This window comes from Chiloscyllium punctatum, chromosome 9 (assembly GCF_047496795.1).
Source record: "Chiloscyllium punctatum isolate Juve2018m chromosome 9, sChiPun1.3, whole genome shotgun sequence".
NCBI lineage: Eukaryota > Metazoa > Chordata > Chondrichthyes > Orectolobiformes > Hemiscylliidae > Chiloscyllium > Chiloscyllium punctatum.
Genome location: NC_092747.1, coordinates 7,231,542 through 7,372,174, shown reverse-complemented (window position 1 = coordinate 7,372,174; position 140,633 = coordinate 7,231,542). Strand labels below are relative to the sequence as shown.

The window sequence follows — 140,633 nt, the reverse complement described above, 5'->3', positions numbered from 1 at the left end:
GATTCCCCCAGTGTCAACATCCTTGGGGTTACCATTGACCAGAAACTGAGCTGAACTAGCCGTATAAATACCGTGACTACAAGAGGAGGTCAGGGACTCGGAATATTGCAACAAGTAACTCACATCCTGATCCCCCCTAAGCTTGTCCACTATTGACAATACATAACTCAGGTGTGTAATGGAATGCACCCCACTTGCTTGGATGGGTGTACCTCGAGAAACTTGACACCATTCAGGACAAAGCAGCCCGCTTGATTGGCACCATATCCACAAACATCCACTTCTTCCATCACCAACGCTCAGTAGCAGCAGTGTGTACCATCTACAAGATGCCCTGCAGAAATTCATCCAGCCTCCTTAGACAATACCTTCCAAACCCACAACCACTTCCATCTCAAAGGACAAGGGCAGCAGATACATGGGAACACCACCGCCTACAGGTTCCCCTCCAAGCCACTTACCTTCTTGATATTAAGTACATATCCATCAAGAAAGATGTGAATGCATTGGAGAGAGTACAGAAATGATTTACAAGAATCGATGCAGGAATGAGAAACTTCAGAAATAAGGAGAGCTTGAAGAAGTTGGGACTGTTCTCCTTCGAGAGAAGAAAGTTGAGAGGAGATTTGTTGGAGTTATTTAAAATAATGAGTGGGCTGGACAGAGTCGATGGGGGAGAAACAGATCCTGCTCAAAAAGGGAATAAGAAAGAGAAGACATGGAATTGAAGTGATGTGCAAAACATCCTTCTCACTCAGTGAGTGCTTAGGGTTTGAAATGCACTGCCTGGAAATGTGGTGGAGGCCGATTCAATTGAAGCTTTCAAGAGGAGCATTGAATGATTGTTTGGATAGAAATCGTGTGCAAGGAATATGGGGAAAAGGCAAGAGATTGTCACTGGGTAGTTATGCTCATTTATTGACATAGACGGAATGGACCATAACAATCCTTTCGGGCTGTAATCCAAGCTACAGATCAAATGTCAACTGTGGTCCCTTGTACTCTCTCATTTCTGCTGACAGACACCCTTTTCTAAACTTAAATTTACTCTTAGATCCTGTTTTGATTGTCTCACTTCCCTTTTTGACCCAGTCAGTGTTACATCATTTCCTGAGCATCGTCTGTGGGTGCCTGAGGTCTCTGAGGTGACACTGTTGAGGGAAAGAAATATCTCAATATACCTCGGCTTGCCCATGTTTCTATTCTGATTAAGTAATTAACACAATTTGGAGGATCCCTGCATATTCCCACAGGATACTTGGCATACTGTGTGCAGCCTGTGCCAGCCTAACCCATAGGGGAGAGAATGTAATGCCCTCTGCTGTGGTGAGTTTGTCAGCGGTGCATTGGATTGAGAGGCAGGATGTTGGGTGAGGACAACACTGTCTTCCTGCCTCTTTCCCCTTGGGTGGAAAGGATGACTGCCCACTGCACGGCCACTGAAGGATCTTGCCTCCTGAAGACCTGAGCTCCACAATTCCCTCCTTTAAACCTCTTCATCTCTCTTTTCTACTGTAAGACACTCTCCAAAAACCTACCTCTTTGAGCACACTCCCCAATTTGAGATTTTTATTCATTCACTGAACCTCAGAACAGTTACAGTGCTGAAGGAGGCTATTTGGCTGGTAGAGCCTGCACTGGCTGTTTGAACCAGCATCAGTCATGGGAAGTGGGCGTCACTGGTTGGACCAGCATTTACTGTCGGTTCCTAGTTGCCCTCAAGAATGTGGGCACTGAACCACGGCACTCCATGTGCTGTAGGTTGACCCACACTGGTTTAGGGAGGGAATTCCAGGATTTTGACCCAGTGACAGTGAAGGAACGGTGATATATTTCTAAGATGTTGAAGCTGTTGGACTGTGGTGGACAAAATTAAAAATTACACAATGCCAGGTTATAGTCCAACAGGTTTATTTGTAAGCACTAACTTTCGGAGCGCTGCTCCTTTATCAGGTAACATCACAACCATCTGATGAAGGAGCAGCGCTCTGAAAGCTAGTGCTTCCAAATAAACCTGTTGGACCATAACCTGGTGTGTGATTTTTAACAATATTTTTCTAAGTCAGGGGGGATGGTAAGTGGCTCGGAGTGGAACTTGCAGGGGGTGGTGTTCCCATGTATCTGCTGCCCTTGTCCTTCTAGATGGAAGTGGTCGTGTTTTTGGATGGTGCTGTCTGAGGATCTTTGGTGAATTTCTGCCGGGCATCTTGTAGATAGTAAACCCTGCTGCTACAGTGCATCGGTGGCAGAGGGAATGGATTTTGATGAGATACCACTCCAGCAGGTCTGTCATGTCTGGGATTGGTTTAGATTTTTTGAGTGAGTGGAGAAATTCTCTTCCTTGTCTCAGCTAAGGCTGCATGGCAGGGAGCACAGGTTGGTGGTCAGAGTTCACCTGTATTCCCATAACCCACAACACCAGGAGTTGCTGCTGTTCCTACAAGCAAGATACACTGAGACCTCATGTAGTTCAACAGCTAAGACCAACCTCTGACTTCAGATGGCCAATGATACAATGCAAAATCCAAGATATGTGGATTGTAATCATCTTCCCCGCCCTGCATCCCCCTCTCAAGGCAAAGCTGAGTGATGGTTTCATTCACCACAATTGATCTGCATCACTGTAATCACAAGAGTCTTAAAGGAAGGGTTCCATGCCTCACTAACATTCTGTAGATTGCAAAGATATGTTTGAAGTGTACTTCTGAAAACTGTGAATTGTGTCCTCAAATTGAATGGAACACTGGATGTGAATATCTATGATACCTCTGTTCTTACTAATCCTGTAATGTGAACACTGTATGGTTGTTAGGTGAATTCTTTCTCCGTTTTCTAGTATTCTTGCTCAACTCTCCCTTTTACTGAGTGCGTGCTACCCTTAGTTCACTGGGATACTGAAGCAAAAGGTTCAGCATCAGATCCTGCAAGAGTAGGATGAGACCATTCAGCCCCTTTGAGGCTGCCCTGTCCGCATTGGTCAAGGCTGCTCCACAGTGTAGCTTCCTGTTCAATTCTGGAATTCACTGCTAACCAGATAAAACATTGTGAGACTGACGGGAATAGTGACGCGGCTGGGAGCTAATGGTCTGGTCACTCGTGGGGAGCAGGAAGGCCCTCCACAGATTTCACTTTCCAGGAATGGAGATCAGGATGGCATTGGTGCAGGACATGTCAACTTCAGAAATAGGAGCTGGAGTAGGACATTCAGTCCCTCAAGCCTGACCCACGATGAGTATGAGTTCACAGAGGATTCCAGCACTCTGGAGTTTCTCAATCTCTTGGTTGTCTGTAAATGGATCACATCCTCCTGCCGCCCCCCCGCAACTCCTATAGGAGATGTCAGATGACCCACTGTGGGAGCAGCACAGCAAGATCCCACAAACAACCACATGACGATGAGCAGATCATATGTTTTCATTGATTTCTCAGTCAGTGATGTAGGTCAAGGGATGACTGTTAGCCCAATGCTTCAGAAGAGGAACATTCAGTTCTTCTTAAAGAAAACACTTGGATCATCCCATGGAGCAGGAAGGTGGGACCTCAATTTAATCTGGAAACTGCCATCCCTGGGAGTGGAGCAGAACCTCTGTCACTGATTGACCATTTCGGACTAGACTCTGTGCTCGGGTCCCTGGAGTGAACTCTGACTCAGAGAAAGTGAGAGTTGGACCAACTGAACCATATATCAAATAAGTCTGGTTGATAACCCTATTGACTACGTTGTTTAGATTAAGTTTAAATCCTAAGTGTTGGTTACTGTGCATTGTCACTAAAACTGTGAAAGCAGATACTAACTGCTCTAAACTGCGATTTTTGTTTTAGTCTGTTAAATAACGATACAAAATAAAACTCTTTGTCACTGTATATTTGACATCTTGGTTTTATGTCTGTTCAAAACGTGTTTTTAAGGAAAATTTATTCTCCTTAGTTAATGTACATGCAAGTTTCAAAAGACATTTGTCGCTCAAAACAAAGTTATTCTGAGAGATCTCATTTTCAGGGCTACTTGAAGGAAAATCCTGCTTGGTTTATTCCATTAGCAGCATTTTTTTTTCAATTGATTTACTTTGCGCATTCTCCCCTTTTCTGTGTCGGATTGCATTTTTTGCAAATCAATTTGGCATTTCCATATCGCCTCAACCCAATCAAGCAATTTTGCAAATCAACTTGCATTTCCAGATTGCCTCACTCATGAATCACAGAATACTAGCATGCAGGTACAGTAGATAATAAAGAAAGTGAATGGAATGATGGCTTTTATTGCTAAAGGAATAGAATATAAAGGTAAGGAAGTATTGGTGCAACCAAAAAAGGTGTTGGTGAGACCACACCTAATGTATTGTGCAGTATTGTGCTTATTTGAGGAAAGATGTAGTGACATTGGAGGCAGTTCAGAGGAGGCTCATTAGATTGATCCCAGAGATTAGGGGTTTGTCATATGAAGAGCGGTTAAACAGTTTAGGCTCATCCTGTCTGGAATTTAGAAGAATGAGGGGAAGTCAAATTGAGTAGGATACTGATTAGGAATGATTAGCCATGATCATATTGAATGGCAGTACAGGCTTGAAGGGCTGAATGGCCTACTCCTGCACCTGTTGTCTATTGTCTATTGTCTTTTGAGTCTTCAAGATGATCAAACATATGAATAAAATAAATGTGGAGCAGATTTTTCCTCTTGTGGGGCATTCTAGGACAAAAAGATCAGAGTCTTAGGATAAGGGGGAGCAAATTTAAAACAGACTTGAGGAGAAACTATTTCTCCCAAAGGGTTGTGAATCTGTGGAATTCACCACCCCAAAGTGCAGTGGATACTGGGACAATGAATACATTTAAGGAGGAGCTGGACAGATTTTTAATTGGTAATGGGTTGAAGGGATATGGGGAAAAGGCAGGAAAATAGGGGTGAGGAATATTTCCTCTGCCCCTGCTACATTTGCTCCCAGGAGGACCAATTCTGCCATAGAACATCCCAGATGGCCTCCTTCTTCAAGGACTACAATTCCCCCTCCCACATGATCAACAATGCCCTCCAGTGCATCTCCTCCACTTCCCGCACCTTTGTCCTTGAACCCCACCCCTCCAATCGCAACAAGGACAGAATCCCCCCAGTCCTCACTGTCCACTCCACCAACCTCTGGATAGACTGTAACAAAATCTGCTATTTCCGCCACCTACAAACGGACCCCACCACCAGGGATATATTCCCCTCCCCACCCCTATCTGTGTTCCAAGGAGACCATTCCCTCTGAGACTCCCTTGTTAGATCCATGCCTCCCCCACCAACCCATCCTCCACTCCCGACACCTTCCCATGCCACCACAAGAGCTGTAAAATCCTGCACCCACACCTCCCTCCTCACCTCCATCCAAGGCCCCAAAGGATCCTTCCACATCTAATAAAATTTTCCTCCACCTCCACACACGTCATCTACCGTTGCTCTCGAGGTGGTCTCTTCTACATGGGGGAGACAGGACGCCAACTTGCGGAGCATTTCAGGGAACATCTCTGGGACACACATACACCAAACAACCCCACCGCCCTGTGGCTGACTACTTCAACTTCTCCTTCCCCTCCGCCAAGGACATGCAAGCCTTGGGCCTCCTCCATCACCAAATCCTAACCACCTGACACCTGGAGGAAGAACGCCTCACCTTCCGCCTTGGAACCTCCCAAACACAAAGGATTAATGTGGATTTCATCAGTTTCCCCATTTCCCCTCCTGCCACCTTAACCCAGATCCAACCTTCCAACTCGGCACCGCCTTCTTGAACTGTCCAATCTGTTCACCTTCCTTTCCACCTATCCGCTTCACCCACCCATCCGACCTATCACTATCACCCCCTCCCACCTTGCTTTCCCAACTACCCTCCCCCCAGCCCCAAACCCCTCCCATTTATCTCTCAGCCCCATTGGGCCTCCCCCAAGTACTTATGCTCAAAATGTCGACTCTCTTGCTCCTTGGATGTTGCCTGACCTCCTGTGCTTTTCCAGCACCACTCATTTTGACTCTGATCTCCAGCATCTGCAGTCCTCACTTTCTCTTCTGAGGGGAGTATATCAGCATGATTGAATGGCGGAGCATTTGATGGGTAGAATGGCCTAATTCTGCTCCAGTGTCTTATGAGTTACACATGATATTGTAAAATGCTTCACTCCTGAAAGGTATTGTTTGGAGTGTGCTCATCACCAGTATTTCATACCCGTCCCTAATTGCCCTTGAACTAAGTGGTTTACTGGGGCCATTTCGGAGGGCAGTTAAGAATGAACCATATTGCAGTGGGTCTGGAGTCACATGGAAAATGAAATTGGTGAATTAGTAGACTCCATGGGCTGAATGCCCCCCCTGCTGTGAGGGAATACTTGGAGTCTATGAATCTGCGTGAATTGAAACTGTTGTAATGTCCAAAAATGAAGTCATAGAGTCAGAGAGATGTACAGCATGGAAACAGACCCTGCAGTCTGTGCTGACCAGATATCCTAAAATAATCTAGTCCCATTTCCAGCACTTGGCCCATATCCCTCCAAACCCTTCCTATTCATATCCCCATCCAGATGTCTTTTAAATGTTGCAATTGCACCAGCCTCCACCACTTCCTTTGGCAACTCATTCCATACACGCAGCACCCTCTGCTTGAAAAGGTTGCTCCTCAAGTCCCTTTTAAATCTTTCCCCTCTCACCCTGAACTTATCCCGCCCGTTCTGGACCCCCCTAACCCAGGGACTAGACCCTGTCCATTTATCTTTTCCAAGCCCTTTATGATTTTGTAAACCTCTATAAGGTCACCCCTCAGCCTCCGATGCTGCAGGGAAAACAGCCCCAGCCTGTTCAGCCTCCCCCTAGAGCTCAAACCCTCCAACCCTGGCAACATCCTTGTAAATCTTTTCTGAACCCTTTCAAGTTTCACACCATCGTTTCCTATGGGAGAGGGACCAGAATTGCACATTTTACACAGTCTAGTATCGCGTGCACAACATCAATGCAATAATGTCTGCATAATCCATTTAATTTTAATTTTGTTGATGGAGGGCTAATTATTCACCCGCACACCCCACCACTGAAGTGGTTGCCCAACACAATGGATTTTTAAATTTTGTTCTTTCATGAGGCTTCAGTTCCCATCCTAATTTGCCCTTGAACCGAGTGGCTTCCTAAGACTGGTTTAGATGTCAACATTGCTGTGGGTCTGGAGTCAAGTGCAGGTGAGCAGATTTGCTTCCTTAATGGACATTAGTGAATGGGTCTTTATAACCATCAATAAAGGTTTCATTATTGCTGAAACTGGCTTTATATTCTAGTGTTGTTTAGTTAAATTGAAATTCCACCAGGATTTGAGTTTACATTCCCCAGAAGTTGGCCTATGCCTCTGGAGAACCGGCCCAGTAACTTTGCTGCTAAACCTGTGTCAGAAGTCAGACGATACTTGGCCACAGTCCAACAGGTTTGTTTGAAATCACAAGCTTTCGGAGTGCTGCCCGTTGTCAGATGATCACCTAACGAAGGAGAAGCGCGCCGAAAGTTTGTGATTTCAAATAAACCTGTTGGACTATAACCTGGTGTTGGGTGATTTCTAACCTTGTCCACCCCAGTCCAACCCCGGCACATCAACATCATGACATCCAGTGAACAGATGTAAGACAATGCTCTGATGAAGCATCAGCAAAGAGTAAGACACCTCTTCCAGATGAGATGTTGGAACTAAGTTTGATCTGCAGGATGGAAATGGTCCTACGATATTAGTTTGAAGAAGGACATGAGTGCTCTCCCATTTGTGCTAGCCAATATGTTTATCTCCTAAACATCACTGTCATTACCACATTGCTGTCACAACACATTAAAAGTCCCTCCAAGGCTGGAAAAGGCCACCTGAGATGGGGAAAGGTGCTATGTAAATGTAAGCCTTTATGCTTGGTGAACCAGTCAGGTTTTTACAGCAATCTGACCTTTGTCTGATCTGGAAAATGTTTGCAGATTATCAGATATGTTGGGGTAGACTTTGTACCAGCAAATATTTGTTAAAACGTTGTGCGAAGGGATATTTTTCAATATCCAATACAACACAGGAACAGGCCCTTCAATTCAAAGCGCTGTTTCGTGACCCTGATTACAATTAGAAAGGTAGCAGTGGTGAACTGTATCATTGACCAGCTGCAGTCCATACAAGAACATAAGAGCTAGGAGCAAGAGTAGGTCATCTGGCCCTTTGAGCCTGTTCCATCTGCATTGCCACCTTCAGGGAACAATGGACCTGAACACCGAGATCTCTCTGTACATCAATTTTCCCCAGGGCTTTTCCATTTACTGTATAGTTTGCTCTTGAATTGGATCTTCCAAAATGCATCACCTCGCATTTGCTCGGATTGAACACCATCTCCCATTTCTCCATCCACCTCTCCAATCTATCTATATTCTGCTGTATTCTCTGACAGTCCCCTTCATTATCTGCTACTCCACCAATCTTAGTGTCATCTGCAAATGTGCTAATCAGACTACCTATACCTTACACCAGATCATCCCTTCTCAATTCAGTCCTAAATCTGCTCCCTCTAATTCTGAGGCTATGTCCTCTAGTCCTAGTTTCACCCGCCAGTGGAAGCATCCTCTCAACTTCTATCTTATCGATTTCCTTCATAATTTTATATGTTTCTGTAAGATGCCTCTCATTGTTCTAAATTCCAATGAATATAATCCCAATTTATTCAGTCTCTCCTCATAAACCAACCCCCTTCAACTCTGGAATCAACCCAGTGAACCTCCTCTGCACCCCCTTCAGTGCCAGTACATCCTTTCTTAAGTAAGGAGACCAAAACTACATGCAGTATTCCAGATGTGGTCTCACCAGCACCCTATGCAGCTGCAACATAACCTTCCTGTTTTAAAATCAATCCCTTCAGCGATGAAGGACAAAATTCCATTAGCCTTTTTAATTATCTGTTGCACCTGCAAACCAACAGTGATAAATGTAACCAACAGTGCTTTATTTTATGGTGAGGAAGGGGAATCAGCACCCTTCTTTATAACTCCTTCTCGGCTGATCATATGAAATATTTTCCTTTTTTCCCCACGCAACCATTGCACTTCAATTAAAATAAACTTCATTTTAAAATAAACTTCAATTAAAATAAAGACATTTATCCAGGTTTCCTTGAGTGAGAGGCACTGGAATTTATCATCTATTAATAGCATGAAAAATATTTTAAAATGTGACTCTAAAACACACATACACAGGCACAGGTAATAAGTTTAAAAGAGTGAGTGTCTGGTACAGCTAGGGACAATAATGGTTGTGCAGTAAAAGAGACCTTCGAGTCCTTGAGATTTTAAATTCTCGACTTGAGACCACAGTTTAATGATTAACTTGCTTCCTCGGCAGTGGCAGAATCTGTGGATCTCATTTGGGTTCTCAGTGAATGGTTGTTTTCCGAATTTGTTCCAAGAAAAAGGCAAGGAGAGTTCCAAGGCTTGTTGTCACTAATTCATCTTCCCTTCTCTCCACTCTGCAACTGAATAGCAGCTGTTGAAATATAGTTTAGTGTGTATCCTGAGTTTAGTTCCATTGTTTTTCAAAGCTGGCTAACTTATTTTTAAAATTCATTTGTGGGATATGGGCTTTCTAGCATTTATTGTCCGTACCTAGTTTCCCCTTGAGAAGATGGGGGTGAGCTGCCTTCTTGAACCGCTGCAGTTCATGTGTTGTAGGTAGACCCACAATGATGTTAAGGAAGGAAATCAGGATTTTGACCCAACAACACTGAAGGAACAGCAGTATATTTCCAAGTCAGGATGGTGAGGGGCTCGGAGGTTGAACTTGCAGAGGGTGTTGTTCCCATGTGTTTGTTGCACTTGTCCTTCTAGTTGGAAGTGGTCATGGGTTTGGAAGGTGCTGTCTGAGGAACTTTGGTGAATATATCTTTGACTTCAATGTACATCACCAAGAGTGGCTGAGCAGCAGTAGCATTGATTGAGCTGGTCGGGGTACTAAAGGACATAGCTGCTCGACTGGGTCTGCAGCAGATGGTGAGGAAACTAACAAGAGGGAAAAACATACTTGACCTAATCCTTACCAATCTTCCAGCTGCAAATGTATCTGTCCATGACAGTATCGGTAAGAGTGACCACCGCACTATCCTTATGGAGACGAAATCTCACCTTCACGTCGAGAATAATCTCCATCATGTCGTGCTAAATGGGACAGACTTCAATAAGATCCAGTACTTCAAGACGTGAGATGCTGTGGGCCAACAATAGCAGCAGAATTGTACTCCAACACAATCTGTAGCCACATGGTCTAACATATTACCCACTCAACCATTACCATCAAGTTAGGAGATCAACCCTGGTTCAATGGAGAATACAAGAGGGCATGCCAGGAGCAGTAGCAGGGATACTTGAAGGTAAGGTGTCAAGCTGGTGCAGCTACCACAATGGACTACATGTGGGTCAAACAGAATAAGCAGCAAGTGATAAACAGAGCTAAGCGAACCCATTATCAATGGATCAGATCCAAGCCCTACAGGCCTGCCACATCCAGTCATGAATGGTGTAAGACAATTAAAAAACTCACTGGAGGAGGCAGCTCCACAAATATCCCCATCCTCAATGACGGAAGGCACCAGCACATCAGGGCAAAAGATAAGGGTGAAGCTTTCACAGCAATCTTCAGCCAGAAATACAGAGTGGATGATCCATCTAGGCCTCCCCCAGTGGTCCCCAGCATCACTGATACCAGTCTTCAGCCAAAACAATACACTCCACGTGATAAGAAGAAATAGGTGGATGCTGCAAAGGCTAAGGATCCTGAGAACACTCTGGTAACTGGCAAGTGAGCCTTTCATGTGAAATTAACATATATGTGTGAGCTAAACATGAGAGGTGAATGAGCATACATGTATGAAATTAAACACAAGAGATGAATTTCTTGGCACAGCTACCTGGTTTTCCTATCTTTTGATTAAAGTGGTCATTTCAGTTTGGGCAGCTCTATGTGTTCCATATTGTTCTCCTGAAGCACGTCACTGCAGCCATTTCAGCTCAACCTTCCTTCCCTTTTTAAAAAATATTTTAGTCCATGGTGGGTCTCAGGTATAACAATTAGATGATAACATTTGATAGAACATACTTACCACAATTATAATACATTATAGGGTTATAAGCCACCAACTATAAGTCCACCGTATTGGTATCACATATAAATTCCCAAATTTCACTGAAGGTAAATTTTGCTGATTTTGGTCATTTCTCATGGTGAGGCTTATCCCTTTTATCTCTTTTAGGCCTGGGCTGGTCACTGAATATCTGCACATTTATGTTGAGATGGTGGCTTAGTAGTATTATCGCTAGACTCTCACTCCAGAGACTCAGGTAATATTCTGGGGACGTAGGTTCAATTCCTGCACACAGCAGCTGGTGGAGTTAGAATTTACTGAAAGTCTAATGATGACTATGATTCCATTGTCAGGGAAAACCCATCTGGTTCACTAATGTCCTTTAGGGAAGGAAACTGCTGTCCTTACCTGGTCTGGCCACATGTGACTTATAGAACATTGCAGTACAAGCCCTTTGTGTTGGGCCCATCTAGCCTACACTATCCTATTATTATCTATATGTTTATCCAATGACCATCTAAATGCCCTTAAAGTTGATGAATCTACCACTGTTGAAGGCAGGGCCTTCCACGCCTTTACTACTCTGAATAAAGAACCTACCTCTGACATCTGTCCTGTATCTATTATCTCTCAATTTAGAGCTATGTCCCCTCGTGCTCACCATCACCATCTGAGGAAAAATACTCTCACTGTCCACCCTATATAATTCTCTGATCATCTTCTATGTCTCTGCTAAGTCACCTCTCAACCTTCTTCTCTCCAACAAAAACAGTCTCAAGTCCCTCAGCCTTTCCTCATAAGACCTTATCTCCATACCAGGCAACACCCTGGCAAACTTCCTCTGCACCCTTTCCAATGCTTCCATGTCCTTCCTATAATGTGGTGACCAGAACTGTATCCAATACTCCAAGTGTGGCAGCACCAGAGTTTTGTATAGCTGCAACATGACTTCATAGCTCTGAAACTCAATTCCTAAATCAATAAAAGCCAACATGCCTTCTTAACAACCCTGTCAACCTGGGTGGCAACTTTCAGGGACCTATGTACATGGACACCGAGATCTTTCTGCTCACCCACACTACCAAGAATCTTACCATGAGCCCAGTACTCTGCATTCCTGTTACTCCTTCCAAAGTGAATCACCTCACATTTTTCCGCATTAAACTTCTTTTGGCACCTCTCAGCCCAGCTCTGCAGTTTATCTATGTCCCTCTGTAACCAGCAACATCCTTCTGTACATTCTACAACTCCACTGACTATAGATATACTAACCCATCTTCCATGCCATCATCCAGGTCATTTATAAAAATGACAAACAGCAGTGGCCCCAAAACAGATCCTTGTGGTACACCTCTAGTAACTGAACTCCAGGATGAACATTTCCCATCAACCACTACCCTCTGTCTTCTTACAACTAACTAATTTCTGATCCAAGCTGCTAAATCACCCTCAATCCCATGCTTCCATATTTTCTTCAATAGCCTACTGTGGAGAACCTCATCAAAAGCTTTACTGAAATCCAAATACACCACATCAATCGCCTTACCCTCATCCAACTGTTTGGTTACTTTCTGAAAGAACTCAATAAGGTTTGTAAGGCATGACCGACCCTTCACAAAACCCTGTTGACTATCTCTAATCAAATTATTCCTTTCTAGATAATTATTTCCGATCTCTTATAATGCTTTCTAACACTTTATCCACAACCGAAGTAAGGCTCACTGGTCTATAATTTGGACCCACAACAATGTGGTTTGACTCTAAACTGCCATCTGTGGAATTAGGGATGGGCTGACCTGGCCAGTGACGTCCTCATCCTGCAAATCAAAAAAAAATCTGTTCGCCGAGCTGGGAATGTGTGTTGCAGACGTTTCGTCCCCTGACTAAGTGACATCCTCAGTGCTTGGGAGCCTCCTGTGAAGCGCTTCTGTGATGTTTCCTCCGGCATTTGTAGTGGTTTGTATCTGCCGCTTCCGGCTGTCAGTTCCAGCTGTCCATTGCATTGGCTGGTATATTGGGTCCAGGTCGATGTGCTTATTGATTGAATCTGTGGATGAGTGCCATGCCCCTAGGAATTCCCTGGCTGTCCTCTGTTTGGCTTGTCTTATAATCGTAGTATTGTCCCAGTCGAATTCATGTTGCTTGTCATCTGCGTGTGTGGCTACTAAGGATAGCTGGTCGTGTCGTTTCATGGCTAGTTAGTGTTCATGGATGTGGATGCACAAAACACTACATAGGACAAACAGGAAGACAGCTAACGATCCGCATCCATGAACACCAACTAGCCATGAAACGACACGACCAGCTATCCTTAGTAGCCACACACGCAGATGACAAGCAACGTGAGTTCGACTGGGACAACACTACTATAGGACAAGCCAAACAGAGAACAGCCAGGGAATTCCTAGAGGCATGGCACTCATCCACAGATTCAATCAATAAGCACATCGACCTGGTCCCAATATACCGACCACTGCAGTGGACAGCTGGAACTGACAACCGGAAGCATCAGATACAAATCACTATAAATACTGGAGGAAACATCACAGAAGCGCTTCACAGGAGGCTCCCAAGCACTGAGGATGTCACCTAGACAGGGGATGAAACGTCTGCAACACAAATTCCCAGCTCGGCGAACAGAACCACAACAACGAGCACCCATAAGACCATAAGACCATAAGACATAGGAGTGGAAGTAAGGCCATTCGGCCCATCGAGACCACTCCGCCATTCAATCATGGCTGATGCGCATTTCAGCTCCACTTGCCAGCGTTCTCCCCGTAGCCCTTAATTCCTCTAGACAACAAGAACCTATCAATCTCGACCTTGAAGACATTTAGCGTCCCGGCTTCCACTGCACTCCGTGGCAATGAATTCCACAGGCCCACCACTCTCTGGCTGAAGAAATGTCTCCGCATTTCCGTTCTGAAATGACCCCCTCTAATTCTAAGGCTGTGTCCACGGGTCCTAGTCTCCTCGCCTAACAGAAACAATTTTCTAGCATCCACCTTTTCAAAGCCATGTATTATTTTGTACGTCTCTATTAGATCTCCCCTTAATCTTCTAAACTCCAACGAATACAATCCCAGTATCCTCAGCCGTTCCTCATATGCTAGACCTGTCATTCCAGGGATCATCCGTGTGAATCACCCGAGCTACACATCTTCTCACAGACTTTAAAAAAAATCTATTGTTTCTGACTTTACAATGAGTCTCTTAAAAACAATTTGCAAAGTTGCCCTTGCATTGTGTGGGTGAAGTTATCTGCAATGACATTGGGCTAGCAGCCAGGTTAAGGCCAAATCTGATTAAAACAGGCTTATATTGTATTAAGATGGGTTCACATTGGATACCTGTAATCTGTTTCAGGAATGCAGTTGCACAATATTGCCATTGATCGATGTTGATCTCTGGAACATTCCAACAATCCACATTTATAGGAGTTGCTACACTTCCAAAGTATTTCAGTGGTTGGAAAGAGCTTTGAGAGTCCAAAGGTTTGACTCTAAATAGGTAGCTCCTTCCTTTTTTGATTAATTCATGGGGTAAGGGCATCACTGGTCAGTCCAGCTTTTATTGCCCATCCCTAATCGTCCATATAACAATTCCACAGAGGCTGGTATCTCATCACCCAGCCAACCTTTATTACACAGGGAGGGTCCTTGACACTGATCCAGCTCCCTCAGAGCCAGCTCTCAGAGTGAACAGAATCCCTGACACTTCTGTTTGTATCTGTCAGCCAGGACTCCCCGATTGGACTTAGCTACCAGCCCCAAACAGGGAACTCAGATTCTACGAGGACAACCTGACTGATCTTGGTACAATCACTACAACCCAGAGGGCAGTTTGAGTCAATAACATTACTGTGGGTCTGGAGTCACATGTAGGCCAGACGAGGTAAGGATGGCAGATTTCTTTCCCTAAAGAACATTAATGCACCAGATGGGTTTTCCTGCCAATCAGCAATGGATTCATGGTCATCATTAGATTCTTAATTTCAGATTTTTAAAAACTGAACTCAAATTCCACCATCTGCCTTGGCGGATTCAAACCTGGGTCCCCAGAATATTACCTAGGTTCCTAGGTTAATAGTCTCATGATAATACCACTAGACCATTTCCTGATGAAGGGTTTATGCCTGAAACATCGACCCACCTGCTCCTCGGATGCTGCCAGACCTGCTGTGCTTTTCCAGCGCTACACTCTTCGACGACATCACCTCCTCTTGTCCTTTCTACCTGTATCTGTACATTTCATGATTAAATCCAGCTCCTTCATCCTCAAGCTCCATTCAAAGGCCCCAGCCAGACCCGTGTCTGTGAGTGTGCTGCCAGAATTAAGGATCTGGACTCAGTGGTATCAGAGAGCAAGACCTCAGGCACTGGTTTCCCCGAAACTAAACCAGCACTTTTACAAAACTGACTTTGAGTGAACAAGAGGCTCAAGTGTCCTTATTCTCTCACTCATCACACACCAACACACATGGACTCAGCAGCACGTATAAAACTGGCTATATTAGCTTTTTGCTGATGGATGTCCTGCATACACCCACAATGGCCTGGTGTGAAGGGAGTCACCCCAGCCTGAGGACTCAGGCCCCTTCTCCCACCCAGACAGAGTGAAACTCTGCTGTATCATTGTTAATCACCAGTCTGTTCCAGGACAGCAGCCTAAATCCTCCCCACCCTGGGGATATCCCTGAAAGCAGATGGTGGCTCGGATGATTGAGTGAGATACGAAGGAGCTGCTGTTATTGGTCAGTCCACAGGCAATCTGTTGAAAAGCATTGAATCTCCGAGTGTCTGCATTGCCCCCGGGAGTGGTTAAACAGTAGCCCACAAGCTGCTTCATTCTGCTGATCAGCAACACATTCAGTTCCACTCTTAAACAAATCCAATAGAGGAGATGTCTGATTGCCCAGGTTCACTACTAAAAAAAAACAACTGGACAAGCAATAAGATTAGGCTTAAACTTTATAAAATACTTGTTAGACCACAGCTAGGGCTGATCCCGAGACCACACCGGAGCCTTGGTGAGGCTTGGTTTCAGAGATGTGGGCACTAGTGGAGAGACGGGAGAAATTCAGACTTCACCCTAGAGCAGAGAATGGTTAAAAGAAGATTGAACCGAGCTGTTCAAGATGATGAAGGATTTCATTCAGTAAGTGAGGACAAACTGCTTCCAGTCGGGGAGGGTCAGTAACCAGAATGGCACAATTTGTACAAGACACTTGTTAGACCTCAGCTGGAGTACAGTGTGCAGTTGTGGGCGCTACATTATGGAAAAGATGTGAATGCATTGGAGGCAGAGTGCAGATGTGATTGAGAGGAATGGATCCAGGAATGCGAAACTTCAGTGATGAGGAGAGATTGAAGATGCTGGAACTGTTCTCCTAGGAGAGGAGAAGGCTGAGATGAGATTTGATTGAGATTTTCAAAACCATGAGTGGCCTGAACAGAATGGAGTAGGAAAAGCTGATCCTGCTTGCAAAAGAGAAAAGAATGTGAGGGCGTAGAAGCAAGGGTGTGGTGAAATAAACCTTTTTCACCCAGTGAGTACGTAGGGTCTGGAATGCACTGCCTAAAAGCATGGTGGGTGCAGGTTCAATTCAGGCATTCCAGAGGACACTGGGTGGTTAGTTAGAAATGCTTAAGGGGAAAGGCACTAGGTAATAGAACCGCTTAAAGCATGATGGGCTGAATAACTTCCTTCTACACCAGAACAGTTCTGTGATTGTGTGAGTCTGTGTGATATGTGTATGGGTGTGCAAGAGTGTATGTGAGTCTTTGTATGATTGCTTGTTTATGTATGTATGTGAGAATGAGTATGTGAAAGTGACCGTGTGTGAGCATGGGTGTGTGTCTGTGAGAATATGAATGAGAATGTGCAGTTCTGCTTCTTCAGAGCTGTAACCTCAATCAGCCATTTTCCTTCAGTTCTGGATGTTCAGTTTGCTCACTGAGCTGGAAGGTTCTTTTTCAGACGTTTCATCACCATACTGGGTAACATCTTCAGTGAGCCTCTGGACAAAGCATTGCTGATGCTTCCTATTTTGTATTTATATGTTTGAGTTTCTTCTTGTCATTTCCTGTGGTGATGTCATTTCCTATTTTTCTCAGGGGGTGCTATATAGGGTCTAAATCAATGTGTTTGTTGATAGAGTTCCAGTTGGAATGCCATGCTTCGAAGAATTCTAATGCGTGTCTCTGTTTGGCTTGTCCAAGGATGGATGTGTTGTCCCAGTCGAAGTGGTGTCCTTCCTTATCTATATGTAAGGAAGCTAGTTACAACAAGCAAAACTAATGTCATTTACAAACTACCATGAAAGAACTATAACAAACACTACCTTGGACAACAGACAGAAAACTAGCCACCAGGACACATGAACATCAACTAACCATAAAACGACATGACCCCCTCTCACTAGTATTTTTACATACAGATAAGGAAGGGCACCACTTCGACTGGGACAACACATTCATTCTAGGACAAGCCAAGCAGAAACATGCACGAGAATTCCTAGCAGCATGGCATTCTAACCTGAACTCTATCAACAAACACATGGAGTTAGACCCCATCTACCACCCCCTGAGAAAAAGGGGAATGACATCACCTCCAGAAATGACATCAGCACAGGAAATGATATCACTAACCCAAAGAACCCCAAAAATATAAATTGGAAGCAGAAATCATCAGCAGTGCTTTGTCCGGAGGCTCACTGAATATGTTACCCAGTAGGGTGACGAAACGTCTGAACACGAACCTTCCAGCTCAGCGAGCAAACCCCAACCTGAGCTACAAATCTTCTCAAAACTCACCACTTTCCTTTAGTAGATAATCAGGTTATACCTGTCAACCCTTCTTCAGATTATCCTCGAAATGTTGACTTCTCCACCTCCTGACGCTGCCTGCCTTGCTGCTTGTCTACCTTGGATTCCAGCATCTGCAGTGTTTTTGTCTCTATTTTCCTTCAGTACCCAATTATTCTTTTCAGTTTTTACGATAGTGTTCTCCAGCTCCAGTTTTTGTTCAAACCTCCCATTAGAACAGAGGGCATGATACGTTGGTCTGGAGTTTATCTGAACCTGTAGATTGACTTCATATCCTTGAATCAGATGGTCAGTTTCACCCCAGATCCATGGATACCTGATGATCACGTTGTCTTATGTTGTGACTTTCACTTCCGCACTAAAAAAAAATCATTCAAGTTTCACTTCAATGTTTTTAACTGGTTCCTTTTGAGTACTTCAATAATGTGGACATTGAAGGTCTGAAATATAAACAGGAATTGCTGGAGAAACCCAGGTCTAGTCACATCTGTGGAGAGAGAGAGAGAGACAGTTAATGTTTCAAGTTCAATATGAATCATCTCTTGCAAGGCAGCTTCTTTTTAACCCTTCACTGTGTTAATTTTACTCATTACTTCTTGTAGGTGACTGGAATTTTCCTGTAGTCTGGGGATTTTTCCTCCCCAGTACTTGCTTCACATTACACACAGTTTGTCCAACTGATGCTGACTCAAGTTTTGGTAGCATGGTGACCCAAGAATCTCAACATCAACCCTGGAGCTCCACTCAATCAATGTTCCTGTGATTATGATGCCCTGAATTATCATTGGATACCCTGTGCTTCTTATATTATATTCTTTTTATTTGGTCATGGGATGATGGCATCAATGGCTGGGCCAGCATTTATTATCAATCTCTAATTGCCCAGAGGGCATTTAAGAGTCAACCACATTGCTATGGGTCTGGAGTCTGGGAAAACTATGGAAGATTTCCCTTCTCTAATGGATATTAATGAACCAGATGGGTTTTCAACTAAAATCAATGTGGTCAACATTGAGCTAGCTTAGATCTCTGCTCATCCCCGACTGAACCTATTGCTGATCGACAACGATTTGCAGAGGTTGTGGTTTCCTCCCAGCAACGTGTTCGCCCTGCACCGCCTCCTAACGCACCTTGGAAGAATGGTCCTTCTTACAGCTGGAGTACTCTGTGCTCACAAACAGACCATTCTCAGCCCAATGTTGGCCTGAGCATCCAATACAAGACTCTGTAACTTAGAGCTATTGAGTCATCTGCAAAGAAACAGGCTCTTCAGCCCATCATGTCTGTGCCGAAACCTGTCTATGTATGGCATTCAGCTTACTGAGCTGCAGCTTAGTTATTTCAACAGATAGCCAGCTGGTGTTCACTCTGAATCCTCTCGAGTTACATTCTGCAGTATTCATGGACAATGTCTTGAGGTGAGCTGTGTCGAAGGTTTGTTTTGGCAATATCAGCAACATGCTGTATTGACCTTCACTTTTTACACTGCACACAAGTCAATCCAGAATGCTGTCTCTTGAATGTCACTGAAGTAAACTCTCCGATATTCTCACTGTGTAACAGGCTCCAAAACCTGTAGCTTTCTGTAAACTCCAATAGTTTGGGTCTGTTGTGGAGTCAGACAGCATGATGAGGTGGGGTTGGGGAAATTTGTGTTCTGGTCACCACGAAAAGACACCAATAAAATTAATCAGCTCTCAACTCTTGCAGGACAAACTAAACAAGGTGCAGTACAGGGAAGTCAACATTGAGCTGCTACCTGGTTTGTTCTGCTTTGTGCATATATACAAATGGCCACAAGAGGCTGCTATTGCAGCCACAATCCTGTTCAGCTGTGATCCTATCATATAGCACAGCAGGCTCGAGGGGCTGAATGGCCCACCCTTTTTCTTATGATCTTATGATGCCCCAACATCGCTTGGTGAGAATCATCCTCTTCACTGGCATGACATGTAGAAGTTGGAGTAGACCATTCAGCCCATTCAGCCTGTTCTGCCTTCCAATACAGAAGGTCCCCAGGCTTTTTGATCTCAAAGGTAAAAACAATGACTGCAGATGCTAGAAACCAGATTCTGGATTAGTGATGCAGGAAAAGCATAGCAGTTCAGGCAGCCCGATGAAGGGCTTTTGCCCAAAACGTCGATTTTACTGCTCCTCGGATGCTGCCTGAACTGCTGTACTTTTCCAGCACCACTAATCCAGATTTTTGATCTCAAACTTTAAGTAAGATGACTGAAAATGATTTGTATTGTCCAGCCTGCTTCATTTTGTCAGAGGCCTGAGAGTGACTATGAATTTGCAAAATTCTCAAAGGCATTTATCAAGCGCCTTTAATGAAGTGAAATGTCCCATGATCCTCCACAGGAGCATTATCAAATAACACTTGGCATTGAACCACATATGATAGGCATCCGAAAGCTTAGTCAAAGAGTTTTCCTTTAAGCCATTCTTTAAAGGAGCAGAGAGGGAGACAGAGATGAAAGAATTGCAGGAGGGAATTCCAGAGTTTAGGCTCTCGACAAAATGGGGGAACAGTTAGAATTCAAGTTGCTGAAGAGGCTTGAATGGAAGGTGAGCTGAGATCTTGTAGGATTGTAGAGCCAAAGGAAGTTATAGAGGTAGGGACGGGTGAGATCATGGAGAAATTTGCAATCGACAATGGGAGGTTAGAAATTGAAGAATTGCTGAGCCGGGAATCAACAGAGGTCATGGACAGAGAGGTGATGGTTCAGCAGGAATTGGTGTGTATTGGGACATGGGCAGCAGATGAGATGGGTCAGGCTTATGGACTTAGATCCAAAGTGCCATTATTTCCTGAAGCCACGATCTTTACTGCCTACAGGGATAACGTCAAAAATCACATGACACCAGATTATAGTCCAACAGGTTTATTTGAAATCACAAAGCAGGGCTCTGAAAATTTGTGTTTTCAAATGAACCTATTTGACTATAACCTGATTTTGTCTGATTTTTGACCTTGTCCAACCCAATCCGATACTGGCACCTCCACATGGTCACTACAGGGACAAGGACAGCAGATACATGGGAACACACCCACCTTCAAGTTCCCACTTCAGGACATGCGGTATAACAACTTGAATTCCTGTTAATTTAGGTTCATGAACTTGGATAGCTCAATTATGGGCAGAAAATCCTCTTTCCTTCGTGGAAGGCAGATAATAATTTTTTTCTTAGTGTTCTTAGAAGGGGAATTCATGTTGGACACTGGTGAGAACTCCCCTACTCTACTCCAACATAATGGCCATGGGATCTTTGAGGTTTCCCCTTCCTGAAGTCACACCTGAGGTCTCAACTGAACGACAACAGCGCCTCTGACAGTGTGGCACTCATTCGTTACCGCACTGCTGTGAAAACCCACATTGTTAAAACTTTCTCATCAAAGAGATGTTATGACATATCTCTGGAACAGGTGGAACTTAAACATGCGCCTCCTGGCTCAGAGGTGGGGACACTACCACTGCACTACAAGGGCCCTCTGATCAGCAGCCCTAGTGTTTATTATAGAAATTAGCATCCCCTATGTAAGTCATAGAGAATAACAGCACTGTGAATGCTCTAAGGACACGGTAAGTCTTGTATATATTCTGGAGAATTGTAATCTCTATTTATTTCAAATCTTGGTGGCACGGTGACTCAGTGGTTAGCACTGCTGCCTCACAGTGCCAGGGACCTGGGTTCGATTCCAGCCATGGATGACTGTCTGTGTGGAGCTTGCACATTCCCCTCGTGTCTGTGTGGGTTTCCTCCCACAGTCCAAAGATGTACAGGTTAGGTGAATTGGCCATGCTAAATTGCCCATAGTGTTCAGGGATGTGTAGGTTAGGTGTATTAGTCAGGGGTAAATGTAGGAGAATGGGTCTGGATGGATTACCCTTCGAGGATTGGTAAATTCAGACACAGAATTTATAGTAAAGGATCAAAGGATCAATGAGCGCTTATGCAAATGTATTGAACAACTGGGTTCTTGGGTTCATGTCACACTACAGGTGACCCCACTACATTCTGCATATACACACACTTGCTCTCACACTCTCTCACAGACATATACTCCCCCTCTCTCAAGCACACACACTCTTGAACACACTCACACGCATGCACTCATACACATATACTCCCTCATGCTCACATGCGCACACACACACATACACACTCTCTCTCACACTAACATACACACACACACACACACACATAAGTTAATGTGGTGAATTTGCATTTGCAGATTTGTATTTGCAGACACATTCTATTTTGTTCAAAAAGCACACAATCTGTAGACAGTCAGTCTACGAGGCATTTTATAAATTCCTACTTTAGAAATAAAATCAGCCAGGCAGATATAAATATTCTTAAAACATTGCCTCACACCTAAAATATAGTTAAAAATCACACAACACCAGGTTATAGTCCAACAGGTTTAATTGGAAGCACTAGCTTTTGGAGCGCTGCTCCTTCATTAGATGGTTGCCTGATGAAGGTGCGACACTCCGAAAGCTAGTGTGCTTCCAATTAAACCTGTTGGACTATAACCTGGTGTTGCGTGTTTTTTAAATTTGTACACCCCAGTCCAACACTGGCATCTCCAACTCATGACCTAAAATATATTGTCTGACCAGAGATATCACCTTTATTCTGATAAAATCAGAAGTTACCTTGGGGCAGTGACCTGAAAGAAATTCTGGGCTTTGCCTGTTGATCAATCGAAATCTGCACCTCCATTCTGACTGATTAAAAACTAAGTAGCCATCTAAGTTTGTTCAATGCATTTGCATAAGTTGTATGACCCTTTGATCTTTTACTATAAATTCTGTGTCCAATGCATCATCTCTCACTAGCTGCCTGGGGAAGGAGTGGGGGTTCTGAAAGCATGTGGTTTCAAAAAAACTTGTTGGACTATAACCCAATGTCATGTAATTTTTGACTTTGATCAGAGATGGTATGATCCAACTCCAGTCACACCTTTTGAATCCAGGTCCGTAGATGCAGTGGTGAGGATACAACCCACTGAGCCCCTTGGGGGTATCAGGTATGGCTTGAAGAGATTCCCTTTCCCAATTGAAGGGTAGAGGGCATATTGTAAAACGGGACATTTGATGTGATATATTAGACTTGACTTGAGTGCTCCCCTCTCCTGTTTACACTTCAATATTGTGTCATGGTGCTTGATCTCCCAACTGCCTGAGGAATATCCTTTCAATCAAGACACAGTTTGTATTCAGGTCTGACTATAACCTCTGTAGCTGAGGCACAGGAGGGCTGAAGCACATTAATTAAATATGAGTCCCTTCCCAGGGCTGGCCTCCAGGGTCAGAGACCAACATACCAGCTGTTCTCACCTTCAATCACACTCTGTCGATTAGAATCTGGTCCATCTCCTCCCTTCAAACACATGGCTCCCGTTTCTATAGTAACAAATGGTGGCCACTCTCAATTATACAGTGACGTTTGCTTTAGACTCAAATAATCAGAGTCCTCAGCCGATGCATGGAATTGGTAATTGTGCTTACCCAAGCTGTCCTGGTGGAATAATACTGCTTCAGTCTGCGAAATTGCACAGAGTCAACTTCAGAAACTGCGAGAAACACAACAGAATGGAAAATAATGGACAGAGTTTATTTTCTTCATCTCTGTCACATCACTTTTCCCAACCCTGTTCTTTATTTCTGTCCCTCTGTTCATGGATCTTCCTGCATTCTCTCTCTCACAGACACACATTTCAGCACACTCTCTTGTCCCTTTTTTATGATTTGTTTCCTTTTCTCCCTTTATGTCTTTGACTCTCGCTTGGCCTTTCCCCATTATCTATCTCTCTCCTCTCTTTGATTTTGATTTGGTCACACTGTCTTTCTCACCTTCTTTTCTCATTTATTTCTGTCTCTTTGTCTGTCTGTCTATAGGTCCCTTTTGATATCCTTCTTTCTTTATTTCTGTCTCTGTCTCTCGCTCACTCCCTCTTTCTCTGTTTCCCTCCTTCTGTCTCTCTCCCCTCTGACTGTCCCTTGATACCCCTTTCACTTTATGTTTCTGTCTCTCTGCCTCTCTTTCACTCTCCCATATCCCTGTCAGCCACGATCTCACCCTCTCTCTTTGTTTCTATCATTCTCCCATTCTTTAGTTTCTGTCTCTCTTTTCATCCTGGTCTATCTGACTTACTCTATATGTCTCTCTGTCCTTTTTTCTTCCTCTCTATCTCTCACTGTCTGCCTCCCTTCACACTGTCTCTTTCCATTTTTTGTCCCTCTCTGTCTCTGGTACTGAAACAATCTTTTCATTGTCCAGTTTAATGTGGATGGGAAACTGCCAGAATAGCCCCAGTTGCTGGTTACTGGTGAAAACTCCCCTACTCTGCTCCCTAATAATGGCTTTTGGATCTTTGAAGCTTTCCCCTTCTCGACATTAGACCATCCCCAGAATAGCCCACTTTCTCGACACCATTTCCAATTCAATGTCTTACTTTGCCTCAATCTATTTGTCCACATTTCTCTCTATCTCTACAATGGGAAGTATAATTTGACTGTGTGAGAAATGCGCAGGCAATCAGTTGTCTCACGGTTGCTTTCATTTGCGTTACCCCCCTTTTATTGCAGTTGTTGCTGCATGAATGACCACAATTTTCATTTAAACTCCTCTCAGGAACTGGATCACTGGTAGGGTCAACTTAAATGAGGCCAATCATTTATCCACACATTATTTTACTATCCCATCACAGCCTGACTTTAATTTGAATGTGTAAAATAAACAGGGTCCGAAATCTATGCCAGAGTTACAATTCTGTAGTTTATGTACTAGACTTACTGTGTTCCTATAATAGTGTTGTCATTCTATATAGTATACACAGGGGCTGCTGTTCTCTATGACATACACAGGAAGTGCTAGCCTCCATAACATACAGTGGGACTGCTGTTCTCTATAACAAGCACAGGCGGTGCTGGTCTCCATAACATATTTTGGGACTACTGTTCTCTGTACCAAATACAGGGATGGCTATTCTCTGCAATAAGTAAGGGGGATTTTATTCTTTATAATGCATAGAGGGGTTGTTCTTTTCTATAATATACTCAGTTGAAAGGATGTTTCCTTATGTGGAAAATTCTAGAATTGCGGTCACTGTTTAAAAATGAGGGGTTGCCTATTTAAGACAGAGATGGGGAATATATTTTTCTCTCAAACCTTTGAAACACCCTTCCTCCAAAGGTGGTGGAGACAGAGCCTTTAAATAATTTGAATGCAGCGGTAGATAGATTCTTAATAAGCAATGGGGTGAAAGGCTATAAGAGGTAGCTGAGAATTTGGAGTAGACAGATCAATCACAATCTGATTGAATGGTGTAGCAGACCCAGGGGACTGAGTGGTCTCATCCAGCTCCTGACTTGTGTGTCTGTATGTTCATGTGTACACTGTGCTTGCTATTTACTGCAACCCTCACAAAGGATGCAATTCTCTATAAAGTATACTGGGACTGCTATTCTCTCTAACACACACAGGGGCTGCTGTTTCTCTATAACACACAGATTCTCTGTATTAAATACACAAACTGCTACCTTTTGCAATAAATGCAGGGGCTGCTATTCTCTATAATATTGACAGGGGATGCCGTCCTCATACCATTTATAGGCGATATTATTCTCTCAAGTACACTACAGCTGTTATTCATTGTAATCAAATTTACCAGTCTAAAGTGACTGTACAAATCACTTTTATTGTCAGGATTTTTACTGCTCTTGTGCGACTGTTGCAAGTTGCAATTATCTCTGTTTTTCAGATAAAACGTAAAACTGCTCACAAGGAAGTTGCACCTATTGATTATTGTATCTGATTACCAGTGAAACGCAGCCGAGTTTGGTATTTAGGAAGAGTGTTATGTTAAAAGGTCACTGCTGCTCATTGCAGTGGCATGAGTGTCTTTGGCTTTTTTTTCCCTGCAGCATCAGAGGCTGAGGGGTGACCTTATAGAGGTTTATAAAATTAGGAGGGGTATGGATAGGATAAATAGGGACAAGGTCTTTTCCCCAGGGTAAGGGAGTCCAAAACTAGACGGCATTCGTTTAAGGTGAGAGGAGAAAGATTTGAAAAGTGACAACTTTTTCACACAGAGGGTGGTGCGTGTATGGAATGAGCTGCCAGAGCAAGTGGTGGAGGCCGATACAATTACAGCATTTAAAAGGCATCTGGATGGGTATATAATTAGGAAAGGTTGAGAGCAATAGGACTAGGTCAGATTGAGATGTCTGGTGTGTGTGTGTGTGTGTGTGTGCGTGTGTGTGTGTATGTTGTCATATGGCTGGTATGGCTGAATTATCCGCTTTATTTGCCACTTCATCCTAGTTGAATCATACAGTAAGAGAATTGATATGAATGAACCCAGTTTAACCAGTGGTTTGAGAATCTTTGACTCTCTTTTTCTTTCTTCCTTTCAGTATACCATCTCCCTCCCATCTTTCCAGCTAACATCTGTTTGGACATGTGTACAATAGACTCATCCTGAATGACCCACATTCATCACACTCTGCAGTGAGAATATTGCCTGCCAGACCACTGTTGAACTGCTGTGATGATGTTAATAATTAATGCTTTTATTTTACACTATCCCCTTAGCACTTTGGTTAGACCCCTATTCTTCAACATTCTGCTATGCACTCACTTAACAATCCATAAGTGATTTTATCTGTTTTTTCCATATGTGACTAAAGAGGGATTGATAATGGAATTGGCTTTTTATGTTGTCAGGTTGGATATAGAGTAAAACTCACTCTACACCTTTCGCAAACACTCCCAGGGCAGGGATAGCACAAGGTTAGATACAGATTAAAGCTCACTCAACACTTTCCTCAAACACTCCCAGGGCAGGGATAGCACAGGGTTAGAGGCAGAGTAAAGCTCCCTCTACACTGTCCCCATCAAACACTCCCATGACAGAGAGAGCACAGGGTTAGATACAAACTAAAGCTCCCTTTACACTGTTCCCAAACACTCCCAGGACAGGGAGAGCATGGGGTTAGATACAGACCAAAGCTCCCTCTACACTGTTCCATAACACTCCCAGGGCAGGGACAGCACGGGGTTAGATACGGAATACTTCCTTGGTGTTTTGACCAGTGTTTGCCACTCAATCAACACCACCAAATCCTGATTAATTGGTTTCTCAGCACATTGTAAATGCTGAGGTGAAGCTGTGTTGCAGCATATTGTGCCCTGATCTCACTAATCCTCTGTAAAGTATGGAGAGAGTTGGTAGCCCTGTATCTAAGTGAAATCTTTCTCCTGTTCTTTAGTGTGTGACATGCATGGGATGCACTTACACGCCTTGTTGCTCTCGCTCTGCCTCTCAGATGCTCCTCAGGGACCGAGTCTGAAGCCGATTCTTGTTTGAACTAAAAGGCAGTGCCGTGACGAATGGCCTGGGATGAATAAATAAAATGGATGGAGACAGCTGCATGAATAAAACATCGGGGGAGCGTCAATGGGATTTTGTTGCTGTGTTTTGGTTCGAATGGTTTCGGGAAGTGGCTTCAATGAGGCGAAGCTTCAGAATTAACTCAGTGGAGAAAATGACAGCAAGTGGCCTGAGTGATTGAGGCAGAGAAGGTTGAGGGGAGCCTCAAGAGCAAGTGTATTCGATAGGATAGTCTGAAACCTGGGGCCATCATTAGAAGATAATTACTGATGGATTAGTTCAGGAGAAACCAGGAGGGTGGTGGGAACGTGGAACTCACCGGCCTGCGATGATAATGAATATCATAGAGGTATGACAACACAAATGAGGCCATTGGGCCCATCCTGCCTGCACTGGCTCATTAAACAAGCATCATTACCCGGTGCCAGTCTCCTGCTTTTCCCCAAATATCCCCTGTGCATTTCTTCTATTTAAGTAACCATCCAAAGCCCCTCTTGAATGCCTCCATTGAACCTGCCTCTACCTCATTTCCAGGCAGTGAGCAGCACAGTGGCTCAGTGGGTTAGCACAGCTGCCTCACAGCGCTAGGCACCCAGGTTTAATCACACCCTCGAGTGACTGTCTGTGTGGAGTTTGCACATTCTCCTCATGTCTGCGTGGGTTTCCCAAGGGTGCTCTGGTTTCCTCCCACAGTCCAAAGATGTGCATGTTACATGGATTGGCCACGCTAAATTGCACATGGTTTCCAGGGATGTGCAGGTTGGGTGGGTTAGCCAGGGGGAATGCAGGGGTGCAGGAGGTGGGTCTAGATGGGATGGTCTTCAGACGGTCACATGGGCTGAATGGCCTGTTTCCACACTGTAGGGATTCCATGAATAGGAGTGCATTCCCAAACCCTTACTACTTGCTGAGTGCAACAGTTTATTTTCACATCACTATTGCATCCACTGCACACCATTTTAAATCTGTGGGTCTCTCATTCTTGTTCCTTTATGAGCGGGAACAACTTCTCCCTACCTATTCTATCCAGCCTCCTCATAAGTTTGAAAACCTCTGTCATGTCTCCTCTTAGCCTCCTTCTCTCCAAGGAGGACAGTCCTCAAACTATCCTCAAAACTGAAGCTTCTCATTGCTGGAAATATTCTTCTAAATCACTTCTGATCTCTCTCCAATGCATTCACATCATTCCTACAATGTGGCTTTCACAACTGTACACATACTCCAGCTGATGCTGAACTAGTATATTAGGAGAAAGTGAGGACTGCAGATGCTGGATTGATCAGAGTCAAGAGTTGGATGCTGGAAAAGCGCAACAGATCTGGCAGCATCTGAGGAGCAGGAGAATTGACGAAGGGCTCTTGACTGAAACATCGATTCTCCTGCTCCTCAGATGCTGCCTGACCTGCTGTGCTTTACCAGCACCACAAGGATGTTGCCAAGGTTGGAGGATTTGAGCTACAGGGAGAGGCTGAATAGGTTGGGGCTATTTTCCCTGGAGCATCGGAGGCTGAGAGGTGATCGCATAGAGGTTTATAAAATCATGAGGGGCATGAATAGGATAAATAGACAAAGTCTTTTCCCTGGGTCAGGGGAGTCCAAAACTAGAGTGCATAGGTTTAGGGTGAGAGGGGAAAGATATAAAAGGGACCTAAGGAGCAACATTTTCATGCAGAGGGGGTGCGTGTATGAAATGAGCTGCCAGAGGAAGTGGTGGAGGCTGGTACAATTACAACATTTAAAAGGCATCTGGATGGGGATATGAATCGGAAGGTTTAGAGAGATATAGGCCAAGTGCTGGCAAATGGGACTAGATTTGGTTAGGATATCTGGTTGGCATGGATACGTTGGACCAAAGGGCCTGTTTCTGTGCTGTGCATCTCTATGACTCTATGACTCTAATAACACAGAGTTTAATTCATGGAAACAGGACATTCAGATGAATTTTGGAGACATAGTTCTAAGGAAACGGGAAAAAACACAGGAGGGATAAAGGAATAGAAAGATATGTTGTTAGGATGAGATGGAGAAGGGATACTCATATGGAGCATAAACACTAGCATGGACCAATAAGGCTGAATGGCCAGTTGTTTTCTGTGTTCAATGTAGGTTATATCTTTGATTCATTCACTGGGCGGTGGGCTACCACTTACTGCCCCTGCCTATTGCCCAGGGGAATTTGTTGAGTGCTGCCATCTTGAACAGTTGTTAGCGTGTAAGGTAAAAATAAAATCATTATAGGCCCAAGGACTGGTCTGTCAAGTACTGTGTGCAGTTCTGGTCCCCACATTATAGAAAGGATGGGATTGCACTGGCAGAGGGTGCAGAGGAGATAAACTAGGTATATTGCCTGGGATGGAACATTTCAGCAATGAAGAGAGGTTGGATTGGCTCAAATTATGTTCTTTAGAGCAGAGAAGGCTGGTGGGGTGGGGGGGGGCCTGATTAAAGTGTGTAAGATTATGAGGGGCATGGGCAGGGGGGGAGCAGAAAGCTCGTCAAATTGTCAAGAATAAGTGGGGAAACTTTTAAAGTGAAAGGTAGGAGGTTTTGAGGGGGATTTGAGGAAAACACCTTTTCCCCAGTGGGTGGTAGGGCTCTGAAATGCCCTGCCTGGGAGCAGAGTTGAGGCAGGAAACATCACAACCTTTAAAAAGAAACTTGGATGGGTACTTGATATGTTATAATGTCGAGTGCTGGAACATGGGATGAGTGTAGGTAGCAGTGTATTTTGACAGTTCAGTCTTGATCAATCAAAGAGCATCTTCTGTACTGTCTGATATTACAATGGGCAAGGTTGGTAAGGTGGGACCTTCACAGTGACTTCAGCTGCTGTGGGAATTCAAACTATGCTGTTGGCGTCGCACTGTGTTACAAACTAACTGACCCAAGCTAACTTACCCCTTATAGCTGGGGAAGTAAATAGACCCACAATATCCTTATGGAGAGAATTCCAGGATTTTGTCCCAGTGGCACTGAAGGAACAGCGAAATATTTCCAAGTCAGGACGGAGAGTAGCTTGGAGGGGAACTTGCAGGGGGTGGTGTTCCCATTTATCTGCTGCCCCTTGCCCTTCTAGATAGAAGTGATTGTGGGTTTGGAAGATGCTGTCTGTGGAACAGTGGAACATAGGCAAAGACACAGGCTCCTCAGTTCTGCATAGAAAGTATTATGAAAGTATGTTGACTCACATATTAGAGCAGAAGGGTTATGGAGAGCAGACAAGAAAGTGGAGTTGAGACAGGGGTGAGATCAACCATGACCATATCAAATGGCCAGAGCAAGCTCATGGGGCTGAATGGCCTACTCCTGCTCCTAGTTTTTATGTTCTTGCGACATTAGCAGATACATGCAAACACACCACCTTCAAATTTCTCTCATGTCAGTCCATCATGTATTGGAAATATATCACCGGTCCTTCACTGTCGCTGAGTTAAAATCCTGGAACTCCCTTCCTAAGGGCATTGTGGATCAATCCTTGGCATGTAGACTGCAGCAGTTCAGGAAGGCAGCTCACTATCACCTTCTCAAGGGTAACCAGAGACAGGCAATAAATGCTGGCCCAGCCAGCGACACCCATATCCCACAAATGAATAAATAAGAAAACATCTGGGGGGTGGCTAAGCCTTCTCATCTTCTCAAAGACCAACAAAGCCTGAAAATGAGGAGACCTAGTCTTTCACTTGGTATTTATACAGTGAGAGTCCAGCCAACAGTATGGTGGCTATTAAAGGTCTCAGACACTAAGCTCAGACACTGAGAGGGAAGTGTGCCAGATGCCTTGAAGTCCCAGCGAACTCTCCTCCCACTCTCACTGGTTCTTCATCTCTAAACCGTATGTAAACTCTTGCATCTCCAAGCAGCTGAATGTATCAGAAGCATGCTTTTTCATGTCAAGGAAGCATGGTGACTGCTCTGTAATCCAAGGCCTGCTGTCTTTTAGGAAATATCCTTGGAATGTCACTATGTACTAGTATCTGCTCCATGTCTGTCCAATCCTGCTGGTTTCTAAGAGAAAGCACAAAGTGTTCTTTTTACTAACCTTTCTCATCCTTCAGTTATTGCAACTCCCTTGGGTTGCTCGGCGACAAAAGATGCAACCAATGAGATTTAGTGATAAATTGTAGTTGGAGAAACCTCGAACAGTACTTGTTCTTGATCTTTGAACTCAGGGCTGGCTTTATAAATGATCTTCTACCAATGATACATGCTGCAATGATCATTTTGCTTCTTTCTCTCTCTCCCTCTCTTTCTCTCTCTCTCTCTTTCTGTCTGTCTCCAATATTTTCTATTTTTCATCATATTGGATATAAATGTTTGTCTCATTAACAATGAGCTTATCTGTCATTGTGGATGCTAATTTTGAGGGTGGCACTGTTGCCTCACAACACCAGGGACCGAGGTTCGATTCCAGCCTTGGGTGACTGTCTGTGTGAAGTTTGCACATTCTCTCCGTGTCTGTGTGGGTTTCCTCTGGCTGTTCCAGTTTCCTTCTACAGTCCAAAGATGTACAGATTAGGTGAATTGGCCATGCTAAATTGCCCATACTGTTAGGTGCATTAGTCAGAGGGAAATGAGTCTGTTGGGTTACTCTTCAGAGAGTTGGTGTGGACTTGTTGGGTTGAATGGCCTGTTTCCACACTATAGGTAATCTAATCTAATCTGATAATAGAGTGGAATTTCCCAATTTTGTCCTTTTGCACAGCTTTGCCAATATTTCCTTAAGGGTCCAGATATCAGTCTTGGCTCAGTTGGTAGGATTCATTTCTCTTGTGGAAGACTCCAGTAGCTCTCACTCCTGACAACATCAGAGTCCTCCCGGTTGTAGGAGTCCTGGCAGCTGTAAGTAGTAATGGGGATTACAGATCACCTGATCATTAATGAAGTGTTGTGATAGGGGCCTCCAAGTGCCATGTGTGTGCAGTCAATGGCACCCAGCACCGGGGGAAAAACCACATATGTTTCTGAATCTCAGATTGCAAAATGTCATTGGCCCAGTGTAACCTTGCACAGATAGCATCTGTCACTATCCTGATGGATTTAGAATCATAGAATTTTGCAGTATATAACGAGGCCATTCAGTCCATTGTGTCTGTACTTGCTCCTGAAAGACCTACCCAGCTAATCCCATTCTCCAGCTCTATCTCTGTAACCCTCTAAATTTCAAATAAATGCCCAACTTCCTTTTGAACCCTTCTACGGAATCCACCTCCACCACACTCAGGGAATGCATTCCAAATTCTAACAAGTCTCCGAGTGAAGAAGTTTCTTCTCATCTCACTCCTAGCTCTTGAAATTATGATTCTCTTGTTATTGGCGCTAGAGGGAGAGGCTGAACAGGCTCTGGCTGTTTTTTCCTGGAGCGTCAGAGGTTGAGGGGTGACCTTATAGAGGTTGATAAAATCATGAGGGGCACGGACAGGGTAAAGAAACAAGGTCTTTTTCCAACAGTAGGGGAGTCCAGAACTAGAGGGCATAGGTTTAAGGTGACAGAGGGAAGACTTAAAAGAAACCTGAAGGGTAACATTTTCATGCAGAGGCTGGTACGTGTATGGAATGAGCTGCCAGAGGAAGTGGTGGAGGCTGGTGCAGTTACAACATTTAAAAGATATCTGCATGGGTATACGAATAGGAAGGGTTTAGATGGATATAGGACAAATTCTAGGAAATCAGACTGCCGCTATTTAAGAAAGGTGATAAGGACAAGTCAGGGAACTATAGACCAGTGAGCCTGATGTCGATGCTGGGCAAGTTGTTGGAGGGAATTCTGAGGGATAGGATGTGCATGTATTAGGAAAGGCAACAACTGATTAGGGATAGTCAACATGGCTTTGTGCGTGGGAAATCATGTCTCACAAACTTGATTGAGTTTTTTGAAGAAGTAACAAAGAGGATTGATGAGGGTAGAGCGGTAGATGTGATCTGTATGGATTTCAGTAAGGCATTCAACAAGGTTCCCCATAGGAGACAGGGCGGCACGGTGGCACAGTGGTTAGCACTGCTGCCTCACAGTGCCAGAGACCTGGGTTCAATTCCCGACTCAGGCGACTGACTGTGTGGAGTTTGCACCTTCTCTCCGTCTCTGCATGGGCTTGCTCCAGTTTCCTCCCACAGTCCAAAGATGTGCAGGTCAGGTGAATTGGTTATGCTAAATTGCCCGTAGTGTTAGGTAAAGGGGTAAATGTAGGAGAATGGGTGGGTTGTGCTTCGGCAGGTCAGTGTGGCCTTGTTGGGCCGAAGGGCCTGTTTCCACACTGTAAGTAATCTAATCTAATCTAAGAGACTGATTAGCAAGGTTAGATCTCATGGAATACAGGGAGAACTAGCCATTTGGATACAGAACTGGCTCAAAGGTAGAAGACAGAGGGTGGTGGTGGAGGGTTGTTTTACAGACTGGAGGCCTGTGACCAGTGGAGTGCCACAAGGATCGGTGCTGGGTCCATTACTTTTTGTCATTTATATGAATGATTTGGATGTGAGCATAAGAGGTAGTTAGTAAGTTTGCAGGTGACACCAGAATTGGAGGTGTAGTGAACAGAAGATTACCTCATATTACAATAAGATCTTGATCAGATGGGCCAATGGGCTGAGGAGTGGCAGATGGAGTTTAATTTAGATAAATGTGAGGTTGTGCATTTGAAAGCAAATCTTAGCAGGACTTATACACTTAATGGTAAGGTCCTGAGGAGTGTTGCTGAACAAAGAGACCTTGGAGTGCAGGTTCATAGCTCCTTGAAAGTAGAGTCGCAGGTAGATAGGATAATGAAGAAGGTATTTGGTATGCTTTCGTTTATTGGTCAGAGTATTGAGTACAGGATTTGGGAGGTCATGTTGCGGCTGTACAGGACATTGGTTAGGCCACTTTTGGAATATTGCGTACAATTCTGGTCTCCTTCCTATCAGAAGGATGTTGTGAAACTTGAAATGGTTTAGAGAAGTTTTACAAGGATGTTGCCAGGCTTGGATGATTTGAGCTATAGGGAGAGGCTTAATAGGCTAGGGCTGTTTTCCCTGGAGCGTCGGAGGCTGAGGGGTGACCTTATAGAGGTTTACAAAATCATGAGGTGCGTGGATAGGGTAAATAGACAGGGTCTTTTCCCTGGGGTGGGGAAGTCCAGAACTAGAGGCCATAGGTTTTAGGGTGAGAGGGTAAAGGTATAAAAGAGACCTAAGGGCAACTTTTTCATGTAGAGGGTGGTGCATTTGTGGAATGGGCGCCAGAGCAAGTGGTGGAGGCTAGTACAATTGCAACATTTAAAAGGCATCTGGATGGGTATATGAATAGGAAGGGTTTCGAGGGATATGGGTCAAGTGCTGGCAAGTGGGACTAGATTAGGTTAGGAAATCTGGTCGGCATGGATTGGTTGGACCAAAGGGTCTGTTGCTGTGTTGTACATCTCTATGACTCCATATCAACTAATGGAAATCAAGCATCCTTCTTTACCCTGTAAAAAATGTTCAGAATTTTGAGTGCCCCATTTATGGGAGCATGACTGAGAGATACCACACAAGCCACCTACTCCTCCCTGGAGGGAGTCTCATACTTTAGCAGAATGTGCACAATCTTGGTGAAGGTGCCATGAGGACTGAGTAACATTAATCAGAAGGGAGTGCCTGCTGTGCTGTGTCCCATGTACTGTCCCAAGCCCACAATCATTCAGGTTTTCACTGAATTCAGTGCAGTCCATTGTAGTACTTGCATGGTTGCTCTTACTGTGTCAAAATCCTGGAATTCCCTCCCTAAGGGCATTGTGGGTCTACCCACATCACATGGATTGCAGCGGTTCAAGAAGGCAGTTCTCCCCCACCTTCTCAAGGGCAACTAGGGAAAGGCAATAAATGCTGGACCCAGCCAGTGCTGCCAACATCCCATAAATATATTTAAAAAGTCTGAGGAAACAGCATTGGTGCTCATCACCCACAGACCTCTTGCAAGTTTGACAAATAATGGATGGCCTTTGACCAACAGTCACTTCTTTTTAAATCATTGCAGCATCATTGAGATGCCAATGCTCAATTTGCAAGGACCAATGACATGGTGCAAATCCCCTCTGGCCAGAGTTTGAAGCTTAACTGTGTTCACAGGGTGACTGCTTTGCAAAACTCCAACTCTTGGTCTGTAAAAATGACCCTGAGTTTCCCGTTGCCTGTCACTTTAACATATCACCCTGGTCCCTGGCCAACACCTATGTCTCAGGCTTGCTGCAGTGCTCCAGTGAAGTTCAGCACAAGCTGGAAGAACAACATCTCACTTTCCACTTGCAGCCTTCAGGTCTCAATATTGAGTTCAATAATTGTGGAGCCTAAACATGCCCATGTCCTTTAGCCACCCCAATACCCCAGGCCCTGTCATGATGTGGGCTGCTTTCAGCACAGCCGACCTATTTTCACCTCCTCATTGTCCCATTATCAGCTTTTCTACTTCCTGTTCTGAGGAAGGGTCGCTCAACTCGAAACACTAACTCTGATTTCTCTCCACGGATGCTGCCAGACCTGCTGAGCTTTACCAGCAACTTCTGTTTTTGTTTATCTTTCCCTGCCTTAATATCAAATATCCCTTTGTTTGTCAAACTCTCTTTCCATCTCTCTGGAGTCCACCTTCACCTACCTATTCACTCCTATCCCCTCCCACCCTCTGTCATCAGCATAAATACCACCTTTTCCAAGTTACTATCAGCTTGGGTGACTGTCAGTGTGGAGTTTGCACGTTCTCCCAGTGTCTGCACGGGTTTCCTCTGGGTGCTCTGGTTTCCTCCCACAGTCCAAAGATGTGCAGATTAGGGAAACTGGCCATGCTAAATTACCCTGTAATGTGCAGGCTAGGTGGATTAACCATGGGAAATACAAGGTCACAGAGATGAACTGGGTCGAGGTGAGATGCCCTCCGGAGGGTCAGTGTGGGTTTGATCGACCGAATGGCCTGTTCCAACTCTGTTGGGAGACCCATCTCATTGAACTTTGCATCCAACTGTCCTCCCTGCCCCTAATATCTTGATGATGCCCAATCTTGTCCCCTCTGCTGCCCCCTGTGGCTGTCAGTACCAATAACGCCCCCCCACCTATTGCCTACAGTGTTCACTGTTGCTGTTAAACATACCACCCCCCCTATAGCTTGACTTTCTAAACCCCCAACCCCTATCCTTTGAACCCACCTGAAAATATACCCCACCCTCCAACCTTGACCTGCTTTCAGCAATGAACTTCCTGTCCCTCGGAGCCCTACAGTGTCCCTGCACCTTCCTGAATGGAGCCACCAGCAGGGCTGTATTTGTCCCAGAGCTCTGGCCAACTTTGATGATCAGCCCCCGGACGTGACTGATTGACCTGACCCCTACTCCCACCCCGTCCTTGCAGATCCCAGACTGACGATGCGTGATTCCCCTGACTACTGCTGCTCGTACTGCCCATGCCCATGCCCATGCAGTTGGACAGATCCCTTGCTGGGTCCATGTAGATGATAGACCATAACTTAGCTCTGGGACTGTGTCCAGACTATGCCTGGGACTGATTCGACCCCCTGACGAACAGCAGTACGTCCCCCCTTGGTTAATCTAAGGACTAACCCCCACTCAGTTTCCAACATGGCCCTAATATTGGATGGCAGTGCAGTGCATTGATGGTCTTACAGTGATGTCTGAGTCTGCTGGCATTTTTGTATCCATTCCTGGGACGTGAACATCATTTATTGCCCATTTCTAATTACCTGAAGGGCAATTAAGGGCCAAACACATTGGTGTGGGTCTGGAGTCACATATAGGCCAGACCAGGTGAAGACAACAGTTAAGGTTCTGAGGAAGGGTTACACCATTCAAAATGTTAACTCTGATTTCTCTCCACAGGTGCTGCCAGACCTGCTGAGCTTTTTGAGCAATTTTTGCTTTTGTTTCTGATTTACAGCATCTGCGGTTCTTTCGGTTTTTATTAAGGAGCACAGATTTCCTTCCCTAAAATATATTTGTGAACCAGATGGACCTTTTTCCCTGATAATGGTTCCATGGTCATTATTGGACTTTTGATTATAGCTTTTTATTGAATTTGATACCCACTATCTGCTGTGGGATTTGAACTCAAGTCCCCAGAGCATCACTTAGCTCTCTGGATAAGACCACGATACCAGCACCTGCTGTACAGCAAGATCCCTATTGAGAGGTACAGAAGAGCACATCAATATGGCAGCAGTAATATCCTTCGTTCTGGCCGAAGTACCAATGCACTAACAGACTTGGCATAGCATGGCAAGCAAGGTAGGCATCAAGTGAGCAAGCAAGCAGCCCTGAGATGCTGCCTGGTCCAGTCTGTGAGTTGGGTGTCTGTGCCTGTGCAAAAAGTCTCCTTGCTGCAACTTCTCAATGCTGGTTTGCAGCTCTGTTCTTCCTACGTGTTCTCCAACTGGATTGGAGAAAGGTCCATGAAGATCATGAAGTCATCAAGTTGTACGGCATGGAAAGACCCTTTGGTCCAACCCATCTATGCTGATCAGATATCATAAACTCATCTAGTCCCATTTGCCAGCACTTGGCTCATTTCCCTCTTAACTCTTCCTGTTTCATATATCCATCCAGATGCCTTTTAAATGTTGTAAATTGTACCAAACTCCACCACTTCCTCAGGGCAGCTCATTCCATACATGCACCACCCTCTATGTCAAAGATTTCCCCTCAAGTCCCTTTTAAATCTTCCCCCTCTCATCCTAAATGAATGCCTTCTGGATTCCCCCATCCCAGGGAAAATACTTTGCGTTTTTATCCTATCCATGCCCCTCATAACTTTATAAACCTCGATAAGTTCACCCCTCAACCTCCAACACTCCAGGGAAAACAGCCCCAGTCTAGGTGTTTGCAAATATCAGATGCCAGTGTCCGTGGATGAAGGGTGTGCATGTGGATTGCATGCTCTCACATAGCCTGCAACGTGAGGGGTGTTTGCAGATGGCAGGGAGCTGAATTAATTCTGTATTCACTCCAAATTCCATGGCAAGAATTCTTGGCATCTGTTTAACTGATGGCTGATGCTAGGATTGGAAGCTGCATTTATGTGAGACAGGATGTGCGGTTAATAAGGTAATTAACGAGCAACAATCCATCCCAAAATGCAGCTCGCTGCTGCCTAGTGAGAATCTAACCTCAACGGCCAGAAGGTAGTCAATACATGCGGCAACTTGTTTCCCAATCCCAAGACAATCTTCGCTGAACTTGTCACATGATTCTATCACATTTCATGCTGTCATTCAGGCCCCTGTATGATTCCACCCTACATGGCAAAAGTACTTTGGATGCCTTGACATTGTGAATGCTGCTATATAAATGCAGGACTTATTTTTGTTGTCTCACAAGTAATGGTTAGGTGTAAGAATAATGTGATGACACAGAGTTCCTTGTAGACCTGTCGTACACTCCCTGTCATTGGGTTGGCATTGTATCTGCAACGGGCACTCTGACATTTACACTTCACTGGGTTTCATCATTTCTGCTTTTAATATTCAATTTAGCTGCTAATTACTGCCCCTCACTTCCTGGAATAACATCACGGTATTGATCGGCTCAGTACAGATCCAATTGATTTCTTTTCATCTCCATGACAACGCCACTAATCATTAATCCTTTCTATGCAAAGAGTTCCAGGCGTCTGTACTTGCTGGGTCAGTGAATGACCCAAAGGGGTGGTAAATAGCCTTGTAAGTCCAGATGGCTTAATTTACACAGCAATAACTGATCCCACACTGCTCATAAAGCAGAACCTCTTCAGATTATATTTGCTCCTCATGTCCCAAAAGGATTATGATCTACCTCAAAATTGCCTCCCTAAACTCTTTGCTTCCCCAACCTTCCCCTGGTGCATTAATATTCATTGTTAGTTCCCAGTCTCTCGAAACTCCCATCACCCACTATCTCCGTAACCTCCTCTAGCCCTACAACCCTCCAAGAACTCAGCATTTTTCCACATTCCCTCATTCCTGATGAATGGCTTTTGCCTGAAATGTCGATTTTCCTGCTCCTCGGATGCTGTCTGACCTACTGCGCTTTTCCAGCACCACTCTAATCTAGACTCTGATCTCCAGCATCTACAGTCCTCACTTTCGCCTATTCTTCCACATTGGGCAAGTGCGGTCTTTTACACATCCCCGCTAGCTCATCAGTGACACCGCTGGGCCCTGAGGCTCTCCCTCATCTCCTCCACCTCCTTTCCCTCATTGTTCTGGTCACTGCACTGTAGGAGGCATGTGATTGCACTGGAGAGAGTGCAGAGAATTGTCCTTTGTCCTTGTTCTGCTAAATGGAATTGGTCATGGGTTTGGAAGGTGCTGTCTAAGGAATACATGTAACTCCGAGTCCTCTACAGAGTTTTGAGGGCCAAAGGCTTGTTCAAACAGGATCGTTTTGGAAAGTGGCATTAAAGGAGGAAAGAGAGATAGAGAAGCTGAAAGACTGGCGACATGGTGGCTCAGTGGTTAGCGCTGCTGCCTCTCAGCTCCTGAGAGTTGGACTCGATTCCAGCCTTGGGTGACTGTTTGTGTGAAGTTTACACATTCTCCCTGTCTCTGCGTGGCTTTCCGCCTGGTGCTCTGGTTTCCTCCCACAGTCCAAAGATGTACATGTTAGGTGAATTGGCCAAGCTAAATTGCCCATAGTGTTCAGGGATGTGCAGGTTAGGTGCATTAGTCAGGAGTAAAATGTAGAGTAGAGGAATGGGTCTGGGTGGGCTACTCTACGGAAGGTCAGTGTGGACTTGTTGGGCCGAAAGGCCTGTTTCCATGATTTAGGGAGGGAATCTCAGAGCTTGGGCCTGAGGTAGCTGAAAGCACAATGCCAGTGAAAGAACAAATAAAATTGGTAAGTATGCAGTTCATAACCTGTTTATAACCCAACTATTTCCACAATGGCATACCTTAAAAATGTTATAGCTGTAAGATTTTTCAAAGCCAGCAATTAAAGTGCGTGTTCATCAAATCTGTTAAAGATTAAACTTGATTCTTCAACCATGGCTGCTGCTTCTCATCCCTTCAAACCTGGACGGGCATACGTTCAGGGTGAGAGTGGAACTTTTTCACACAAAGTCATAGAATCATAGAGATGTACAGCATGGAAACAGACCCTTCGGTCCAACTCGTCCATGCCGACAGGATATCCCAACTCAATCTAGTCCCACCTGCCAGCACCCGGCCCAGATCCCTCCAAACCCTTCCTATTCATACACCCATCCAAATGCCTCTTAAATGTCTCAATTGTACCAGCCTCCACCACTTCTTCTGGCAGCTCATTCCATACACGCACCACCCTCTGTGTGAAAAATTTGCCCCTAGGTCTCTTTTATATCTTTCCCCTCTCACTCTAAACCTATGCCCTCTAGTTCTGAACTCCACAACTCCAAGGAAAAGACTTTGTCCATTTACCCTATCCATGCCCCTCATAATTTTGTAAACCTCTATAAGGTTTGTAAACCTCAGCCTCTGATGTTCCAGGGAAAACAGCCCCAGCCTGTTCAGCCTCTCCCTAGATTCAAATCTTCCAACCCTGGCAACATCCTTGTAAATCTCCTCACTTCAAGTTTCACAACATCTTTCCGATAGGAAGGAGACCAGAATTGCATACAATATTCCATCAAGGCCTAACCAGTGGCATGTACAGCCGCAATATGACCTCCCAACTCCTGAAATCAATACACTGACCAATAAAGGAAAGCATACCAAACGCCTTCTTCACTATCCTATCTACCTGCAACTCCACCTTCAAGGAGCTATGAACTTGCACTCCAAGGTCTCTTTGTTCAGCAACCTTACCATTAAGTGTATATGTCCTGCTAACATTTGCTTTCCCAAAATGCAGGACCTCGCATTTATCTGAATTAAACTCCATCTGCCCATTGGCTCATCTGGTCAAGATCCTGTTATAATCTAAGGTATCCCTATTCGCTGTCCACTACACCTCCAATTTTGGTATCATCTACAAATTTGCCAACTGTATGCTCACATCCAAATCATTTATGTAAATGACAAAAGGTAGAGGACCCAGCACCGATCCTTCTGACACTCCACTGGTCACAGGTCTCCAGTCTGAAAAACAACCCTCCACCACCCTTCTACCTTTGAGCCTGTATTCAGTGAGATCTAACCTTGCTAATCAGTCTCCCATGGGGAACCTTGTCAAACGCCTTACTGAAGTCCATTTAGATCACATCTACCGCTCTGCCCTCATCAATCCTCTTTGTTACTTCTTCAAAAAACTCAATCAAGTTTGTGAGACATGATTTCCCATGCACAAAGCCATGTTGACTATCCCTAATCAGTCTTTGCCTTTCCAAATACATGTACATCCTGTCCCTCAGGATCCCCTCCAACAACTTACCCACCACTGAAGTCAGGCTCACTGCTCTGTAGTTCCCTGGCTTGTTCTTACCACCCTTCTTAAACAGTGGCACCTCGTTAGCCAACCTTCAGTCTTCCGGCACCTCACCTATCGATGATGCAAATATCTCAGCAAGAGGCTCAGCAATCACTTCTCTAGCTTCCCACAGAGTTCTAGGGTTCACCTGATCAGGTACTGGGGATTTATCCATCTTTATGCGTTTCAAGACATCCAGCACTTCCTCCTCTGTAATATGGACATTTTGCAAAGTGTCACCATCTATTTTCCTCCAGTCTATATCTTCCACATCCTTTTCCATAGTAAATACTGATGCAAAATACTCGTTTAGTATCTCCCCCATTTTCTGTAGCTCCACACAAATTCCACCTTGCTGATCTGCATGGCAGATGCAGTTTAATATGGATAAATGTATGGTTATCCACTTTGGTGGCACAAACAGGAAGGCAGCTTACTACCTAAGTGGAATCAAGTTAGATAAAGGGGCAGTACAAAGAGATCTGGGTGTTCTTGCACACCAGTCTATGAAGAGAACCAAGGAGCAGGAGAATCGATTTTTCGGGCATCAGGAATGAGGAAGGTGTGAAGAAGGGCTTAGGCCCGAAACATTGATTCTCCTGCTCCTTGGATGCTGCCTGACCTGCTGCGCTTTTCCAGCAACACATTTTTCAGCTCTGATCTCCAGCATCTGCAGTCCTCACTTTCACCAGTCAATGAAGGTAAGCATGCAGGTACAGCAGGTAGTGAAGAAGGCTAATAGCATGCTGGCCTTCATAACAAGAGGAATTGAGTATAGAAGCAAAGAGGCTCTTTTGCAGCTGTACAGGGCCCTGGTGAGACTGCACCTGGAATATTGTGTGCAGTTCTGGTCTCCAAATTTGAGGAAAGACATTCTGGCTATTGAGGGAGTGCAGTGTAGGTTCACTAGGTCAATCCCTGGAATGGCCGGACTACCTTACACTGAAAGACTGGAGTGACTGGGCTTGTATACCCTTGGGTTTAGAAGACTGAGAGGGGATCTGACTGAGACGTATAAGATTATTAAAGGATTGGACACTCTGGAGGCAGGAAACATGTTTCCGCTGATGGGTGAGTCCCGAACCAGAGGACACAGCTTAAAAAAAAGGGGTAGGCCATTTAGGACAGAGATGAGGAGAAACTTCTTCACCCAGAGAGTGGTGGATGTGTGGAATGCTCTGCCCCAGAAGGCAGTGGAGGCCCAGTCTCTGGATTCATTTAAGAAAGAGTTGGATAGAGCTCTCTAGGATAGTGGAATCAAGGGTTGTGGAGATAAGGCAGGAACAGGATACTGATTAAGGATGATCAGCCATGATCATAATGAATGGTGGTGCAGGCTCGAAGGGCAGAATGGCCTACTCCTGCATCTATTATCTATTGTCTATAGTCTATTAACTTTGAGGGGCCCTATTCTCTCCCTAGTTACCCTTTTGTCCTTATTATATTTGTAAAAATTCTTTGGATTCTCCTTAATTCTATTTGCCAAGGCTATCTCATGTCCCCTTTTTGCCCTCCTGATTTCCCTCTTAAGTATACTCCTACTGCCTTTATACTCTTCTAAGGATTCACTTGATCTATCCTGTCCATACCTGACATATGCTTCCTTCTATTTCTTAACCACACTCTCAATTTCTTTAGTCATCCAGCATTCCCTATGCCTACCAGCCTTCCCTTTCACCCTGACAGGAATATACTGTCTCTGGATTCTTGTTATCTCATTTCTGAAGGCTTCCCATTTTCCAGCCATCCCTTTACCTGCGAACATCTGCCTCCAATCAGCTTTTGAAAGTTCTTGCCTAATACCGTCAAAATTGGCCTTTCTCCAGTTTAGAACTTCAACTTTTAGATCTGGTCTATCCTTTTCCATCACTATTTTAATCTAGTAGAATTATGGTCGATGGCCCCAAAGTGCTCCCCCACTGACAACTCAGTCACCTGCCCTGCCTTATTTCCCAAGAGTAGGTCAAGTTTTGCACCTTCTCTAGTAGGTACATCCACATACTGAATCAGAAAATTTTCTTGTACACACTTAACAAATTCCTCTCCGCCTAAACCCTTAACATTATGTCAGTCCCAGTCTATGTTTGGAAAGTTAAAAGGTGGTATGTATACGGAATGAGCTGCCAGAGGGAGTGGTGAAGGCTAGTACAGTTGCAACAGTTAAAAGGCATTTAGATGGGTATATGAATGGGAAGAGTTTGGAGGGATATGGGCCGGGTGCTGGCAGGTGGGACTAGATTGGGTTGGGATATCTGGTCGGCATGGACGAGTTGGACTGAAGGTTCTGTTTCCATGCTGCACATCTCTATGACTCTATGATATTAGAGAACCAGATGGGTTCTATTCTGAGACAAACATTTCATTACTGCTTTATTATTTGAGTCTTAGCAATGAATTTACGTTTCATCAGCTGCATTAGTGCCTGCAGCATTCACCTGGGCCAGTAGAATACTAGTTCAGTGACATTGTGATTATGGATCAGCTTTGCCTTCTTCTGAGAATTGCCTCCCAATCTGGAGAGTATCCATGGCAAGCTGTTTAGGAGGGGAGATAGAGAGAAACAGATCAAATGAGAGCTAGAGAGGAGCACAAAATTATAGAGAGAGAAGGGTAGATACAAAGAAAGAGAGAGACAGATAGAGAGAAAATAATGAGTAACACACAGGTGGAGGAATGTACACACAGGGACTACAAAGAAAGAGTGGCAGGCTGAGAAATGAGATAGAGAGAAAAAGATGGACAGTGAGAGACATAGAATGTGAGATAGACAAGTGACACAGGGAAACAATGGAAACACAGAAATCTACAGAGAATAAGACACTGATAGAAGGAGATTAAGAGAGAACGCATTGAAAGTGTTCACAATTTGCATTTATTGGTAAATAACTGCAAGCAAAGGTCACAAAGCACATCACAATCAGGAGCTTTACACGTACGTTAATTGATCATTCCCATTGCCACAACATGAATGAAATAGCACCAAGTGTGGTGTCCCCAGCACAATCAACGGAAAACTATCGGCGTGTCCGCAACAGGGTCAGGGCCACGTGGCATTGAGGAGAAACTTCCCATCATGTCGAGGAACCAATGGTAAAAAATGTATAATGCAGTCCTTCATTGCTGAGGTGACAGGGAGTGTTGCAGGAGTGGAGACATATGCAATAGAACCGTTCCATGTGCTCATGTGTTTCCATGCTCACATTAGTTTTACATGTGTTGAATGTTACCTGTGTGTGGGCACACACACACACACACACACACACAGGAGGGCTCTTGCGGCACATTGGTAGTGTCCCCATCTCTGAGCCAGAAGGCCCAATTGTAAAGATCTCACACACACACAGGCTTCGGCACTAATGAGTGAGTGAGTAAGTGAGTGAGTGACAGAGAGGACATCTAAAAAGATATAAAGTGGGGAATGTGTGTTGCATCAGTCATTGCTCAATCAGGCCCTTTATACGACCACCTCCAGGATGAATCCTAAATAAATCTACTTCTCCCTTGTCAATTTCAGCGGCCTACTACTACTCAGATTTATTTTCTTAATGACAGAATGGTTCATTCTTTCTCTGACTTCCACATCTTTCTCACGTCCAACTCACTTCTGTCTGGTTTCTGTACTAAAAGATGAACGGGCCATAAACACAGACCCATAAAAAGACTCCAACCAGATTCCGGACCACCTTTTGTTGGGTCTTGTCTCTTTGCCACTGACTAGACATAAAAGGAGGCCCTCATGGTGTTTTTCGAGGGGCAGTGAGGAGGGGGAGGAAAGGTGTCAGAGGATTTGAATGAGGGCCATTCTTAATTTTAATGTTGGTGCCAAAGTCCACCCCCTGGACTCAGCTTTAAGACCTTCAGAATACTGAATGAGGAAGGTAGGGGATGATCAGCACCTGGGACTGAAATTGCGGAATGGAATCTATTCAAATTTGGATGATTATTATAAAAAACCTAAGAGCTACCCAGGAGTAAGCTAAGGGATGGACCAAATCAAGAGGAGCAAGTAATTTATGTGGAGAATCAAAGTGTGACTTTGGGTTGTTCTGCACACATTAGGTGCAGGAGATCAGATGGTTAACAGCTGGATCCAGCAGATCAATAAAGTGAAGTCACTTCTTGTTGCTGTCTTGTTATATAGATGATTAGTGTTGCTGCTATTACTCTCACAGTGCCCAAGATGGTGATTATCAATTCTCGGTCATCACCGAGAATAATCTAGGTATATTGATGTAGGTATGGGATTCTGTGCTATAGAAGCTGTGTTTGGTTATTGGGTTAGCAGGATTGTTGGACATTCTTTGTCCTGTATATAGTAAATAGGTGAAATGGGGTATTGTAGCAAATTGATCTGTATTATTCAGAAGGGCTGCTGGATGGACTAAACGTGACCTCTGACCTTGTGCATGGTGGTGTCCCCGGCTGATGAGGAAGAGTCTGATTACTTGTTCCCGTGGCCCCATTTACAGAACGTTACTCTTTAGCCTCGGCGAGTTTATTGTTCATCTCCTGGCTCTTCGCTTCTTCCTCTGGCTTGGGGGCAGGAGCACTTTCCGCCATTTTTTTCTTCACAGCCCGTCCCGATGTGCTCTGTTTCTCTTTGGCCTTTTTCGGCACTTTATGACTTGACGGTTTTTTTGGTTTCGTACTCTGGGTGCTTGGTTTATCCGGCTGAGGGCGGGAGGAAGAGAGGAAAATATTGAATTATTTACAAGTGCCACATGCAACTGAAGTTAGAATCATATAGCACAGAAGGAGGCCACCTTCCTGTGTGTACCAGCTCTTTGCAATTAGTAATGTTGGAAAAAAAGAAACATATTGGGGAAGTATTTTGTTTTTCTCCTACTAGGATGGATGCAAGAATGCAGCTCTCAAGGGGGTGTGACAATGCTGCTCCTTTAACAAGGTAATATTGTCCTTGGTTTTCTCAAAAGGGGTTGTAAAAGGCATGGGTTCCGATTTGTCTGGGATAAGATCACTTGGATTATGGCTAACAGACACAGCCTAAGACAATAATCAGGGAAAAGGACTTTTAGTTTGTTTTAAAAAACATTTGTGCAATGAAAGTGGAGTGGCCAGTTCTGCCGGTTCAGGGATTTTTTTCAGTTTGGTTTAGTTTTAGCTGGGAATGCAGAGAAGCTGAGTGCTTCAGCAAATGATCCCTGGCTGATCCTCTCTGCAATTTCTCTCTCTCCTGTAAGAACCAATGTTTGAATTTGCCTTTTTGTCAAGGGTTGCACTTATGGGATGTTGCAGGAATTCGGAACAGCTCTGTGTTAACTTAAGGGAGATATCATGTCAGTCGGGTTTTCAAATTGTTATTCGAAATTCTGTTTACTTTTGTCAGTGTTTCCTTCGGCAGTGTGTGAATAAATTCTCTTTTACTAAAAGCGAAGTGGTTTGACCACTCCTGAGGAATCCACCTTACATCTGCCCAAAACAACTCGACAAGTTACGGTCTGGGCTACCTTGTCAAAACATTTTATGGGGATCCGGCCTGGTCCATAACAGGAGACAACAATGTACACTTTACAAAAGGAGTCATTCAGCCCCTCAGGCCTGCTCCATCCTGCAGTGAGATGGCAGCTGATTTCATTTTGTTCTCAACTGCACTTTCTCTGGTCGGGTTTTTTATTCATTCGTAGGATGTTGGCATTGCTTGCTAAGCCAGAATTTATTTCCCATCCCTATTTGCTCACTTAAGAGTCACCACATTGCTGTGGATCTGGCATGTCATGTAGGTCAGACCAGGTAAGAACGACACTGAAGCATATTAGTGAACCTGATTGTTTTCCAACAATCGACAATGGTTTCATGGTCTTCATTAGGCTCTTAATTTCAGATTCTTTAAATTCACTTGTTTTTTTGCTTTTTATTCATTCTCAGGATGAAGGTGTCATTGACCAAGCAGCATTTATTGCCCTGAGGGCAGTTAAGAATCAATCACATTGCTGTGGGTCTGGAGTCACGTGTAGGCCAGAATGGCTGTTTCCTTCCCTAAAGGACATTAGTGAACAAGATGGGTTTTTTCCTGACAATCAGCAACAGATTCATGGTCATCATTAGACTCTTTAATTCCAGATATTGATTGAATTCAAGTTCCAACATCTGCTGTGGTAGGATTTGAACCTGGGTCCCCAGAACATTACCTGGATCTCTGGGTTAACAGCCCAGAGATAATTCCACTCCTGCTGTTATTAATTATTGACTAACGGGGCAGTCAGAAGTTAATAGACTTATGCCATTAAAATACTCAATGAGTCCGCCTAACTGCTCTCTGGGGAAGAGAGTTCCATACATATATGGTCTAGTTAAATTGAATAGAATTTGAATATAGCTGGAAAAAAGACACATTGACAAAGCTCTCATCTTGCACTCATCAGTGCACACATAAGAACGAATGCATGAAAACATTCAATTTGTAATTAGCCATGGTATGAGCTCGACTGATAATCTTCAAGTGCTTCCCTTGAAATTTGGCATTCTTGTCTGTGTGTCCAGATGAGTGCAAGATGCAAGATTCCCCAATGTGTCTCTTTGTTAGCACTACTCAAGTTCCACCTTATCATATCTAATTAGTTCCACTTCACCCTGCTCTTTCCCCATTGTGCTGCAAATATTTCCTTTTAATTAATTATCCTTATACATTTAAAGTAAATTATTTAAAATGACCTTTTGAAATCGTCACTGAATGTGCCCTCACTACGTGACCAAGCAATGAATTTCAAATCATTACAATCCACTTTTCATCTCCCTAAAGTTCCTTCATAAATTATCTTAAATCTGTGAGCTGCAGTTACCAATCCTCCTGCCATTGAAAGAAACTTTCCCCTTTAACTAACACTGCTCTAAGGAGAACAGCTCCTGTATGCTTATGCAGATTGTGTGTATGTATGTGTAACAATAACTAGTTGCATTTAAATTGCACCATTTTATCATGGAAAGATATGTCTCTGAAGATGCTTGAGAGGGCAAGGGAAGAGAAGAAATGAGAGGATGGTTAAATTCTTGATTCAATGTGGTTTTCAGAAACCAAAAAGCAGATGGAGCTGATAATATTTAATTAGGTTTGGAGGAGGCCAACGGGTCATTGAGCCTGTTCAACTATTCAACTAGATGATGACTGAAGTGCATCTGAACTTCAGTTCCCAATCTCAGGTGCGCATCCATACCAAGGGAAGGAGGAGCAAGTGGAACAGATAGTGAGGGTGCACAAAGAAGACGACAAAGAGAATGTTAATGAAAGTAGAGGTGTTGCATTTGGTAAGGCAAATCAGGGCAGGACTTATACACTTAATGGTAGGGTCCTGAGGAGTATTGCCAAACAGAGTAGTTGAGAAAGCGTTTGGTACACTTGTCTTTATTGGTCAGTGCATTGAGTATAGGAGTGGGACGTCATGTTGTGGCTGTACAGGACATTGGTTAGGCCATTTTTAGAAAACTGCATTCAATTATAGTCTCCCTGCTAAAAGAAATATGTTGTTTAATTTGAAAGGGTGCAGAAAAGATCTACAAGGAATTTGCCAGGATTAGAGGGTTTGAGCTATAGGGAGAGGCTGGAAAAGCTGGGGCTATTTTCCCTGGAGTGTCAGAAGCTGAGGGGTGATGTTGAAGAGGCTTATAAAATCATAAGGAGTATGGATAGAGTAAATAGACAAGGTCTTTTTCCCAAGGTACAGCAGTCCAAAACAAAGAGTGGAAAGATTTGAAAAGGCCGTAAGCGGTGGTATGTGTATGGAATGGGTAGTGAGAGGAAGTGGTGGAAGTGGGTACAAATACAACATTTGAGAGGCACCTGGGATGGGTACATGAATAGGAAGGGTTTAGAGGGATATGGGTAAAGTGGGACTGGATATATTGAGGATATCTGGCCAAATGGACCTAAGATTCTGTTTCTGTGCTGTATAACTCTATGACTCTATGAGTGATATAAATAAAGAGTAGGTGTTAATGGTACTAATGGAAGGTGTCAGCAGCAGAAAATAGGTCCACTTTGCTGAGTGCAAGCAAGGCAACATGTGTTGTTTCACCTCCTCCCTCCTCACTGTCCAGGATCCCAGTACACCTTTAAGATGAAGCAACATTTTACTTGCAATCCTTTCACTCTAGTCTACTATATTTGCTGCTCATGATACAGTCTTCTCTACATTGGTCGTACCAAACGCTTTGTGAAACAGTGATGCTCTGTCTGTAAGAATGACTCTTCCAGTTGGCATGAGGAGGAAGTGAGGACTACAGATGCTGGAGAGTCAGAGTTGAAAAACGTGGCTCTGGAAAAGCACAACAGGTGAGGCAGCTTCTGAGGGGCAGGACAGTTGACGTTTCAGGCATAAACCTTTCATCACCCCTTCCAGTTACCTGTCATTTCAATAAATTATCTTGTTCTCATGCTAAAATTTTTGTCATTGAGTCATACAGATGTACAGCATGGAAATAGACCCTTCGGTCCAACTCGTCCTTGCTGACCAGATATCCTAATCTAATCTAGTCCCATTTGCCAGCACTTGGCCTACATCCCTCTAAATCCTGCCTATCCATATACTCTTCCAGATTCCTTTTAAATGTTGTAATTGTACCAGCCTCCACGACTTCCTCTGGCAGCTCATTCCATACACGCACCACCCTCTGTGTGAAAAATTTGCCCCTTAGGTCCCTTTTAAATCTTTACCACCTCACCTTAAACCTATGTCCTCTAGTTCTGGACTCCTCCACCCTGGAGAAAAGACTTGGTCCATTTAACCTATTCATGCCACTCATGATTTTATAAACTTCTATAAGGTTACCACTCAGCCTCTGATGCTCCAGGGAAAACAGCCCCAGCCTATTCAGCCTCACCTATAGCTCAAAATCTCTAACTGACAACATCCTTGTAAATCTTTTCTGAATCCTTTCAAGTTTCACGACATCCTTCCTATTGGAGGAAGCCCAGAATTGCACACAATATTCCAAAAGTGGCCTAACCAATGTCCTGTACAGCTGCAAAATGACCTTCCAACTCCAATACTCAATGCACTGACCAACAAAGGAAAGCATACCCCTGGACTTACTTTAGCATTCCAGTGAAGCCCAACATAAGCTGGAAGAATATTGACTCACTTTTCATTTAGGCACTTTACAATCTTTGGGATTCAACACTGAGTTCAATAACTCTGGGCTACAAACACTGTGCCCCTGTTTCAATTACATTCCCTGCCCAGTATTTGTTGGCATGGGTGTGCTCTCAGCAGAAGTCACTATTTCCTAATAGTGACATCTATCTTTGACACCTATTCTTCACCTAGATTATTCCTCTGTTATCATTGGCATTTCCTTTGGCTTCTGCTTTGGGAACTCTCACCATCTGTTCCATTTATTCCTCCTCCCATTTTGGCAACACTGTAGAAACCATCAATGTCTCGCCACCCACCCCCACCTTCAGTTCCGAAGAACAATCAATCTATTTCTCTCTCCACAGATACTGCCAGACCTGCTGGGTTTCCCCAGCACTTCTGTTTCAATACAAATCACTTGTATCTTCAGCACTTTGGTTTTATTTGAGTGTTTATTGCCCTTATGATTGAGGATGCAATTGTTCCCTTGAATCTTTTGGAGGGTGACAGAACCAGATTTCCATTCCCCTTTGTGTGATATAATGTTGCCTAATGTGGGCGGCACGGTGGCACAGTGGTTAGCACTGCTGCCTCACAGCGCCAGAGACCCGGGTTCAATTCCTGCCTCAGGCGACTCTCTGTGTGGAGTTTGCACATTCTCCCCGTGTCTGCGTGGGTTTCCTCCGGGTGCTCCGGTTTCCTCCCACAATCCAAAAATGTGTAGGTTAGGTGAATTGGCCATGCTAAATTGCCCGTAGTGTTAGGTGAAGGGGTAAATGTAGGAGAATGGGTCTGAGTGGGTTACGCTTCGGCGGGTCGGTGTGGACTTGTTGGGCTGAAGGGCCTGTTTCCACACTGTAAGTAATCTAATCTAATCTTTACTTCTGGATCCAATTTCAAGATTACACTCTGTGGTTTGTGACTGTTTCCTGACTCCCATCTTGACCTGTACCTCCCCACTCCTCCCCACATCACCACTCCCCACCCCCAACACCTCCACCCCCTGACCCAGCAGAGAAAATAATTTCTCTATTATCTATTGTTTACAATTCCAACATTATTTCCAACATCTCAGTTAGATCAATCTTCATCCACCAAGACCAAAGAGAGTAGAGTCTAATCTGTGTAATCTGGTCTCCTTATTTACACTTTTAAACTCCAGTGTCAATCTGCCTTGCACTCCCTCAAAGCTGGGTCTTACCTTCCAGAGGTGTATGGGCTCAGAACAAAACTCAAATAATGAGGCATTAGAAAATCATAAGACACAGCAGCAGTCGGCAATTTGGTCCATCGAGTCCATTCTGTTGTTCAATGAGATCATGGTTGAACTGAAAATCCTCTACTCCATTTTCCTACCATTTCCTCCTAACATTTGATTCACTGACTGATTAAAAATTTGTCATTCTTAGACTTGAATATACTTAGAGTCATAGAGTTGTAGAGATGTACAGCATGGAAACAGACCCTTCGGTCCAACTTGTCCATGCTGACCAGGATATCCTAAGCTAAACTTGTCCCACCTGCCAGCACCCGACCCACATCTCTTCAAACCCTCCTTTATTCATATACCCAGCCAGGTACTTTTTAAATGCTGCAATTGTACTATCCTCCAGCACTCCCTCTGGCAGCTCATTCCATATACGTACCACCCACTGCATGAAACAGTTGCAGTTAGGTCTCTTTTATATCGCTCCCCTCTCACCCTAAACCTATACCCTCTAGTTCCGGACTCCCCACCCCAGGGAAGAGACCTTGTCTCTTTATCTTATCCATGCCCCTCATGATTCTATAAACCTCTACAAGGTCACCCCTCAGCTTCTAATGCTCCAGGGAAAACAGCCCCAGCCTGTTCAAGCTCTCCCTATAGCTCAAATCCTCCTACACTGGCAACATCCTTGTATATCTTTTCTGAACTCTTTCAAGTTTCACAACATCCTTCCGATAGGAAGGAGACCAGAATTGCATGCAATATTCCAAAAGTGGCCTAACCAATGTTCTGTACAGCCGCAACATGACCTCCCAACTCCTGTACTCAATACTCTGACCAGTCTCGAAAGCCCTCTGTAGTAAAGAATTTCATAGATTCACTATCCCCTGAGAGAAGAAATTCCTCTTCAATTCTATCTTAAATGTGTGACCCCTTATTCAGAGATAATGCCTTCTAGTGCTAGGCTCTCCCACAAAAGGAAATAAGCCATTCACATTTACCTTTTAAAATCCCTAAGAATCTAGCATGCTTCAATAAGGTTAGATTAGATTACTTACAGTGTGGAAACAGGCCCTTCAGCCCAACAAGTCCACACCGCCCCGCCGAAGCGCAACCCACCCATACCCCTACATCTGCCCCTTACCTAACACTACGGGCAATTTAGCATGGCCAATTCACCTGCCCTGCACATCTTTGGAATGTGGGAGGAAACCGGAGCACCCGGAGGAAACCCATGCAGACACGGGGAGAATGTGCAAACTCCACACAGTCAGTCGCCTGAGGCGGGAATTGAACCTGGGTCTCTGGCGCTGTGAGGCAGCAGTGCTAACCACTGCGCCACCGTGCCGCCCACAATGAGAGGTCTCCTCTCATTGAAAATATTTTTCTGAATAAAGACATTGGCCAATTGATAGTGATTCCCCTTGACGCCCTTTCTCATGGAGGTAATGGAATTGGAAAAGAGGCGAAAGGTGCTGGGATCTTTAGTCTTACCTTGGCAGGTTCCTTATAGGCTTCACTGTAGAGGCTTCGCATTTTCCTGCGTTCAGGGGCCTTGGTATCTGCTGTCCCGGGCCTGATAATTTCTGCCCGCTTGCTAAACTGCCCCCGGAAGGTGGTGTTGTAGCTGGTTTCATGAGCCACCTTGGCCTCTGGAGGGTGGTACATCTGCTTCGCTTTGACTATCTTTGTAGGTTTGACATCTACCGTCCAGGGTCTGAATTCGTTCCTGTAGAGACAGAGACATTTCCATTTGTGGCAGTTGAATTTAAGGAAAGAATATGAGGACGTTGGGAATTAAGAGCTGGAGCCAACCATTTGACCTTATCCACTGCCACTCACTAAGGCAAGGGCTTACCTTGTCCCTCACACCTGCTTGTACTCTCCCCACATATCGGTCTCCAAAGAACCTCTCCATCTCTGTCTAGAATCAGCTCAAAGCCCTAACATCCACAGCTCTCTGCAATACAGGCATCTAAAGATTCATAAATCTTTGAGAGAGGTCATTGCTCCTCATCTCAATCCCAAAAAGATTGATTTTCTTTATTGCGAATTTGTGACCCTTTTGTTCTCATTCCCAAGCAAGGACGAAATAATTTTTTATATGCTACGTTGTCATCAAATCATGGAAGCAGGCCACTCAGCCCATCAATTCCATAACACCCTTCCGAAGATCATCCCACCCAGACCCATTCCCTTATCCTATCCCTGTAACCCTACATTTCCCATGGCCAATCAACCTATCTTACATATCTTTGAAATGTTGGAGGAAACCGGAGAAAACCCATTGTCGTGACCGTTAAGAATTTTACAGGCATTAAAGGCTACTGCTCATTAAAATCATAGAGTCATAAAGATGTACAGCACAGAAACAGATACTGTGGTCCAACTCATCCATGCCGACCAGATATCCCAACCCAATCTAGTCCCACCTTCCAGCACTCGGCCCATATCCCTCCAAACCCTTCCTATTCATATACCCATCCAGATGCCTTTTAAATGTTACAGTTGTACCAGCCTCCACCACATCCTCTGGCAGCTCATTCCACACACGTACCACCCTCTGCGTGAAAAAGTTGTCCGTTAGTCTCTTTTATATCTTTCCCATCTCACCCTAAACCTATGCCCTCTAGTTCTGGACTCCCCGCCTCAGGGAAATGACTTTGTCTATTTATCCTATCCACGCTCATGATTTTATAAACTTCCATTAGGTCGCCCCTCAGCCTCCGACGCTACAGGGAAAACAGGCCTAACCTATTCAACCTCTCACTATAGTGCAAATCTTCCAACCCTGGCAACATTCTTGTAAAAGCGCAGCAGGTCAGGCAGCATCAAAGGAACAGGAGAATCGACATTTTGGGCAGAAGCCCTTCTTCAGGAATCCTGAAGAAGGGCTTATGCCCGAAACGTCGATTCTCCTGGTCCTTTGATGCTGCCTGACCTGCTGCGCTTTTCCAGCACCACATTTTTAAGCTCTGATCTTCAGCATCTGCAGTCCTCACTTTCTCCTAACATTCTTGTAAAGCTTTTCTGAACCCTTTCAAGATTCAGAACATCTTTCTGATAGGAAGGAGACCAGAATTGCATGCAATATTCCAACAGTGGCCTAACCAATGTCCTGTACAGCCGCAATATGACTTCCCAATCCCTGTACTCAATACTCTGACCAATACAGGATGGGCCAAGTCAACACAATCTCTCCTCCAAAAGCCAGGGAAGAAAGAACATAATGAATAGGTGTAGACCATATGAGTATAGCAATTGGGGAGGTCATGTTGCAGCTGTACAGGACATTGGTTAGACCACTTTTGGAATACTGCATACAATTCTGGTCTCCCTTCTCTAGGAAGGATGTGTGAAACTTGAAAGGGTTCAGAAAAGATTTACAAAGATGTTGGCAAGGCTGAAGGGTTTGAACTATAGAGAGAGGCTGAATGGGCTGGGGCTGTTTTCCCTTATCAGAGGTTGAAGGGTGACATTACAGAGGTTTATAGAATCTTGAGGAGCATGGATAGGGTAAATAGACAAGGTCTTTTCCCTGTGGTGGGGGAGTCCAGAACTAGAGGGCCTAGGTTTAAGGGGCGAGGGGAAAGATTTAAAAGGGACCTAAAGGGGCAACGTTTTCACAGAGAGCATGGTGTGTTTATGGAATGAGGAAGTGGTGGAGGCTGCTACAATTACAAATTTAAAAGGTATGTGGCTGGGTATATAAATAGGAAGGGTTGACAGGGATATGGGCCAAGTGCTGGCAAATGGGAGTACATTAATTTAGGATTTCTTGTCAGCATGGATGAGTTGGACTGACTGACTCCATGCCTCTATGTTTGCTCTGCCCTTCAATATTATGATAACCGATCATTAATTTTAATTCCGCTTTCTAATCTGTTACCTCATATCCTTCTTTTCCCTGGGAGAGTGGAATATATAGCCATAAATCTATTCAATAATGCAGCATTCACAATGACTACTTTGGTGAAATCCATAGAGTCACAATACCCTTTGAACAAAGAAGTTTCTTCTTATCTCTACACTCAATCCTTAGCTCCTTATCCTGAGGTTGTGACTCCAGGTTCTAGATTCCCCAGATATGGGGTAGAAACCTTTCAGTGTCATCCTGCTGAGTCTCTTCAGAACCTTGAATATCATAATTAACTCTACTCTTCCATGCAACACATTGTATAGGCTCAACACTACCGAGTCTCTGATTGTAAGACAACCACATTATCTCAGGTGTCAATCTATTGGACATTCACTGTACCACCTCCACTGCATTGATAACCTTCCTTCAATGTGGAGACCAAAAGTGCACACATTATTCCAGATATCTATGGGATACCTTGCCATAGAGAGCTGTGGGGGCAGAGTCCTTGTGTATATTTAGAGCTGAGATGGATAGATTCTTGACTAGTTGGGGAATTATGAGTAATGGGGAAAGGGCAGGAAAGTGGGCATGAGGAATGTTGAATCAGCCATGATATTATTGAATGGCTGAGCAGGCTCAAGGGCACAATGATCTAACTGGTACCTACTTCTTCTGGTCTTATGGTGTGGTCTCACCAAAGCCCTGTACAGTTACAGTAAGACTTAGGGGTGGCATGGTGGCACAGTGGTTAGAACTGCTACCTCACAGCGCCAGGGACCCAGGCTTGATTCCAGCTTTGGGTGACTATATGGAATTTGCACAATCTCCCTGTGTCTGTGTGGGTTTCCTTCGGGTGCTCCAGTTTCGTCCCACAGTCCAAAGATGTGCAGGTCAGGTGGATTGGCCATGCTAAATTGTCCATAATGTACTGGCTAGCTGGATTAGCCATGATAAATGTGGGGTTACAGGGATGGTGTGTGTCTGGGTGGGATGCTCTTTGGAGGGTCAATACAGATTAAATGGGCTGAATGGCCTTTTTCTGCACTGTCGGGATTCTATGATTTATTCTTGTCTTCAAATTCCCTTCCAATTAAGGTCAATATGCTTTTACTTGCCTTCCAAAATGTTTGTTGTACCTGCATACTGACTTTCTGTGTTTCTTACCCAAGTACATGAAGTCTGTTTGAACATCAATCTTCACTCGTATTGAGGCCTTGCAAAATATAATTTCTACTTTTCTATTCTTACTACAAAAGTGAAAAAGACTTCCCCATTTGCCACTTGTTGCCTATTCTAACCTGACCACTCCAAATTTCACCCTCTCTGTATCCTCCTTACACCTCACATTCTCATTCATCTTTCTGTCATCATCATACTTAGATATATCATTTGGGTATCTCCCTCCAAGCCATGAACACAGATAAAGGTAAAGAGTAGGAATTTCAGCACTCAGCCAGACAGCATTCCATAGCCTACAAGCTTGAAAGAGACCCATGTATCCCCACTCTCTGCTTATTGTCTGTTAAACAATTTTTCTTTCATCTCCATTAGCCCTTACTGTGAACACTCATGGTTCTTTATTGGATACTTTGTGGAAATCTGAAAACTCTACAGCTAAACTACCCTTTATATACCCTACTAGTTTCATCCCTTAAAAAAACTGTAGAAATTGGAATGCAGGAAGGTGGATCTCATTAACTATGAGACCCCTGGTTGGGTTAACCTCAGTCAATCAGGGAGCCCTGGCTGACAGATATATACAGGAGATTCAGGAGGTCACTCAATTTAGGGCCTGACTGGTCAGAGCCCATGTACTGTGGGCATATAAACAAAAGGTGACTTGGTGACAGAATATTGACCTCTGTTCAGTTATTTCAAAAATGCAAATACGTTACTTAACCATGATTTCCCTTCGGTGAAAATAAGTTGACTTTGTTTGATCAGACTATAACATTTTAGGTGCCTTATTACGATTTCCTTAAAGGAGGTTCCTGCATTTTCCAATGACGTAGGTGTCTAATTGGCCTGCAGTTCTTGGTTTTCTCTCCCCCCCTTTTTTCAATTAGCTCTTGGAGTTACTCTTTCGAACTTCTAGTCTGCTGGGAGCATTCTTGAATCTGAGCAATTTTGCAAAATTATAACCAGAGTCACAGAATATTAGGATGAAGAAGGAGGGTGCTCATCCACTGTACTTTTTTAAATCCAATTTTTCTCAATTATTTTTATAACTAACAAAATAGCATTGAGGACATTTTATGGTGCAGAAGTTGCATATTATTGAAAAGAGAGACATTTTGCTAAAGCTTTTCGTGCACTCATCAGGATAACTGCAAGAATGCTAAATCTCTGACAATTGCAACAAATTGGGATGTCAGAAGAGTAGTAGGATTATGGATGTATCTTTGAAATGAACAGCATCTCAAATGGTACTTACCTGTTTCCAGGAAGGAATATAGTGCAGACAGGAGGAGGAGCAAGTTTATATTCTCTAAAGCTATTTTTTAAGGTCGTGGGGGAGAGATATAATAGAGTCCAGAGGGTATCTGGAAAAGGCTGCCAGAGGGAGTGGTGGAGGTGAGTATAATTTTGTCATTTAAGAAACATTCAGACAGATATATGGGTGGGATAGGGATGGAGGGATATAGACCAAACACAGGCAAATGAGACAAGATTATTGTGAACACTATACGGCAGGAACAAGTTGGGCCGAAGGGCCTGTTTCCATGCTGTAAGCCTCTATGAATCTATGACTACTTCAGGAGAACGTTACTGTGAACAACAATAAAGAGGATGAGAGTATAGGGGCAGCAAGGGGAAGTCAATGTTCTCCCTAAATCTAAGGAAGACGACCATTCCGTTCAACAACAATAACTTGAATTTATATAGTGTCTTCAATGCCATAAAACAAACCAATACCCTTCACAGGAGCATTATTAAACAACATTTGACATTGGGTCACTTAAAGAACTATGAGCCTGGGTGGTCAGACAGGTAGGATATCAAGGGTGTCTTAAAGGAGGAGAGAGAGAAAGAGGGCTGGAGACAGGAGAGAGGGGAAATGTGAAAAGTGTTTAATTATGGTCTTTCCATCCCAGTGACAGAACCAAAGAAAAGTTACAACACAGAAACAGGCCATTCGTCCCTTCATTTCTGTGCTGGCCAAAGAAGAGAGCCACCCATTATAACCCTACCATCCAGCACCAGGTCTGATACCTTGTAAGATGCAGCATTGGGTGGGTTGGTGGCACAGTTGGTTTCTTTGTTAAATCCAGTTTTTCTCAATTATTTTTAATCAGTGTGTTTGAGCAAGAAGTGACATACCTCAAGGGCCAAGTGGATCTTTAATTCAGGCCTTCTTTAGCCCAGAGGTTCCATTAATTTTCTATGCCTGTGGAACCTCACATTAAGATCAAAAGCAGACAATTGTAAAATCTAAAGGACCTGGCATGGTTCTGGCTGTTGTGTACCAGAACGTGCAACCCACACCGACTCCTTCCTCACCCCCTACCCCCTGACTCCCACCCCACTACACGCCACACTGGCGTCTACCCGACTGTGTAAAACTGACCAGTTGTGTGTGAGTGCAACATCACAGGATAACTCTAACATGGCCATTTCCTTCCCCTTCTCCAAAACCATCATATTGTTGTATAGCACTAGCTCACCAATAAACTGTCTGTCAAGACTCAGTTCAGAAGACAACCAGTGCCACACGACTCCACACTTGAATGTTTGCAACAATCCAGACAGGGTCACACCAGTTGACAGCAACTCCTTCAACACCATGACAGCATTCACCTGAGCTTGACACCTGGAATTCTTGTATGGAGTGTGAGTGTGGTTGAAAAGGCCAGGATTTGTTGCCAATACTAATTGTGAGGGGCTATTTCAGAGGTGTTTTAGGCTCAACCACATTGCTGTGGTTCTAGAGTTGTATGTAGGCCAGTCTGGGTAAGGATAGCAGACTTCTTTCCCTAATGGGTTTCTACTACAATCAAACAGCCAAATTTGACTGAATTCCTATCTTCACCATTTGCCATGATAGAGTCATACAGCACAGAAACAGCCTCTTCAGTCCAACCAGTCCATGCTGACCCATGTTCCCAAATTAAACTAGTGCCACCTGCCTGTGCTTTGGTAATATCCCTCTGAACCTTTTCCTATTCATGAACGTATCCAAGTGTCTTTTAAACATTGTGACTGTACCCACATCCACCATTTCCTCTGACAGTTCATTCCATGCATGACCCCCTCTCTGTGTAAAAATGTTGCTCCGCATGCCTTTCTTAAATCTTCCTCCTCTCACCTTAAAAATATGCCCCCTAGTTTGGAACTCCCCCACCCCAAGGAAAAAAGACCCTTGCTGTTCACCTTATAAATGATCCTCTTAATTTTGTAAACCTCAATAAGGTTACCCCTCACCCTCCTTTGCTCCAGTGCCCTCCTCCCAAGACCATTAGTTTGGTGTACCAGCCCAGAGATCTACTACACCACCACCTCCTGCATTGTAGTTACAGTTTCGCACAAAAAGAGGCCATTTGACTCATCTTGTCTGTACTGGCTCCCTGGATGAGTAATTTAGCTGGCATTACTCCGCCAAAACTTTATCAAACTTAGTTTTCAATTGGTACTGAAGTCTCAACAGTTGTGAAGATTTTGTGACCAACTAAGGGTCAAAGTCAAAATTGGTTGGAATTAAACCTGTCTCAAAAGAAGATATTTGTATTTGGAGAGGCTGTATTATTTGAGATTGTGTTTGAGTTCCGCCTTACATGTGTGGCTGGGTTTGTGATTAAGATTGGTTCTGGAACCTGTTCAAACAGACTGATTATTTATTTATTCTATGTTTTCACAGAACGTGGTGTCATTGACTGGTCCAGTATTTCCTACCCGTCCCTTGAGAAGGTAGAGGTGAGCTGCCTTCTTGAACCTCTCCAGTCCATGTGCGGCCGGTAGGCCCACAATGTCCTTAGTGAGAGAATTCCAGGATTTTGACCCAGTGACAGTGCAGGGAAGATGACATATTTCCAAGTCAGGATGGTGAGTGGCTCAGAGGGGTACTTACAGGAGGTGGTGTTCCCATGTATTTGCTGCCTTTGTCTTTCTCAGTGGTATTGGTTGTGGGTTTGGAAGTTGCTATCAGAGGAAGCAAGGTGAATTTCTGCAGTGCATCTTGTAGAGGGTTCACACTGCCGCTGCTAGGGTGAGGGGGTGGGTGGTGAACGGTAAAGGTGGTGGATTGAGCAGGTGTTTTGTCTTGAATGATGTCAAACCTCTTGTGTGCTGTTGGAACTGCACCCATCCAGGGCAAGTGGGGAGTATTCCATCACACTCCTGTGGATGGTGGGCATCAGGGAGTCAGGATAAAAGCCTCTGAGCTGCTCTTGTGCCCACAGTATTTATATGGCTAGTCTGATTTAGTTTATGGTCAATGGTAACCCCAGAATGTTGATAGTGAGGGATTCAGTGAACCTTCTTGTTAATTAGGATGGTGAATGCAACGTTTGTCAGACTGGCCCTCATTGGTAAGACCATTGAGTATAAGTGTTGGGATGTCATGTTGCAGCTGTACAAGACATTGCTAAGGCCACCTTTAGAATACTGTTTATAATTCTGGTCGCACTGCTGTGTGAACAATGGTGTTAAACCTGAAAGGGTACAGAAGAAAATTGCAAGGATGTTGCTGGGATGGGAGGGTTTGAGCTATAAGGAGAGACTGGTTAGGCTGGGACCATTTTCCCTGGAGTGCTGGAGGCTCAGAGAGGACCTTATAGAAGTTTATAAAATCATGAGGGGCATGAGTAGGGTAAATTGACACGGTCGTTTCTCCAGGGTGGAGGAGGCCAAAACCAGAGGGGCATAGGTGAAGGGGGAAGGATTTAAAAGGGACTTGAGGAGCAACTTTTTCACACAGAGGGTGGTGCGTGTATGGAATGAGCTGCCAGAGGAAGTGGTGGAGGCTGGTACAATTGCAACATTTAAAAGGCATCTGGACGGGCATTTAAGTAGGAAGGGTTTAGAAGGATATGGGCCAAATGCTAGCAAATGGGGCTAGACTTATACAGGATATCTGATTGGCATGGACGAAAGGGGTCTGTTTCCATGACGAATGACTCTATAACTCTGAATTCCATTCAGTTTTCTGAGATTCAGCAGAATAGAAGTGGCATGGTTGACGGTTAAGTGTGTGGGCCCAGTGCCAAGGGGCGATGGTCAGATGCTCTCTTGATAGAGGTGGTCATTGCCTGCACACAGTGATCCAATCATCGGCTGATGTAATTACCCATCTGATTCACCAATGTCCTCCATGCATCTAACTCTTACCTGCTCCCTGAAATGACCTCTCAGTTAAGGGCAATCAGGGGTGGACGAAAATTGCTGGTCTTGCCAGCAACACCCAAACCCATGAAAAAAAAATGCAAATCTACTTGCACCTAATTAAATGCATTTTGAGTCTGTAGTTGCTATGGTAAGACTTAAACTCATGTCCCTAGATCATGAGATCAATAACAGTACTACCACAACACCACATCTCCCACCTCCATATTTACCCTAAGAAGGTAGTCACTGCAGTGAAGTCAATGTTGAACTTGTCCCAGAAACCGGCCAATAAAGAAAGGGATATCGGGGCAGCTAATCATCAGCGAGAGCTCTTTGTAGCTCTGCAGTTGAGTATAGTGCACTGGTGTGACAGTGAAGTAACTGCACTTGACTTGTTGATCTCCAAATGGGCTGAGTTAGGTAGTGGGTAACTGGAATTTTCAAATTGACCCTCAGCATCCTTACTGCCTGGGCCGTCATTCTTCACTGTCCACTGCCAGCCATCTGCCATGATGTTGCTGCTCTGAGTGAACTCCACTGCTTTCAGGAAAATGAAGATCTCTCCATTCACCAGGACCTCAAAAACATCCTTCACCACTGCTCATAACCATGCAAGCCCATCTGAACCCATCAGCTTAGCGTTCAATGATATTAATCCCAACCTGATGGGCTTTGGAAAACCGAATGATATTCACAAAAGGTAGAAACAAATTTTGTGAAAAAGGAACAAGAGATCTGATCCCAGACTTCAATGATCTGAGATGGTCAGTGAAAATCCTAAGCAGTACTCAGGCAAACAATGGCAAGTTCAAATATATAAGCGAGATGATGATGATAACATGATAATGTTAGTGGATTAGTTAATCCAGTAGAATCCTGTTCTAGAAATAAAGAAAATAGGACGATGAGCAGACTATTCAGCTCTTCAAACCTGCTCCACCATTCAATATGATCATGGCTGATCATAAAACCTTTTCCTCACTTTCTCTAAGAAATATATACAATTCCTTCTCGAAATTACTCAATGTTTTGGCCCCAACCATTTTCTGTGGCAGAGATTTTAACAGACTCACCACTCACTGGATGAAGAAATTTCTCCTCAGCACAGTCCTAAATGTCCTACCCCGTAGCATAGAATCCCTACAGTGTGAAAACAAGCCCATTGGGTGCACAGCAACGCTTCGAAGGTCATCCCATCCAGACCTACGCTCCTATCCTAACCCTGTAACCCTGTGTTTCCCATGTCTAACCCACCTAACCTGCTCATACCTGGACACTGGTTAATTCAGCATGGCCCATGCATTTAACCTGCATGATTTTATTCTGTGAGAGGAACCCAGAACAAACCCACACAGACACGGAGAGAATGTGCAAATTCCACAAAGACAGTCACTTAAGATTGTAACTGAACTTCAGTCCCTGGTGCTGTGAGGCAGCTGTGCTAACCACTGAGCCACTGTACCATATCCTTAGTCTCCCTGATCATCGGGAACATCCTTCCTGCATTTCCTGCCTAGGTCTGTTGCAATTTTACGTGCTTCTATGAGATCTTCCCTCATTCCTCAACACTCCATTGCCCTGTAGATGGAAGTTTCAAATTCACCATTGATCCTCATTTAGATTAGATTAGATTACTTACAGTGTGGAAACAGGCCCTTTGGCCCAACAAGTCCACACCGCCCCGCCGAAGCGCAACCCACCCATACTCCTACATTTACCCCTTACCTAACACTACGGGCAATTTAGCATGGCCAATTCACCTGACCTGCACATCTTTGGACTGTGGGAGGAAACCGGAGCACCCGGAGGAAACCCACGCAGACACAGGGAGAATGTGCAAACTCCACACAGACAGTCGCCTGAGGCGGGAATTGAACCCGGATCTCTGGCGCTGTGAGGCAACAGTGCTAACCACTGTGCCACCATGCCGCCCACATCCTGGAGTTGTCAACTAGCCATTTAATTATAAAATCTGAAATGGAAATCTCACTCCTGAAGGTGACTGTGAAACCATCATCAATTGTTAAAAGCCCATTTAGTTCACTAATGTCCCTTGAGGGAGGGTCTGCCGTCCTTTCCAGGTCTGGCCTACATGTGACTCCAGACCCACATCAAAGTGGCTGACACCTCACTGCCCTTTGAAATGATCTAGTAAGCCATTCAGTTCAGGGGCAGTTGGGGAAAGGCAACAAATACCGGTCTCGTCAATTATGCTCGATAAAATTTCATAAAAGTTGATGCAGAAATGGAATTATTAAAAATGTTCCCATGTTTATCTGAGTCACAGGCCCTTCAGCCCAACTTGTTCATGCCACCCAGTTTTCACAATTAAACTATTCCTGTTTCCCTGCATATGATCCGTATCCCTCCATACCTATCCCATCCACGTATCTGTCCAAATGTTTCTTCAATGACAAAATTGTACTCACCTCCATCATTGTTAGCATCTAAAACAGACAATGGAAAATGTAGCAAATTAATATCCGGGTACAAAGGAGGTATCAAACCAGCAACACTCAGTTATTACCTGGCTGATTACTAAACCAGAGGCCTATGCTAATATTCTTGGGATGTAGGTTCAAGTCTCACCACAGTGGAAGGCAAAATTTCAATTCAACAAAAATCTGAAGATAAAATAGTGATCATTGATGATTTCGGTAAAAAATCCACCCATTCTTTCACGAAAGTCTTTGAAGGAAGGAAACACTACTGTCTTTATATCAAACTAGGAAGCAGCTGATGTGCTTGGAATCTAAAACAGAAATTGCTGGAGAAACTCAGCAGGTCAGGCAGCATCTTTGGAGATAAAGCAAAGTTAACATTTGGATTCCAGTGATGCACCAATGAGTTTCTCCAGAAATCGCTGTTTTTGTTTGAGGTGATTAGCTATACTTGTCCCTGCACTCTGATTGTGTCTAACCATAGGCTCAGTGTTGACAACTAGGGACAGACAATAAATGCTGGCCTGGTCAGCGATGTTTTACCTGTGATTGAATATAATGAGGGTGCTCTCAGATGTATGAACACTGACCTTGATAAAGTCAGGAGGCCTGTAGAATCCCTATAGCACGGGAGCTGGCCATTCAGCCAATCAAGTCTATACTGACCCTCCAAAGAGCATCCCACAGTAACCCTGTAACCCTGCATATCCCATATAGCCTACATGTCCCTGGACACTAAGGGGAAATTTAGCACAGCCAATCCTCCTAACCTACACATCTTTGGACTGTGGGAGGAAACAGAAGCACCCAGAGGAAACCCACACAGACACGGGGAGAATGTGCAAACTCCACACAGACAGTCGCCCAAGGGTGGAATCAAACCCGGGTCCCTGAGCCACCGCACCACCACCTCTAAGGCTGCAACATTTTCCTCTAAACATTTGTTCTGTACACATCATCAAAGACAGAGCTCGGTGCCTTGACATAAGATTGAGGACAGCTCTTCCCAATCCCACGCTGTCCAGCTGGAGCACTGGAGGCCTTCTGATCCTAGATTCAAGAGTTTTTAAAAAAATTATTCACATGGGCAAAATAACAACAAGTTGCTGGGCTGCCTGAACAACACCACTAATTAAATCCATGGGGTCTGATTGGATAATAAGTGGGTGTGATGGGCTGCCTATTTCACTGCTGCATACGCATGTATCTCAGGAATCCTCACGCATTCACCAAGTCTTGAAATAGATTCAGGCACAGCGCCACATGAAGCATCTGTTACATCACAGCATTTACCCTTCGGTTATTAAAATGTTTTTTTTTTCTAAAATTAATTTTGTTCTCTATTTTCTGTCAGGGGAACATTGGCCATTCAGATTTGAGCCTGTTCAATCAGCCATTCAGGTAAACTGTGGCTAATCTGTGTCTCAATTCTGCATACCCAGTGGAGTTTATACCCTTTAGCATGGTATAGAACCCCTACAGTGTGGAAACAGGCCCTTCAGCCCAACAAATTCACACCAACCCTCTGAAGAGTAACCCACCCCGACCTATTTACCCCTATCTAACCTACACATCCCTGGACACTATGGGCAATTTAGCATCGCCTAAACAACACATCTTGGGAGGAAACTGGAGCACCCAGAGCACACCCACACAGACACAGGGAGAATGTGCAAACTCCACACAGACAGTCACCAGAGGCTGGAATCAAACCCAGGTCCCTGGTGCTGTGAGGCAGCAGTGCTAACCACTGCGCCACCATGATTCCCCCAGTCTTGTACTGTCAGTAGTTTGCAGCATCACCCCAACCCCTCTACAAACACACACACACATTCTGGAGGGAGAAAGTTATGGATTTCCACAACTTGTGTGATCAAAGGAACCGGAGTAGGCCATTCAGTCCATTGAGCCTTCCCTGCCACTCAATATGATCATATGATCATGGCTGATTGAACATGTCAATGGTTTTACCCACTCCATCTCCATAACCCTGTACCCCACTAGTAATCAGAAATCTATCAGTCTCTATCTGAAACATACTCAAAGACTCAGCTTCCACATGCCCTCTGTACTAAGGAATTCCAAAGGTTCAGTAAACTCAAAGAAAAATAATCTGTCCTCATCTCAGAACTATGGATGATAAAACCCCAGAGACAGTGCAAAGGAGATTTTCTAGAATAATTCCTGGAATAAGAGATATTAATATAAGGCAAGATTAGAGAAACTGGGTTTATTCTCCTTGGAACAGAGAAAATTCAGAGGAGACCCTTCTGAGGTGTTCAATATTTTAATCAATTTCGATAGATTAAAGAAGGATCAGCAAGAGAGCTAGGATTGTTGTTAGGATTTGGAATGCGCTGCCTGGGAGAGTGGTGGGGCAGATTCTATAGGAGGGTTCAGAAAGAGAGCTGGGTCTAGATTTGAAAGGAATGAATTTAGAGGGTTACGGAGACAGAGAAATGGGACTAGCTGAGTAGCTCTATCGTGAGCTGGTATAGACACGATGGACCGAATGGCCTCCTTCTGTACTGTAAAATTCTGTGATTCTAACCAAGTGAGGAATGCAGCCTGAAGGACCCAACTTTCATTGGTCCCTTGTCTGAACTCTTACTGAAAATATTCTTAGATCTTAATCTTCTCTGTCTATTCGTCTTTATTCTTTCAAGGGAGATGTGCATCACTGATATTGGCAACATTTGTTGCCCATTCCTGGAACTGATTGAATCTCTTCAATTAGCAGTTAAGAGTCAACCACCTCGCTGTGGGGCTGCAGTGACATGTAGACCAGACTAGGTAACCACGGCAAATTTCCCTTCCTGAAGGACATTTGTGAACCAGATGAGTTTTTGAAACAAATCTCTATGATGATTTTCCATTCCAAGATTTCTTCATTGAATTAGAATTCCAGCATCTGCCACATGTGACTTGAGCCCCAGCTCTCATAACATTAGCCTGGGCCATGGGATTACTGTGCCATACCAATACCAGGCTATAATCATCACCAGTAAGAAACAATCCAACCATTACTCCTTGACATTCAATGATGTTACCATCACTGAATCCTTCACGATCAACATTATGGAATTACCATTGACTAGGAATCCAACTGGACACACTACATAAACAAGAGTAGGTCAGAGTCGAAGCGAGTAACTCACCTCCTAACTCCCCAAAGTCTTCCCACCATCTACAAGGCACAAGTCAGGGGTACAATTGAGTACTCCCTACTTGTCTGGATGGGAGCCGCTCCAACAACACTCAAGAAGCTTGACACCATCCAAGACAAAGCAGCCCGCTTGATCGGCCCCATACCCACAAACACCCACTCCCTCCCCCACTGAAAGTCAATTTGCAGCAGTGTGTGCTGCAGAAATTCACCAAAGATCCTCAGACAGTACCTTCTAAATCCATGACAACTTCCAGCTTGAAGGACAAGCCTAGCAGAGATATGGAAAACCTACCACCTGCAAGTATGCATCCAATTCACTCACCATCATGACTTGGAAATATATCATTGTTCCTTCAGTATCGCAGGGTCAAAATCCTGGAATTCTCTTAGGACATTGTGGGTCAACCCACAGCAGGTAGACTGCAGCAGTTCAAGATGGCAACTCAGCTCCACTTTCTCACGGACAACTTTGGGATAAGCAATAAACGCCAACCCAGCCAGTGACATCCATACCTCATGAATGAATAAAAAAAACGAGCCAAGCGATTGTACAACTATGCCATTTTGCCTTAATGCAATATAAGCCTAGACTACACAACCTGTCCTCATAAGATAACTGAGAAACTCCAGTAACATTCCCCTGCACCCTCAGCGAAACTACTGAAGAAGCTCAGCAGGTCAGGCAGCATCTGTGGAGAGAACAAGTAAAGTCAAAGTTTTGGGTTCAGTGGTCACTCTTTTCTGCTTTAGTTTCAGATTTCCAGCATCTTTGTTTAACAGTCTCCTGTATCTGTGCAGCCTTCTCTTCAGACGGTATGGTGCCCAGGATTGAATGTAATTACTGCAGATAGGGTTTAAATCACATTGATTCAGTGCAGGAAGACCCTACAACCAACAATGCAATAATGACTGTTTTAGTGGCGTTGAGATAAATATCAGCTACAATACCAGGGAGAGCTCCTTTATACTTTATTCTGAGTGTTGCAGTGGGATCCTTTACACAGACCTGAAAGAGGAGATGTCTATTCAGTTTAATGCCTGATTGGAAAGACAACATTGGTGACAGTATAGCATACCCTCAGCCTAGATTTTGTTTTATTTTCTAGTCTTTGAAGTGAAGCTCAAACCCCCAAACATTGGATTTTGAGCTGAGGGAACTACCCACTGAGTAGAATTCTCAGCATCCAGACCCATATTTCATAACTAGGGCCCAGCTGGTCAACATTGACAGACAATCAGTCTCTGCTAAGTCGGTAGAAGCAGCTCAAAATGTAATTTACAAAGGACCATCTGTCAAGGAAAACTCATTTATCCCTTCATGTTTGTCATTTATATTAATCCCTCAGTGATGAAAGGAGAGTGAGGCACCTTTCAAACATCCAGCAGATGCACTCAAACATTGAATCGTATGTACGCCCATGTAACAAGTTGGTGCAAGCACGATGGCAGAATGGCCTCCTTCTGTGCTGCAACACTTCTGTGATCCTCTGGTATAGCACAGAGGAGGCCATTTGACCCATTGCATCTCTGCTGGCTCTTTGCAAGACCTGTCCAGTTAGTTCCACTTCCTTGCTCTTTCCCTGAACTGTGCAAACCTTTTTCAAAGTTGCAATCTGCTCCCAGCATCCTATTGATGATCCAAATCATTCTCTTTGACTTCCTCTGGTTCTTTTGCCAATTATCTATGTCAGTGATTCTCTTATAACCATGTCTCACACCAATGGAATCAATTACTCTTCATTTACTGTGTTGAAACCCATCATCATTTTGAACAGCTCCATTAAATCTCCACTTAATTTCCTGTGCTCTAGGGACAGTGGCCCCACTTTAATTTTAAGCCCAGATCCTCCTCCGTTTAACAAAGCAGTCTGACAGTACAGCACTCCCTCAGTACTGCACTGAGTGTCAATCTAGATTTCTAGTTCCACCAGGTGAATGCCTTCTCTGTCTCTGACCTCTCAACACGTTTTCCACACACACCTTAGTTAGATCACCTCTCGGTTTACTCTAGGAAACAAAACTCAGGTTTATGAAAGGTGTCCTCATGACTTCATTGTTTAACCCTCAATCTGATAGACAGGACTACTGAAGGGAATTAAGTCAAAGTGGATGAATGGAGTTAGAATTTGCTATTGTCACACTTAACGTCAAACAGATTCTGTCACTTCATCTTACATTCAAAGGATGAAATTATTTTCCTTTACTCTTTCATAGGCAATGGCTGTCACTGGCAAGGCCAGCATGTGTTTCCCATCCCAATTGTCCTTTGAACTGAGTGGCTTACTCAGCCAATTTACAGGGCAATTCTCCCACCAGGATAAACACCCTCATCCAGTCAAGACCTCTGAGGATTTCACATGTTTTAAAAAAGTTTTCCTCTCTTCTAAATTCCAGTAGGTATAAGCTGATCCTGAACAATAATGCAAGACAATACAATCTCCCATTCTGGAAACTGGCCTGGTAAAGGTTTACTGAACTGTTTCCAGTGCATTCCCATTGCTTCCTATAAGAAGATGTTCTATACTGTACATAGTACTCCAGAGCTGGTCTCAGCTTGTATAACTGAAGCATAACCGCCTGGTGCTTGCAGATATTTTTGAATCAACCTTTCAATGGGGTTTTATTGCACGCTTCTGGATGCCTCTGGACTTGAACACAGGCGTCCTGATTTGGAAGTAGGGACACTACCTGCATCAACCCTTTTGGAATGACTGAGAACTCCCACAGTGAAAGGAATCTCACTGCGGTTTGATCCGTTACCTGTAAGAGGTGCTGGTCCCTCTCTCCTCTTTGATCTGCCTGTTTAGAGCATCCGCCACCTTGCCCTTTGCTGGATCATGACCCACTACTGGCAGTGCTACAGGGGTTGCCATTGAACCTGATGGCTCTTCTCTGGTGGGCACTGGTGTCTGGCTGCCCCTCTCCCCCTTTGGTATCCAGGGATGGTGGTCGCTCCTCTTGGGGATGGGCCAGGCTTTGAAATCCTTCTTGTACTGTGTCTCTTTCTCAAAGGGTGTGTCCGTTGGTGTGTATTCCTGCTTGGGCTTACAGCTGGGCTCCGGGCGCACCTTCCAAGGGCGATAATCCTGCCGCATGACCGACTCCCGCCGTGATGCTGCCTTGGCACTCACAGATGCTGACACAACTTCGGTCGCTGCTTCAGATGCCTGAGTGTCCCAGAATTTAAAAAGACATAGATTAGCTCATTGGCAGCATTGGCACATCAACAGCAAACATGCTTTTTACAGTTCTTTATTTCACTGGTTTCTCACTGAGGCTAAAAGTACAAGACTAACTGGACATTTTGCTTCTTCTTCTTGGGATGTGGACATCAATGTGAAATTCAGCGCTTCCTGTGAATTCTTAATTGTCCCCTGCACTAAGTTACTTATTGGCCACCTTCAGAGGTAGTCAGGCTTCAGGCCGTCAGTCAACCACATTGTTCTTGGTCTGGAGTTACATGTAGGCCAGACCAGGTAAAGATGGTGGATTTCCTTTCCTAAAGGACATGAGAGGGTTTTTAATAAACACAACAATTAATGGTAATATGACATAGGGTGTGTGATTTATAAGTCTTTTAATTTATTTTTAATTTTGGATTTTTACATTTGAATTAGTGACATATGGGTTTTGCTGTGTGCCTGAAGGTTTTAATGATTAACTTGGTGATTTCTTTCAAAACAGCTTGAGAGTGATAGTCTGATTTGCTTTGATTTATTATTGTAACATGTACCTAGGTACAGTGAGAAGTTTTGTTTTGCATGCATTGCAGGCGGATCATACCATATGAAGTGCATTAGGATGATAGAACAGAGAGAAGAATATAATATTACAGCTGTAGAGAAGGTGCACAGAGAGCGATATCAATATTAAGTTAAACTTTGAGAGGTCCATTCAAAAGTCTGATAATAGCAGGGAAGAAGCTGTTCTTGAATCTATTCATAAATGTATTCAAACTTTATATCTTCTGCCTGATGGAAGAAGGTGGAAGAGAGTGAAACTGAGGTGGAAGGGGTCTTTGATGATGCTGGCTGCTTTCCCGAGGCAGCAGGAAGTGTAGATGGCATCAATAGATGGAAAGCTGGCTTGTGTGATGGACTGGGATATGTTTACAACTCTCTGTAGTTTCTTGTGATCTTTGGAAGAGAGTTGCCAAACACATTGTGATGCATCCAGATAGGAAGCTTTCTATGTTGCATCTATAAAACATAATGTGGACATGCTTTGCTGGACTAATGGTGTTTTATTTACATTAGGAGAATTTACAAATGATCAAGGTACACTGAGTAGTACCACAAGCTTTCTAGTCAATGTTTCTGGACCTTTTTAAGCTTGGGGAAACACCCATGGCTGAAAAAATGGTTTAAAATTTTTCTTTAGCTTGGGGCAGCTTTGCAGAACTCTTGGATAACGATGGATGTATAGAACAGGGCTACTGAGAAAAGGAGAAATTCAGAAAGTATACAGCCTTAGGTTCAGAAGTAATAGTTCCAGACCATAATTCTCTAGATAAAGCCCGTAAGAGGTTATTTGAAGCTGAGAAAGTTTAAGCTCAGGTGTATGACTGCTCTAGGAAGCAGCTACAAGTATCTCTGGGAGTTGAAGTCACAGTTAATGTATACCTATTGAGGTATTAAAAGACAAAAATGTCATTCTCTGCTGCGAGCACTATGCAAGACTGCCTTTGGGATTTATGGTCAGAATTCACATGACACCAGGTCATAGTCCAACAGATTTATTTGAAATTGCAAGCTTTTGGTGCGCTGCTCCTTCAGCGGGTGAAGGGTCCAAAAGCTTGTGATTTAAAATAAACCTGTTGGACTATAACCTGGTGTCATGTGAATTCTGACCTTGTCCACCCCAGTCCAACACTGGCAACTCCAAATTTGGGGTTTATGAACTATATTTCTACTGTGCATTTCAATATTTTCAAAAGCATATCATATAAAGCTTTGGTCCAATCTATTTTATCTTAATTTCCTCTACTTAATAATCTTCTGTTTTAATGTTAAAACCAAACTTGAAAAACAATAATGTTTATGTTGCAGTGAGAGAATACTTCATCATATTCAAAGCAAGCAAAATATAATCTATCAAGCAACATTATAGTCTTGAATCTGACTTGTTTCATAATAACATTAGCCAGGATCTGAACAATAGTCCTTAACATTACTAACCCCTGCTAGCTATGAATTGAGGCTAAATTCTGTGGTCTTCCACAGTGGTATTTGAATTTGTGACACCACAGCGTTAGCTTGGACATCTAGATCTCTAGAATAAAACAAAGAATTGCAGATGTTGGAATTGTGTTCTTACCATAAACTTAATGCTATCGCAGCTCTGAGAAAGAGTTATTGAATTTGAAATATTATCTTTGCTTTCCCTCCACAGATGCTGCCAGACCTGCTGAGTTTCTCCAGTAATTTTTGTTTTCATTTCTGAATTTCTAACTGAGTGACATTACCAGTATGCAACCACCTCCCTTACCAATTGCCTGAACCAGGCTTACACTCCTTCAAAGTTAAAAGATTGAGGCGTTGAGATAGTTAAAGGAATTGATAAAGTAGACAGAGCAAAGGTACTTCATCCAATGATGGTCAAGGGAGATAAACCGAATATTACAGCTTGGCCATTCAGCAGCACTTACTCACAAAATGAGCTATGGAAATCTGGAACTCAATCACCATGAACCAGCTGTCAGAACTGGGAATTAACTCAAACCCAAAGGTGATAGAGTATTGCTTGATAAGAAAGCTAGGTTTACAGGGGATTGAGTTAAGATACAGATCAGACTCTATAGAGTCCATAGAGTCATACAGTACGGAAGCAGACCCTTCAGTCCAACTCATCCACGCTGACCAGACATCCAAATCTGACCTAGTCCCATTTGCCAGCATTTGGCCCATAACCCTCTAAACCCTTACTATTCACATACCCTTCCAGATGCCTTTTAAATGCTGTAATTGTACCAGCCTCCACCAACTCTTCTGGCAGCTTGTTCCATACTTGAAAGCCCAAACTTGAAAAGCAATAATGTTTATGTTTCACCTCCCAGTGAAAAAGTTATCCCTCAGTCATCTGATTGTATAATATAACATGTTCATGGGGGCCGAATGGTCAGCCTTTGTGTCTATGTCCTTTGAAATGAGAAGGTAGTATATTGTAAGGTTCGATGGAACGGCGAGCATTTCCTTTCCTCCAGGATTTGAAAGGTTTTAAACCCAGCACTGACTGACCAAGCTAGGATGTAATGAAGGGTTCAGATGATTTATGTATCAAACCTTGTATTTTGCAGAGTAGGACAGAGAGTGGGGATGGAAGTACCCATCAATCTGGTGCAGGGGGTGAGATCAGTTTTTTCATGTTTTCAGCTCATTAGATATGCAGGTGGGAGGATGACTATTGCCTCACTGGGCCAAAGGTCCTGGCACCTCATTTGAAGGGACCCACAGAGGCATTCATTCCCTGCAAATCAGGAGCATCACTCAGACTCTCGGAGGTCACAGTGCTATTGAACATACTGACCCTTACACCTTCTCGTAGTGAGGCTGCCACCATTGGCGGGCATATATCCAACCTTGGCAAATCTCTGGGCCCATGCCCATAATAATCTAGCCTCCCCCACCCATGTCATTTAACATGACTTGTGCAACTTCGACTACCTGTGCCTGATATCAATCCAGGCATGGGTTAGACAAGCTGTCCCAAAAGAGGTCAAAGCACTGGCTATTCACTCCAAACTCAAGGAACAGTACCTTGCCTGCTGCATATGTCTTTTCAAATCAACATGTTCAGAAATCTGGTCTGTATGGACCAAAGGGTCTATTTCCATGCTGTACATCTCTTTGACTCTATGACTCTAAATGCTAGGTACTACGTGCCTAAGGTAGGATCTGAATCCAGGCATTCTTTCTCAGATGAAGGGCTTTTGCCCGAAACGTCGGATTTTCCTGCTCCTCAGATGCTGCCTGAACTGCTGTGCTTTTTCAGCACCACTCTACTCCAGAATCTGGTTTCCAGCATCTGCAGTCATTGTTTTTACCTGTTCTTTCTCAGCGGTAGGGACATTACCAATGCACCACAAGATCCCTTTGCACAGCTCTTGTAAACAATTGGGAGTCAGAAAGACCATATTACTTGCTCATGGAGAACATAATTGGGAAGGGGGCCTTAATTCTGGGAAGTTGGCCTTTTATTGAGCATGCATGATTTACAATAAAAACAGACATTGCTGGGATAGCTCAGCAGGTCAAGCAGCATCTGTGAAGAGAGATAAAAGTTAATGTTTTGGGTCTGGTGAGCATTATTCAGAAGGTTTTTATCATGCATGATATGCAATTAGGTCTCCCCACCCACCCCACCACCATCTTTAAAATCCTGGAAACCTAATTAGAAATATTCATCCTGCCCTGGTATTCTGACTTGTGACTTTTGATGCTATTAAGCTGCCACAAACCACCCACCCCCCCACCTCCAAACTTCCTTGCTTCCAGTCCAGGAAGATTCCACAAGAGACAAGCTGGGGTTTAATTAAGGAGATTGACCAACTCAAGTATCATGTCATAATATCAGAAGGGTTAAAGAATTTACTAAACACTTCTGGTTTAGGTCAGTATGGAGGCTTCATGTCTCATTAAGCTGTTACCCTATGTTGCAAAAGTGAGGACTGCAGATACTGGCAACCCGAGTTTACATTAGAGTGGTCCTGGAAAAGCACAACAGGTCAGGCAGCATCCGAGGAGCAGGAAAATTGACGTTTCAGGCAAAGGCCCTTCATCAGGAACCCTATGTGGTTCAGTGAGAGCAGGGGAGGAAGAATACAGTGTATTACTTAAGAATTAATGACCATGCTTCCTGTAATCCTTGGAAATTGTCTTTGAGAAGCTTGTCAGTGAATTACTTCATGTCTGCATTGTGGAGTATTTGATGATTATCACTGAAAATAAGATTATGGATGGAGTGCAGTACAGAAAACAGAACTGGGGGAGGTGATGTCCTCGTGATATTATCACTGGACTATTATCCAGAGACCCAGCTAATGTTCTGAGGACCTGGGTTTGAATCTCACCACGCAGAAGGTGGAATTTGCATTCAATATAAATCTGGTGTTAGGAGTCTTATGATAACTATGAAACCATTTTCAAATGTTGGAAAAGCCCATTTGGTTCACGAACAGCCTTGCGGGAAGGAAACTGCCATGCTACAATTTAGTCAAGACCCACTGCAAAGTGGTGCCTCTTAAATGACCCTGGGGAGGGATAACAAATGTTGGCCCAGACAACGACACCCTCATCCCGTGAGTAACTTTTAAAACGTAAGAAGCCGTTGCCCCTCCACACAGGTTATGGTCGATACCCGGTGTTTTGTAGAATCCCTGCAGTGTGGAAGCAGGCCATTTGGCCCATCAAGTCCCCACTGGCCTTCCAAAGAGCATGCCACCCAGACCCAGCTCCCCACCCTATCCCTTTAACCCTGTATTTACCATGGCTAATCTATCTAATCTGCACCTTTTTGGACTGAGGGAGGAAACCAGAACACCTGGAGGAAACCCATGCAGACACGGGGAGAATGTGCAAACTCCACACAGACAGTCGCCGAGAGTGGAGTCAAACCCAGGACCCTGGTGCTGTGAGGCAGCAGTGCTAACCACTGAGCCACTGTGCTGCCCACTAGAATAAGTATATTTGTTTTATTTATTCACAGTATGAGGGCGTTGCTGTCTAGGCCAGCAATTCTTGTCCATCCCTAATTGCCCGTTAGGAGTCAACCACATTGCTGTGGGTCTGGAGTCACATGTAGGCCAGATAAGGATGGCAGATTAGAGTTTTTTCACGGGTGGGACTTTCTGAACAGTAGGCAATGAGTCCAACCCTTTGAGATGACAAATGGAGTCAAGCAGGAAGCTTGCTAAAGCAACAAGGTGTCACCAACTCTGTTTAATTCATGAAGGAATGTCTTGAAAGCTCTCTGAGAGAAAACATGGGATCATTATAAGCACACGAACAAGGAACAGGAGGACACCACTCCATCCCTCGAGTCTGCTTTACCATTCAATAGATTCATGGCTGATTTGATTGTATGTTGAAATCCACATTCCCATCTTCCTTTCATAGAATCTCTACAGTGCAGAAGTAGGCCCTTCAGCTGATCAAGTCCACACAAATCTTCCCAAAAGCATCCAAACCAGAGCCATGCCCCTACACCACTGCTTTAGCCCTGCATTTGCCAAGGCCAATCCACCTAATCTGCACATCTTTGGACCTGGAAGGAAACTAGAGCACCCAGACAGACAGGCACGGGGAGAATGTGCAAACTCTACACAACTAATAGCCCAATGGTGGAATCGAACCCAAGTCCCTGGCACCATGAGGCAGCAGTGCTAACCACTGAGCCACCTATAAATGTAATTCCATGATCACCATTACTGAGAGAAGCCTGTGATTCCACATTTACTGATTTAATTAAAGCTCTACCAGTTGCTGTAGTGAAATTTGAACCCTGCCCATAGGCTCTGGATTTTCCCAGGCCAGTGACCTTACCACTACGCTATCGCATCCTCCTATTGGTCAATTGAGTTAACTGTTCTGAACTATTCCGAAGAAGGGCCACTGGACTCGAAACTTTAATCTCCACAGATGCTGCCAGACATGCTGAGCTTTTCCAGCAATTTCTGTTTTTGTTTCTGATTTTCCATAACTGCGGTCCTTTTGGTTTTGTGTCTAATTTTTTTTCCCCCCTAACACTGAGACTTTGCTCTCTGATCCTAGACTCTTCCACAAGGGGAAATGACTTTTTCACACCTAGCCTGTCAAGTCCCCTAAAGATCCTGTATGTTTCAATAAGATTGTTTCCATTTCTTCTAAACTCCAATGAGTGAAAACTCAATCTACTCAACTCTTCTCATAAGACAGTTCCTCCGTATCAGGGATCAGCCGAGTGAACCTTCTCTGGACTGCCACCAATACCCGTATATCTTTCCTTAGACAAGGGGCTGAAAACTGCTCACAGTGTTCCCACTGTGGTCTGTTGAGTGCCTCGTATGATTTTATCAAAACCTCCCCTATTTTAATACTCCATTCCCTTTGAAATAACGGCCAACATCCTTTGTCTTCCCTATTACTCACTGAATTTGGGTTCTTGTTGTTTATGATTCATGGATGAGGCCTACCAAATCCCTCAATATCAACTCCTTTTGGCCTCGTACATATTTCATCTGCTGTTACACCCCCAAGCCATCACTAGTCACAGAACAATTTTAAGTTACTTAGTATGAGAAGTGTGACTGCCCTCTGGAATGAAATATACACATTACCCTTCCCTAATGTGCAGATCAGACTTCAGCCTTGTAACTCAAATTCAAAGTTCTTTGAGCTGCAAATACTTTCTACTAATGTATTTACTTTGGATCATGTGGTGTCCAGCAATTTCCACATACTGCAGTAGCAACACATCATCCATCCCGCCACTTCTGTTGGATTTAATTTAACATGGAAGTTAATGACTCTGGTTTTCCTGCTTTTTATGTTTTACTGTAATATTTTAATTTTGTCAAATAAGAAGTGACCAATTTCAATCGGAAATGTAAGCAGCTATTTTTAAGAAACGAGAAATGAAGAGAGACCTTGAGACCTGAATACAAGCTGAAGATTTTACATCTACTTTAAAGACTAGAAATATTCAGCAATCAGCCTCCTTGCCCTCGTGTCATGATGTGGTTTGCAACATTTTTCTGCCTCACAATTCATCCCTTTTATCCTCTCTTGCTCATCTCTTATTCTGGAGAGTTTGACTCTTGCATTATCATTAGGGAAAGTACCTCTATTCCTTTTTGCACTGAATTCGCACTTGGAACCAAATTTCCAAGAGTGTATTCACTCAACCTCTCATCTCACACTGAAGTTTCCTCTGCCTGTGATTTTTAATGTTTTAATTCTCTGTTCCAAGTAAGTTTCTCCTCATTTTTAAACTGTAATGCCTAGATTAAATTCTCCCACGAGAGGAACCATTATTTCCTCAACAAACTGTCAAGACAGCTTAGGATGCTTCAATCAGAGTCATATCTTAACTTTCTGCGCATGAAGATTTAAACTATTAAGATGGGGGTGGGCGGTGGGACCTGGGGAGATAGTGAGGAAAGAGATCAATCTGAGACAGGTACAGTTGAGAAAAGAAGCGAGTCAAACAGTTAGGGCAGGGAGGGACAACGCAGAGAACAAGGTAGGACTGATACATCAAACTGCATTTACTTCAATGCAAGACGCTTAACAGGGAAGGCAAATGAACTCAGGGCATGGTTAGAAACATGGGACTGGGATATCATAGCATTAACAGAAACGTCTTTCAGGGATGGACAGGACTGGCAGCTTAAGGTTCAAGGATACAAATGCTACAGGAAGGATAGAAAGGGAGACAAGAGAGGAGGGGGAGTGGCGTTTTTGATAAGGGATAGCATTACAGCTGTGCTGAGGGAGGATATTCCCGGAAATACATCCAGGGAAGTTATTTGGTTTGAACTGAGAAATAAGAAAGGGATGATCACTTTATTGAGATTGTATTATAGACCCCCTAATAGTTAGAGCAAAATTGAGAAACAAATTTGTAAGGAGATCTCAGTTATCTGTAAGAATAATAGGATGGTTATGGTAGGGGATTTTAACTTTCCAGAATAGACTGTGACTGCCATAGTGTTAAGGGTACGCACAAGAAAATTTTCTGATTCAATATGTGGATGTACCTACTAGACCTACTCTTGGAAAATAAGGCAGGGCAGGTGACTGAGGTGTCAGTGGGAAAGCACTTTGGGGCCAGCAACCATAATTCTATTTGTTTCAAAATAGTGATGGAAAGAATAGACCAGATCTAAGAGTTGAAGTTCTAAACTGGAGGAAGGCTAATTTTGACAGTATTAGGCAAGAACTTTTGAAAGCTGATTGGAGGCAGATGTTTGCAGGTAAAGGAATGGCTGGAAAATGGGAAGCCTTCAGAAATGAGAGTCCAGAGACAGTATGTTCCTGTTAGGGTGAAAGGAAAGACTGGTAAGTGTAGGGAATGCTGGATAACTAAAGAAATTGAGATTTTGGTTAGGAAAAAGAGGGAAGCATATGTCAGGTATAGACAAGATAGATCAAATGAACCCTCAGAACAGTATAAAGGCAGTAGGAGTATACTTAAGAGGGAAATCAGGAGGGCAAAAAGGGGACATGAGATAGCTTTAGCCAATAGATTTAAGGAGAAATACATTATGGACAAAAAGGAAAGTAGGGAAAGAATAGTTCCCTTCAAAGATCAGCAAGGCGGCCTCTGTGTGGAGCTGCAGGAGATGGGTGAGATACTAAATGAGCATTTTGCATCAATGTTTACTGTGGAAAAGGACATGGAAGATACAGAATGTTTGGAAATAGATGGTGACATCTTGAAAAATGTTCAAATTATAGAGGAGGAAGTGCTGGATGTTTTGAAACACATAAAAGTGGATAATTCCCCAGAGCTTGATCAGGTGTACCCTAGAACTCTGTGAGAAGCTAGGGAAGTGATTGCTGGGCCCCTTGCTGAGATATTTGTATCATCAATAGTTGCATTGCATGTGAGTGAGCATAAGAGGTATAGTTAGTAAGTTTGCAGATTATACCAAAATTGGAGGTGTAGGGGACAGCAAAGAAGGTTACCTCAGATTAAAATGGGATCTTGATCAGATGGGCCAATGGGCTGCAAAGTGGCAGATGGAGTTTAGTTTAGATAAATGCGAGGTGCTACATTTTGGGAAAGTAAATCTTAGCAGAACTTATATACTTAATGGTAAGGTCCTAGGGAGTGCTGCTGAACAAAGAGACCTTGGAGTGCAGGTTCATTGCTCCTTGAAAGTGGAGTTGCAGAGAGATAGGATAGTGAGGAAGGTGTTTAGTATGCTTTCCTTTATTGGTCAGAGTACTGGTTAGGCCACTTTTGGGATATTGTGTGCAACTCTGGTCTCCTTCCTATCGGAAAGATGTTGTGAAATTTGTAACAGTTCAGAAAAGATTTACAAGGATGTCGCTAAGGTTGGAGGATTTGGGCTATAGGGAGAGGTTGAATAGGCTGGGGCTGTTTTCACTGGAGTGACGGAGGCTGAGGGGTGACCTTATAGAGGTTTATAAAATCATGAGGAGCATGAATAGGACAAATAGACAAAGTCTTTTCCCTGGGGAGGGGAGTCCAGAACTAGAGGGTATAGGTTTAAGGTGAGAGGGAAAAGACATAAAAGAGACCTAAGGGGCAATGTTTTCACGCAGAGGGTGGCATGTGTATGGAATGAACTTCCAGAAGAAGTGGTGGAGGCTAGTACAATTGCAGCATTTAAAAGGCATCTGGATGAGTATACGAATAGGAAGGGTTTCGAGGGATATGGGCCAAGTGCTGGCAAATGGGATTAGATTAGTTTAGGACAGCTGGTTGATGTGGACGAGTTGGACTGAAGGGTCTGTTTCCATGCTGTACATCTCTGTGACTCTATGACTCTGAGTTGGGATGTTGCACTTCGCATATTACCATGGGGACGTATCGTCAAAAAGAATTGGTGGGAAACAACTATGGAAAATCCTGAGATTGGGAAAAGTGCTTTACCCTTCCTTCATTGTCTTTCAAGTTTCAATTGGTTTCCCATGAAGCTTTATTCCCAAGTGGATGAATCTGACCTTTATGGTTCCTGCTCAAGCAAGTTCTTGATAGTTGAGACCACCTCATTTCCTTACCTCAACAGTGTCAAGGAAGCAGAGTCTTGGTACTTCCTGCCATAAATGAGACTAAACAGGGGTGGGGTGGGGAGGTGGGGAGTGTCATCGATTAGAGTGCAGATGGCTGACTTCCGCAGCAGGGCTTGCATTTCACATGGCCTGGAGAGGCATCTCAGCTCAGGAAGGCAAGACATTGTTTGGGAATGAACTGGCAGTTCTCAATTGCCAGAAGTGCTGCCCCATTCCACCAACTCCCTATCACCTATGATGGAACAATTGGATGAAATGCCTGGCTCATAGTCCAACAGAGATGGAATTTGCCACCTCAAAGGATTGAGGTCAGTGTAATTTATGAGCTCACTAACTAGATTAGATTATTCCCTACAATTTGGAAACAGGCCCTTCAGCCCAACAAGTCCACACCGACCCTCTGAGGAGTAACCCACCCAGACCCATTGCCCTACCCGATATTTACCCCTGACTTAGTAATTTAGCATGGTCAATTCCCCTGATCTGCACATCTTTGTGATTGTGGGAGGAAACCGGAGCACCCGGAGGAAGCCCACACAGACACGGGGTGAATGTGCAAACTCCACACAGACAGTTGCCCAAGGCAGGAATCAAACCCAGGTTCCTGGTGCTGTGAGGCAGCAGTGCTAACCACTGAACCACCATGCCACCAGTCCACTAGTTTTAATTAAGAACAGAATTAGACCATTCAGCCCATTCAAGCCTGCTCCACTAAGGTCATGACTGAGAGTGCATGCTCCTGAAAAATCAGCAAAGTAACTTAGACTTCACTCCAGTATGTGTGCCAGTTACAACTCCACTGCTGACACAGTTATTTCTGAGTCATAGAGTTATGGGAGCAAGTCTTGATATAGCCCTTGAGCATGACAACCTAGGTTAACACTTGATGTGTGGTACCTGGGGAATTGATGGAAGTGCTGTCTTTTGGATAAGACAATAAACCAATACTATCCAAGATGAACGTAAAAGACGCTACACCAGTACTTAAGGGAAGAGCAAGGAAATTCTCTCCAGTATCTTGGCCAAATTAATCCCACAATCAGGATCATAAAATCAGATTATCCGACCATTGCAACATAGTTGTTTGCGGGAGTTGACTGCATGTAAATTGGTTGCTATGTTTCCTGTATTAAAACAATATCACTTCATTGTGTCCAAAGCAACTTGAGGCATTCTTGGTCATGACAGGCACTATATAAATGCAATAATTTTGCAATCCTGTACAGCATTTCTGGTCTGGAAATTTCCCTTGTGTTCACCGCTTAAAATTGTTCCCATGAATTGACAGAACTATAGTTCACCCTGGCTCCCTCTTCCAAACACAACCCAAACTTACATGTGTATTGCCTTTCATAATCTCTGGATGCTCTAAATCACTTTAATAACAAAGGAGTTCTTTTGAAATTCTATTAGGTTTTTAATGTAAGAGTTTTAAAAGATATATTCAAGGGACATGTTGCTGGCAAGGTGCCTATTTTTATGAGCCATCCCTAATTACCCTTGAAAGGTGGTAGTGAGTTGCCTCCATGAACTGCAGTCTTTGTGCTGCAGGTACTCCCACAGTGCTGTTAGAGAGGGAGTTCCAGGATTTTGACCCAGCTAAGCTGAAGGAACTTCAAGTTGTCATGATTTGTGGCTTGGAGAGGACCTTGTGATTGATGTTCCCGTACAACTGCTGGCATGGATTTTCTAGGTAATGGAGGTCAGGGGTTTGGAAAGTGCTTTTGAAGGTGCCATGGAAGTTGCCACAGCAGCTTTTCACAAACAATGATAATGATCAGGTAATCACTGTGGGTGGCCTCACAGCATCAGGGACTTGGGTTCAATTCCAGCCTCAGGTGACTGTCTGTCTGGAGTTTGTACATTCTCCCTGTGTCTGTGTATAATGCAGGAGATGCAGGATCAGTTCATTCCAAAAAGGAAGAAAGATCCTAGGAGGAGGCAGGGGTGGCCATGGCTGATGAGGGAAGTTAAGAAACATATAAAGTTAAAAGAGAAAAAGTATAACATAGCAAAGATAAGTGGGAAAATGGAGGACTGGGAAGCTTTTAAAGAACAACAGAGGATTACTAAGAAGGAAATACGCAGAGAAAAAATGAGGTACGAAGGTAAACTGGCCAAAAATATAAAGGAGGATAGTAAAAGCTTTTTTAGGTATGTGAAAGGCAAAAAAATGGTTAAGACTAAAATTGGGCCCTTGAAGACAGAAACAGAGGAATATATTACGGGGAACAAAGAAATGGCAGAAGAATTGAATTGGTACTTCAGATCTGTGTTCACTGGGGAAGACACAAGCAATCTCCCTGAGGTAACAGTGGCTGAAGGACCTGAACTGAAGGGAATTTATATTTGCCAGGAATTGGTGTTGGGGAGACTGTTAGGTCTGAAGGTTGATAAGTCCCCGGGGCCTGATGGTCTACATCCCAGGGTCCTGAAGGAGGTGGCTTGAGAAATCGCGGATGCATTGGTGATTATCTTCCAGGGTTCAATAGATTTGGGATCAGTTCCTGTGGATTGGAGGGTGGCTAATGTTGTACCACATTTTACGAAATGTAGAAGAGAGAAAGCAGGGAATTATAGACCAGTTAGTCTGACCTTAGCGGTGGGAAAGATGCTGGAGTCTATTATAAAGGATGAAATTACGACACATCTGGATAATAGTAACAGGATAGGTCAGAGTCAGCATGGATTTATGAAGGGGAAATCATGTTTGACTAATCTTCTGGAATTCTTTGAGGATGTAACTCTGAAGATGGACAAGGGAGATCCAGTAGATGTAGTGTACCTGGACTTTCAGAAAGCTTTTGATAAAGTCCCACATAGGAGGTTAGTGAGCAAAATTAGGGCGCATGGTATTGGGGGCAGAGTACTAACTTGGATTGAAAGTTGGTTGGCTGACAGGAAACAAAGAGTAGTGATAAACGGCTCCATTTTGGAATGGCAGGCAGTGACCAGTGGGGTACCGCAGGGATCAGTGCTGGGACCGCAGCTTTTTACAATATATATTAATGATATAGAAGATGTATTAGTAATAACATTAGCAAATTTGCTGATGATACAAAGTTGGGTGGCAGGGTGAAATGTGAGGAGGATGTTATGAGATTACAGGGTGACCTGGACAGGTTAGGTGAGTGGTCAGATGCATGGCAGATGCAGTTTAATGTGGATAAATGTATGGTATCCACTTTGGTGGCAAGAACAGGAAGGCAGATTACTACCTAAATGGAATCAATTTAAGTAAAGGGGCAGTTCAAAGAGATCTGGGTGTTCTTGTACACCAGTCAATGAAGGTAAACATGCAGGTACAGCAGGTAGTGAAGAAGTCTAATAACATGCTGGCCTTCGTAACAAGAGGGATTGAGTATAGAAGCAAAGAGGTTCTTCTGCAGCTGTACAGGGCCCTGGTGAGACCACACCTGGGGTATTGTGTGCAGTTCTGGTCTCCAAATTTGAGGAAAGACATTCTGGCTATTGAGGGAATGCAGCGTAGGTTCACGAGGTCAATTCCTGGAATGGCGGGACTACCTTACGCTGAAAGACTGGAGTGACTGGGCTTGTATGCCCTTGAGTTTAGAAGACTGAGAGGTGATCTGATTGAGACATATAGGATTATTAAAGGATTGGACACTCTGGAGGCAGAAAACATGTTTCCGCTGATGGGTGAGTGCTGAACCAGAGGACACAGCTTAAAAATACGGGCAGAGATGAGGAGAAACCTCTTCACCCAGACAATGTCACAAACATTTCCTTATGTGAAGTTCTGCATACTCACCCAGAGGGCAGTGGAGGCCCAGTCTCTGGATTCATTCAAGAAAGAGTTGGATAGAGCTCTCAAGGATAGTGGAATCAAGGGTTATGGAGATAAGGCAGGAACAGGATACTGATTAAGGATGATCAGCCATGATCATATTGAATGGTGGTGCAGGTTCAAAGGGCAGAATGGCCTACTTCTGCACCTATTGTCTATTGTCTATTGTGTGTTTGGGTTTCCTCACATAGTCTAAAGATGTGCAGGTTAGGTGGATTGCTGTGCTAAATTGCTCAGAATGTCCAGGGATGTGTAGGTTGGATGGGTTAGCCACGACAGATGCAGGGTTACAGGGATAGGGTGAGATGCCCTTCAGAGGGTTAGTGTCAACCCAATGAGCTGAATGGCCTACTTCCATGCTGTAGGGACTTTATTCTATGATTTAATGATGTTCACTGATAGTAAGTATGAGCCAGGGTACAGGGAGAACTCCACTATTCTTCTTCAAAGTAATGACATGGCAGCTTTTCCATTCAACTAAAATGGTAAACATTATGATCCCAATTGATGGTAATACTGGACAAGTCAAAGCTCAGACTTGATCCATCATAGATTTTATATTTGCAATTTGGTTACTGTGATCGTCTGTCACTGAATTTACTCATAAAAGGCAACAAAAGAACATTTAAAAGTGTATTCCACATGAGAAGATATCACAAATATACATATAAAAAGCCTGGAAAGATCTTACTTTAAACATCAGAATGAAAGACTTGACCCTTTTCCACAGCAGTGTACTTTACAGGCAGTCAATCCCTTTGACAATGTCACAAACATTTCCTTATGTGAAGTTCTGCATACTCACTAGGCATAATTCTCTCCATTACCATGATTCTCAAACATACACAGGCACAGCTTAACTCATTGACATTTCCTCACTGATCCCAAAGAAAATCTCACAATATGGGCCAGCTTGTCTATGTCAACTGCTAAAATACCTTAAGACTTAATTCCAGTTCCGATGGCCTCAAAACTAAACTGCCCATTGCTGCTATGGATCTTTTCTTAATCATGCCTCTGCCTTTTTTTTAATATGCTTGGTTTGCTTCTGAATGGCCATTTATTGCCCATCCCTAGTTGTACTTGAGAGAGTAGTGATGAGCTGCCTTCATGAACTGCTGAAATTCATGTGTTGTAGATTGATGGAAAGTGCCTTTAAGGAGGAATTTCAGGATTTTAACCCAGTGACAGTGAAGGAACAGCAATATATTTTCACGTCAAGACGGTGAGTGGGTTAGAGGGGAACTTGCAGGTGGTGATGTTCTCATATACCTACTGCCCATGTCCTCCTAAGTGGGAGTGGACATGATTTGGAAGATCCTATCTGAGGATCTTTGGTGAATTTCTGCAGTGCATCTTCACGATGGTACGCACTGCTGCTGTTGATTGTTGATGGTGGAGGGAGTGGATGTTTGTGGGTCTGGAAACAATCAAGAGGGCTGCTTTGTCCTAGATGTTATTACACTTATTGAGTGCTGTTTAGAGCTGCACTCCTCCAGGCAAGTGGCGAGTATTCCATCACACTCCTGATTTGAACATTGTAGATTGTAGATAAGTGAGTAGTCGGGAGGTGAGTTACTCATGGCAGTATTCCTAACCTCTGAGCAGGGAGTGTGTATCTTAAAAATAGAGGCAAGCCTTAATGCAAAACTTGAGAGGGTGCAGAAAAGGTTTACAAGGATGTTGCCAGGAGGAGGGAAAGAGTTATAGGGACAGTTTCTTTATAATTACGGAGGCTACGGGGTGACCTTATGGAGGTTAATAAAATCACCAGGAGCATGGATAGAGTGAATAGCCAAGGTCCTTCTCCTAGGGTGGGGAGTCCAAAACTCGAGGGCATAGGTTTAAGGGAGAAGGGAAAGATTTAAAAAGGACCTGAGGGATAACTTTTTCATGCAGAGTGTGTATGGAATGGACTGCCAGAAGGAGTGGTGGAGGCTGGTACAATTACAACATTTAAAATGCATTTGGATAGGTATATGAATAGGAAGGATTTAGAGGCATATGGGCCAAATACTGGCAAATGGGACTAAGTCAGACTGAGCTGTCAGGTTAGCATGAACAAGTTGGACCAAATGGTTTGTTTCTGTGCTGTATAATACAATGGCCTGCTCTTATAGTCACTTATATGTCTAGGCCAGTTTAGTTTCTGTAAGTTGTAAAAACTCAATTTAACTTACTTGTTCTTAATTCATTCATAGGCCATGGACATTACTGCACAATCCAGTTATTGCCTATCCCTAATTGTCCACGATCAGTTAAGTGTCAATGTCATTGTACATCTGGAGTCAAATGTGGAGCAGATCAGGTAAAGATGGCAAATTTCATTCCCTCATGTGTATTGGTGAATGATAGTGAACTGTGATTACCGTATTGATGGCAAATTTGACCATCTACTATGGTCCTTAGATCATTAACCAGGGGCTCTGAATTGTTAGATTAGAGTGATGCTGGAAAAGAGGCTCTATTCCTGATGAAGGGCTTTTGCCCAAAACATCTATTTTCCTGCTCCTCGGATGCTGCCTGACCTGCTGTGCTTTTCCAGCACCACTCTAATCTAAACTCTGGTTTCCAGCAACTGCAGTCCTCACTTTTGCCTCTGAATCGTTAGTTCAGTGACACCAGCATTATGCCACTGCCTCCATGTTAGTTTCCCTGATTATCTCACCAGCTAATTTTGCTAGATACTGAGCTTGAGTCACATGGTTTTCTGGAAATGCTGTTTTTGACCAACTACCAGAAAAACCATTTTCTCACCCTTAAAAATAAGTCACTTTTGCAGCATTGAAACAAATAAAATTTCCACTTTAGAACCCAATTTCCCAAATTGGAACATATTATATAATATATAAATATTGACCATCCAGATAAAGCTTCAGTTTAACTTCTCATCCAAACGTCTGCACCTCCAACATTGCAGCATTCTCCTCAATATTGCACTGGTATGTCATCTTGCATTTTTGCGCTTCAATTGTTGAAATGAAGCTCTAATCCCATGATTTGGGTGAGCATGTGCCCCACTGAGTCATAACTGACAAGTATTGATTTAGGGTGGAATCTATAATTTATTTATTCTGGCCAGTTCTGTGCAAAGGAATACAGAGTAAACATTTCCAACCATGTTTGCATTTCAAACTCTAATGCTGAGGACAAGTTTTTTTGTTCAAAGATGCTTATTTTAACACTTGCTGTTTCAAAAAATCATCATCCAACCCTGATGAGCTTGAACCACAAAGACCACTCATTCCATTGAGGTTGTATAAGTACCAGTAATAAATGATTTAACTGAACTGGTTTGGAATTGAAAAGATCCTAGTCTTTACTGCAGTGCCGTTGACAGCTTCCTGTATTACTAGAATCTATATTAGCGCTGCATAGACACTGCATTTCAGGTGGTATGACGCAGTTTGTGTGAGTCTTGATCAAAAAAGGGGTGTGGGATCGGAACCTGAAATAAAATTAGACATTTATGGTTTTCATACAATCGAAGTATTCCCTGTTCAACTTGCAGACTGTGTAGGAATCAAAAACAAAAGGGAAGGTGAAGGGGATTAGCAATGTTGGAAAGAAAAAGGGCGTGTGTTTGATTTGTCTACGTGTGCTTTTGTGCCCCTCTTTTTTTTAAATTACATTAGGTGGACTCTCCACCAACTTACTAGATTCTTGAAAAAAACAATTTAGAAAAAGATCTAATAGAATATTTTACGTTGGTTACCAACAGGATTGTACTGCAATCTCTCATAAACTAAATTAAAATAATTAAATATGGAAATTACTTTTAGGTAGGGATGTTCATTAGGCTTCACACTTTTACATTAAACTGTATCCAATTAATTACTATTGTCTAAATAAATGGAAAAGGGGAGAATCAATTCCGAGAATGAATGACTTTTATCTGTTTATATATCTACTTCCCTGTCTATCGAGCTGTCTATAGGTCGCTCTGCATGAATTATTTACGCTTCCATTGGTCCAGTGTTTAATTCAGCTTTTGCTTCACGTTCCACTTCCAGCAACTGCATTTAATAAATGTTTAAAAGCTATTTTTAGGGAAGGGAAGGGGCTAAAGGGGGGTCACTGGGTCATATATCCAGAATTTACAGAATGCCAGGATAGGATAAACAGAAAGCAAGTACTTGAAAGGGCGCGACAACAAGGAAGGAGGGAGGGGTCGAGAGCTACAGATAGCAGGTAGAAAGACAGCCACGTCTGCTGTCTGGAGACTGTAGGCTGGTGGAGATGGAGGAGAACACTAGTGGATGCTAGTGGATAAAGGATAGGTTCAGGGACTTTCTCCTGTGTTGCCAAGGGTTACACAACAGTGCTGGACCACACAGACTGAACCAGAAATTAACCTGATATTCGCATTAACCTGCAAATATCCAAACAGAGATATGAATTGTAGTGCAGAATGTAACGACATGAAATCTTTCAGGTTTTTTTTTGTAGAAAACAATAATAGAAAGGGTACCTCGGTCGTCTTGGCAACCGATTCCTGGTCGCCCCCTGTAGGCTGTGCATCGATGCCCGGGGCTCGGATTTGATGGTGGGGAGTAGCCCCATCGGTAACCTCGGAATATTTCGTGAAAACTAGAGGCACGGCAATGTCAGCCTTGTCTAGCTGGTTCCAGAAGCGAGCGATGCAACACGCCCGGCTAATGCACGGCCACGCCATCGCTGTCCAAGGTGCTGAAACTCCCGCTAGCTCCCCGCCACTCTGCTGTCCAGGGTCCTGGAACTCTCCCGCGTCCTCTCCAACCCGGCCAGAGCTTCCCCCACCCACCTCAGGAAGAATGACACCGCTCTCACCTCCTGGATTTTCGTTCTCTCGCCTATTTATAATATCACATCTACGAATCTCTTTGCTGTGAAATGTCTCCCATCGACAAAAAACAACAAAAAAAAAACCAGCTGTGAGAACTGGAGGAAACCACTCAAAGTGTGATCTGTCTCCTCTCGCTCCCAGAGGCTGAGCGAGACTTGTCCATTCGCGAGAACCACACCCTCTCTGCTTCCAACATCCTCAGTCTCAGGATGTTCGGGACGGAGTTGGATCCAAAGACAGTCTTTCCCTCCCCGTCGTCAGCACACGCTGTGTGGCTGCAGAAATGAAGGGTGGGGGAAGGGAGGAGAGAACAGTAGAGAGTGAAACAAGCTACTTAACTGTTTGCTGCCTGGACCACCACTAAATTATAACAGAGGCTTAGCGTGTTGTCATAAAATGCAGCTCTTCCTTAACACGGTAAAAATTACTGTACTAACACAGAACAGGCAGGAAACATATATTCCTGAAAATAAGTGGTAACCCTTACATGTTAATAGATTTGAACAGCACCATTGTACATGTATCTGTTATCCACATATCTACTGGGCATTTCCAACAAGTTCTGCTTTTTTAATTCTAAAATTCGATGCTATAGAATTATTGATGCATAGAATCAAACAAACAGAGAATAAGGACACTTGCCCATTGAGCCTTTGCTTGCTCTTTGGAATTTCTATTCAATTCACCTCACACACCCCGTTTTCTTTTCCTCTATCAGCTTTACAACATTTTTGTTTTCAACTTTGTATCCTATTCCTTTTTTAATTGTAGCTGCTTACCCAATCTTACTGGTGGTTCAGACTATTTCAATGCATGACATAATAAAAAAATTGTCCTCAGCTTCTCGGGTTCTTTTGCCAATTTCTTAAACTTCTAAACAACAAAAATAAACTGCAGTTCTGAAGAAGATTCACAAGACCTGAAACCTTAACTCTCCTTTCTCTCTACAAAGGCCTGCTAAGTTTTTCCAGAAAGTTCTGATGCTGCATCTTAAATGTCTGTCGAATGGTTACTGATCCTCTTGCCACCAGATACTGTATGACCTAATTTACTCCATTAAAACATGCTACAATTTGTGAACTCCTCTATCTAATCCCTGATTCAACTTCTCATTTCCAAAGAAAGCAATTCCTTCTTCTTCAATGTCCATGCGTAAGAAAATTTGGAGCTTACTATCACAAGGAATGATTGAGGTGAAAAGCAAAGAGGGAAGCTAGGTAAATATATGAGGAAGAAAGAAATTGTTGGCTTCATTGTTAAGATTAGATGAAAAAAAGATTTAGCAGACGTTGATACGAAGTGTAAAAGGCTTGTGTGGAATGGATCCAAATGTGTTGCTTTGGTAGTATGCATTGTATAATACTCCATGAAGTCCTATTCTCCCCAGAGCACTGAAATCAAGATATTGACTTTTATCTAAATAGAAAGAAACCAACAGGGAAGGCCAAACATCTACTGCATGGTCTTGATGGCTGAGTGCATCAGCTACTCATTACATGTATATATTTTTAGTAGAAATTTGCATTGGATCTCAGTGTATTGTGAAAACCACATTAGTGCAAAGCTCTCTACAGAGGACCTGGGAAATGTGCGCATAGGAACACAATCAGATTTATAGATATTGAGATGCACTGAACCTCTACCATGGAATATAAGTTAGAATATTTAACTAAGTTTACCTCATTGTCAGTGGTGCTTAAAAAGTGAAATGAAGAGAGAAAAAGAAATATTGGATTATGAGAGATAGATAAATAAAAGAAGTAAAAGGACTTTTTTTTCCTGGAAGCATATGGTACAGAAGAGGCCCTTCAGCCAATTGAATCTGTAACACCGAACATTTCCTAACAAAATGCTTTTCAAACTAATTAAATCCTGAAAGAATAAAACTCCATACCTGTAAATATTAATTTTTATGGCCAGTCAGAGTGCTTGTCAATGAAACGGCTTCTCCAAGCACTTCAATGAATGATTGGCAATCATTAAGATAAATCCTAGCATTAACAATTTACTCTGGAATAGACAAATTCTATCGTTTCCTGAATAAAAACTGAGAAAACAGTGGATGTTGTAAATCAGAAACAAAAACAGAAATTGTTGGAAAAGCTCAGCAGGTCTGGCAGCATCTGTGAAGAGAAATCAGAGTTAATGTTTCAGATCAAGGTTCTGAGTAAGGGTCACTTGACATGAAACGTTAACTTTGATATATCTTCATGGATGCTGTCAGACCTGCTGAGCTTTTCCAGCAACTTCTGTTTTTGTTTCTACCTTTTCCTGAGCAGTCAGCGCTTTAGTTTTGAAAGAGAAATTACATTCATAGAATATAAGCATTGCTAGCTGGGCTAATTTTTTAATCCATCCCTAATTACCAGAGGACAGGTAAGACTCAACCACATTGCCTTGGGTGTGGAGTCACATAGATAAGGACAATAGATTTCCTTCCCTAAGTGAACCAGGTATATTTTTTACACCAATTGATAATGGTTACTTATTAGACTAGTTCTTCTTTAATTCCACGTTTTTTATTGAATTTCATCATCTGTCATGTTGGGATTCAAACCCACATCCTCAAGACACGAACCTGGGTGCTGGATTACTATCCCAGTGACATTATCACTTCACAACCATCTCTCCCAAGTTATATAAGGTAGACACAGCAAATCTATATAATCAATTTTGAGTGTCCTGGAAGGACACTTTCTCATTATAGCTTCTGTTGGAACAGGGGAATGGAGATTTCCCCTGTTTAACTATAGATGTGTGGTTACTGGAAGTCTATCATCTGATTTACACTTTCCTATCAGTGAACAAACACTGCCAGCCAGCTATTTATTCCACATGTAAATTCCTGGCCTAGATCACACCAGATAATTCCATTATCCAAAATTAATACAGGAACTTGGGAAACGCATTGCTCCATTTTAATTTTAATGTTGTGTATTTATATAGAAAAGAATGTATAAAATTTCATCCCTGCTTACATTTAATGTAGCACTTGAGATTTGGTGCATTAATACTTTTCTGTAAGTCAATTTTGTTCCATGGTGAATCATCAGTAAGGTGCAATCAGGAATGCAAATTGCATTAAAAAATAATAATTGTAAGTATGAAATGTTTTTCTTCAAATAAATTTGTTGATTGTTGATGTCATCAGAACAGAGCAAACCTTCATGCTATCTTTTTCAAGTTAGTTTTTTCCTCAGCCCAACAGAAAATGCCATTTAAATAAAAAACAAAAGAACTGTAGATGCTGTAAATCAGAAACAAAAATGGAAATTGCTGGAAAAGCTCAGCAGGTCTGGCAGCATCTGTGGAGAGAAATCAGAGTTAATATTTTGAGTCAAATGACCCTTCCTTAGAATATAAAGTTTGTGAAAAAGGATCACACAAACTGACATGTTAACTCTGATTTCTCTCCAGAGATGCTGCCAGACTTCCTGAGCTTTTCCAGGAAAATTCCACTTACTGTTTTCTGATTTTTTTTCCAGCCTTGTCCCCCTCTTATCCTCTAATTGTATCATCTTCTATCTTCTACGAGTGACCTGTACTTTATGCATGAGCCAAGGGAGTGAGTATCACGGAATTGTACGAATAGATGAGAATGTACTGCCAAAAATGCATTAAATCATACACTAGTCCCACTTTACAGCACCAGGCCCATAGCCTGAATGTTATGCCATTTCAAGAGCTCATTCAAGCAATTTTTAAATGTTGTGAGGTCACCTGCCTAAACTACCCTCTCAGGCATCGAATTTCCAATCCCCATCACCTTCTAGGTGAAAACATATTTTAAAAGTTCCCTCTCCATCTCCTGCCTCTCAGTTTAAAATTATGCATTCTTTTGGTTTGTCAAAGGTAAGAGGGAAGTAGGAGTGAGACATTGGGCCACTGGAAAATGAGGCTGGAGGGGTAGTAATGGGATCAAAGAAATGGCAGAGGAGCTGAATAGGTATTTTGCATCATTCTTCACAATAGAAGACACTAACAGCATAGCAGAAGTTCAAGAGGGTCAAGTGAAGAGGTGAAGGTAGTGGTCATCACTAGGAAAGATGCAGGGGAAGCTGAAAGGTGGATAAATCACCTCAACCAGCTGGACTGCATACCAGAGTTCTGAAGGAGATAGCACTGGAGATTATAGAGGCGTTAGTGGTGATCTTCCGAGAATCACTTGAGTCAGGAAGGGTCCCAGAGGACTGGAAAATGACTAAGGTAACACCCTTGTCTAAGAAGGGAGGGAGGCAGAAGACTGGAAGTTATGGGCCCATTTGTCCCACTTTGGTCATTGGTAAGAGTTATGAGTCTAATATTAAAGGATGAAATTGTAGAATACTAGGAAGTGCATGGGAAAATAGGGCTGAGTCATCACGTGGAGCTCATGCCAGGCAATCTGTTAGAATTCTTTGAGGAAATAATGAGCAAGTCAGCCAAAAGAGAGCCAGTGATTGTGATCTATTTGGTTTTCCAGAAGACCTTTAACAAGGTGCCATACAAGAGGCTGCTAAATAAGAAAAGAGCCCGGGTGTTAGGGGCAAGATACTGGCATGGATAGAAGATTGGCTGACTGGCAGAAAACACAGAGTAGGTATAAAGGGATCTTTCTTCAGTATGGAAGTTAGTGATTAGTGGAGCTCTGCAGGGGTTAGTGTTGGGATGACAACTATTCCCATAGTTATACATAAATAATTTTGATGATGGAACTAAGGGCATTGTTGCTAAATTTTTATATGACACAGAGACAGGTTGAGGGGTAGGTCATGTCGACGAAGAGGGGGAGGCTGCAGAAGGACTTGAACAGGCTAGGAGAGTGGGCAAGGAAGTTGCAGATGCATGAGCCAAGGGAGAATCATACAGTATAGAAAAGGTCCTTTGACCCTTTGTGTCTGTACTGCCAAAAATGCATTAAATCTACACTAGTCCCATCTTAGAGCATCAAGCCCATAACTTGAATATACAATGTGGAAATGTTGAGGTTATGCATTTGGTAGGATGAATCGTGGCTTAAACTATTTTCTAAATGCGGAAAGGCTTTGGAAGTCTGAAGCACAAAGGGACTTAGGAGCTCCAATTCAAGATCTATGGGATTTCAGTAAGGTGTTTGAAAAGTTTCCCCATGGGAGACTAGTTAGCAAGGTTAGATCTCATGGAATAGAGGGAGAACTAGCCATTTGGATACAGAACTGGCTCAAAGGTAGAAGACAGAGGGTGGTGGTGGAGAGTTGTTTTTCAGACTGGAGGCCTGTGACCAGTGCAGTGCCACAAGGATCAGTGCTGGGTCCACTACTTTTCATCATTTATATAAATGATTTGGATGTGAGCATAAAAGGTATAGTTAGTAAGTTTGCAGATGACACCAAGATTGGAGGTGTAGTGGACAGCGAAGAAGGTTACCTCAGATTACAACGGAATCTTAATCAGATGGGCCAATGGGCTGAGAAGTGGCATCACTAATAGTGCAGCACATCCCTCAGTACTAGAGTAAAACCAGAAGAACTGTGGATGCTGTAAATCAGAAACAAAAACTGAAATTGCTGGAAAAGCTCAGCAGGTCAGGCAGCTTCCAAAGAGCAGGAAAATCGACGTTTCATGCAAAAACCCTTCAAACAGGAATGAAGGACTTTTGCCGAAATGTCGATTTTCCTGCTCCTTGGTTAACATTTCAGGTCCGGTGACTCTTCCTCAGAACTGATGAAGGGTCACCCGAACTAAAACGTCAACTCTGAATTCTCTTCACAGATGCTGCTAGACCTGCTGAGCTTTTCCAGCAATTTAATTTTTGTTTCTGATTCACAGTTCTTCTGGTTTTACTCTCGTACCATGGGATATGCTGCACTGTTGGAGATGCAGTCTTTTGTGTGAGATATTAAACTGACGCCCTCTCTACTGTCGAAAATGTATTAGAAAGATCCCACTGCAATTTTTAGAAGCAAAGCAAGGGATTAAAACCACTGGAGACTCAGCCTATATTTAATCCTTGACCATCATCACAAAATTATCTGGATGTTGTAACATTGTTGCAGACTTTCTTGTGTTAAAAATTGGCTTAATTATTCCTATATTATCATAGTGACTGCACTTCAAAAAGGAACATTTTTTGTTGTAAGGCCCTTTGGTATTTCCTGATATCACGGAGATGCTATACAGATTGAAAAAAACATGCTCTTGCCTTATAGAGTCATAGTTACAGTGGTGTACAGCACGAAAACAGACCCTTCGGTCCACCTTGTGGCGACCAGGTATCCCAACCCAATCTAGTCCCACCTGCCCATATCCCTCTAAATATTTCCTATTCATATACCTATCCAGATGCCTTTTAAATGTTGCAGTTGTACCAGCCTCTACCAATTCCTCTAGCAGCTCATTCTATACACCTACCACCCTCTGCGTGAAAAAGTTGCCCCTTAGGTCTCTTTTATATCTTTCCCCTCTCACCCTAAACCTATGCCCTCTAGTTCTGGATTCCCCCACCTCAGGAAAAATACTTTGTCTATTTATCCTATCCATGCTTCTCATGATGTTATAAACCTCTATAAGGTCACCTCTTAGCCTCCAATGATCCAGGGAAAGCAGCCCTAGCCTATTCAACCTCTCCCTTTAGCTCAAATCCTCCAACCCTGGCAACATCCTTGTAAATCGTTTCTGAAACCTTTCAAATTTCACAACATCTTTCCGATAGGAAGGAGACCAGAATTGCATGCAATACTCCAACAGTGGCCTAACCAATGCCTTATACAGCCGCAACATGACCTCCCAACTCCTGTACTCAATACCAAATACCTTCTTCACTATCCTTTCTACCTACGATTCCACTTTCGTGAACTATGAACCTGCACTCCAAGGTCTCTTTGTTCAACAACATTCCCTAGGACCTTATCATTAAGTGTATAAGTCCTGCTAAGATTTGCTTTCAAATGCACCACCTCATATTTATCTAAATTAAACTCCATCTGCCACTTCTCAACCCATTGGCCCATCTGATCAAGATCCTGTTATAATCTAAGGTAATTCTCTTCGCTGTCCACTACTCCTCCAATTTTGGTGCCATCTGCACACTTACTAACTATACCTCATGCTCACATCCAAATCGTTTATATACTGATCCTTGTGGCACTCCACTGGTCACAGGCCTCCAGTCTGAAAAACAACTCTCCACCACCCCCTCTGTCTTCTACCTTTGAGCCAGTTCTGTATCCAAATGGCTAGATCTCCCTGTATTCCATGAGGTCTAACCTTGCTAACCAGTCTCCTATGGGGAACCTTGTCGAACGCCTTACTGAAGTCCATATAGATCACATCGACTGCTCTGCCTGTCATCAATCCTCTTTGTTACTTCTTCAAAAAACTCAATCAAGTTTGTGAGACATGATTTCCCACAGACAAAGCCCTGTTGACTATCCCTAATCAGTCCTTGCCTTTCCAAATACATGCACATTCTGTCCCTCAGGATTCCCTCCAACAACTTGCCCACCACCAACTTCAGGCTCACTGTTATAGTCTATAGTTCCCTGACTTGTCCTTACCACCTTTCTTAAACAGCAAGGGGCTCTTCTTTCATTCCTAGTAAGGCTTAACAATGTTGAAAGTCACGTAATTTTCACAAAATTCTGCAGGGAGAGGAGATTGGAAGACATAAGGGAAGGTCGTGGTCTAGTGGTGTTGTTGTCACACAATTAATCCAACGACCCAGATAATATTCCAGGGAACAGGGCACTCCATCAGATGGTAGAATTTGAATTCAATAAAAATGTGGAATTAAAAGTCCACCGATGAGCATGAAACACTGCCAATTGTTGCTGGAAAATCCCATCTGGTTCCCTAATGTCCTTTGGTATCGTCTTTAGCCAGTCTGGCCTTTGGTGACTTCAGACCCACAGTGAGGTAATTGACTCTTAACTGCCATCTGGGCAATCAGCAATGGTCAATAAATGCTGGCCTTGCCAGAGATGCCCACATTATGTGAATGAATTTTTAAAAAAATCTCAAGGAAACAAGGTTAACATGAGGTACAATGTGACCTCTGTATCTGCAGAATAGTTTTCTACAGTTTCAGTTACCCACGAATTACCGCGCCTCGAACATATTATAGGAAGCCAGGGACCAGGAAGCTTCTGGGAAGGTTCATTTCCCATTGAAATAAATGGGTTCACTCCTATCTGCAGTTTTGGGCTTCCACAGTAGATCCTGGATTGTATCTCCATTGGTACGGGGGCAATTTACTGTATATCAAAATTGAGTTTCTTGATGCACTGTTTTCAGGTTGCTAGTAAGGGACAATGAATTCAGCTTATGCTAGCTTGGCGGATATCACTAGTCATGGGAAAGATGATTATGTGAATGAAACTTTGCTCAGGCAATCAATTATTCATACAGATTGATCCCTATTTAGAGCTACTTTTAAAGACCAGTGCACTGATTTACTTTTTTTAAAATGTTTTGAACATCAAAGTAACTGAATTCATTTCTAAGACTGTAAGAGCTGACTTTCTGGGTGACAATTATTAGTGAAAATTCCAACCAGTGCAGAAGGAAATTGCAGACAGAGCATAAGTACAACTTGATGACATGTATCGTTGTGACTGACATTCCAACACTGGGTATGCAAATTTGGAAAATAACTGAAATATATTTTAGACTTAGCACAAACTGTGACAAAGAATCCAGTGTCAACAGAAGTCAATTCCCTGAAGAAGAATGGCTATCACAAATTTCATTTATATAGCACCTTTAACATGGTAAAATAACCCAAGGCACTTCACATTAGCATCATCAAACAAATATTACAACTGAGCAAACAGAGGAGATGCTCATAAATACAAGCAAAACACTGCAGACACTGGAAATCTGAAACAGTGTTCTGAAGAAAAATTGGATTCAGAACGCCCAACAATGTCTCTTCTTCCTCAGGCAGCTGAGGAAATTTGGCATGATGGCAAATACACTTGCAAAGGTTTGTAGGTGCGCCATCGAGAGCATTCTGTCTGGATGTATCACTACCTGGTATGACAACTGTACCTTTCAAGATCAGAGATGGTTACAGAGAGTGGTGAACTTGGCCCAGACAATCACAAAGGCCAACTTCCCATCTATAGAATCCATTTATCAGGCTCGCTGTCAAGGAAAGGTCGCCAGCATTCTTAAAGATCCATCCCACCCTGGCAATGTTTTTCTACAACCTCTACCAGTGGGGAGAAGGTACAGAAGCCTGAACACACACACCAGCTGGTTTCGCAACAGTTTCTACCCCAGTGTTGTTAGAATACTGAATGGACTCACAAAATCTTAACATTCACTGGTACCTGAGTTTTTGTTTCTACTGCTGTTTACTATTATTTACTTATCTGTGCTACTTAACTCTGTGATCTGCCTGTATTGCTCGCAAGGCAAAGCTTTTCACTGCCTCAGTACGCATGACAATAAATTCAATTCCATTCCATTTCTCTCTCCACAGATGCTGCCAGAGATGGTATCAGAGCTGGTTAATGTCTTAATCAAAAATACAAACATGCAAACATGTATTCAAATTTGGAGCAGAAGAAGGTCATTCAGCCCTTCAAGTCCTCTCCACCATTCAATACGATCACGGCAGATCTGGTTGTGTTTCGAATTCCACATTCCCATCCAACTCCCAATAATCTTTGATTCCCTGCATACCAAGAATCTCTCTATATCCACCTCAAAATTATGCAATGACCCCACCTCTCCTGCCTCCCAAAGTCACATGACCTTCTCAGAGGAAAAATCCCATCATTTCTGGCCAGAAAGTACAACCCTTAATTTGAATAGTGTCCCCACGTTATGGACTGATCCACAAAGGAAACCACCTTTTCAAACTTGTCAAGACCATTCAGCATCTTTTAAAATTCAATCAGATCACTCCTCACTCATCTAAACACCAGTGAAAACAAGCCTAATGTTATGAAGTTGTAGGTGTGTCCTGTACTTTTAAGAGAGAGTGAAAGCTGGCACGGACCTAGAAAAGCACAGAGGGTGCTGAAAACTTTAAAAGTGTAACATTTGGTTGTGAAACAAATAGCTGAGCTGCATTGATATGTTACACAACAAATTCAAATTTGGCCAATCATATTAAATTATGCCCCAAGATACCAAAATTCAATCAAATTTGAATTTTACTTTTTTGACAACATCAAACCAATCAGACATCCGATGTTTTGGGGTATAAAAATCAGGTATTTTGCACAGTTAGGTAGAGTGGCAAAGAGCACCAACAAACAGACTGCCCACAGAGACCCTCTCTGCAAGTTACATGTTCATATGAAATCTGTGAAGCAGAAGACTGAAGAAAAGGAGACAGGAAGATAGAGAGGAGAATAGACACAGCTGACTGCTTTTGAAATCTGAATTTTTTTGTAAAACCTAATCGGGGGTTTTTATTAAATCAGTATGTTATTGCAGGGTGAGAGCTAGATAAATTGATAAGAAAAAGGAACATTACAGTGTAGATAGCTGTTGTTTAATGTTCTTTTTTTTGGAGTCAACAAATAAATTGTTAATTTTTTAAAATAGTGAGATTTGGTTGTTCTTTGTCACTCGTGCTTCAACAGATTATGAGGTGAGGTGAGCGTTTCTGTGAGCCTGGCTTAAATTAGCAGAAGGGTTGACCCCGTGTCAAAACACTAGCCTGTCCAATCTTTCCTCATAAGACAACATATATCAATCTTGTTAACCATTGCTCAACCATCCTCGATGCATTTACATCCTTTCTTAAATAAAGAGACTAAAACTGTGTATTATATTCCAGATATGTTCTCATCAAAGTCCTACATAACATGAAAACATGGGAAATTCATGGATGATCATCAAACTTAGTCCCATGTTTCCACTATTTTCCTATTCCCTTTTGATTCCTTTAACCAGAAGAATATATTGAGTACAGGAGCTGGGAGGTCATGCACCTGTACAGCACATTGGTTAGGCCAATTTGAAACACTGCGTTCAATTCTGGTCTCCCTTCTGTAGGAAAGATGCTGTTAAATTATGAAAGGGCTTAGAAAAGATTTGCAAGGCTGTTGCCAGGATTGAAGGGTTTGAGTTATAGGGAGTGGCTGAATAGGCTGAATAGGGAGTGCCGTGGGCGGCACAGTGGCACAGTGGTTAGCACTGCTGCCTCACAGCGCCAGAGACCCGGGTTCAATTCCTGCCTCAGGCGACTGACTGTGTGGAGTTTGCACGTTCTCCCCATGTCTGCGTGGGTTTCCTCCGGGTGCTCTGGTTTCCTCCCACAATCCAAAGATGTGCAGGTCAGGTGAATTGGCCATGCTAAATTGCCTGTAGTGTTAGGTAAGGGGTAGATGTAGGGGTATGGGTGGGTTGCGCTTCGGCGGGGCGTTGTGGACTTGTTGGGCCAAAGGGCCTGTTTCCACACTGTAAGTAATCTAAAAGGAGGCTATTTGGCCACTGTGTATGCATTTGGCCACTGTGTAGGCTGGGGATATTTTCCCTGGAACATTGGAGACTGAGGGGTGAACTTATAGAAGTTTATAAAATCATGAGGTCCATGGATAGGGTGAAGAGACAAGGTCTTTTTCCCGGGGTGGGGGAGTCCAGAACAAGAGGGCATAGGTTTGAGGTGAGAGGGGAAAGATTTAAAAGGGACCTAAGGGGCAACATTTTCACACCGAGAGTGCTGCAAGAGGAAGTGGTAGAGGCTGGTACAATTATAGCATTTAAAAGGCATCTGGATGGGTACATGAATAGGAAGGGTTTGGAGGGATATGGGCCGAGTGCTGGCAAATGGGACTGAATGAATTTAGAATATCTGGTCGGCATGGACGACTTGGACCAAAGAGTCTGTTTCTGTACAGTACATCTCTATGACTCTATGACTCTATTAGTGGCTACCCTGCATTTGTAGACTGTGATTATGGCCTTTAAAAATGACATCCTCACATTTAGGTTCAATTCCTTTCATAATAAAGAAGAATATTTCATTAGCCTTTTTAAATATTTGCTGTGCCAGCATTCGACTTTTTGTGGCTCTTGCATGAGAACTACAAAATTCTCACAAGACAGAGTAGATGTAGGAAGGATATTTCCAATGGTGATGAAGTCCAGAACCAGGGGTTATTGTCAAAGAATATGGGATTTTAATTTTTTAAAATTCATGGATAGGCTATTGTTATGGCAGATTTCATTTAATTACCAGAGTTGAAATTCACTCAGTGATCAGAGTTGAACTCAGGTCTTCAGCACTGGTCTGACAGTATTTCATCAATATCACATTGTTACTCATGGTAACAGGGTCAGTTAGGTTGGATGACTGATTTGAGATGCTGACTGTATGGGTTCAGTTCCTGCTCTGGCTGGGGGGAGGATACTCCTTCTCAGTATCTCCCCTTGCCTAAGGCATGGTGACCCTCAGGTTAAACCACCATCAGTTGTCTCTCTCTCTCTCTCTCTCTCTCTCTAACTAAAGAGCAGCCCCATGGTCTGACAGGACTGAGGCAACTTTACCTTTGTTGTTTGTGGGAGCTTGCTATGGACAAATTGGTTGCTGCAGTTCCTACATTATAGCAGTGGCTAGACATCAAGGCTAGTTCAATGATTGTTAACCTTTGGGACATCCTGAGATTGTGAACGGTAATATATGAATGCAATTTATTTCTTTTTAACTCTTCCAGTGAGCCATGAGCGAGATGAATCTCAGGTCTCGGAGATTCCATAATCTTCATTGGAAAAACAAACAAAGAGGAATTAGATTTGAAAGCTGATTTGACAAAGTTGAGATCAATTCAAATTGCATTATCAGATGAGAGATCCGCAATTGCAGAATCAAATCAGGAAATAGAAGGCTAATGATCTGCTGACTTACAGCCAGAATAAAATAGAGCCACAGAATAAGCAAGAAATGGAGTTGACAAGCAAGAAATTTCTCAGATCGAAAATAGAAATGCAAAAGAAAATTAAACTCAAATCAATGAAAGGAATAAGCTGAGGCAGAGAACTTATAGCTGAATCCTCTCCAAAGGACCATGGAGTTCAAGCACTTGGAGAAAAAAGTGCTTCACCTCAATACATTAGCATAAAGCTATAAGTTTCAAACACTTATTTATACATAGAAACAAAATTGGAAATTGCTGGAAAAACTTGGCTTGTCTGGCAGCATTCATGCAGAGAAAGCAGAGTTGACATTTCAGATCCAGCGACCTTCCTCAGCAATTTCTGATTGTGTTTCTGATTCCCAGCACCTGTAGTTATTTCGTTTTTTTCTTTATTATTAGGGCAGGTTGTATAAACTATACTGGTGTGCCCCTTGAGTGTAATAGTGTAAAAGGTGAACTAACTGAGGAGGTTACCAGGAGTTGAGGGGTTGAGATGCTCAGGAAAGAAAACTAATTCCTTTGGGTGTCCAGAATGGGAGTTGAGGAAAGGGTACAATCTTAAATTTGGAGCTAGGTTCATCGGTGGAATCATTTCTTCACACAAAAGTAACCAAGGCAGATAAACTAAGTTATGGTAAAAATTGACCACAATCTAACTAAATGGTAAAACAGGCTAGATGGGCTGAATAGCCACCTATTTCTGTGTAGAGAGTGTGGTGCTGGAGAAAGACAGCAGGTCAGGCAGCATCCGAGGAGCAGGAAAATGGTCATTTCAGGCATTAGTCCTTCATCAGGAAGGCCTTATGCTTGAAACGTCAATTCTCCTGCTTCTCGAATGCTGCCTGACCTGCTGTCTTTCTCCAGCACCACACTCTCGACTCTGATTTCCAGCATCTGTAGTCCTCACTTCCTCCTATTTTCTATGTTTCTATCCCCTACCCTCCCATCACCTCTATGCCAATATTCTGAGATCATTTGTCAGTGCTGAATCAGTGGTCGCACCCTCACAGTCAGTCTGAATATTGTGGATTTGAAACCTATCACAGAGCCCAAATTGCGCAATTCAGATTGACACTGCCTTTGTAGTACTGAGAGGGTGCTGCATTGCTGCTGGTGTCAACCTACAGATAGCTATTTAAGCAAAAAGTACCTCTCCTATGGATGTAAATAAATACGTACAGTTTGAACGATTCCAGCCTTGGGTGACTGTCTGTGTGGAGTTTGCACATACCACATAGAACATAGAACATTACAGCGCATTACTGGCCCTTTGGCCTTCTATGTAGGTCTGACCTGAGGAACCAATCTGAAACCCAACTAACCTACACTATTCCAATCTCGTCCATATGCCTACACAATGACCATTTAAATACCCTTAAAGTTGGCGAGTCTACTATTGTTGCAGGCAGTGAATTCCATGCCTCTATTACTCTCTGAGTAAAGAAACTACCACTTACATCTGTCCTATATCTATCACCCCTCAATTAAAAGCTATGTTCCCTAGTGCTAGCCATCACCATCTGAGGAAAATGGCTCTCACTGATCACCCTACCTAACCCTCTGATTATCTTATATGTCTCTATTAAGTCACCTCTCAACCTTCTCTCTAACAAAAACAGCCTCAACTCCCTCAGCCTTTCCCTATAAGACCTTCCCTCCATACCAGGCAACATCCTGGTAAATCTCCTCTGAACCCCTTCCAAAGCTCCACATTCTTCCTATAATGCAGTGATCAGAACTGTAAGCAATACTCCAAATGTGGCCGCACCAGAGTTTCGTACAGCTACAGCATGACCTCATGGCTCCGAAACTCAATCCCTCTACCACTAAAAGCTGACACACGGTATGCCTTTTTAACAACCCTATTAATCTGGGTGGCAACTTTCAAGGACATCAAGATCTGTCTGCTCATCTACACTACCAAGAATCTTACCATTAGTCCAGTACTCTGCATTCCTGTTGCTCCTTCCAAAGTGAATCACCTCACACTTTTCCACATTAAACTCCATTTGCCACCTCTCAGCCCAGCTCTGCAGCTTATTTATGTCTCTCTGTAACCTACAACATCCTTCATCACTATCCACGACTCTACTGACCTTAGTGTCATCTGCAAATTTACTAACCTATCCTTCTATGCCCTCGTCCAGATCATTTATAAAAATGACAAACAACAGTGGACCCAAAACAGATTCTTGTGGTACCCCACTCGTAACTGAACTCCAGGATGAATATTTCCCATCAACCACCATCCTCTCTCTTCTTTCAGCTAGCCAATTTCTGATCCAAACTGCTAAGTCACCCTCAATCCCATGCTTCCGTACTTTGTGCAATAGCCTACCATGTGGAAGCTTATCAAATCAATTTTTGTCTCTAACATTCTCCTTGTGTCTGCATGGGTTTCCTTTGGGTGCTCCGGTTTCCCCTCACAATCAAAAGATGAACTAGTCATGGGAAATTGCCCACAGTTTCCAGGGATGTGCAGGCTTAGCCATTGGAAATGTAAGGATGCAAGAATGGGGTGGATTTGGGTGGGATGATCTTCAGTGGGTCAGTGTGGACTCAATGGGCCAAATAGCCTGCTTTCATGCTGTAGTTATCTGATTGTGGATTCAACCCTACTTACCTCCCCCAATACCTTTTGACTCCATTATCAAACAAAAATCTGTCTAACACAACCTTGGATATATGCCCACAGGAGACTGGAAGAACACAGCAAGCCAGGCAACATCAGGAGGTGGGGAAGTCTACCTGTTGGGTATAACCCTCCTCCAGTCCTGAAGAAGAGTTACATCCAAAACATTGACTTCTCTACCTCCTGATGCTGCCTGGCTTGCTGTGTTCTTCTAGCCTCCTGCTAGTCTACCTTGGATTCCAGCATCTGTAGTTTTTTTTTTGTCTCTAACCTTGGAGAAATTCACAGCCTCCTCATCCCCTTAAATGGGATGTTTAGTGTCTATTCTATAATTCTAATGCCTCTCACAAGAGGAAATTGTCCCTCAGAATACACCACCTTAAGTCCCCTCAGGATATTATAGATTTCAACAACATCTTCTCTCATTCTTCTAAACTACAATGAAAATAAGTGCAGTCTGTTGTGCCTTTCTTCATATTATAACCCCTCACTCCAGGAAACAGTCAACAGTCAATTCCTCTGAATTGCTTCTGATACATATGTCCTTCATTAAGTAAAGGTGAAGTCACTATAGATGTACCGGATCATAGGGCTGCTTCTTCAAAGAGAGAGAAGACTAATGATGGTTTAACCTGAGATCACCACACCTCTGACAAGGGGAGAGGCTGAGAAGGAGAATTCTTCTTGGCCATTGTTGTTCCAGCAGCAGGAGGTGCGGGAGCGTCAAGCAGGAGGCTGTCAGAGAAGTCACAAGGTCACATATTTGGGTGGTTGCTTTACCCAAAACACTACTCAGGTAGTGTCTCCCACCCATCCTCCTCCTCTAACCAAAAAAACGTGATCTGATCATCGTTTGGTAAGGTGATAAGTGTTTTCTTCTGTGTTTAATTTCTTCAGCAGTCTATTTGGGAACTTAGAATAGTGGGAATGAACGTTAGGGCAATTGAATGTACCTCCTGCAGAATGTGGGAGGTAAGGGTCACCTCTAGAGTCCCTGCTGACTTCATCTGTGGGAAGTGCACCCAATTTCAGCTCATCGAGAGCCATGTTAGGGAACTGGAACTGGAGCTGGATGAATTTCGGATCATTCGAGAAGCAGAGGGGGTTATTGAGAGGAGTTACAGGGAGATAGTTACTCCACAGCCACGTGAAGAATGTAGATGGGTTACCATCACGGTAGGAAAGGGAACCAGCAGGCAGTGCAGGATCTCTTGTGGCTCCGCACAACAACAAGTATACCATTTTGGATACTGTTGGGCGGGATGACTTGCCAGGGGTAAACAATGGGGCACAGGTCTCTGGCGCAAAGTCTGTCCCTGTTGCTCAGAGGGGAAGGGGGAAGAGGAGCAGAGCTTTAGTCACTGGGGAGGACAGTTAGGAGGTTTTGTGGGATCAAGAGAGACTCAGTTGATGTGTTGCTTCCCAGGTGCCAGGATTTGTGATATCTCTGATTGTGTTGCCGGGATCTTTGAAGGGGAGGAGGAGCAGCCCCAAGTCGTGGTCCACAAAGGCACCAACGACATAGTTAGGAAGAAAGGTGGGGATCTAAGGCAGAAATTCAGGGAGCTAGGGTGGAAACTTCGAGCTAGAACAAACAGAGTTGTTATCTCTGGTTTGTTGCCCGCGCCACGTGCTAGTGAAGCGAGGGACAGGGAGAGCGCGGAGCTGACCATGTGGCTGCAGGGATGATGCAGGAGGGAAGGTTTTGGATTCTTGGACAATTGGAGCTCTTTCTGGAGAAGGTGGAACTTCTACAAACAGGATGGTCTTCACCTGAACCAGAGGAGGGAGGGAAATTTGCTAATGCTCTTTGGCGGGGGAGTGTTAAACTAATGCAGCAGGGGGATGGAACTTGAATTGTAGTTCCAGTGTACAGGAGGTTGAGGGTAGTGAGGTCAGGGATAGATTTACAAGATTGCGAGAGGGCACCGGCAATCAGGGTGTTGGTTTGAAATATGTGCACTTCAATGCCAGGAGCATCTGGAATAAGGTGGGTGATCCCGCAGCATGGGTTGGTACCTGGGATTCTGATGTTGTGGCCATTTCAGAGACATGGCTAAAGGTGGGATAGGAATGGTTATTGCAGATTCTGGGATTTTGATGTTTCAGCAAGAACAGAGAAGATGGTAAAGGGGGGTGGATGGGGGGATGTGGCACAGTTAATCAAGGGTAATATTACAGCAGCTGAGAGAATGTTTGAGGACTCATCCACTGACTTAGTTTGGGCTGAGATTAGAAACAGAAAAGGCGAGGTCACCTTGTTGGGAGTTCTCTATAGGCCTCCAAATTTTTCCAGGGATGTAGAGGAAAGGGTAGTAAAGATGATTCTTGATAGGAGCAAGAGTAACAGGGTAGTTGTTAAGGGAGACTTTTAATTTCCCCAACATTGACTGGAGATACTATAGTTCAAGTAGTTTAGACGGGTCAGTTTTTGTTCAATGTGTGCAGGAGGGTTTTATGACACAGTATGTAGACAGGCCAACAAGGGGAGATGCCATATTGGATTTGGTATTGGGGAATGAACACAGCCAGATGTTAGATTTGGAGGTAGATGAACACTTTGGCGATAGTGACCATAATTTGGTTATGCTTACAATAGCAATGGGCAGGGATAGGTATATACCACAGGGAAAGAGGTATAACTGGGGGAAAGGGGCGAGAGTGTAGTGCTGGAAAAGCACAGCAAGTCAAGCAGCATCCAAAGGGCAGGAGAGTTGATGTTTCAGGCAAGGGAAATTGAGAAACTAACTTGTAAGGAGATCTCAGCTATCTGTAAGAATAATAGGGTAGTTATGGTAGGGGATTTTAACTTTCCAAACATCGACTGGGACTGCCAGAATGTTAAAGGTTTAGATGGAGAGGAATTTACTTAAGTGCGTACAAGACAATTTTCTGATTCAGTATGTGGATGTACCTACTAGAGAAGGTGCAAAACTCGACCTAAATAGTAATAATAATAAATAAGGCAGGGCAGGTGACTGAGGTGTCATTGGGGAGCACTTTGGGACCAGCGACCATAATTCTATTCGTTTTAAAATAGTGATGGAAAAGGATAGACCAGATCTAAAAGTTGAAGTTCTAAATTGGAGAAAGGCCAATTTTGACGGTATTAGGCAAGAACTTTCGAAAGCTGATTGGAGGCAGATGTTCGCAGGTAAAGGGACGGCTGGAAAATAGGAAGCCTTCAGAAATGAGATAACAAGAATCCAGAGAAAGTATATTCCTGTCAGGGTGAAAGGGAAGGCTGGTAGTTTTAGGAATGCTGGATGACTAAAGAAATTGAGGGTTTGGTTAAGAAAAAGAAGGAAGCATATATAAGGTATAGACAGGATAGATCGAGTGAATCCTTAAAAGAGTATAAAGGAAGTAGGAGTATACTTAAGAGGGAAATCAGGAGGGCAAAACGGGGACATGAGATAGCTTTGGCAAATAGAATTAAGGAGAATCCAAAGGGTTTTTACAAATATATTAAGGACAAAAGGGTAACTAGGGAGAGAATAGGCCCCTCAAAGATCAGCAAGGCAGCCTTTGTGTGGAGCCACAGAAAATGGGGGAGATACTAAATGAGTATTTTGCATCAGTATTTACTGTGGAAAAGGATATGGAAGATATAGACTGGAGGGAAATAGATGGTGACATCTTGCAAAATGTCCAGATTACAGAGGAGGAAGTGCTGGATGTCTGAAACTGTTAAAGGTGGATAAATCCCCAGGACCCGATCAGGTGTACCCAAGAACTCTGTGGGAAGCGAGAGAAGTGATTGCTGGGCCTCTTGCTGAGATATTTGTATCATCGATAGTCACAGGTGAGGTGCCGGAAGACTGGAGGTTGGCAAATGTGGTGCCACTGTTTAAGAAGAGCAGTAAAGACAAGCCAGGGAACTATAGACCGGTGAGCCTGACTTGTTGTTGGAGGGAATCCTGAGGGATAGGATGTACATGTATTTGGAAAGGCAAGGACTGATTAGGGATAGTCAACATGGCTTTGTGCGTGGGAAATCATGTCTCACAAACTAGATTGAGTTTTTTGAAAAAGTAACAAAGAAGATTGATGAGAGAAGAGCAGTAAGGCATTCGACAATGTTCCCCATGGGAGACTGGTTAGCAAAGTTAGATCTCATGGAATACAGGGAGAACTAGCCATTTGGATACAGAACTGGGTGAAAGGTAGAAGACAGAGGGTGGTGGTGGAGGGTTGTTTTTCAGACTGGAGGCCTGTGACCAGTGGAGTGCCACAAGGATCGGTGCTGGGCCCTCTACTTTTTGTCATTTACATAAATGATTTGGATGCGAGCACAAGAGGTACAGTAAGTAAGTTTGCAGATGACACCAAAATTGGAGGTGTAGTGGACAGCAAAGAGGGTTACCTCAGATTACAACAGGATCTTGACCAGATGGGCCAGTGGGCTGAGAAGTGGCAGATGGAGTTTAATTCAGATAAATGCGAGCTGCTGCATTTTGGGAAAGCAAATCTTAGCAGGACTTATACACTTAATGGTAAGGTCCTGGGGAGTGTTGCTGAACAAAGAGACCTTGGAGTGCAGGTTCATAGCTCCTTGAAAGTAGAGTCACAGGTAGATAGGATAGTGAAGAAGGTGTTTGGTATGCTTTCCTTTATTGGTCAGAGTATTGAGTACAGGAGTTGGGAGGTCATGTTGCGGCTGTACATGACATTGGTTAGGCCACTGTTGGAATATTACGTGCGATTCTGGTCTCCTTCCTATCGGAAAGATGTTGTGAAACTTGTAAAGGTTCAGAAAAGATTTACAAGCATGTTGTCAGGGTTGGAGGATTTGAGCTATAGGGAGAGGCTGAACAGGCTGGGGCTGTTTTCCCTGGAGTGTCGGAGGCTGAAGGGTGACCTTATAGAGGTTTACAAACTTATGAGGGGCATGGATAGGGTAAATAGACAAAGTCTTTTCCCTGGTGTCGGGGAGTCTAGAACTAGAGGCCATAGGTTTAGGGTGAGAGGGGAAAGATATAAAAGAGACCTAAGGGGCAGCTTTTTCACGTAGAGGGTGGAAAGTGTATGGAATGAGCTGCCAGATGGAGGCTGGTACAATTGCAGCATTTAAGAGGCATTTGGATGAGATACGAATAGGAAGGGTTTGGAGGGATATGGGCTGGGTGCTGGCAGGTGGGACTAGATTGGGTTGGGATATCTGGTCAGCATGGACAGATTGGACCGAAGGGTCTGTTTCTATGCTGAACATCTCTATGACTCTATCAGGAGGGCTTCCTGATGAAGGGCTTTTGCCCAAAATGTCGACGTTCCTGATGAAGGTTTTTTGCCCGAAACATCGACTCTCTTGCTCCTCGGATGCTGCTGACCTGCTGTGCTTTTCCAGCACCACACTCTCAACTCTGATCTCCAGGCAACCTTTAGGGTGCACAGGATGGAGAAGGAAACTGCAGGGGATGGAAACACTTAATATGTGGAGCTTATTCAAGGAACAGCTACTGTGGGTCCTTGATAAGTGTCTACCTGTGAAGCAGGGAGGTAGTTGTCAAGAGATGGAGCCATGGCTTACTAAAGAAGTTGAAGCTCTTGTCAAGAGGAAGAAGAAGGCTTATGTGAGGATGAGACATGAAGGCTCAGTTAGAGGGCTTGAGAGTTATAGGTTAGCCAGAAAAGATCTAAAGAGAGGGCTAAGAAGAGCCAGGAGAGGACACGAGAAGTTGTTGGCAGATAAGATCAAGGAAAACCCTAAGGCCTTCTATAGGTATATCAGGAATAAAAGAATGACTAGAGTAAGATTAGGGCCATTCAAAGACAATAGTGGAAAGTTGTGTGTGGAATCTGAGGACATAGGGGAAGCACTTAGTGAATACTTTTCGTCAGTATTCACATTGGAAAAAGACAATGTTAGTGAGAATATGGAGATACAGGGTACAATATTAGATGGAATTGAGGTTGACAAAGAGAAAGCTTTAGCAAATTTGGAAGATCTGAAAATAGATAAGACCCCTGGGTTGGATGGGATTTATCCTCGGATTCTCTGGAAAGCCAGGGAGAAGATTGCAGAGCCTCTGTCTTTGATGTCATCATTGTCTACAGGAGTAGTGCCAGAAGACTGGAGGATAGCAAATGTTGTTCCCTTGTTTAAGAAGGGGAATCGGGACAACCCTGATAATTCTAGGCCAATGAGCCTTACTTTGGTTGTGGGTAAGGTGTTGAACAGATAGGATGTATAATCATCTGGGAAGGAATAATTTGATTAGGATAGTCAACACAGTTTTATGATGGGTAGGTCGTACCTCACTAACCTTATTGAATTCTTCAAAAAGGTGACAAGACAGGTGGATGAAGGTAAAGCGGTTGATGTGGTGTATACGCATTTCAGTAAGGCATTTGATAAGGTTCCACACGGTGGGCTATTGCACAAAATACGGACTTTCGAAATTGAAGGTGATGTAGTGGTTTGGACCAGCAATTGGCTAGCAGAAAGAAGACAGAGGGTGGTAGTTGATGGAAATGGAGCTCAGTTACCCAGTGGTGTGCCGCAAGGATCTGTTTTAGGGCCTCTGCTGTTTGTCATTTTTATAAATGATCTGAATGTGGGAATAGAAGGATGGGTTAGTAAATTTGCAGATGACACTAAGGTAGGTAGAGTTATGGATAGTGCCAAAGTTGTGGGTTACAGAGGGACATAGATAAGATGCAGAGCTGGGCTGAGAAGTGGCAAATGGAATTTAACGCAGAAAAGTGTGAGGCAGTTCACTTCAGAAAAAGTAACAGGAATGCAGCGTACTGGGCTAATGGCAAAATTCTTGATTTGGAGATGCCGGTGTTGGGCTGGGGTGTACAAAGTTAAAAATCACACAACACCAGGTTCTAGTCCAACAGGTTTAATTGGAAGTACACTAGCTTTCGGCGCGACACCTGATGAAGGAGCGTCGCTCTACAAGCTAGTGTACTTCCAATTAAACCTGTTGGACTAGAACCTGGTGTTGTGTGATTTTTAACTTGGTAAAATTCTTGGCAGTGTAGATGAATAGAGAGGTCTCAGTGTCTTGGTGAATAAATCCCTGAAAGTTGCCACCTAGGTTGATAGGGTTGTTAAGAAGGCATATGGTGTGTTGGTGTTTATTGGTAGGGGGATTAAGTTTCAGAGCCACGAGATCATGCTTCAGCTGTACAAGACACTAGTAATGCCGCACCTGGAGTATTGCATACAGTTCTGGTCACCACATTATAGAAGGATCTGGAAGCTTTGGAAAGGGTTCAGAAGAGATTTACTAGGATGTTGCCTGATATAGAAGGAAAGTCTTATGAGGAAAGGCTGAGGGAACTGAGGCTGTTTTTGTTGAAGAGAAGGAGGTTGAGAGGTGAATTCATCAAGACGTATAAGATAATCAGAGGGTTAGATAGGGTGGACAGTGAGAGCCTTGTTCCTCGGATGGTGAAGGCTAACATGAGAGGACATAGCTTTAAATTGAGGGGTGATAGATTTAGGACAGATATCAGGGGTAGTTCCTTTACTCAGAGAGTAGTAGGGGCTTCGAAAGGCCTGCCTTTAACAGTAGTAGACTTGCCAACGTTAAGGACATTTAAATGGGCATTGGATATACAACTGGATAATAGTGGGATGGTGTAGGTTAGATGGGCGTCAGATTATTTTCACAGTTTGGCACAACATTGAGGGCCGAAGGGACTGTACTGCGCTGTAACATTTTATGTTCTATAACTACAGGGCAAAAGTAAGGACTGCAGATGCTGGATATCAGAGTCTAGATTAGGGTGGTGCTGGAAAAGCACAACAGGTCAGGCAGCATCCGAGGAACAGGAAAATCAACGTTTCGGGCAAAAGCCCTTCATCAGGAATTTCATCAGCCCTTGTATAACTTCAACCAGGAATCAAACCCATAATGTTAGCATCACTCATCCACCCAACTGAGCACCAAAGCTGCATATCCAACACTTTTCAAACACAAACTGGGGTGTTCTCCTAAATATTCCAGTCAATATTTACCCCTCAACTCATATATAAACACATTAACTGGTTATTATCACATTGCTGTTTTTGGGAACTTGCTGTGCTCAAATCTGCTGTGTTATTTCCCGCAATTACAACAGTGGCAATACTTCAAAAAGTAGTTCTGAAGTAGGGTCACAGTACTCGAAACGTTAATTCTGCTTTCTCTCCACAGAAGCTGCCAGACCTGCTGAGTTTTTCCAGCCATTTCTGTTTTTATTTCAGATTTCCAGCACCCTCGCTTCTTTGTTTCATTCATGTAGTATTTCATTCACTATAAAGTATTTTGGGACACCCTGGGATTGTGAATAAAACTATATAACTGCAATTTACAGTACAGTCCACCCTGGATGTGCAAGAGGGGATTTTAACAGAGTCTTTGCACATTCTGCAAATGGAAGAAGGCGACTTGCAAATGCCTTGCCTCATGGTAAATAGCTTTTATATTTTCTGGGTTTAGGCAAATAGGATGTACTGAAGTGGATTTCTCAGTCCAATGGTTTCGGGGTTTCTTGAAACTGGCTGTGTTTATTCAGACTGCGCCCAGGAGAATTCCAATTACACTCATCACTCACATTCAGCTGTCACCCCTGGCAACGTGTGGCAACGATTAGCTCAGGGAAAAATAATTCCCCGTTAATTATTTGTTTTCCATCTGGTGCAGGCTGGATTGAGTGAGGTGAGGAAGGGGTCTCTGACTTTCCAAGTCCCAAAACAGCTGCTCTCGTGTGCTTTAATTGTGTGTGAGAGAAAGATAAATGGGAGTGTGTGCCTGTGTGTGTTCGTGTAACCACGTGCATGCGTGTGTGTCTGTATTTGAGAACATGTATGCCTGTGTCTGTGTGTAAGTTGCAATGTGTGTATGAGAACATGCGTGTGTGTGCGCACATGAATTGGGTTAGCGTGCATACGTGTGTGTCAATAGTGGCATTTCTGTGAGTGGGCATATGTGAAAACATGTGAGTGTTTGCATGTGAGTGAGTGCTAGTGTGAGTGTGTGTGTGTGTGTGTGTGTGACGTGAAAATATGAAATTATTATTTCTGTCTGGTAGCCTGCAGTCCCACCTGTTTCCTTTTCATTTTCATTCTCTTTACAATGCCTGATTTTTCCCAACTCCTTCCTAATCACTTCATATATTTCTTTACCTCAATGTTCGATTTTCTCAATACTTTTGTCTCTCTCCTGTTTAATGTATCATATGTGTATATTTCTGGCTCTGCCTTTTGCACTGAGCCACATAAGGAGCTTTTAGGAGATAAGACTAAAGTTTACAGTGAGATTTAAGAGAGAGAGAGAAAGAGGAGGAATACCTAGAAACTAAGGTATGGTCCAGCAGTAATGATAGATGGCACTAGTGGACTGACTGAAATCAGGGAAGAATTGAGGAAGTGCAAAGATCTCAATCTGAGAGAGTTGTTGGAGTAAAGGTGATAACCGAGATAAAGAGAAGTGAAGTTGCAGAGATATTTGGGTGTCGAATGATGCTTTTAATGCAAGGGTATTCCTGTACGAGGAACCAACGTAGGTCAGTGAGTGGAGCAAATGGTTTATCTCTTATAAGTTTCGGACCGAGGTTAGTTTGTATGCATAGTTGGGTTTTTCTTTATAATTTCTTCCTCTTCACAGAACATCTACGCTCTCTTCAAAAAAGACCCGGAGCTTCCAGTTGTCTGCCACCCCACCCTGGTTCCCTGGCCAACATCTCTGTCTCAGGTTTGCTGCAGGGCTCCAGTGCAGCTCAGCACAAGCTGGAAGAATAATGCTTCATTTTCCACTTGGGAATTCTACAGCCTTCTGGACTCAGTATTGAGTTCAACCATTTTAGGGCTTGAGAACCTTCTCCATGTCCTTACCCCAACCCTCACACACCAGGCCTTGTAATCACATGGGGTGGGAGGATTCGAAGGAGAAATTGTTAAGGGTGAGGACCAGCTCAGCCAAATGAATTAGAGTGTTGGGTAGCAGGGTACTGTTGGGGACGTCGGGAGATGAAGAAACAGAGGGCTTGGAGGCCCTGGTCATGGTGGATGGAGGTGTAGAGGGATTGGATGTCCATAGTGAAGTTGAAATGTTAGGGGCCGGGGAAACGGAAGTCTTGGAGGAGGTGGAGGGTGTGGGTGGTGTCTCGAACATATGTGGGGAGTTCCTGGACTGGGGGGGGGGGGATAGGACAGTATCGAGGTAGGTAGAGATGAGTTCGGTGGGGCAGGAGCAGGCTGAGAGAATGGGTCGGCCGGGGTGGTCAGGCTTGTGGATCTTGGGAAGGAAGTAGAATCGGGCAGTGTGAGGTTCCCAGTCCTGATGAAGGGCTTTTGCCTGAAACATCGATTTTCCTGCTCCTCGGACGCTGCCTGACCTGCTGTGCTTTTCCAGCACCACTCTAATCTAGACTCTGATCTCCAGCATCTGCAGTCCTCACTTCTGCCTTGTTATCACATGGTCTGCTATTACACACAAATTGTTTGACACTAACAGTCCCCATTAGCTATTCACTCTTCCAGACTGACAATGATCCACTTCTTTGTCTGTCCAACTGTTCCTGTCTCTCTTTGGGCCCCATCTCCATCTATCAGTTACCCCTTACCCTCTTCACCCACCCTATCTTCCGCATAAAAAAAACAACCTTTTCTAAGCTACCATCAGTTCTGTGGAAGGGTAACTGGACTCAAAATGTTAACTCTGATTTGACATATAAACATAGAAGATAGGAGCAGGAGGAGGTCATTCGGCCCTTCGAACCTGGTCCGCCATTCATCACAATCATGGCTAATCATCCAATTCAATAGCCTGCTTTCTCCCCATATCCTTTAATCCCATTCCCCCCAAGTGCTATATCTAGCCGCCTCTTGAATACATTCAATGTTTTGGCATCAACTACTTCCTGTGGTAATGAAATCTACAGGCTCTGGGTGAACATGTCTCTCATCTCTATTCTAAATGGTCCATGCTGAATCCTTAGACTGTGACCCCTGGTTCTGGACACACCTATCATCGGGAACATCCTACCCTGCCGAGTCCTGTTAGAATTTTATAAGTCTCTATGAGATCCCGTCTCATTCATCTGAACTCCAGCAAAAATGATCCTAACCTAGCCAATCTCTCCTCATATGTCAGTCCCGCTATCCCTGGAATCAGCCTGGTAAAACCTCACTGCGCTCCCTCAATAGCAAGAGTATCCTTCCTCAGAAAAAGAGACCAAAACTGCACCCAATGTTCTAGGTACGGCCTCAGCAGGGCCTTGTATAACCACAACAACACATCCCTGCTCCTGTACTCAAAACGTCTCGCAATGAAGGCCAACATCCCCCATTTGCCTTCTTTACCCAGATGCTGCCAGACCTACAGAGTTTCTCCAGCAATTTATGGTTTTGTTTCTGAATGCTGAAATCTACAAGAAAATCTAACACAAAATGGGAGCTTCTTCGAAATAAGGACTCATCACCGCACAAGACAAGTTGAGGGGGACTCCAGTCCTTGGGTTACAAGAATCCTCTTGACTTCTGTTCTCCCAATCTTCAAGATGCAAATGCTCAAACACAAAGCCTATGGTTGCTTGTGCTCATGGTGTTCCTGCACTGGCAGATCTCTATCATCATCCCTTAAACATTCTGCAGTTTGCAAAACCACAAACAAGCACTGGACCATTTCAACTCTCCAATTTACTTCCCCATTCAGTGAGATTGTGGCTGATGTGATTGTGGCTTCAACTCCATATTTGCCGATAAATCAGTGCAGAAGGAGGCCATTTGGCTCATTCAGTAAGCACCAACCCTCCAAAGAGGATCCCACCCAGATCAAGACCACTACTGTATCTCTGTACCCCCACATTTACAATAATAAATCCACTTAGCTACACATCCCTGGACATTATCGACAACTTGGGGAAATGAAGAACATTCCAGTTGGCTTAGGAATGCATGAAGATGGAAATAGCATTATACCAATGGTAGGAGTTGGAGGGTGGGCTGGTCTTGAGGGTATATGATGAAACCATCATTTGGGTACAGCACTGAAGGAGGCCAATCATCCCATCAGGGTCTTGCAGCCTTCCCAAGGACCAGTCTTAGAGAGCTGAGTGGCCGACTATTTGACCAGTCATTTGTTTGTATGTGTCAGTGATCCAGTCAATCCCAATCCCTGTTCCACACATCCCATCCCCCTTGAACACCAGAGACCCTTCAAGTTGGTTCTCTTGAAAATATCCATAGAGGGAGACGATGGCCTGGTGATATTATTGCTGGACTGTTAATCCAGAAACCCAGAGATTGTTCTGGGGAGCCAGGTTCAATACCTGCCATGGCAGAAGGTGGAATTTGAATTCAATAATCTTTTTAAAACCTTAAATTAATAGTCTAATGTTGACCGTGAATTCATTGTTGATTGTTGGAAAAGCCCATCTAGTTCACTAATGCACTTAAGGGAAGGAAACTGCCATCCTTACTTGGTCTGACCTACATTGACTCCAGACCCCCAGCAAAGTGTTTGTCTTTTAACTGCCCTCTGGGCAATAAATGCTGGCCTAGCCAGTGATGTCCTCATCCCATGAATGAATAATAAAAAAAGGTCTTATAATTATTAGGCAGTTAAGTCCTTCTTCCCTCGTGGGCTGTGAGTGGACGAAATTAGACTTGTGAATCAATATGCCCCTACTCTACTGCCAATATCTTGATAAGGAATAAACGGAAAAATGCTCAAAATAAAAATTCCGTTTAATGATTCAATGGTCTTGCTCTGGGTTTCAGTCACAGTAGAGCCCTGGAGATTAGTCTTTGACTCCTGGAGTCTTCAGGGTGTTCCTGGAGATGTTGGGAACCTGATCCTTTGGGAAATGGTGGAGACTTGCCTTAACCCAGGTGGCGCCAGGTCTCTGGATTCTGATTAACCTCCCACCTCTAATTCCAATGGGAGACCAGGAAAATGTCAATGGCTTGATGCTGGAATGAGATACCATTACTCCAATGCATAACACATCACAGCATAACACCAAATCCAGAAGAGAAAGATTCAACAAGAGAAATAACTATGTAGGAATACAATTGAGTCAACGCCAAAATGACTAAAGCACAGCAACTACAACTATAGGAACACAAGACCTAGGAGTACAAGTAGACCATTTGGCCCCTCGAGCCTGCTACACCATTTAATGTGATATTTAAATATGCCATTTATCACATGCATTTGTTGTCTGTATCTGTTTCGGTTTGTACTCAGTCCAATTCCAGTTAGTACAGAATTGCCCCGGTTTTAAACTGCTATATCAGAGGAGATGGAAGAGGATTTACAAATATATAAGACAGATGTCAGAGGCAGGTTCTTTACACAGAGAGTGGTAAGGGCGTGGAATGCCTGACCTGCTAATGTAGTCAACTCAGCCACATTAGCGAGATTTAAACAATCCTTAGATAAGCACATGGATGATTTTGGGATAGTGTTGGGGAATGAGCTGAGAATAGTTCACAGGACGGTGCAACATCGAGGGCCAAAGGGCCTCTTCTGCACTGTATTATTCTATGTTCCATGTTCTATAACATGGTGGGATCATATTTTTCCATGGCACTACCCCTCTGTATTTTTCCACTATCAGTCATGTCAGGCAGGAGCTGAGTTGGCAGTGCAGTATACAATCTAGAAGATGCCCTGACAATAAATATGTCTCAACTGACATCCAAAAAAACAGATAATCTGGTCATTAAGTTGTTGCTGTTTCATGTGGGATCTTGCTGTGTGCACATTCATCATTGTGTTTCCTGCCTCGCAGCAATTTTTACACTTCAAACAAACACTTCATTGGTCATCGAGCATCTTTAGATGTCCAGAAGTGTGGAAAGCATAACATAACTGCTTTATTTATTTTATTAACCCTCTCTAACGCCTTAATCCTCAAAATATTTGCCTCTTGAGCATCACCAGTTTCAGTCTCACCAACACTGATGGACAGGCCATTGGCTGGAACGATCTACAGAACAGAAAAAGGCCCTTCAGCCCATCGAGTCTGCATTGGTTGAGTATCATCTCCCCACTATTCTAATCCCATTTCCAGTACTTGGCCCAGAGCCTTGTAATCACAAATACACATCTAAATATCGGTCTATTAAGTGCTCCTAACTTCTGAAGAGCATCGACCTGGACCCAACCCCTACTTTATCACTGTAACCCCACTTTTCCTATGCCTAATCCACCTAGTCTACATATCCCTCGACACTATGAACCATTTAGCATGGCCAAGCCATCTAACCTGCACATCTCTGGACTGCAGGAAACCAGAGCACCAGATGGAAACCCACGCAGACACAGGGAGAATGTGCGAACTCCACACAGACAGTCACCTGAGGTTAGGATCAAACCCAATCTGTGGTGCAGTGAGGCAGCAATGCTAACCATTTAGCCACCGTACCACCCTTCAATATCCTGCAATGTTATGATGGTTCCTGCCTCTACCATCCTTACGTGCATCAATCAGTCCATGCTACTATCACATTACACACCTTGGTGTCATGCTTTATATCATAATGCTCCTGTGAGGATCCTTGTGAAGTTTAATTTGACCATCCCTCCGTCATAATGGCAGAAATGGAATATTCGCTGATAATTGCACAATGTTCAGCACCATTTGCTACTCCTTAGATACTGGAGCAGTGCAATACCCAAATGCATCAAAACCTGGACAATATCCAGTTTGGGGCTGACAATTGGCAAGTAACTGTTGCACCCCAAAAATACCAGGCAATGACTATTTTCAACAAAAGAGAATCTAACAACCTCTTTCTGACATTCAATGGCGTTACCATCATGGAAGCCCCCACTGTCAACATCCTGGGGAGGTTTCTTACCAACTGCAGACTCCTCTGAAGCCCATGCAACATAGCGATTTCTGTAATCAGAAGTCATTGCTGTGATCAGTAGGCTGATGCAGATTACTGTTAAGGGCTGAGGACATGTGTGGCCTGGATGGGACACTGGTTACCATTGACCAGGGATTGGACTGGATTCACCATGCAATTACCGCAGCTATAATGGCAGGAATACTACAGCGAGTATCTTAACTTGTGACTCGCCAGAGCTGTCCACCACTTACAAGACAGGAGTATGATGGAATATTGCCCACTAACCTGGCTGAGTGTGGCTCCAACAACAGGAAGCTCAACACCATCCAGGACATAATGGCCTACTTTATTGAGAGCCAAACCACCACCTTCAATATTCACACACATCACCACTGTTGTACAGTAGCATTGGTCTCTCACACCTACATGATACATTGCAGCATCCCACTAAGGCTCCTTTAACAGTACCTCCCAAATCCATGGCCTCCACCATTCAGAAGGACAAGAGCAGCAGATACATGGGAACACCACCCCCTTCAGGTTCCCCTCCAAGCCACTCACCATCCTAATTTGGAAATACAGGTGTATCCCTTTTCCTTTAGAGTCATGCAACCTGGAAAGAGACCATTCAGTCCAACTTGCCCATGCTAACTAGGTTACCCAAACTAGACTAGTCCCATTTGGCCCATATCCGTCTAAACCTTTCCTATTCATGTACATGCCCAAATGTCTTTTAAATGTTGTGACTGTACCTACGTTTGGCTAAGTCCAAAATTATAGTACTTCCTCCACGTCAGGTGTTCCTATACTATAAAGAACTTGTGATGGTTCAAGAATGCAGCTCACTTTCTCAAGGGCAGCTATGGATGGGCAATAAAGAGAGATTTAGAGAAGGAATTCAGGAATTTGGATTCTTGCAACATCCCATGAACAAATTTCTTTTTAAAAACTGATTGCACGTTGGAAATTGCTGTTGTCGTTAAGACTTCCTTCTGGCGTGAATCCGAGATGCCATAAGGCCATTAGAGTTCCTGCACAAATGCAATTTCTTTCTTTTTATCGAACCACTCATTACTCGTTTCTCATTGTCGCCTCTCTAGCTTTCCCAATGCATTTCAAGTATTTTCCACTCCCTTGAGCACAGTGTCATGTCACCCCCTGCTTCCGACCTTCCCTGACATCTCATTGCTGAATTATTCAACTGCATCTGTTCCAGCCAGCGAGCGTTCAGTGACTGGTTTTCTCCTAGACTATTCATTTTATGGTTCTGGTTTGACAAGATTCCCCACTCTCCCCTAGCACATGTTCTGCTAATGCAGTAGTAACACTTCAAGAAGTGTCAGGCAGACACTGCATTCAGTTCCCTTCTTTAAATAAGATGAAATGAAAGTAAAGGTTTTGAAGACAATGTCATTACAACTTTCCAGTTCCTCACACATTATTAGATGAGCTATTAAACTCACAAACTTCAGTGAGAAAAGAGAATGTGATACTCAATCAGAATAAGGTGGGGAGGAGAGAGTGATGGATCCCGCTGCTAGACAGGAAGTTCAGTCACTCATGCAATATGGGCTTCACCGGACTGGCATTTATTGCCCGTCCCTAGTTGCCCCTTCATAAGGTGGGGGTGAGCTGCCTTCTTGAACCGCTGCAGTTCATGTGCTGTTGGTTGACCCACAGTCCCCTTAGGGAGGGAATTCCATGATATAACCCAGCACTTCCTGATGAAGGGCTTTTGCCCGAAACGTCGATTTCGCTGCTCCTTGGATGCTGCCTGAACTGCTGTGCTCTTCCAGCACCACTAATCCGGAATATATTTCCAAGTCAGGATGGTGAGTGATTTGGAGCGAACTTGGAGGTGACGTTGTTCCCATGTATCTGCTGCCTTTGTCCTTCTAGATGGAAGTGATTGCTGGTTTGCAAGGTGCCATCTGAAGATCTTCAGTGAATTTCTGCAGTGCGCCTTGTAGATGGTACACACTGCTGCTACTGAGCATTGGTGGCGGAGGGAGCATCTGTTCAAGGTGGCCAATAAGATGAAGCATGTTTATGAGAACAGTTCGGTTCCATTGAATAAGTTAGGGAAAATCAGAGATCTAAATGTTATAAAAGCAAAACACTAGAGAATCTGGACGTCTGAAACAAACACAGAGGATGCCGGAGAAACTCAGCAGGTCAGGCAGCATTTGTGTAGAGAGAAACAGAGTTAACTTTTCAAGTCTGATATGACTCTTCTTCAGAACTGAGTTGACATGACAACAAATCAAGTTGTTTTCTCCAGTAGCATAAATTGTTGACATTAGTTGAAACTTGACATTCTTGAATTTACCCTGATGTTAATCAGTACATAAGTTAATCATTGTCTGGTGCCCTGTGGAGCTATTTTGAAATTTTGCTGTATAGATCACGATTTGCTTTTGTTCATAATTACACTCAGCAATAACTGTTCCCAAGATAGCCAGCAGGGATTGCAAGATCAGGACCTGAGTGTTCTCTTTTGATAAATCAAGCAACCAGCCCCCTCCAGTGGTTGAGTTTGATAAAGCAGCAAAAAAAAGGATAAAAATTTGCGTAGGGCCTTTCACAAGCTCAGAAATGTGTGTTACTCCCAATGGTATACTTTTGAAGTTTAGGCACTATTGTCATATTAAAGGTGCAGTTAATTTGTGTAAAGCAAGTTTCCTGGTTTACATTAATGATCTGGATCCTGGTGTGCAGGGCTGAAAATGTGTTGCTGGAAAAGCGCAGCAGGTCAGGCAGCATCCAAGGAGCAGGAGAATTGACGTTTCGGGCATCAGCCCTTCTTCAGGGCTCTCCTCAAGAAGGGCTCATGCCCGAAACGTTGATTCTCCTGTTCCTTGGATGCTGCCTGACCTGCTGCGCTTTTCCAGCAACACATTTTCAGCTCTGACCTCCAGCATCTGCGGTCCTCACTTTCTCCTGGTGTGCAGGGGACAATTTCAAAGTTTGCAGATGAATCAGAATTTGGAAGAATTATAAATTGTGAAGATGACAGTGTGGAACTCGGAAAACAACATTGACAAGTTGGTGGTGTGGGCAGACTGCAGATGGGCTTCAATGCAGAGACATGTGAGGCGAAGCCCCTTGGAAGGAAGAATATTGAAAGACAAAATAAAATGGGAAGTACAATTTTAAAGGGACTGCAAGTGCAATGGAACCTGGATGTATATGTGAACAGATCATTGGCAGGACAGGTAGAGAGCAATTATTACAACATACAATATTCTCAACTTTATTGATAGGGGCATTCAATACAAGGGCAGGGACATGATGTTGAACCTGTGCAAGATCTGTGTTAGGCCTCAGCTGGAGTATTGTGTGCAGCTCTGGGCATTACATTCTAGGAAAGATGGGAAACCTCAGTTACAAAGATAGGTTGAAGGAGTTAGGACTGATCTCATTGGAGAGAAGTGATGGAGGTTTTCAAAATCACAAGTGGGCTGGATAGAGCAGATCGGGGAAGCGAGAACTTTATCTGCTCGAAAAGGAACAGGAACAAGAGGGAGTAGATTTGAGGTGATGTGCCCAGTGAAGCAAGGGTGAAGGGAAGAAAAGCATGTTCACCCAGCGAAGTAGTTAGGATCTGGAATGCACTCCTAGAAATTTGGTGGACCCCGGTTCAAGTGAAGCATTCAAGAGGGGCATTGGACAGGTATTTAAATAAAAATAATGAGCAAGGGTGTAGGGAAAAGCAGGAGATTGGCACAAGGTAATGATGTTCGTTTGAAGAGCTTATGCCAAGACAATGTGCCAATTGACCTTCAGTATTGTATCACTTCCATGATTCGGTGAACCTATTACAAAGAGAAATGATAAAATAACCTGTTTCTTTTGACAATGCAGTTTGGAGGCTAAATATTGCTTGAAATTTGGCACTCTTGAGTTTGTTGTGATGAGTGCAGAATGAAAAGATTCACGGCACATCAGGTCTTTTGTTCTGGAAAGCAGAAGTGAATCGCTGTCTGATATCTTTTTGAGCGTGCATGACCTAAAGGATAACTTTCCTTTTCTTCTTCAGAATAGAGCCATTGGAGCTTTTATACGACCTGAGAGAGGCGGAGTGGGACATCAAGCAGGGTCTTGATTTAACACTACATCCAGAAACAGCGCCACTGACCATATAGCTGTCCCCTCAGTACCATACCTGACCAACTGACCCACAGCAGAGACTAAGATCCCAAAATGGGGCTCGTCATAGCTCATATTGAATAGCACTACTGAGGATCACATAATTCAACTCAAGCAGTTTGATCTAAGCAGGGAAGAAAGCAAGCAAGATTCCTCTCATTGACCAGTACCAATGATAAACTCTCTTTGATAGATATCCAGGTGAAAATGTCAGGGATGCATGATATCAGGTTTAGCTGATCCATTGACAAATTAGGCAGGCAGGAGGCTAGAAGAACACAGCAAACCAAGCAGCATCAGGAGGTGGATGGCAACTGAAATTCAGCTATTTTGACCTGTGCTCGTGATAGTTGTCTCTCAATCCAGACACTCCATCTCAATGTTCTCTGAGGTGAAACAAATTTCTGCCTTCATGCTCTTTCAACCAAACTCAAAGATTTATGGGAAAATCCGATCAATATTTTCAAAATCATGAAAGGTTCAGGCATAGTGGAGAGAGAGAAATTGTTCCCTTAAGTGGATGAGAGAGAACACTGAGATCACTGTTATGCGAAAACTGTAAAGTGAACCCAACTTTGATTTCTCTCGACAGATGCTGCCAGACCTGTCGAGACTTTCCAGCAATTTCTGTGTTTGTTTCAGATTTCCAGCATCTGCAGTTCTTTTAATCTCTTTCCTAAACTAATATTCATCTGTGTATAGTTGACCAACAGATTGACTAGCTTTCTGCTTGCTGGCAGAATTACTAGCTGCCTAACTGAGTAACAACAGTAAAATTCAGAAGTTATATATTGTTACGACATGGCAGGAAACTCCTCTGCTAATTAAACCAATCCCAGAAAAGCTCACCTCACCTCGTAATCTGTTAAAGTATGAGTGACAGAGAGCTACCCAAATTCCACGATGTAAAGAAAAAATAACAATTTTATTCTTTAACTCCAAAAGTTAACATTAAACAACAACTATTTACAACTCCAAGCCTATTTTCTCTTTAAAAATTGTTATCTACCTCCCGCTCTATAACAATCTACTGACCAATAAAGCCCCTATTACATTTACAGCAACTTAATGTCTTCAAAACTAAACAGTGGCTGTTGTCTCCAGTGTCGATCTCCCTCTGTTTATAGATCTCCCTGGGTTGTCTTTGGTCTTCTGCTGCAAATTAGTATTCATTTGAAGAAAAGTACATTTTAGAGAGTACTTTGAATAGCAGTCTTCTGTTGGCAGAAGGTGCTCTTTCTATGGCTAACTGTCCAAAATGCCGGCTTTTTATACCCCAACCATCAGATCATCTCATTGGTTCAATGTTGTCAAAACAGTAAAATTCAACTTTGATTAGGTTTAAGTAGGTTGGGACATAAGTTAAACTGATTGGTTCAATTCAAACTGCTGAGATAACAACTCAAGCATCGAGGTTACAGCCCAAATGTTACATCTTCAAATTGTCCCGTACACTTCATGCCTGCTGGTCAGTCACAAGACAGGTGTTTGCCAGCTTTTCAGCTTTCACTCTCTCTTAAAGGTACAGTACACACCTTCAAATTCATAACACCACCCCAGTTAAGAAAAACTGAACCATTATAATGAAAAGCTGCCTTCATTTATTTTTCTATTTCTTAACCCCATCACTATAAAGTAGAGAGGACATTAATCTAAATTCATACTAACTTTTGCACACTATATATATATAAAACATTGTTATCTGTTCAATCTTATCTAGACTTTATCCATTAAATCCACAAAAACTCATCTGCTATCACATTCTTACGAGCCGCAACATGTACGATTTGTAAATTAAAAGTCTGTAACATAAGACTCCAATGAAATAGTCTCATAGTCTTATCTTTAAATCATTCCAAAAATGTAACAGGACTGTGATCTGTGTACACAACCATCTCCAACACATTGTTCGTGACATAAACATGAAAATGTTGGAAGGCCAGTTCCAAACTCAATAATTCCTTTTCGATTGTAGAGTATTTTCTCTGGGGGATGTTGAGTTTCTTTGAAAAGTAAGCAACTGGCAGTTCAATTCCATCATCATTGTCCTCTAGCAATACAGCTCCAACTCCTATGTTGCTAGCATCGATTGCATCTTTGAAGGGTTTCAAAAAGTTTGATGTAGCTAAAACTGGTGCAGTGGTTAATAAATGCTTTTAAATTGTTAAATGCCTCCTGGTGTTGTTCTGTCCAATGACATTTTGTGTTCTTTTTTAGCAAATCTATTAATAGAACATAGAACATTACAGTGCAGTACAGGTCCTTCAGCCCTCGATGTTGCACCGACCTGTGGAACCAATCTGAAGCCCATCTATCCTACACTATTCCATTCTCATCCATATGCCTATCCAATGATCATTTAAATGCCCTTAAAGTTAGTGAGTCTACAACTGTTGCAGGCAGGGCATTCCATGCCCATACTACTCTCTGAGTAAAAACACTACCTCTGACATCTGTTCTATATCTATCACCCCTCAATTTAAAGCTATGTTTACTCGTGCTAACCATCACCATACAAGGAAAAAGGCTCTCCCTGTCCACCTTACCTAACCCTCTGATTATCTTGTATGTCTCTATTAAGTCACCTCTCAATCTTCTTCTCTCTAACAAAAACAGCCTCAAGTCCCTCAGCCTTTCCCCATAAGACCTTCCCTCCATACCAGGCAACATCGTAGTAAATCTGCTCTGAACCTTTCCAAAGCTTCCACATCCTTCCTATAGTGCAGTGACCAGAACTGCACACAATACTCCAAGTGCAGCCGTACCAGAGTTTTGTACAGCTGCAGCATGACCTCGTGGCTCCGAAACTCAATCCTCGACTAATCAAAACTAACACACCATATGCCTTCTTAACAACCCCATCAACCTGGGTGGTAACTTTCAGGGATCTGTGTACATGGACATCGAGATCTCTCTGCTCATCTACACTATCAAGAATCTTACCATTAGCCCAGTACTCTGCATTCCTGCTACTCCTTCCAAAGTGAATCATCTCACACTTTTCTGCATTAAACTCCATTTGCCCCTCAGCCCAGCTCTGCAGCTTATCTATGTCCCTCTGTAACCTACAACATCCTTCAGCACTATCCACAACTCCACCAGCCTTAGTGCCATCTACAAATTTGTCAACCAATCCTTCTACACCCTGATCCAGGTCATTTATAAAAATGACAAACAGCAGTGGACCCAAAACAGATCCTTGTGGTACACCACAAGTAACTGAACTCCAGGATGAACATTTCCCATTAATCACCACCCTCTGTCTTTTTACAGATAGCCAATTTCAGATCCAAACCGCTAACTCACCCTCAATCCCATGCCTCTGTATATTGTGCAACAGCCTACCATGGGGAACCTTAACAAACGCCTTACTGAAATCCATATACATCACATCAATCACTTTACCTTCATTCACCTGTTTGGTCACCTTCTCAAAGAACTCAATAAGGTTTGTGAGGCATGACCTACCCTTCACGAAACCATGTTGACTATCCCTAATCAACGTCTTCCTCTCTAGATGATTATATTTGGGTTACAAACCCAGAAAGTTCCTTTGCTTTCTCTGTTAAAAATACCTGCCAAGAACCACAAAGTAAGTCAACTGTGTGATGTAACTGGCTTGTTCAACTTTCTGTACCAAGTCCTGCAATCTTGGTATTGGGTATGAGTCTGATTTTGTTTCGGCGTTGGCCTTCCGATAGTCCACACAAAATCGTTGAGTCCCATCAGGTTTGGGAGTTAACATGATCGGCGAATTTGACTTGCCCTGACTTGGTTCAATGATATCTTTGTTGAGCATCACATCCACTTCTTTCAGGATCTGTGTGTCTTTGAAAGGATTAAGCCTGTAGGGGTGTTGTTTTTATCAGAACAGCATTCCCTACTTCTACCTCATGTGCAATATTATTAGCCCTCCCCATCTTATTCTTGCATATGTTCTGCTGCAACAACCTTTCAAGTGTGTTCTTTGCTCCTAAGATGGATAGTTCACTAACCTATCCCACTCCTCAATGACATTCTCATTGCTAGTGTATTTTGAGGCACATCAAACTTCACAGCATCTGGATTTGATTCCTCACTCTGCAGGGCAGTAACTAACACTTGTTTCTCCAGTTCCTTCTCTCTATTATAATAAATTTCAACATATTCACATGACATACTCAATATAGTTTTTTATCTATCCAGCATATTTACCAGATAGTTTACCTGACAACTTTTTCTCAATTTGATACGTACCACTAAACCTGGCTTTAAAGGGATCTCCTACCACTGGTAACAATATTAATACATCATCCCTATGGGAAAATGTCCAAATTTCTGAGTTTTTATCTGCCATCTACTTCATTCTATGCTGTGCACTCTTCAGGTGCTGTTAGCTAACTCACCTACCCGATTTAATCTCTCCCTCACCTCCAGTACATAGTCCAAGTGTGAGATTTCCAACTTCAGTCCTGTCAATTTCTCTTTAATTAATTTCAAAGGCCCTCTATCTTCATGTCTGAATATTAACTCAAAGGGAGTGAACTGAGTAGATTTGTTTGGGGCATCTCTAATGGCAAACAATGCGAATGGAATACCTTTATCCCAATCATTCGGGTAATCCTGACAGTACGCTCTTAACATGGTCTTCAGGGTCTGATGCCACTATTCCAAAGCTCTCTGGGATTCAGGGTGATAAGCACTGGATTTAAAGTGTTGTATACCTAAGCTAGGCTTCCTTAACAGCCTAGCAGTAAAATTAGACTCTTGGTCCGACTAAATCTCTTTGGGTAGCCCATACAGTGTGAAGAAAGCTATTAACTCTTCTATCATCGTTTTTACCTTAATACTCCATAATGGAATTACCTTCAGATATCTGGTAGACACATTCATCAAGGGTAGCAAGTACAGATTCCTTGGCCTTCTCCACAACAATGAGTGTCACTCCCACCTTGGATCCTGCTATATCGTTCCCAGGGGCAAACTATATTCCTGGAACTGACACTTTGTCAATCACTCCCACGGTTACTTCCCTAGTCTTGAGTTGGCACTCCAACCTGATCTTACATAGGGGAATGCTAAATATCTGTCCATCTATCCCACAAATTACCACACTCTTGGGTAATAGGTCAGAAAGTGTGCAAATACATAAATCTCTTACTATTAGAGACTGGTTAGATCCTGTATCTCTCAAAATTATAACTTCTTGCCCTTCTCCCCCTGTTCTTTCTGAGTAAACTTCATCCACAGAGGTGAATTCTTTGTAGAGATCAGGTACTAACTCCATACCCAGCCCCTGCCTAGACTGTGAACTCTCCTGCAGCTCCTTGACTTTTCTTGCGGTTTCCTTTACTACTTTCACTCATGCCACTGGCTTAGCTTCTTTTACAACACCTTTTCCCACAATGCCTTTTTTCAATGACCAGCACTGTGACTTTGTGTGTCCCACTTTACCCCAGTGAAAACATAGAATATGGAACATAGCAAAGTACAGCATAGAACTGGTCCTATGGCCCACGATGTTGTGCCAAGACTTAATCCTAATGTAAAATATAGTAACTTAACCTACACACCCCTCAACTCACTGCTCTCCATGTGCATGTCCAGCAGTCGCTTAAATGTCCCCAATGACTCTGCTTCCACCACCTCAGCTTGCAACGCATTCCATGCATTCACAACTCTCTGTGTTCAGAACCTACCTCTGATGCCTCCTTTGTATCTTCCTCCTAATATCTTCAAACTATGACATCTCGGACCAGTCAATCCTGCTCTGGGGAAATGTCTCTGGCTATTGACTCTATCTATTCCTCTCCTTATTTTGTACCCCTCGATCAGGTACCCCTCTCTTCCTCCTCCTCTCCAGAGAGAAAGGTCTGAGCTTATTCAACCTTCTTCATAAGGCAAGCCCTCCAGTCCAGGCAGCATCCTGGTAAACCTTCTTTGCACCCTCTCCAAAGTCTCTGTATCTTTCTAATAGGAGCGCGACCAGAACTGCACACAATAGTCCAAGTGTGGTCTCACCAGGGTCTTGTAGAGCTGCAGCAAAACCTCGCGGCTTTTAAACTCGATTCCCCCTGTTAATGAAAGCCAAAACACCATATGCTTTCTTAACAACTCTATCCACTTGGGTGGCAACTTTGACGGATTTATGTACTTGCACACCCAGATCCGTCTGTTCCTCCACACTGCCAAGAATCCTGTGTTTAATCCTATATTCAACATTTGAGTTCGACCTTCCAAAATGCATCATTTCGCATTTATCCAGGTTGAACTCCATTTGCCATTTCTCAGCCCAACTCTGCATCCTGTCTATGTCACACTGCAGCCTACAGTAACCCTCTATACTATCAATGACACCTCTAACCTTTGTGTCATCTGCAAATTTACTAACCTCCTCATCCAAGTCATTTATAAACACTACAAAGCGCTGAGGCCCAAGAACAGAGCTCTGCGGGATGCCATTCAATACTGACCTCCAGGCAGAATACTTTCCATCCACAACCACTCTCTGCCTTCTGTCAGCCAACCAATTCTGAATCCAGACAGTCAAATCTCCCTGTATCCCATACTTTCTGATTTTATGAATGAGTCTACCATGGGGAACCCTATCAAACGCCTTGCTGAAGTCCATATACACCACATCCACTGCTCGACCATCATCAACCTGTCTTGACACTTCCTCAAAGAACTCAATAAGATTTGTGATGCATGACCTGCTCCTCACAAAGCCATGCTGACTGCCTTTAATCACACTATGCTTTGTCAAATAGTCATAAATCCTATCCCTCACGATTCTTTCCAAAACTTTGTTGACCACAGACGTAAGACTGACACCTGAGGCCTTTCACCTCCTTTCCATCGTCTTGGGCTTCTTTTTAACCTCTGGCAAACAATTACCAGTGCTCTCTACACTTTGTTTCTTTGTGTAGGATCTCTCCTTCTCCCAATTTCTTTCCCTCACGGGATGAAATTATGCCCAGAAGCTAAACTTTGCCTTATGCACCAATGCATATTCATCTGCCATCTCTGCTGCTCTTCTCACTTCTTGAACGTTCTGTTCTTCCACATCATAGAGTAATAGAGTCATAGAGATGTACTGCATGGAAACACCACCCACGTCCTCCACCTCCTCCAAGACTTCTGTTTCCCTGGCCCCCAGCGCCTCATGTTCACCATGGATATACAATCTCTCTACACCTCCATCCACCATGACCAGGGCCTCCAAGACCTCTGTTTCTTCCTCTCCCAACATCCCCAACAGTACCCTTCCACTGACACTCTCATTCGTTTGGCTGAACTGGTCCTCACCCTTAACAATGTCTCCTTTGAATCCTCCCACTTCCTCCAGACCAAAGGGGTAGACATGGGCACACGTATGGGCCCCAGCTATGCCTGTCTCTTTGTTGGCTACGTAGAACAGTTGATCTTCCGTAATTACACCAGCACCACTCCCCACCTCTTCCTCCACTACATTGATGACTGCGTTGGCACCACCTCGTGCTCCTGCGAGGAGGTTGAGCAATTCATCAACTTCACCAACACATTCCACCCTGACCTTAAATTTACCTGGACCATCTCTGACACCTCGCTCCTCTTCCTGGACCTCTCCATCTCCATTAATGACGACCGACTTGACACCAACATTCTTTACAAACCCACCAACTCCCATAGCTAACTGGATTACACCTCTTCCCATCCTACCTCCTGCAAAAGTGCCAAACCGTATTCCCAATTCCTCCGCCTCCACCGTATCTGCTCCCAGGAGGACCAGTTCCACCACAGACAACACCAGATGGCCTCCTTCTTTAGAGACCGCAATTTCCCTTCCCACGTGGTAAAAGATGCCCTCCAATGCATCTCGTCCACATCCTGCACCTCCGCCCTCAGACCCCACCCCTCCAACCGTAACAAGGACAGAACGCCCCTGGTGCTCACCTTCCACCCTACCAACCTTCGCATAAACCAAATCATCCGCCGATATTTCTGCCAGCTCCAAACAGACCCCACCACCAGGGATATATTTCCCTCCCCACCCCTTTCCGCTTTCCGCAAAGACCGTTCCCTCCGTGACTACCTAGTCAGGTTCACGCTCCCCAACAACCCACCATCCCATCCTGGCACCTTCCCCTGCCACCGCAGGAATTGCAAAACCTGGGCCCACATCTCTGATGAAGGGCTTTTGCCTGAAACGTCGATTTTCCTGCTCCTCGGATGCTACCTGAACTGCTGTGCTTTTCCAGCACCGCTCCAATCGAGAATCTGGTTTCCAGCATCTGCAGTCATTGTTTTTACCTGCATGGAATCAGACCTTTCGGTCCAACCCGTCCATGTCGACCGCAAATCCCAACCCAATCTAGTCCCACCTGCCAGCCCCGGCCCATATCCCTCCAAACCCTTCCTATTCATATATCCATCCAAATGCCTCGAAAATGTTGCAATTGTACAAGCCTCACCACTTCCTCCGGCAGCTCATTCCACACACATACTACCCTTTGTGTGAAAAATTTGCCCCTTAGGTCTCTTTTATATCTTTCCCCTCTCACCCTAAACCTATGCCCTCTAGTTCTGGAGTCCCCCACCCCAGGGAAAAGACTTTGTCTATTTATCCTATCCATGCCCCTTATAATTTTGTAAACCTCAATAAGGTCACCCCTCAGCCTCCGCGCTCCAGGGAAAACAGCCCTTGCTTATTCAACCTCTCCCTATAGCTTAAATCCTCCAACCCTGGCAACATCCTTGTAAATCTTTTCTGAACCCTTTCAAGTTTCACAACATCTTTCCAATAGGAAGGGGACCAGAATTGCACACAATATTCCAACAGTGGCCTAACCAATGTTGGGAATTTGTGTTGCAGACATTTAGTCCCCTGTCTAGGTGACATCCTCAGTGCTTGGGAGCCTCCTGTGAAGCGCTTCTGTGATATTTCCTTCGGCATTTGTAGTGGTTTGTATCTGCTGCTTCTGGTTGTCAGTTCCAGCTGTCTGCTGCAGTGGTCGGTATATTGGGTCCAGGTTGATGTGCTTATTGATTGAATCTGTGGGGATGAGTGCCATGCCTCTAGGAATTCCCTAGCTGTTCTCTGTTTGGCTTGTCCTATAATAGTAGTGTTGCCCCAGTCGAACTCATGTTGCTTGTCATCTGCGTGTGTGGCTACTAAGGATAGCTTAGATACTATGGACTACCTAAAGTACACAAACCAGACATCCCACTCAGACCAATAGTATCAGTACCAGGGACATAATCACACAAACTGGCCAAAGAACTACAGCAGAAACTGAAACACCTGATCAGCAGATCCAGACACTCTATACAGTCAACACAGGAATTCTTGGACATCATCAGAAATATGCACATAGACAACGAAGAAACCATGGTCTCATTCGATGTAACGGCACTGTTCATCTCTATCGACAAAACCCTAGCCAGAGAAACAATAGCCAACCTGCTGGACATACAGAACAAACAACAGGATGGTGAACCTATCACCAAAGACGGCATACTCAAACTACTGGACCTGTGCCTCACAACACACTTCACATTCAACAACCAAATATATGAACAAATCAACGGCACACCCATGGGCTCACCCATCTCTGGACTCATAGCAGAAGCGGTAATGCAAAGATTAGAACAAACAGTCTTACTGCAAATTTAACCCAAACTCTGGGTCAGATATGTAGATGACACCTTTGTAATCATTAAAAACACAGAAATAGAGAACACACACGATCATCAACGCCACACTCACAGGAATCTGATTCACTAGAGAGGAAGAAAAGGACAATTCCTAGGCATGATGGTACAGAGAACACCGAACGGAGAATTCACCACAAAGGTATACAGGAAAGCCACACACAGACCAAGTCCTGAACTACAAAAGCAACCACCCCAACACACACAAAAGAAGTTGCACCAAGACACTGTTCAAAAGGGCCACAACACACTGCAGTACACCAGAACTGCAAAAAGAGGAAGAAGAACACCTATACAATGTATTTGCCAAAAACGGATACCCCCGCAATTTCATCAACGGATGCCTAAGGGAAAGACAACGGAACGAGGACATGCCACAACCCAAAGGACTAGCCACACTACCATACATCAAGAGCATTTCTGAACTGACAGCCAGACTACTGCGACCACTAGGACTCATAACAGCACACAAACCAACAGCCACTCTCAGACAACAACTTACCAGAACGAAGGATCCGATACCCAGCATGAGCAAAACCAAAGTAGTGTACAAAATCCCATGCAAGGACTGCACAAAACACTACATAGGACAAACAGGAAGACAGCTAACGATCCGCATCCATGAACACCAACGAGCCACGAAACGACATGACCAGCTATCCTTAGTAGCCACACACTCCGATGACAAGCAACATGAATTCGACTGGGACAACACTACTATTATAGGACAAGCCAAACAGAGAACAGCCAGGGAATTCCTAGAGGCATGGCACTCATCCACAGATTCAATCAATAAGCACATCGACCTGGTCCCAATATACCGAACACTGCAGCGGACAGCTGGAACTGACAACCGGAAGCGGCAGAGACAGGCCACTATAAATGCCGGAGGAAACATCACAGAAGCGCTTCTCGGGAGGCTCCCAAGCACTGAGGATGTCACCTAGACAGGGGATGAAACGTCTGCAACACAAATTCCCAGCTCGGCGAACAGAACCACAACAATGAGCACCCGAGCTACAAATCTTCTCACAAACTTTTAACCAATGTCCTGTACAATCACAATATGACCTCTCAACTCCTGCACTCAATACTCTGACCAATAAAGGAAAGTATACCAAACGCCTTCTTCACTACCTTTGTTCAGCAACACTCCCTAGGACCTTACCATTAAGTGTATAAGTCCTGCTAAGATTTGCTTTCCCAAAATGCAGCACCTCGCATTTATCTGAATTAAACTCCATCTGCCACTTCTCAACCCATTGGCCCATCTAGTCAAGATCCTGTTGTAATCTGAGGTAACCTTCTTTGCTGTCCACTACACCTCCAATTTTGGTGTCATCTGTAAACTTATTAACTGTACCTCTTATGCTTGCGTCCAAATCATTGATATAAATGACAAAAGGTAGAGGACCCAGCACCGATCCTTGTGGCACTCCCCTGGTCACAGGCCTCCAGTCTGAAAAACAACCCTCCACCACCACCCTCTGTCTTCTACCTTTGAGCCAGTTCTGTATCCAAATGGCTAGTTCTCCCTCTATTCCATGAGATATAACCTTGCTAATTAGTCTCCCATGGTGAATCTTGTTGAACATCTTACTGAAGTTCATATAGATCACGTCTACCGCTTTGCCCTCATCAATCCTCTTTGTTATTTCTTCAAAAAACTCAATCAAGTTTGTGAGACATGATTTCCCACTCACAAAGCCATGTTGACTATCCCAAATCAGTCCTTCCCTTTCCAAATACATAGGAGAAAGTGAGGACTGCAGATGCTGGAGATCAGAGCTGAAAATGTGTTGCTGGAAAAGCACAGCAGGTCAGGCAGCAACCAAGGAGCAGGAGAATCAATGTTTCGGGCATAAGCCCTTCTTCAGGAATTCCTTTAGAAGGGCTCATGCCTGAAACGTCGATTCTCCTGCTCCTTGGATGTTTTGGATGTTTCCAAATACATGTACATCCTGTCCCTCAAGATTCCCTCCAACAACTTGCCCACCACTGATGTCAGGCTCACCGGTCTATAGTTCCCTGACTTGTCTTTACCGCCCTTCTTAAACAGTGGCACCACGTTTGCCAACTTCCAGTCTGCTGGCACCTCACCTGTGACTATCGATGAAACAGATATCTCAGCAAGAGGCCCAGCAATCACTTCTCTAGCTTCCCACAAAGTTCTAGCCTACACCTGATCAGGTCCTGGGGACTTATCCTCCTTTATGCATTTCAAGACATCCAGCACGTCCTCCTTTGTAATGTGGACATTTTACAAGATGTCACCGTCTATTTCCCTGCCTTCTAAGGATTCACTCGATCTATCCTGTCTATACCTGACATGTGCTTCCTTTTTTTTCTTAACCAAACCCTCAGTTTCTCTCATCATCCAGCATTCCCTATACCTACCAGCCTTTCCTTTCACCCTGACAGGTATATACTTTCTCTGGATTCTCATTATCTCATTTCTGAAGGCTTCCCATTTTCCAGCCGTCCCTTTACCTGTGAATATCTGCTCCCAATCAGCTTTTGAAAGTTCTTGCTTAATAGCGCCAAAATTGGCCCTTCTCCACTTTAGAACTTCAACTTTTAGATCTGGTCTATCTTTTTCCATCATTATTTTAAATCTAATAGAATTATGGTCGCTGGCCCCAAAGTGCTCCCCCACTGACACCTCAGACACCTGCCCTGCCTTATTTCCCAAGAGTAAGTCATGTATTTCTCATTTTCTAGTAAGTACATCCACATACTGAATCAGAAAATTGTCTTGTACACACTTAACAAATTCCTCTCCATCTAAACACTATGGTAGTCCCAGTCTATGTGTGGAAAGTTAAAATCCCCTACCATAACCACCCTATTATTCTTACAGATAGCTGAGATCTCCTTACAAGTTTGTTTCTCAATTTCCCTCTGACTATTGGGGGGTCTATAATACAATCTCAATAAGGTAATTATCCCTGTCTTATTTCTCAGTTCCACCCAAATAACTTCCCTGGATGTATTTCCAGAAATATCCTCCCTCAGCACAGCTGTAATGCTATCCCTTATCAAAAATGCCACTCCCCCCTCCTCTCTTGCCTCCCTTTCTATACTTCCTGTAGCATTTGTATCCTGGAACATTAAGCTGCCAGTCCTGCCCATCCCTGAGCCATGTTTCTGTAATTGCTGTGATATCCCAGTCCTATGTTCCTAACCATGCCCTGAGTTCATCTGCCTTCCCTGTTAGGCCCTTTGCATTGAAATAAATGCAGTTTAATTTATTAGTCCTACCTTGTCCCTGCCTGCCCTGACTGTTTGACTCTCTTCTGTTCTCAACTGTACCAGTCACAGATTGATCTCTTTCCTCACTATCACCCTGGGTCCCCCACCCCCCCACCTTACTAGTTTAAATCCTCCTGAACAGCTCTAGCAAATTTCCACAGCCAGTATATTTCCGATTTAGGTGCAATCCGTCTTTCTTGTACAGGTCACTTCTACCCCAAAAGAGATTCCAATGATCCAAAAATGTGAATCCTTCCCCCATACACTAACTCCTCAGCCATTCATTCATCTGCTCTATCCTCCTATTCCTGCCCTCACCAGCTCGTAGCACCGGGAGCAATCCAGCTATTACTACTCTCGAGGACCTCCTTTTTAAATTTCTACCTAACTCTCTGTAATCTCCCTTCAGAATCTCAACTGTTTCCTTTCCTGTGTCATTGGTTCCAATGTGGACAATGACCTCCTGCTGGCCCCTCTCCCCCGTGAGAACATTTTGCACTCTCTTGATCCTGGCACCAGGGAAGCAACACACCATTCTGCTTTTTCACTGCTGGCCACAGAAGCATCTACCTGTACCTCAAACTAGAGAATCCCTGAACACAATTGATGTCTTGGAAGCCGACGTACCCCTCGTTGCATTAGAGCCAGTCTCAATACCAGAAACTTGGCTGTTCATGCTACGGTCCTTTGAGAATCCATCGCCCCCTACATTTTCCAAAACAGCATACTTGTTTGAAATGGGTATAGCCACAGAAGGCTCCTGCTCTAGCTGCCTACCTCTCTTACTTTTCCTGGAGTTAACCCATCTATGTGACTGTATCTGAGACTTTCACCCCTTCCTATAAATGCCATCCATCACATACTGTTGCTGTCGCAAATTCCTCATTGCTTCTATCTGTCTCTCTAACCGATCCATTTGATCTGATAAGATTCACAACTAACAGCATTTATGACAGTAACGCTTAAACTCCCTTTAAACTCCCACAACTGACAAGAAGCGCATATCACTCTACTAAAGGCCATTTTTGCTCCTTCACAATCTACAGACCCAGAAAATAACACCATCTTATTCCTCTACAAAACACTGCCCCAGGTTAAATTAATAGTTATGTCTTATATTTTAAGTTTAATCAAGAGACATATCTCCAAAAACATATAATCAAGAAAGAATCTACTCTACTCACTACTGCAGATTCTCTGTAGGCCACACTTAAAACAACAACTAACTTATCTGATTCTGTGCTGTGAACATCACCCAACAGTTCCTCCAAGATTAGTTGTGAATTTCATTGTTTGTTAATTTTCTCAGATGCACTCCGATGTCCAGCGATACACGAATTCAAACATCAAAGGCAGTAACTGTGCAGGTCCTCTCTCTCTCTCTCCTGCGCTGTCCTCACTATGTGCTTCCTTTGTCTGCTCTTCTCCCTTTTAAAACTGCTGTTGTTTTGACTTTTTTTTTTCCAAAGTTCCAAAGTTCCAAAACAATGCAACAGCATATGAAACAGTAATTGCTGGTCCTGCAATTTGAGGACATCACCTCCAGCACCTAAAATACCTCAAAAAGGCACAGCTGTTACCATCATCTCTGGAAGTGAGTTTTTGAACTCCTCCAGCCAAACAACCTCTCTTAGAGCCTCATAGGTCTTATCTATTTTATAAGGCCCGCGCTATGACAATGTCTAATTCTTTCGAACTCACAATCTTAAGTTTGACCTGGTTCCTTCTTTATGTTTCTGAACCACTGTCCTGGTTCCAATTCATAAGCACTCAAAATAGCCTGTATAACCTCTTCATATTGTCTTAACCCCTCATCTCACAGTGCGGCAAATATCTCACTAGCTCTGCCTACCAGTTTAGTCTGAACTAGCGTTACCCATATTGGGGGCAAAGTACTAGATTGGATAGAGAATTGGTTGGCTAATAGGAAACAAAGGGTAGTGATTAACGGCTCCATTTCGGAATGGCAGGCAGTGACCAGTGGGGTACCGCAGGGATCCGTGCTGGGACCGCAGCTTTTTACAATATATGTAAATGATATAGAAGATGGTATCAGCAATAACATTAGCAAATTTGCTGATGATACAAAGCTGGGTGGTAGGGTGAAATGTGATGAGGATGTTAGGAGATTACAGGGTGACCTGGACAAGTTAGGTGAGTGGGCAGATGCATGGCAGATGCAGTTTAATGTGGATAAATGTATGGTTATCCACTTTGGTGGCAAGAACAGGAAGGCAGATTACTACCTCAATGGTATCAAGTTAGGTAAAGGGGCTGTTCAGAGAGATCTGGGTGTTCTTGTCCACCAGTCAATGAAGGCAAGCACGCAGGTACAGCAGGTCGTGAAGAAGGCTAATAGCATGCTGGCCTTCATAACAAGAGGAATTGTGTTTAGAAGCAAAGAGGTGCTTCTGCAGCTGTACAGGGCCCTGGTGAGACCACACCTGGAGTACTGTGTACAGTTCTGGTCTCCAAATTTGAGGAAAGACATTCTGGCTATTGAGGGAGTGCAGAGTAGGTTCACGAGGTCAATTCCTGGAATGGCAGGATTGCCTTACACGGAAAGACTGAAGCAACTGGGCTTGTATACCCTTGAGTTTAGAAGACTGAGAGGGGATCTGATTGAAACGTATAGGATTATGAAAGGATTGGACACTCTGGCAGGAGGAAACATATTTCCGCTGATGGGGGAGTGCCGAACCAGAGGACACAACTTAAAAATACGGGGTAGACCATTTAGGACAGAGATGAGGAGAAACTACTTCACCCAGAGAGTGGTGGCTGTGTGGAATGCTCTGCCCCAGAGGGCAGTGGAGGCCCAGTCTCTGGATTCATTTAAGAAAGAATTGGATAGAGCTCTTAAAGATAGTGGAGTCAAGGGTTATGGATATAAGGCAGGAACAGGATACTGATTGGGAATGATCAGCCATGATCATATTGAATGGCGGTGCAGGCTCGAAGGGCTGAATGGCCTACTCCTGCATCTATTGTCTATTGTCTATTGTCTATTATCCTCAGACCACTCCATCTACCTAGCCAATTTTTCAAATGAAATAAAGAAGGCTTCAGAAAATCACCTTTATCTTCAAAATGTGGTAGTGTTTTCCCATATTTGTA

The 140,633-nt window shown here is 43.6% G+C and overlaps 1 protein-coding gene across 1 annotated transcript; it reads right to left on the bottom strand.

Annotated features, from left to right (window-relative positions):
- Nucleotides 1–44,566: 44,566 nt before the first annotated feature.
- On the bottom strand, nucleotides 44,567–90,462 carry map6a (microtubule-associated protein 6a). Its single transcript, XM_072576804.1, has 4 exons — nucleotides 89,825–90,462; nucleotides 70,567–70,973; nucleotides 53,508–53,742; nucleotides 44,567–46,388 (listed from the first exon to the last, which is right to left on the bottom strand). The coding sequence occupies exons 1-4, from the start codon at nucleotides 90,026–90,028 to the stop codon at nucleotides 46,191–46,193; spliced, it is 1,044 nt and encodes a 347-aa protein (XP_072432905.1). The 5' UTR covers nucleotides 90,029–90,462; the 3' UTR covers nucleotides 44,567–46,190.
- Nucleotides 90,463–140,633: the final 50,171 nt, after the last annotated feature.

Bases quoted from the DNA above. Each gene is read 5' to 3' on its own strand.
- map6a (XM_072576804.1), bottom strand. From the start codon at position 90,028: ATGGCGTGGCCGTGCATTAGCCGGGCGTGTTGCATCGCTCGCTTCTGG. The intron at 70,974-89,824 runs GTACCCTTTCTA...TGGGACACTCAG, and splicing joins CGGTTGCCAAGACGACCGAG to GCATCTGAAGCAGCGACCGA. The intron at 46,389-53,507 runs GTAAGACTAAAG...TCCCGCCCTCAG, and splicing joins CCTATAAGGAACCTGCCAAG to CCGGATAAACCAAGCACCCA.